This window comes from Thermobia domestica, chromosome 8 (genome assembly GCF_964235325.1).
Source record: "Thermobia domestica chromosome 8, izTheDome1.hap1.1, whole genome shotgun sequence".
NCBI lineage: Eukaryota > Metazoa > Arthropoda > Insecta > Zygentoma > Lepismatidae > Thermobia > Thermobia domestica.
In genome coordinates this window covers 39,008,526-39,128,612 of record NC_137461.1, presented here as the reverse complement: position 1 = coordinate 39,128,612, position 120,087 = coordinate 39,008,526, and the positions used below count along the sequence as shown (strand labels likewise).

Sequence of the window (120,087 nt, the reverse complement as noted above, 5' to 3'; positions counted from 1 at the left end):
ATTAATACGGAGGACAAAAGTTCAATACCTACTAAGGTAGGTGCAGGTAAATACGCCATGTTAAGGATTTTGGATTTTTTATGGTCTTAATTTTCATGAAACACAAAGAACAGCAGGTGTGGGTTACAGAGTAGCCTTTTCCGCGTGTAGAAAAAAGTGTGGCAATGATGCTGCTTATTTCTATGTTGTACCTAAGGTAAAAGAAAAAAATGTGTTATAAAATGGCGTATTTACCGATACGTGCAGGTAATTGCGCTAAGTCTAGGATACCACTGGAAACGTGTAATAAATCTTGCAACTGTTTACATCGTCTATATTATACGAACTCAAGTACTACTACACAACATGGCTGCAGAAATATATATATAGTTACCAAAGTGCAAGATGAAAATAAATAGAAAATGTAGAAACGATAATCTCCAAAGTTGAAATAAAGTTCCAAACTGAAAAGTTTTAGTCCATAAGAAGATAAACAAACGGTATCACTGTACTGTGACTAATAAAAAGAAAAAAATGCACATGTGGGACATCTTTGTCTTCTGTAGTCAATACTACACAAGCTCTGGCGTATTTCGCTGCACCATACTTAGTATTGATTTAGTAGTAATGGAATCACAAATACTAAAATTAGACTTACAAAACAAAATGTTCCTAGATTGGCACGAAATAAGGCATACATTTTTGTAAACAAGAGGCAATGTTTTGAGTTAGTACAATATTAAATAACGGATTCTTACTTCTATTGAAACAATAACGTCCTTCCACGGAACCTTCCCGAAGCAAACAACACTGCACGGCGTGGCGGTCTCTCCCGGAATATTCGTCAAATCGAACTTGTTCAACCCCGTGGAACATGTTGGTTGCGCATTGTATGGAATTTCCTCGGAAACGACCCAGTACTGAACACGTGGCATATTTAGCTACACTGGCGTATATAGGGCACGAGCGAGTTCGAATGAGTTTTCTCTGAAACTCGACTCGACTTGAAATAGACATCTTTAAGCTCAACTCTAGAATACGGCTCGAAACATTTCCTCCAACTCGACTCGAATTCAGTTTCGAGTTTCGAGTCGAGGCGAGTCAAATCCTGTGTGTAGTTTCAAGTGCTCTCTCTTCAAGTATTCTATATAGACAATACAATTATTACTTACTTTCTTCTTCTTCTTCTTCTTCTTCTTCTTCTTCTTCTTATTATTATTATTATTATTATTATTATTATTGAGTTCAGTTGATTTTAAGTTTAATGTCATGTTCAGCAGCGAGGCTACATGAGACGTGGAACTACTGATTAAGGGTCTTCACTATAGCGAAATTAAACTACCGCTAATTTTAGTGTTTTTCTGTAATATCTTCAAAAAAAAAAAAATAAAATAAAAAAATAAAAATATTCGAAAAGCAGAAACATAGTGAACTAGACTATATGATTTTGCATGTGATACCATTATCACAACTCATCTTTCTGCTTTCGATTTGCAACTGTAGATAGATTTAGCATTTTTTGCGGATTCTGTAAATAGCAGAATAGCAAAAGCACATAGGTGAATTGTGGTAAAGGTATCACATGCAAAATCGTATTGTCTAGTTCACTACGTGTCTGCTTTTCGAATATTTCTATTTGTTTTGATGGTATTGCAGACACACTCTAAAATTAGCGGTAGTTTAATTTCGCTGTAGTGAAGACCCTTATCGTGGAGTTGAGTTGGGTGTAGCGTCCCGTTCAGCAGCGAGGCTATATGAGACCTGGACCTACTGATTAACGTGGAATCCGAACCACATGAGCTCCCGCCGGGAATCGAACCCGGATCTCCGACGCCAAAGGCGCGTACGCTAACCGCTTAGCCACGGAGAAGATCTCTGATTAACGTGGAATCCGAACCACATGAGATCTCGCCGCGAGTCGAACCCCGGTCTCTCGCGCCTGAGGTTATTATTATTATTATTATTATTATTATTATTATTATTATTATTATTATTATTATTATTATTATTATTATTATTATTATTATTATTATAACAGTGTGTATAAACATGAAAGATAGGCGGTTTGTATCAGAATACTGAGAGCTAGTTGACTTCTGACCTCGGGAGTCGTGAAGTCTAAGAGACGAGGACATCGTTCACGAGATTTCGGGTTTATATTCCGGAGGAGCATCAGAACAATTGCCAGACGGGGTCAGGGGGTGAACCATCTCTCGAGGTTAATTGATCCCCCTGGAACTGTGAGTTGTGGTAACATGTGTTTGGGAATTTAATTAAAACATGAATTTGCAATAAAAAACTAATTTTGCTTTCATGATTACCTTATGTCATATAGCTCAAACGAATTAAATTCTATATGTAGTTTTAAGTACTCTTGGCTAAGGAGAATGAAAGGGACGAGCATATGAAGAATTAAGGATCACACGCAAATTAAATGTCCAATCTCCACAGCGCTGACGTCATCATCAAGGACGAGGGGACAGGTACAAAACGGAATTGAATTAAATTCAACTACAGCAAATTAGCATTTGCCTTATGCCGTTGGAAAGAGATAGGAGAAGACATCTGCCAGACCAGGGCTATTTTAATATAAGTACCATCCCGACATCGCCTCGACAGCTACCGTCTTTTTTCCTATGTCAAATGAATGGTATTAGTAGGAAAAGTACAGCAACGCTCACAGAAAGATGCCGAACCAAACTGAATCTTATAAGTGTAGTATAAGTCAGTCTGCATAGGCAATATAATTATTCTATTATCAATTTAATGATACTACTACAACTTATTATTATTATTATTATTATTATTATTATTATTATTATTATTATTATTATTATTATTATTAAAACATCGTGTATAAATATGAAAGATAGGCGGTTTATATCTGAATACTAAAAGCTAGTTGACTGCAGACTTCAGTAGTCGTGAAGTCTACGAGGCAAGGACATCCTTCACGAGGTCTGGGTTTGATTTCTTGAGGAGCAAGTATTCGGGCTCGAACCAAAAATTGTTAAAAGTTATAGAGTGCAGACCAAATATGTTCAAAACTGCTTGGCCCGGGTTTAGGGTTGTCAACGGCTCGGCTCACAGCTCATTCACTATCGAGGCGAACCGAGAAGTGAGCCGACGCAACAGCTCACCCAACCGAGCCGGCTCAAGCCATTTGCTCAATTGAGCCGAGCCTATGGTTCATCCAACCCGAGCCGACTCGAGCTGTTCGCTCAGTTGAACCAAGCCGAGCCGGTTGACGTCACTATCCGGTTGGGCTTCTGCTTGGGCTGAAAAATTCGATTGTGCAGTACTCAGCCTTATTGGTAAGAACTACATACAGTATCTACTTTTATTGGTGCTCACGAAATTTGAGTCTGTCTAGTTATAAAAATCTACTATCTTGTTATCGAGACTAGACGAGATGCGAACAGTGTTCCCTCTCGTGAGTAACACTAAAAGTGTTCCACATTACTGCTTACATTTCTCATATTGTTGCTTTCCAGTCTAATCAGGCTATAATTTCAAAACGAGTTAAAACGAGCTGAACGAGAGAGGCATTTATCAAACTCGACCTCAAAACCATGACTCGGCTCGAAACTCGACTCGAGGCAATTACCTTTGACTCGACTCGTGCCCATCCCTAGACATATATACCTGCAGTTACCTTACTCCTTTATGTGGAAGAGCTGAATTTAGTATTGTAATATAAATATTACACTTTGAAATAAGTAATAACTAGGGGTAGCCAATTCCAAATTCCGGAATCTTTACATCGGAAAATAATCAGGAAAGTAAAATCGGAAAAATTCCGGATTTCGGAGAAAATCAGGAATTTTTCTAATTCCAGAATTTTTCCGAATTCAGGAATTTTTCTGATTCTTGAAAATAAATTCAGATTACGGAAAATTTTGGTTATCCCTATTAATAACCGGTTTAAACCAAATAAATAATTGTTTTTTGGTTTTGTTATAAACAAACTGTTTTTTACACAACCCTGATTTCAACTAATAAAGACTGTTGAAAATTGCATTAAGCCGTTATACCTCGTTTTATTACTTTACTAATGATTTTCCGATCCTCTTCTTTCATTCAGGAAGCGAGGTTGCCAAATCTCAACATTCCACGGTGCTCCTCTTCCTCGATAACTAAATTTCGTTCATCGTAATCGCTTACGAATTTTTATTCCACATACCTTATTATTTTTCATATTAGCCATTTCCGTTGAATTAGAAATAAAATGCTTTTGTAAACATTTGTTTGAGAATTGTACACAAACCAACTCCAAGTATATGTTACTAAAATACAAGTCACAATATCAGGTGCTTGATTGAACCATTACCATTTTAACAATTTAAGGCGGATTTTCATGCAAGCGTTCATTGCGTTCTTTGTTTGCGATGTGGCTGAACAGCCAATTAAGAAGGTTGTTTAAGTACAGTTCTACATGTAACACAACTTTCTGTTGGCTACACATAGAAATCATAGGTAACGAACGCACGGATGCTTGTATGAAAATCTGCCCTTACTCCAAACTTTGATGGAATTAAAGCATCACCAAGCAAATGTTAAAATTTCACACAACGCGGGTAACACAGAGGAAACATGGATGGATCATGTGTACTTACACGATACTATTCTTGTATTCTTGGTTTTTTGTAATTGAAATTTCACTTAAAACTGGTTATAGCAATTTATTTTTTTTTTATTTATACATTTTTCTTTCGAGATCTCATTCCTAACATTTTTTCGTTTCAGATCATAATAGAGAAGCCCCCCCCCCCCTATAAAGTAACTTAAAATACAGTTTCCTGATATTTATTGCTCAATATAGATCCCAGTGTTAGATTCTATGAAGTTGAGAAACGAGGTGATTCTTGTGAAGCCCGTTGGATAACCTCTTTCGCATCCAGCGTCACTGTTGAAAATACTTATACCCAGCAGAGTACACCGTCCATATTCTCGATAAAAGTTGAGTGGGCCTCCAAAATCACCCTGTATAGATAAATAAAAATAATTTAATAGACTTTTATTATTATATTGTCTTAGGTATAACCAATGGCGTATTTACGATTTTGTTTAGGGGGGAGCTTTGCTAACTAGAAATTCTGCAAGATATTTCATTTAATTTAACATAGTACCTTGTAAATAAAATTTCGGGTTGGATTAAGCCCGGAAGCCTCCCTTAAATACGCCACTGGGTATAACTCAACCATGAAGTCTTGATTACCGGTAAAAGTTAAAACTATAGTTAAAACTAGAGTAACAAAGAGTACCAATTTTACCATTCTAAAAGCTTAGTATGTAATAAATTGTTTTACTGCAATAGTTAATTTCAAACCGTAACTCTTGATTCCCGTTAAAGTACAATATTTAAATGCAATAAAGATTAATTAATTAATTTACTTAACAATCACCAGATACAGCTCAGAGGCCATTTTAAACTGGATATCGAACAACAACAACAATAACAATGGAAAGGATTTAGAAAGGTATCGGCCAGAGCCTGTTTAGTAGGTACTATCACGGCATTTGCCTGGTAGGACTAAGGAAAACCATGGAAAATCCAAGCAGGATAGTCGGCAGCGGGAATCGAAACTACGGCCTCTCTAGATAGTATAAGTACTTATTCTCCTGCGATTAACTTTCTGCCGTTATTCAAAGCCAGTTCTTTTCGGGTTAAAGCCACAACAGTCGTATTTCGGGGAAATGCCACGAAATTTATGAAAAGAAAAAAAAGCTACAGTTCTACTTGTTCAAGTACGTTTATGTCTGAACATAGAAAAATCATACACATGTCATTTCTAGCGAAAATATAACATTACGATTATTAAGTCTCAATTCTTCCTACTGTCTCAGTTTACTTAAACATAACTTACATGAATTCATGTAATATGTACTTCTTTCACCAAGAAATGGACTCTTAATACCCTATGAATTATTTATTGTGGCAGGGATTGCAATCCTGAGTGCAGACTTCTTTTAGGAGGGCTCAAAAGTTCTGTGTATATATACGCTATATACATCCTGTCATACGCTATAAAAAGTACAGTGTATAAATATAAATCGACATGTGCTAAGTGGACACTAGAAACAACGAGCGCAGGACAGGACGAAGTTGGTGGGCTCATGCGGTAGAGCGAGATACACAGAGAAAAATCTGTTCTCTGGACAGCTGTATATTATACAAATATACGGTATCCTCTTGCTTACTATAGAAATCAGTACGGAGCATGCGTTATCCGTATGCTACATAGGCACTGGCCTTAGATGTTACATCATGCCGTTGCAGGATGTCTGACATCTAAGAATTTTCCGTATATCACATACATATACTTATGTTACCATCGTCAGTTATATACGTCCATTTGTATGTGAGATCCTGACCGTCTACATTGTTTCATACCGAAAGTACGTATAGATGGAACTCTTACACAGAAAGTATTATAAAACCTGCGTTTTCAGTTATACGTCTGCTGTACAATAAGTCCAAAAACTACAGGAATTACGCATGTAACCTATCTTTTTAAGTACGCCACCTACATTTTTTTTTCTCAGTGTACATCCAAAGGGAGCAGGCACGTTAGCGGTAGTAGGTATGCAAGTAACTGAGGATCATGGAAAGACGCTGTGTTTCTCATATTAGTACATGTCTTATCTATGGAACTGCTTTCTCGTTATGGATCATGATTTAACACACTGTACTGATAGAAATTCAGCCCACTATGGCTTCCTTATGGAGCAGCACTTCCTTAGAAGCGTACATTTCGGATTACGTTTTTCATCATTATTAGGGATGCCAGAGGTAAGATCCCCGTGTACTTTGATTACTTTGATTGTTATCCTCTTTTGAAATAACATTACAAATGTCTTCTGTAAATTTTACATATTTATGTTTCCATAAACTGAGATAGCACTATATACTTGAGGAGCTGACTTCACATATAAAGAAGAAATACAAAGAGTTCAGCATTACCTGACATCCTCCAACCCCTGCAGTGCCTTTAGTACATAGCTCCGAACCAATGATATCTGGGTAGACTTTGTTACATTCAGACACTGACATAATTTCTGCATTTACCTTCCGAAGCTTTGACGGTTGCAATTGATCATCTAGAAATAGTAAATATTAATAATACAACAATACATAGACAAAAGGATTAGTCTTAAGAATGAATGCAATCAGTAGCGTAGCCAGAAGTGTGTTTGAGGGGGGGGGGCAAGTGCTGTTACAGGTACATATAGAAAAATTACAAACAAAAAAATATACAAACATAAAAATATATAAAAAATTACAAACATCAAAGTAACAAAGTACATTGTCGGACCGCTTTTGGGGGGAGGCCCCTCTGCCCCCCTTCCCTACGCCACTGAATGCAATGTTGAATTAAAGGTGGATTGGAAAGTTCGTGGCCTTACTAGGAAGGGAGCAATTATTTTATGTTTGTATACATTACCTGCGTAGCTATATCCGTTGGTAGTCACTGTGCAAAATTTTATTTCTCTATTGTTTCAAGTGAGGAGTTTATACGTCGGCGGAAGTGACGGAAATTTGTAACATGCGGAAAATCGAGCATCGAGCTGTCATCAAGTACCTGTATAAAAGGGGCTTAACACCACAGAAAATTCATGTACATGGTAGAGACACAAGGAGATTCCGCACCCTCGTATTCTATGGTGAAAAAGTAGGTAGCTGAATTTAAGCGTGACAGAAACAGCATTGAAGATGACCTCCACAGTGGCAGGCCTTCAACGTCGACCACTACAGAAAATGTCAATAAAATTTGTAACCTGATTTTGAATGACTGCAGAATCAAAATCCGAGAGATAGCTGAGACTGTGTGTATTTCCTATGAGCGAGTACAAAACATTATCGTAGACAAATTAGGATTTTCTAAGGTGTGAGCGAGATGCGTACCCAAGTTGCTTCCAGTTGAACACAAACGCAATCGACTGATCCTTCCCAGTGATTGTTTAGAAATGTTTGAAAGTGATCCGGAAGAATTTATTGGCAGATTTGTGACTATGGATGAGACACGGATACACCATCATACACCGGAATCAAAACAACAATCAAAGTAATGGAAATTAACTGGATCTCCTGTTGCTGCACCCGCCATGTTTCACTGATCTGGCTCCTTCGGACCTTCACTTATTTAGAAACTTGAAAAAGTTTTTTGGAGGGTCAGCGATTTTCTTCGGATGCAGAGGTGAAAAGTACAGTAATGGGATATTTTGCAGGGTAGAGAAATCATTTTTTTAAAAGTGCTATAGAAGTGCTACTGAAGAAGTTGCGTAAATATATCTCGGTTGAGGGGAATTACGTGGAAAAATAAAACAGAAGTTATCCAAATATTTTCTAATTTTGTAGGTCAGGCCAGGGATTTATTTGTAGCCAGGGAAGCCTGGGAATTTCCCCCCTTCTAAGTTTGAATTCCTTATCTCTTAGTTCAGTCTTCCCAGAGGAAATACCCCTTTCATAGGCTATATAATCTGTTATAAAGTACAATAATTCAACTTCACGTTTTAGTAGCAATCCTTTATAAAAATTCCCCCCTTCTACAAAATCCACAAATAAATCACTGGGTCAGGCCACGAACTTCCTAATCCACCCTCGTAGTATTTTCCAGATAGGCCGTTAAGACTAAAGGAAAGGGATAATTAGGCCTAATCCAAGTGAGCATTGATTCGGAAATTGGTAGTATAAACAAGTGAGCATCATTTCACAGTATCAAACTACGATAGATTTCAAAAGTATATGAATTCAAATACTCAAACTTGAAGTAATGCAACTATAACTACTGGCTGCGATAGATTTAATAAAATCGAAGATAGAATCTGTTTCTCGGACACTGAATTCATATGAAATAAACATTACTTTCCATCCCTTACTATTTTTGTTATATGACGATAAATGTTGAAATCAGAAATCGTTAATTGGAACTACTTCCGGTGAAGGGCGCCGATTTCTCTGTAAATTTGGGAGGGGGGCATTGAGATGTAGAAGGTATATATATATATATATATATATATATATATATATATATATATATATATATATATATATATATATATATATATATATATATAAAGATTTTAAGACAAATTGCACTCAAATTATGCCAAATATTGTATATTCATAAATACATTAGGGGGCCCACATGAGCTTTGGGGGGGCAAGCCCCCTGGCTCCCCCAGGATCGGCGCCCTTGCTTCCGGTTTGAATAAAGGGTTAAGGAGTGACGCCATTCCTCGTACGTTACAGGCTTTAGGCCGTAGATGCCAGTAACACACAGGAATATGTGTAAATAACAGTGGCGGATCCAGTGGGGGGTGATCGGGGCGATTTTCCCCCAAGAAGAGGAAACTTTCTTATTTTATATATATAAATAAAACGCATCACAGAGCTTGAAGCTCTTAAAAGTAGCTCTAAGTAGCAGTATGACAACCCACCGCCCCCCAGAAGTCGGTCCTGGATTCGCCCCTGGTAAATAAATAAATAGTATATACTATTCCATACTTATTAAAACTCTTTTGCTTATTTCTGTAGTTTTTATACATTGTAGATTGAAGGAGCAAAATGTGAAATGATATTAACTTTCACATGGAATGACGAAGAAATAATAAATAAATAAATAAATAAATAAATAAATAAATAAAATACCTACTGCTGCTTGTATATCCCCAGCCTGTTATTGTAGCTGTTTTCCCAGTAAAGTCCGCATAGCTATCTGAATACGAAGGTAGACAAATTGGTCTGATTGTATCTGCAATGGAAATAAATAATATGATAGACATGATAAGGCGTTTCACAAGAAAATGAAATTTCATAGAAGGCAAAAAAAAAAAAAAAATAAAAAAAAATAAATAAATAAATAAATAAATAAATAAATAAATAAAGTGTCGGATTTAAGTTTAAACAAACAAAGAAAGCTCACTAAGGCCATATAACTCAGAGGAGCCTCAAAAGAAATACAAAAATAAATGAACATTTACACCAATTCTTTTTTTTCTGAAGCTTTTTGTACACATCAAAAAAAAAAAAAAAAAAAAAAAAGATTGAACAAAACTATTTTAAAAATTTCAAATTTACACATTCAAAGGAATGTTGTTCACCATACTTGAACAAGAGTCTCGAATGCATTTAACATCATTTTTACATGATCATAGAAGTATTATATTGTATTTTTAAACACTTGTTGATAGGTGGCAGTCTAAACTAGTGATCTAAAATAAATACAAAAAGATGAAACTACACATTAATTCAGTTCAGATCTGTGAGCAAATAACTACAATCCTAGAGTTTCTTCTCATTTGGAATTTATTATATTACATTAAACCTTTCAGAGTATATTTTAGTTGATTTTGTAAGTACACCAGTAAAAGTATACTACACGAACGCTTGTTAATAAGTTTAGCAACACTAGCCTTCACGAAAACAAGAAGTACTGCGATATTAATTGGTTCATGAAGCACCTCATAGTAAAATTCTTGCAAGTTAAAAAAAAAAAAAAAAAAAAAAAAAAAAAAAGTCTAAACGGGCAAAATATCATCAACCATGCTTTGTTTCCAGGATTCTTTTGTGTAACTTGCTACGATATGTTTCATATGCGTCTTACATAACTCACATATCTCACACGCTAGTAGCGTACAGGTCTATAGAAACATTGTGCAAACGACAAAAAAGAAAAGTAGATGAACATTTCCATTTCGTACTATGTACTGATAATGACATTTCCGTTTGTAATCTAATATAAATAAAATAGAGTTTATCTCTGTGTGTGTTTGTCTGTGTGCGGCCTGGGGACCAGACGAGTGGACCGAGAGTTACCAAATTTGGGTCACGGGTACCTTGCCCCAGACCCCACACCAAGACGAAAGTTCTTTTTTTTTCTTTCTTTCAAATTTCGAATCATGGGGGGCGTTTACCGGGACATGTAAAAGTAGTAGAACATTACTGATATTAGTGTCGAATTCATATTTTTTGCGGTTGCTGAGATCAATGGTGAAACTCCGATCGCATTAACTTCCAAATTCAGTCCATTTGGCTGCGGGCCTGGGTCACCGAGGAGGGGATACCGACATATGTAAAAATAATCCAAAATGACCGATATTAGTGTCAAATCGATAGTTTTCGCGGTCGCTGAGATCAATGGTGACACTTCCATTAGCAATGACTTTCAAATTCAGCTACTATTGTATGCGGGCAGGGGTTTACCTGTAGGGGAGGGTTTACCGAGACATTTAAAAATAATCCAAAATGACATGACCGATATTAGTGTCAAATCCATAGTTTTCGCGGTCGCTGAGATGAATGGTGATACTTCCACAGGCATTGACTTCCAAATACAGCTCCCACGCGAAGAATAGGTATTTCAGCTAGTACAATTTAAAGTTGACTTTAGCGCCTTTATGTGTCATTTAATAGTATATTCACTAAAGCAGTTCGTGAAGAAATCAAATGTTTACATTGTATGTGTACCTGTAATCGATGGGAATAAAATAACTTTTTACACATATATGAAAATAATACATATGAAAATTAATACAATAAATTAAAACATTTTTTTCTGATCAGAGGTATACACACGTCCAATCATTCACATCAAGATTTCTTAATTACGATATTTGGACGCGAACCAAGGTGCTTCCATGTACAAATCACTATAAAATCTCAAGCATACTAACGTGTTATCAAAACACAAATTTCACAATATTCCCCAATGTAAACACACATGTATCTGTGAATCTTTCTCAAACTATGCAACTAGTCAGCGTCGGTAAATAAACAAATAGTTGCACACTGAAAAATCTGGGTAACCACCATCATTGTCAATCGGCCGTGAATTGAGAATTTCAAATAAACTGCAACTTTTGAACGAACAGTTTCCAAATTAGTTACTTAAAAGGAAATATAACTCAAAAGTAAATCACCAAAAAAGAATTATGTAAAAACGAAACATTAGTGACTATGCAGAAGATAAACAGGATGGAGCATAAGATAATATACAGACAGCACTTGGTGTGTTTACAAAATTCGGAAACTGAATCATGGTGGGAAATTTAATTGGATTTGTAATTGGTTGAAACAAAACAAGAGCCGAGCTGATGACTCCATTTTGGTCAAATTACACAATGAATTCTCTAAGCAAGAAGAGAGAAAATCCTAAACTTACTCATTAAAAATGGCAAAACTGTTGTAGTACTTCCATCAAATGAAAATGCATTATGACATGTTTAAAAGCAGAAATTTCACTTTATTAAATCCAAAAAAAAAAAAAAAAAAAAAAAGAAATGTTTGACCTTAAATCTGAAATCTATTACTTACCATCTGCAGGATAACACCCTTAAGACACCCTACTGTTCCAAACGAGTTGAGTTTCAGATTTGGAAAACGGAATTTTTAGAATTTTACAAATACTTTCTCAGTTGCTTGAAGATAACTGTAGACAACAAACATAAATCACGTTTAGATGAGTTAAGGTGAGAATTTTCGAAAAACATCTTTCTTGAAGTTTTCATGGCGAATTTTATCGGGTTTGGCTCACAAAAAAACTATGGTCCATTGGGCTTTTGAAACAGGCCTCAAAAATTAAAAAAAAAAATCACAGCCTCTTTAAAATGGATTACGAGTAGTTTTTTTTTTCAAATATCTGGACAATTAAGTCTGTCATAAACACTGACATCACATTTATATCAATTTATCATAGGCTCTCGGTCAATATTGCGGTGCAACATCCATTGATGAACAAAATACAAATATGACAAAATTTCGTAATTTTTAAGTATTTCGTTATATATTATATCTTCAAATGCTGATAAATATGCCAACGGACACTCTTTTGATGCCAAAATACGTTAATTATGTTATTTAAGTATACAAAATGGGAGGGCCAGAATCATAGGCTCCAACATATTTGAGTCACATGACAAACTGTTTGTACAAGATAAAGAAAGATTAGCGCTTCCCTTTTGGCAAGTGGAAAAGTTAAGAGTATTACATAATTTTAGTATGTTGTTACTAAGATAAATAGTAAATTTTGAGATGAGCCAATCACAGAACAGATAATAAAGTGAGTTGTCCTGTGGATAATGAGAGTTAAAAACCACTAATTGAACCTGGACGGATGAAAATGGCGGAGGAAAAGTGACAATCACATACTATCTAACTAAGGAAATAAATAATTTTGACCATACGTATTAACAAAACCAAATTTTTTATCTCGTTTTCCGATTTAAAGAAAAATATAATTAGAATAAGGACTCAATATATTCTATATTGCAGGAAAAATATAGAATATATTGAGTATGAAGAGTCTCTAAAAAGGCATTGCAACATTTGACGCCTTTCCCTACCACTTACTTATGTGAGCAGACCTTTTCTGCACTTTACAGTATTAAAACCTTAAAACGTAATCGTCTTAATGTGGAATCGGATCTAAGATTGATGGTGACAAAACTTATTCCAGATTTCAATGTAACTATTGAAAAATACAAAGAATTTCATTCCTCACATTAGTGACCCCACATTTGAGGAAATTGTTTATCAAGTGGATTTCTTTTTTTTTTATTTTTTTTTAATTTTTAGTTTTGAATGTTACTGTATTTTCAATTGAAATTTCGTTTACTAGGAAACAATCGTGTATCTTCAGTAGAAATTACTTATTGCATTATTTTGCTTGATCTTTTTCTTGTTAGTGGTAATTCTAATTAGTATATATTTTTTAATACCATGTGAAATTTCAGTTAGCATTGCAAAGGGGGTTCGCAGATCGTATTCCGAATGAACAGGGGTTCGCGTTATTGGAAAGTTTGAGAACCATTGGAGTAATATTTCGAAGTGATCCCTTATCATCTTCTTCTTCTGGACTCAGAATTCACCAAAAATGTCCCAGTCTTTTTCAGAATAACCCATGTCGAAATTAATTTACATTTCTTTACTCTTTTATTGAATTTTAAATTTAGGACATCTAATACCTCGTATTATCTGCTTGAATTTAATACTTTTGGTCTGTTATGTATTATATGAATTGTGAAGTAATACAATCTAATTTATAGCATTATTTCAGACAAAATTTAATATTTTAGCATAAGTCTAATAGGTTTCTATCACCGCATTCTTAGCAGTGTTGCCGCAACATTGATACAAAAAGTCACTAAAAATTATTCATGAAACCCTTTGTCTACAATCACTAATATAATCTTTAACATTTAGTTTATATGTATTTTATCATGTTTCTAACAAGGGCAAGGACTACTGTTATTACTACTATCACTACTACACAAAACAATATGCTCTAGCATTTTCAGGAAGCATCGTCATTTTAGGGTTTTATTTGGATGGGTTACGAGACTTTATTTACATGAGTATAATTTCAAATTCTTTGTTGCATATTATTATGTTAACACTTTAACTCGTACTTCTACTGTTATTCGGCTGGCTAATTGAAGTTAAGTATTACTCCTGCTTTTTAATGTAAGTTCTGCAAACTGAAGGATAAAGAAGGTTTGAAGTATTCATTAAAGACCAATGATTTTTTTTTTTTGAGTTTTACGTCCCACGCTTATGCCGGCTAGGCTAAAGGAGACAGTGATGATGAGAAATGAATAAAATGGTGGAATGAAGAAAGTGGGAGAAAATTGGAGAACCTCGAGAAAAACCTATGCACACGGCGTTTGTCCATCACAAAGTTCACATGGCGCGAGCTGGGATCGAACCAAGGACCACTTGCATCAGAGTTGAACTCTCATTCACTGAGCCACCGCGGCCCCAAAAGACCGAGGAGTAGAAGAAAACAAAGTGGAGGGGTAATAAGTTATATATTTGTCCAAATCCTGGCCTCATCCACCGATTAAAACGAACAAAAAGAGGTTAAATAAACATATTGAACTACTTAGAACCAGGGTGGAAAAAAATCATGATTTTTTTAAAAATCATTTTTTATGATTTTTTTATTTAAATCGATTTTTTTGATTTAAATCAAATCTTTCTCCTCGCATAATACAACTCGCGAACTGAAGAAAAAGCATTACGAATTAGTATTAAATGCCAATTATGCCATTTAAGTGAAAGTATTGGGGTTGAATTTTGAATTAATCCCCAATCGTTAACCTATATCAATCCCAAACAATGTTTCTTAACAATTTTTTTTTTTTTTTTTTTTTTTTTTTTGCAAATTATAGACTTTCAGTCAAGCATCATCCCTATTTATCCTAGGATCACTGTTCATACCTCCTTCTCTTCAGAATAGAACAGCTTTTAAAACGGTAACATTCACATTTTCCCTATCATGTCCCTGAAGCGGAAAATTTTGAGAGAAGTCGGGATTTTTTCTGATTTTTTAAAAAATTTTGATCCCTTCTGGACTTCCCTATGTTAACGCATAGATCTCAAAATCAACTGGGAAATACTAAGGGTGTACTAAATGTATGCACAAAATTTCAAGCTTCTATCTTGAATAGTAAGGGCGGGAAAAATATTTAACAATGAGTTACGAACATCACCACAGCATCCAGATGACCCGGATGTAATATAAAAATTTCCTCAGACATTCCTATTTATCCTAGAATTATGATTTGTACATTATTATTTTCAGAATAAAACAGAGTTTCAAACGGCCATTCAAATGTCACCATCCTGTAGGCTATGTGGGACTGGAAAAATCACGAGAAAAGGGATTTTCTGTTAAGAAATATCCCCTTTTTTACTTTTTACCCCTCTGTACCGCCTCTGTTTAAAGGCAAGGATCTGAAACAAATCTGCAAAAATACTAAGGGGTGCAGTGAATGAGTGTCCAAAATTTCAAACTTCTAGATGCAAAAGTAAACCCGCGAAAAATAATATCCCCAAATATCCTAGATTTCCATATAAAACAGGATCTCAGGTAACAGTTTTCTGAGACATCCCTATTTATCCTAAGATCATGGTTCTCTTCAGAATAGAACAGCCTTTCAGATGGTACCATTCATTTGTCTCCATCTTAGGCGGCAAAATCGCGAAGAAAGCTATTTTTTGTTAAAAATATCTTTACGTTTTTGCCCTTCTGGACCCCCCCTGTTTCCGCGTAGAGATCTGAAATCATCTGAAAAATACTAAGGGTGCACTGAACGAGTGTGCAGAATTTCAGTCTTCTGAATGCAAAATGTAGGCCCGCCAAAAAATAATAAAAATATTGACAAAAAAAAAAAAATTAAATTTATGACATCACATCCTCTGTCTCGACGCAGAGAGGTGGGAAAGCATATGTAACGTGCTCTACAATGCCTTCAGTCCTGAAAAAACGAAGTAAAAAAGCTTTATTGGTACTTTTTTAATCGAATAATGGAGATTTTATACTATCACCTAAAAATAGGTGATATAATTTAAAAGGTTAAGCGTTAAGGAAAAAGTACAGCAACGCTTATCAAAGTAACACTTTTTTCCACAAAAGTTGCTGATATTTGGCGGGAGCATATTTTTAAGGAAATTGTAACTAGCTTGCGGCATGAAATACATAAATTTTGCCTAAAGTTATAAAATCTAAAAAAATTCGGAGAGGGGATAGGACACTTCTAAATACACCCTATTATCTGGGAACAAATATATAGACGCGGACATAAAAGAATCTTCATCTTAAATGTTGATGGTGATTTTCCCGTTGGAATAGTTAACAATTTACAATATAAACCCTATGTTACGAAGAGAAGAAACCAGGATTGCCCTGTTACCCGTTCAAAACGGGATTTTCCCTAATCATCCTCTGCATGACACTTGTTTTCATACTATGCTGTACATATTGTACATTTGAGTCTCATTGTATTATTATCATCTTCCATAATCGAAATAACAGAACAGAAATGGGACTTTACTTATTTTCACTTTAAATTACTTTGGAATTTGATTTAAATCAACAATTTTTATTTAAAAAATCAAGCGATTTGAATCTTGATTTAAATCGTGATTTAAATCAGACTGATTTAAATCAATCCACCTTGCTTAGAACTAAAAGTGCTTGATCACAGCAGGATAAACTCGCAGCATAAAAGTAGCTAAGTTTGTAAGTAAGTCGGTAAATCGTATTTAAAATAATTACCAAAAATGTCACCATTCGGAAAGTTGATTTTTTTGTCGACATTCTGCACACTGAATCCCCTAGATTTAGCGACTTTGTCTTCAAATTGGCAACACTGGCGGTTAGATTCAAAATTTCTTCACAGTTGTAGCCAAACCGAAAGCTAGTTCCGTTGTTGAAAATTAGAGACGCTACTGTGTTCCCATCGTGATACTTCAAGTTTTTCACCGAGTTTAGTATCTGTATTCTTGCATTTGCTTGTGAAAAGACCTTAAAGGCCAGTTCTTTCAATTTAACGTCTCATGATTACACCCTTTAGCAAGGGCGCCGAACCTGAGAGGGGAGGCGTTGGGGGCCCGGGCCCCTCAAAGCTCATGTGGGCCTCCCACATTTTATCTATGAATATACAATATTTGGCATAATTTGAGTGTAATTTGTCTTATAATAATCATATATGCCTTCTGTATCTGAATGGGTCCCCCAAACTTACAAAGAAATCGGCGCCCTTGCCCTTTAGTCTAACAAAGACGATGATTGAGGCAAGTGAATGATGATGGAAGAATTTGTGGAAAGAGAAAGTGGGAGGAAACGGGAGTATCCCAAGAAAACCAACGGACACAATGCTGTCCACTGCAAACTTTCTTCGCCGGGGATCGAACCAAAGATCCCACACACCAGAGGTAAGCGCTCTATCACTTAGCTATCATGTCCCCAGAATTTATCATAATCGACCTAGAACAATTAAAGATTTGAAGACTAATATATATAGCCATCGAAATCAACCACTCTCGAAGGTATTGTAAGGAAAAACCAGAAATATTGAGCAATGGACAGAGATGTCTTTATAAGGAGGAAATCATTCTCAGTATTTAGGCTACTTCTGACGTGTGAGAAGTGGAGAATTTAGGGGGGGCTTCCAGGCTTAAGGCTCCCTGAAATCTTACTTGCTATAGTAAAGTATATGAAATATCCTGCAGAATTTTCACATTTTCAGCAAAGCCCCCCAGGCCCGTATCCACGGGAGACTAGGGGGCCGGCCCCCCTAAATTTTCACTGGCCCCCTAAAATTTTCACGGTAGGCTTGCAAATGAACAATAATGTGGTGATGAATTATAATATGGTTGGGTCGCCCCCCTAACTTCTACCGGCCCCCCTACATCTTTGGGCTGGCTACGGGCCCTCCCCCCAAAACTTAGCAAAGTCCCCCCGAAACAAAATCGTAAATACGCCACTGCGCATGAGTGTAAACAATTCTATTAGATACATTGTGCAGTTAGGTTCATTTCATGATCACAATTACTACGTATCAAAATTGCTTCAACTTTCGGAGCAGGGGCGGATCCAGGACGGACTTCTTGGGGGGGGGCGGTGGGTTGTAATACTGCTAGTTAGAGCTACTTTTAAGAGACCCCAACTCTGGGATGGGTTTTATATATATATATATATAGAGGAAAGTATATAAATATGGAATACCATTTAGTTATTAAGTAATTACTCGTCACCAAAACTGAAAATATCAGCAAAATATACTTTGAAAGGTAAAGTAGAATGTTTACTACAGCACTATGGAGTTACAATCATCACATGAATAAGACTAAGATAGATATTAATGATTTACTGAAAACATGCGTTTTTTTCTGTTTACGTAAATGGGTCTAAATATGGAATACTTGTAATAATCTATTTACAAAACTCACAAATATAACAACATCCTCGGTCATATCCCAAACATTGTACGTGGTACCATAATTCACACGTAAAACACATTACTCGTGAGAATTTTCCACCGCAAGAGACATTTGGCATCAGGACTATTGGGATAACTTCATCGTTTGGCTGAGAAAAGTCTAAAGACGAGTCTTCGAAATTGATTTAACATTCTTTTGATGAATTGAAAGAGCTCTCTCTGTGTCGTTTTAGATGTCTGTTAATTCGTTCACGATATCTTGAGGTAGCTGTGGGCTCATTTGTACTGTTCTCCTTGCCCTATACGTGTATTGTTTATTATCTGGGTTTTCATTTTCTGTTTGTTGTCTGTTGGGTTTCTTTTCTCCTGCTGCTGAAGAGCATTCTTATATGGTGAAGATGTCAAAACTGCAGCTAGTTCTGGTTTTCTTCCGATGCTGCCCATCTGCTTTCTAGGATTTCGAACTGGTATTACTTCCTCAGGACTAGTCAGACATTTATTTTTAGACCTCTTCTGCCATATTCTTAGCGTTGTCTTCGTGAAGAACTAATATTTTTTTCCATTAGCAATAAATATTCCACTAATTTAAATTAGAGAGTTTTCCAACTCTATAGGTAATACAGTTTTTCGTCCAAGTATTGTTTTGGCAACTTCCTAAAGTATAAAGTACGGATTTTAATTTACAAACCTAAATAGAGTAGATCTGGGAACATAATATTTGGCCTGTTTTAGGTGTACCATTTACTTACTTCTGACCTAGAAGATGGCTGCTTGCCCATTGTTTCTGATGACACTCTTTTTTTTGGATGAAGGAATGTATGTATGATACAAAATAAAGAGGAAAAATAAAAGAAAATAGTGAGAGATACAATTATGGAATACTATTCCATATGTATCACCCCATTGGTATTCAATATTTGTATCCTTGCCTCCTTGGAATGTCACATGATGTAGCAACGTACAAAACACTTCAACTCTTTTCTGCTTTGTACGAAAATGATCGTTGACATTTGTCGAAATTCAGAATGCAAAGTGACAACAATTGAACTTCATTAAGAATAAAATTTACTCCACTGAAAACTTACCTACAGAAAACTCAGTAACCAGAAAAAAGTATAAACAGCTGTATCACACTGGTTCTTTCGTCTAACACTTTCTACTCAGCTGTGGCGTAATATCCGTAGCTCTATAACAGTCTGCACCTATCACCTCTACGCGGCAGCGCCATATATCCGCTATAGGTCGGTATTCCATATTAGTAGTACTATTCCATATTTGTATCCTTTACTCTCTCTCTCTCTCTCTCTCTCTCTATATATATATATATATATATATATATAATAAGAAAGTTTCCTCTTCTGGGGGAGGGGGCAATCGCCCCCCCCCCTGGATCCGCCACTGATTCGGAGAAGCATCATACATGTTGTTTTATATTTAATGGTTTCTGATCATAAGAAGTTAACAATAAGTATATCAATACTTTACTGTGTTAATATGATAACAAAAAATTTGACTTAAGTTTAAAAGATCGCCTTATAAGAACTTACCGCTGAAGGAAACTCTGAAAGGTAAAGTAATGATTCCAATATCGTTTTGAAAGTTGTTGATATCAAAATTAGGATGATATAATCCTTCAGTTGTGTTGACACACAATCTTCCTGATTCTGCTCTGTCCTCCAAATCCCAATAGCCAAGGTAAACAAGCCAGTAGTCAGAGCTAAAACATAAAAAAGGTTATCTTCACGACAAAAAGACGATTAGAAAGATGATTATGTATCATTTACATGATAACGACATTTGTTTTAAAATATAATATTAATGTCAGTTTTCAGCATGACAAAATAGCAGGAAAAAACCGACTGGTCAATTATGAAATCTGAAGTTACCATCTCTATCTTCCAAAGAGATAGTCACTTTCTACTGAACGCAACTTTACGCTCAAACAACACAGTATATTAGGATCTTAGGATGGTATTGGTATTTTAATATGGTATCAAACTATCACATGTAAATCTATGGGCGCCCGCAGCGGGCGCCAAAAGGGAGTCAGTTGACTGCTCCTGGATTTTCAACGAGAGTTCAGTTTTTGGAAATATAGGCCGAAATATACAAATTTGCTCTCACATAATACAGGACTGTACATTATTTAGCGCAGTTAATAAAAATACCAGTGTAAATAATTACTATGCGTATTAGCGACTCAGTTTATATGCCGGTCTTTAGCCAAGACTCGAAGAAATCCTGAGGGTATTACTGTGTGGATCCACTATTTTACTGAACGATAAGAGGGTAAGTCAGCGCCCAAAGCAACACTGTAACTGAATGCGGTGAGTTATAGACCAGCAGTCATTCTAAGACGGAAAACATGACAAAAGTCTTAAAAGTAAATATGCAACAAAATTTTAGTAAGACTGTACACAGTACAAGAAGTCGGAGCGTATACTGTACGTGAAGCTTAGGGCCGGCCCTATACAATTCGCCGCCTTGTGCAATAGCATAATTTGTCGCCCTCCTGTCTCCAGAAAGAACAAATCTTTCACGATTTTCAGTATGCTACTCCATCACGAACAACGAAGAGGAGGGAAGGCTCACTCGCATTTAGAAAGGCCTCCAATACTACAAATACAATCTCGTTTCTGGTTTTTCCTTAAATAATATTAATCTATTATGTTAGTAAAAGGTAAAGCAAACATATCTGCAGAGGAAATATTGTAATCCTTTTTATAGAATTCAATATCGAGTTTCAATCTCAATATTTCACTTTTGCAATTCCAGTGGAACTAGCTCTTCTATCTTTATTTCTTAATTTTTCTTATACATCTGTAACCTGTTTTTCGTTTCCACCTTGAATGATAAAGAACTTGTTTGTGACAAAGACAAGACTAGTTTTCATGTCAAAACTAAATGGAACCGCTATTCGCTACTGCTCGAGAATGGAGTTCTTGTATTTGACTATAATCAAGTAATTCATGCAGGAATTTGTTTGACAATTTGCTTTAGCACTGTCCGTGTGACCTTAAATTAATGCGAATTACACATGTGATTTATGTGAATTATGTGATGTGATGTGATTTATGTGATGTGATATACATTAATGTGATTTATGAATGTAGTATTCAAATAGAAGGTCAGCTTAGTAAATTTAACTACCATAATCATGAAATCTGTTTCCAACAAGAAATATTTATTTTAAACAACAGCTATAGTTATGACAAATTTTCCCGTCCTGTGGAAATACAAGTACAGTACTGTGGTGTAATTTTCTATTGGTGTAATATTTAATTCTGTTAGCCATAACGTCATAAGTAAATGTAAACAAATTATCTTCGCAAGAGCATTGGCTAACCAAAATGCCTGTCACTGCTAAATAAGATACACCTTTAGTTAAATTATGGAAACGTGAATATTTAAATGATGTAAAAAAAGGGTTGTTAGTATATTTACAATAATCTATTGAAATATGATAAGACAAATTAATGAAGTTACAAAATTAATAACTAATTAATGGTGAAAGCTAATTAATTGAATATTACGAAAGTGAGAATTAGATGGGAGACATTTCCTATTACACGGTAAGAATCTTGAACATTTCCTATTGGAAAATCACAATTCAACATCTATCTAAATTATGGGATAAGTAGAAGGATTGTCACTTACAATACTATTCGGCCAGAAGAGACCAGAAGATCCAACCTTTGATGGGCAGGAGAGATCCATCTCTATGTTCCGAACGATGGAGACTTCTTCAAAACAACTGCCTTTGCTTCTCTACTGCTCCAACTGGACCCCGAAACAAATTTATGGCAGTATTTTATATCAACCGTGTAATTGTGGTTAAATTCCTATTAACCTATTTCTGTTGTGACCCACTCACCTACAGAAGTCACGTAGCATATAATAATATTTAGAATGTTACTGTTAGGTAGAAACTTCTGGTCTCTTCTAACTCAATGAACAAAGAGAAATAAATCAATCTCTGGTTTTTCAACCTTTATGAAAAATATTTAAAAATATATTACTTTTTTTTTCGACTGTGATTTCTACCACAGTACATATGGTACAGCCGACTCTGCCTATGCCATTCGACATTTGCACTAGACCAGTATCTAGTACAGTTCTAAGTTCAGGTGAACAGTCAGTTCTTTCTTCATACTCTGTGCAATGCATGAAACATATATCAAAAACCAATTATATTATGTCATTAAGTTTACTTACACGGCAGCAAACGCTGTAGTAAGAACGTGTTGATCTGATACAAGAACTCCTCCGTAGAAAATATTGTAACTATCAACCACAATCGCTTGCCAAGGGAATTCATAACGCTGGGCTGTTTTTCCACCGGCTATTCTGGTGTCGACACCTCGAAAGGATCGTCCACAAACATCTGGAAATTGGAAGAAGATATTTACAACCTCTATCCCAAAAGTTCGGTGAATGTGTCTATATTTCGAATGAATTACAGTATTGTCTTATTTGAAACAGTAGTTACTTACTGTCCTTCAAAGTAATCCCCGTTGATTGTAATGCACTTGTGAGAACGACTCAGTTTACAAGTCCTGGAAATTCCTGACGTACTCGTCTTGAGGGATGGTTTTCAGCTGAGTGGTTACATTACTTTGGTTGTCCAAAAAGTTTTGGCCCCTTAGGGCTGATTTCAATTTATGAAACATGAAAAATTCCGGAGGAGACACGTCAGGGGAGTAAGGAGGGTGATTGAGTGACACAATTCTCTTGTTGGTCAGGAAATGCTGCGCCAGAAAGGCAATATGTGACCGGGTATTGTCGTGAAGCAGGGTCCAGTCGCCTTGCTTATCGTACTGGGAGCGTACCCGCTTGATTCCTTGCAGCAGACGTTTCAGCATTTCAACGTATGTAGCGACATTTAACGTGGTGCTCTCAGGGAAGAATTCTTTATGGACGAGACCCTCAGAGTCGAACTACACCACGAGCGTTGTCTTGTGAAATCTCTCACTTCGCACCATTTGCTTTTCGGCGACCTGGACCCAAATTAAAACATAGGGTTTTTATAAGGTTCCTTAGGGCCATTGTTTGAATTTTCTTCCTATACTTAAAAGTAAAGTAACTTATTAAAGGATGAAAATATTTTTTTTAAATATTCGATTTTCTCTAAAATGACTCTAATGATTGTTCATATTTCATAAATCAATCTTCCACTAACAACACTATAATATACTGTTAGTCGTCTTTCTAGGAAAATCCAGGACTAGTAGTTTAGTCTAGGTGATGACTTTTTACTGCTCGATTTTCACAAAAACGACTCAGACAAATTCGTTTATATTTCATAAATATTTGTTTTACTAATAGGCTATGCTTAACTGAAGAGTAAGGGATAAAAAGAAGGAATGTCACAAAACTGCATTTTCGAGAAAACGGAGATGTAATACTGAAAACCGCGTACAAAATGAATAGCGTTAGTTAAAATTTTGCCCCTTTTACATGGGCATTTCTACATTTACGCATGCATGGCATATACAGTAAAATAGTACAAAGAGTCACCAACAGATAGGACAAAGCACCCGTTAAAGCACACACATCGACATTCCTTGTTTTTCCCCCTTACCTTTCAACTTATCTGTTCTTTTAAAAAAGTCACAAAAGGTAATTTATTCTCGGGATGAGTTTTTCTCAGGGCAATTTTCTCAAAATGACAGGTGATTTTGTTTATATTTCGTTTATATCTCTACAATGCTATAGAGTATTTACAAGGGTAGTTTAATTTTTATTTGTTTTCAATATTTCGTCTAATACTACTCACGCGATTTTGATTGATATCTCGCAAACAAATGATTCATAAATAATTCATAATGATTCATGCAAGCTTATTTTTAGGTATGGGCAGATCCAGGACCGACTTGGATATAAGAAAGCTTCCTCTTCTGGGGTGCGATCACCCCGATCGCCCCTTGGATCCACCCCTGTTTTCAGGTATCAGTTATTTTCGAACAAAAATACAAGAAAACATTTTTTTTGTTCGTATTTCATAAATGAACGTTTCAGTAATAACTGTCGCATAACATGATATAGTTTAAAAAATGAAAGCAAGAAAATTTAGTGTGGTGATCCGTACCTTCTATTTAAATTAAAGACAATGATGCACCGTAGCTCAGCGTTAGAGCGCTTACTTCTGGTGCTTGGGGTTCATTGTTTGAACCTAGGCCAAACAGTGGCGGTTCCAGGGGGGCGATCTTCCCAGCAGAAGAGGAAAGTTTTTTTTTTAAATATATATAGCCTAAATAAAACCCATCCTAGAGTTTGGAGCTCTTAAAAGTAGCTGTAAGTAGTAATATTACAACCCACCGCCCCCCCAAAAGTCCGTCCTGGATATGCCCCTGAGACCAAGCAGTGTTGAGTAAGTTACTTGTAAAAATGTAACGCGTTACAAGTTACTTTACTTTCTCTTAAAATGTAACGCGTTAGTAACGCGTTACTTGCCCTCAAAAAGTAACTGTTACTTTACTTCGAAAGTAACGCGGTACTAACGCGTTACTTTTAGGTCGGAAACTTTAAAAATGTAAAAAAATTATGACTTCAATTTTCCGTACCACTATTACTACCTCTATTATTATTATTATTATTATTATTATTATTATTATTATTATTATTATTATTATTATTATTATTAATAATAATAATAATAATAATAACAATAATATTGCACGTTCTGAATCGCTTTATGTAAATGCAAGGAGAAATTTTTACTTGATATATGAACATTTTCATGTAACGTTGATAAAATGCCATACTGCATTACTCGTAGGGATGGACACGAGCAAGTTCGAGCGAGTTTTCTTTGACACTCGATTCGACTAGAAACAGACATCTTTGAGCTCGCCCGAGCACTCGACTCGAAAAATTTCCTCCAACTCGATTCGAGCCAAATCCGATGTGTAGTTTCGAGTACATTTTTCAAGTATATTACATAGACAGTATAATTATTATCAATGACACTACTACTACTACAACTTTCATTATTATTATTATTATTATTATTATTATTATTATTATTATTATTATTATTATTATTATTATTAATTATAACAACACTGTATATAAAAAGAAAGATAGGCAGTTTGTATTTGAATACTAAAAAAACTAGTTGATTGCCAACCTCGGTAGTCGTGAAGTCTAGGAGTCAAGGACATTGTTCACGAGCTTCTGAATTTGGGTTGAGGGTCTAGGTTGAGTATTCGGACTCGAGCCAAACACTGTTAAAAGTTATAGGGTACTGGCCAAATATCTTCAAAACTGCTCGGCCCGGGTTTAGAATTATCAACGACTCGAGCAGCTCGATTCACAGCTCATTCACTATCGATCCGAACCGAGAAGTGAGCCGAGCCAACAGCTCACCCAACCGACTCGGCTAGAGCCCTCGGCTCAGTTGAGCCAAACCGAGCAAATGGCTCATCCCTACCAAGCCAGCTCCAGCCGATGGTTCACCCCAAGTGAGCCGGCTCGAGCCATCTTCTCAGTTGAGCCAAGCCTAGCTGAGCTTGTTATAAAAAATCTCTTGTGGTCTCGTTATCGAGAGAGACGAGATGCAAGCAGTGTCCCCTCTCGTGAGCAACACTAAAAGTATTCCATGGCTTTCGTTTTCCAGTGTAATCAGGCCATGAAAACGAACGTGCAATTTATCAAACTTGACTGGACTTGAAACTCGACGCGAAAAACTGAATCGGCTCGGAACTCGACTCGAGGATATTACCCTTGACTTGACTCGAAACTCGACTTGAATTCGAGTCGAGTCGAGTTTTAGCTTGACTCGTGTTCATCCCTATGCGTTAGAAAAAACGGTTGCTTATTCTTATTCTGCTAAACTAATTATATAATAATAGCAATGTTGTTATGTAAAATTAAAAATAAAGAATATAGAGAAACATTACACTACTCTATAATTAACGGGACTCTAGGATAAGCAAACTGATCTGAAATAACTCCAATGTTACATACCATCAGCAAATTATTTTCTAGTAATAAAGTAGGCCTGCTCATCAAAACACAGTTTATTCATATTAACCCCTTACTGTAAATCGTTAATTATGGCACCCTAGTTGTTGATAAATATTTTCTGCCGGGGCACTTCAGACACTTTACTTTTAAATTCTGTCCACCATCATCCTCAGCTCTTAAGAAAAAAGTATTTTTTCAAATGTTCGAACGGTAAAATATTTTCGTTCTCCATCTTTATAAAAACAAAACCAATCAAAGTAAAATAGACTACCGGTATCATTGCACTCCTAGTTCACTCTCTGTATGTATTGATTTGGAGCTGTCAAAATCTAAGACAAAATCTTCCAGATGCTTGCAATCAGTACACGTGATTTCCGTAAGGCTGTCCTCATCTTCCAAAAACAGCAAGTGGCACTACGAACTTATCTGTTTCTCTGTGTGTTTGTGACTGTCGGTCACTGACATATGTAGTTCATGCTCGATTGTTTCATTCCGAGAAATTCACTTACAGGAAAGAAACATTTTTTTCCGGAAAAAATACATATATTGTAGTCACTCATCCGAAATGTAACGCGAAAAAAGTAACGCAAACTAGGTATGTTACTTAAAAATTTGTAACGCGTTACCGTTACAGTTACTTTGGAAAAAATGTAACGCGTTACTAGGAAACGTTACTTAAAAAGTAACGCGTTACAAGTAACGCGTTACTTGCGTTACGTTACTTCCCAACACTGAGACCAAGTAAATTTGTGGTAGACAATATTGTGTCTGTTGGTTCTCTAAGGATATTCCAGCAATTCTTCTATCACCAACTAGTTGTGTTAACCATCCATCTCCCTTAGAGACGGACGTTAAACTGAAGCTTTTATACTTTTTTTTTTTTTTCAAATTGAAGATACTCAAAATGTCACCGGAAGTATCCATATAGCTTGAATGTTCATAAATATTCTTTTATTATTGTTTCCAAATATTAGTACAGCATAAAATTCCTGGAATAGTTTGAGCAATGCTAGTTCGTTGAGTAAATTAGTGTATTGGTTTGCGAGTCTATGTATTTTCTCTGCTGATTTGCTTCATTGATTAGCCACATGCTCTGTCCTTGACTGCTACCTGGTGGCGAAAGCGGGAAGCTCGTCGATTCGCTAGATCGAGGGTCTCTTTCCGCATCGGTATGCGTCAAGGCAATGTAAATCGAAATTTTAGTAAACCATTTGATTTAAAAAATCACGTAGTATAATACAAACACGCAATTACAAGCATTAATACACCTGTACACTTGCAGAAGTCATTATTATTGAAATTTGACCTACATTACTATTAGACTACTTGCCTTCTTCGCTTTTACAGCAACTAAATTTGAATTTCTTGACTTGATTAACACTTATGCTTACTTTTCTGAGGATATTTCTTTCATGGATACCCTTTCCGATCCTAGTCGAGGTTCATATATGCAACATAAATTATCGTTGTATAATGGCAGCAATTTTTTTCGTGACTCTGGAATAACATTTCAAATTTCCCTATGTCTGTGTGTTCAAGGTAAGTATAGAAAACTATCGGGTTTTAACTTAGTTACCAATCAAAACAAGTTAATTTAGGGTTGACTTATTTTTCTGATATGTAGACTATTCAACGAAATTGAGGGTTAACTAACTTGCAGAACACGTCAAAAGTGCAATAATCCTCTTTCATTATTTTTTGTTTGTTTGTTTGGTTGCTTTTCATTTCGAACATGAAGTTACATTGGTGTAGATTGGAGAATAGCAACAAAATTGCTGTGAAAGTGTGAATAGTTCTTGAGATGGTCTCCAAAATATATACCCCAAAATAGTTTTTTTTCTTTTTAAGTGTTCAATTTATTAACAACTTTAAAACCAATTGCACGGTCATCAATCTAATGGTGGGGGGGGGTGGGGTGGGAAGTACTGATACTATGTTAGGTATGTCATGAGTTTACTATAAAATTTCAAAAATATATAAATAATAGTTCCAATTATTTTTGTCACTCAAAAAATTGGGGGGGGGGCCTAGGCCTCCGGCTTTGGGGTAGATCCGGCACTGCTAATAGAGTTTATTTATCTCATATTATCTACTTCTATTATTATTATTATTATTATTATTATTATTATTATTATTATTATTATTATTATTATTATTATTATTATTATTATTATTATTATTATTATTATTACAGTTTTGTTGTGATAATACACGTCATTCAAATACCACATGCTGAAATCTCATCTACTGTGACAAGGAAACTCCAAATAAAGAATTAAAATGTATTCTTACCTACTTTATGATCACTGGATCCATCATGGTATATGGATTCATTCTCAGTAGAAGATTGAGATTTTCTTTGAACTTAACTAATCTTATTGTTGGTATTGAAATGTATTGTGCTACATTGCGAATAATTAAAAGGTATGGGGAAATAGAATGGTAACTTTGTAACTATTTAATAACATTAGTTTTACTTTTGGCTACTATTGCATTTCCTCATATTTTCCAATTTATTATTCGTACAAAATCATTTTCCGAAATAGTTGTTTCCGAGGAAAGAAATTTCTAGTTGAACATTCCTCGATTGTGTTAATTTCTACTTTAATATTCCTCGATTGTGTTAATTTAACATTCCTTCCTATTTAGGCTAACCTTTTTACGCCCGCCAGAGATTCGAACGAAATCGTAAACTCTCACGTTAGGCGCCCTGGTGACCCTCCCAACATGGGCACCCGAAGGAGAGGGCAGGGTGAGGCCCAAGCCCCCCTTTAGCTCACGGAAATACATACGTAATATAGCAAACCACGTATATTAAATACCAGACATAATATAGCAACCATGGAGATGGCCACACCTCTAGAAAATTTTCTTCGGGCGTCCCTGCCTTCTAATTATCATACAGTCATGATTGGTACATCGTTGGAAAGCGTATGGAACCCAGATTCGAACGAGCCATCAGTGGTGAATTCCTGTCCTATTCGTAGAAGAAGAAGAAGAAGAAGACACAAAAAGTTATTTCTATTTATTAGCTTAGCTTGTAGCCAAGAATGATGACATGAAAATGATGTTACTTTCTCTTTTCTTCCTACAAGAAATTAAAATATTGTGAGTGTGTGTGTCAAAGGAAATGGAATGTTTGTGTTTTACTAAAAAGGAAAGCGTAATGAATTTGTTTTATGTAGGAAATATTCTCAAAAAAATGTTATGGGTAGAAGAAAAAATCATTAAATTTGACATTCGCCTCCCTACCACAATAGTACTACATTATATGCACATCATTTTTGCTGCACACATCATTTACAGCAACTAGAATTATACTTCTAGACCAATTCAGGGAAAAGATATCTTGTCTTATATGGAACCTCCCGGAAATTAATGAAATTTATGTAAAAAAAAAAAAAAAAAAAAAAAAAAAAAAAAAAAAAAAAAAAAAAAACTGAGACTCAAAAAATTGGCCAACTTTCCCCTCCACCTTCCTCCATATAAGTACGTATACAGGGTATTATCATGTAGTGGACTACTTCCTTGCTTCATATCCCAATTTTTTTTTGAGTGTGTCTCTAAGGGATGGGAATGGCCTCCCCCCCAAAAAAAACACGAACCTTACCCTCCCTCTTCCACCGTGATACCCTTGTTATACATAACGCATATTGGCGGGAACATGTATGTTTGAGGAATACATGTACATTGATACAAAAATTAATTTTCTTGCTTAATTAAGGGCTGAGTTATTAAGGTTTAAAGCCTTGACACAGGCATTGCTTCAATGGGCGTTTAAAGGCTAAAGGAGAGATTATTGAGAAAGGTGAAATATTATGATATAATTGATGGAATAGAATGTGGGAAAATCTTGATAACCTCGATAAAATGGACGGACACGATGTTGTTCACCTCATACTCACATGACCTAGGATCGAACCAAGGCCCCCTCGCCCTAAACTCCAACGCTCTTTCAATGATCCTACGTGCTCGCAGTTGTCATACACAGTAGGCCTAACATAATTTTGATGTTATGTTGTTACGTTGAGTGTTTTGAAGTTTAGTTTCCTTTCTCAGTTCTAACTGTAAGACTACTGTCCTCCAGCTTATGTCCTGACACGAACCAAATGATATTCCAACCGAAATTGAACCCGGACCTCTCGAGACAAAGGTATCTATTCTTATCATATAGACACAACAGAGCTCTTTGATGTTAGACAACTAATATCTTTACTGTTGGTTTCGGTTCGGGGGAAGAAAAATGAAATGAAATAAAAATTTTGAGTTTTACGTCCCACGTTATGCCGATTAGGCTAAAGGAGACAGTGATGATCAGAGATGAATGAAATGGTGGAATGGAGAAAGTGGGAGGAAACGGGAGAACCCCGAGAAAACTCACGCACACGGTATTTGTCCACCACAGATTGGAGGGAAGAAATACAAGGTTGGATCTAGTGGTTGTTTCGTCAGTTTCGCTTTACTAGAACTCCCGGTGTTCTACCTAGAATATGGAGCGCCCTCGTTGCTAAGTGGTTAGAGTTTGCGCCTTTGGGGTGGGAGACCCGGGTTCGACTTTCGGACGGAGCTCATGTAGTTCGGATTCCAGGTGAAGCTGCAGATCTACGTCTCACATAGTTTCGCTGCTGAAAGAGATGCTAAACTAAATTCAAATCAAATTTACCTAGAATGTAGGTTGAGGAAATAACAAGTAGGCGTAAGGAGAATTCACTGAATATATGTCTTCAGGTTAAATATGCGCCACCTCACTAGCTATTAGTACTTGTTGTTATTAACAAATTTTATGGTGTTGCGTAAAATTTATGTTCTGTGGTTTAGGTATCTCGAAGGTTTATTAGCGCATAAACAAAACCTCATGATTGGATTGTATCTTTGTCGAGAAAATCTAGTTTGATTCTTTTATTATTCATCTGGCTGAGATGCTGCTTGACAAGAATATAGTCTCCAACTTCAGGTTGAATTACCGAAAGGTCTTTTTCTCCAGCAAACTTACTGGGGAGACTCAGTGCTAGAGCGTTTACCTCTGGTGTGAGGGTTCCTGGTTTGATCCCCAGACAAGTAAATTTTGTAGTGGGCAACATTGGGTCCGGTTACTTTCGTTTCCTTCCAGATTTTCATTCCACCAATTATTCCATCATGATTCACTTGCTTTAATCATCGTCTTTAATCATCATGTCTAAAGGACATGATTGTGGGACATAAAAAAACATTTCCATAAACTTACTGATTCGACATATCCCACATGAAATTTGATGTTTCTGCATGATCTTAAGACTCGTGATTATTATTATTATTATCAGGGTCGGATCCAGGATTGTCTCAGGAGGGGTGCACCAATAATTTCCAAGATAGTCAATTACACTAAAACTCTTCAAAGTGACATGTGACAACATTCTTTACCCCTAACAACGCTGATGCATAGAACAGAGGGCAGTATTTTACAGAGGGTCGCAAGTGTTATGCAGGATAAAATGTTCTCTCTTCCTGGCTTCTGTTTAATTCCATACTTGACAAATGTTGTATTGTTTTGCTTTGTAAATCCTATTCCTTCAACCTTTAGAAAATCGACTTAAACTAATGCTTTTCCAAAGCTCTGCTTTCTTTTAAGCCCCAAATGGAAACATGATGGCAGATAGTATCGGGAAGTGTTGCTATTTTCACTGCTAGCTTCTCATTTTAGATAGCGTATATATACAACGAAGGGGAAGGGGGTGCACGTGCACCGGTGGTGCACCCCCTAAATGCGGCCCTGATTATTAATAATTATTATTAATTTTTAGTAGGGCCTGAACAACTTTAAAAGTTTTGAATTAGTTATGATTGTACCTAGTTGGGGGAAGGGGGGGCTTCACGAAGGAGATTAGACGGAAGAACAGAAATCTTTTCAATTATCTTTACTATTGTAAATTATATCCAATAATCGTAAATTATATCTGTGTAGTATTGTACTGTTTTTCTAAATTTCGCAAAAATTATGAAAAAACGACAGGAAACTTTCGAAATGCCGGTGTGGAGAAGAATGGAAAGAATTAATTGGATCGAGTGGAAAACGAATGAGAGGGTGTTAGAAATCGTGGGAGAGAAAAAACAACTTCAGATATCACTGAGAAGAGGAAGGGAAACTGCTTGGGACTTGGTTGAGAAAGAACAATATCATGAGGGACATGGCAGAGGAGGGTACGGTGGCAAGAAAGAGAGGGAGGGGGCAAAGAAGAGTACAAGTAATAGAGGATATGAAAACAGATAAGTCGTACGTGAAAATGAAGGAGTTAGGTAAAGACTGTGGAGTATGGAAGCTTAGCAGTTACGGCAATGGACTTGCCAATAATGGCAGAATACTTATAATAGTGATGATGATGATGAATCGTCCAAAAGATACAATGTGTCCTCTTTATATTTTTATCGTCTGTAAACTGTTTTTTGTGTGTGTGTGTGTGTAAGTCTGCTTAGGCATACTCTTTAATTATTCCATTATATGTTAAAATTACTGCTTTTAACGAAAAGACGTCCAAGTATGAGAGATTTAGAAATCGGAAGGTCTCATTAACCTAACAAAATAGTACGGGTAAATGTCTTCCAGCCTCATGCGTAATTTCGAGAAAATTGAGATAAGGCGAATTTATTTGTAAAAATAACAGTTAGCAATGTCACGTGTACACTACGGTTTCAATGCCGTGATATTTTCTCACTTAATATTGAAATCGGAAGTAATAGTAGATTTTGGTAGTAGCGTTTCCAGTTTTAGTAGAGCGATTAGAATAGATATAGAATAGCTATATTCTTGGGGCACTTAATTGATTGCAAGAAACCGTCTTTCGCTATCTACTACCGTTTTTTGCTCTATAGTGATCAATACTAAAACCGGAAATGACTGCTTCCTACCACTTCCGGTAGATTGATCATCTCCATCAAAGGAACTCAATTCCTAACTTCTGGTTATGTACATCCTGCTCAAAATTGATGATGATCCATCAAGTAATTCTTGAATTTTTTTGTCTCCCATACTGACAGATTCACACGTAGACAGGGTAACTATATTATAAAAAAGTTTTAGTAAACCAAATTCCTTAAATAAAATTGATGTTCTGTGAGAGTCCCGCCACCCATCGAGATGCCATGGAAGTATACCCTTACACGAAGCTTTTCATTATAACACGAGCAAGATGATAGCACACACTGTTATAGTTAATAAGATACTGTCCGAAATTATGATGATCAATTCTTTAATTTTTGTTTTTCCTTTTAGCAGCTTCTGGGACTAATGAGCTTTTTTTCTTTTCTGGAAATGTTTCTTCCATGTTTCTCGATCTTTAGCTTCCTCTTTTAACTCCCAATATCTTTTATTATTTTTTAAATCATCGATTAGTTCTCTTCTTCTTCTTCTTCTTCCTCCTATTCCTCGCTTTTCTTCTGTCAAGAAGACAATTTCTTTCATGATATGTGTCCAATCCAATTGGACTTCCTCCGAGAGATGCAGACTAAAAGCGTTCACTTGTCTCCGATCCGTTTTAAAAACATATTCTCCATCTTCCTCCAATCCACATTTCGAACCTCTCTAAATATTTCTTCTCTAGAGTCTGTCTATTCCACCTGTGCCCTCGGAAACTATGCGAACTATAATTCGGCCCCACCCCTGCCATCCTCTGGCGGATGAAACCCTCCCTTTGCATAGCGAAAAGAAGTGAATGACGTGAGCTGCGTTGCCAATTTGTCAGTTAGTGGTTTGGTCTTGACGAATGAAGATCGTAGACTACTTAAAGTGGCTAGCAACTTGCCCCTCCTCTCTTCTGGGAGGAGGTACGGGAAATCACATATTGACAGCAGCGCCAGCACGGGCACAGTTCAAATAGAAAGATCTAACTTCCGTAGTGTCCAAGTTTCTGATAGCACTTCACCAACTTCTTCCTCAGTATATTAAACCTGTTAGTTAAGAGTGATCTTCTCTATTAGAATGCTTCTTTTGCTAATGGCAATTCTTGACCTGATCTCTTTGCTGTAGTAAGCGTCTTAATTTTTGTTTAACTATATAATATTGTGCAAAGGAAAGATCACGACTATATCAATCGAACATGCTTCAACGTTAATTCTTATACACAGTTTTCAATAAAACCGAAAAAGAAAAAAATCTTAAGAAATGCTTAGTGGGCCCTATGCAGAGTCGTTTTTTAGAGCAGTATTAAGACCTTGACTAACGCATGATGCATCATTTAGAAACACATTAGCGAAGATAACTATTTATATCGAAAAAGGGACCCACAGCTTTTCCATAATTTTGTCCAAACACAATAGGAGAAATTAAGGTAAGAGACATCTATTTTCTCTTACGTTGATTTCTCATGATATGTTTAGACTACCCTGCGGAGAAGTCGTGGCTGCTTTCTGTCGATGTAAATCGTTATTATCTTCACTAACGCGTTTCTAAATACGAAAGATAGAATGACGCATTAATCAAGGTCTAAATACAGCGCTATAAACGACTTAGCGTGGAGCTCAATATCACGTTCATTTTCATTCCGCTGTAGTTGTTTAGTTATTTTATTCTGTTTGTATATATAATTTATTGTTTATGTGGTATACTGGGCGTTTCAAAACAACACCGAAAACCTTTGGGAGATGATTCCTGACACCAAGATAAGACAAAAAATATAGACCAACCTGGATGCACAAATGCTTCATTTCGGAATTATAGGCGGCCGAAGACATAAAAAATGAACTTTAAAGGACCATAGCTCCAGAACTATGGAAACTACCGTAGTCGGATCTCTTAAGAACTAATATATGCCCTATCCACATACCTATGTTTCAGAATCTTGCGGTACTTCCGCAACAATTTTTATAGAGATAGTTGGTAAGTACTTCAAGTTGTATGCCGTAGCCGAACTCTCTCTGTAAAAGTTGTTGCGTGAGTACCTTAGGATTCTGAAACATGGATTTTTAGATAGGGCACATATTAGTTTCTAAGTGAAATCTTGATGCGACTACTGTAGGTCCAATAGTTTTGGAGCTAAGGACCTTTAAAGTTCATTTTTACGTGTTACCGACAGCCTGTAACTCCGAAAGGAAGCATTTGTGCACCCAGGTTGGTCTATAGCTTTTTCTTATCTTGGTGTCAGGAATTACCTCCTATGGATGTGGTCGATGTTGTTTTGAAACACCCTGTATCTGTCAAATATACAACGGTCAGGTGTACACCTATCTATTAGTGTCTAATTTCTCCTAACGACGGACACAGATAGTACTTGTAAAAGTTTAACCTAATTTACCTGAGAAACTCCTTGAACCTTTCCTGTACTGGAGATCGCCTTTGTTGTGTGATTTTGATAAATTCTTGTGGACTTGATCGTGGAATTTACGTTGCTTCAACAGGTTACGAATGTCATATTTCTCATCTACAGAAATTGCCTAGAAGACAACATATTCAAAAAGAGAGAAAAGAATGAGAAATTCATTCATAATCACCTTGAGTTGTACTGAATCAAATCAAATATACAAACTGAGATATTAGATTGTGGAATAATAATAATAATAATAATAATAATAATAATAATAATAATAATAATAATAATAATAGGCCTAATAATAATAATAATAATAATAATAATAATAATAATAATAATAATAATAATAATAATAATTTTAACAAAATCACCCCCACCATGTTTCAAGGATCGTAGTTGTATAAAAAAATCTTGACGCAAAATGATTGACTTCTCTTATTAGTAAGAACAGAGAATTGTTGTCTAATTTTAGTACAAGAATACTAATTTTGTATATAATTTGGGGAATTGAATAGAAGTATACATTATGTTGAATTTTAAAAGATTCCAGGGGCCCTCATTTCGTATCAGTTATTGCAAAATTTGCGGACCGCCACAGTACGCAAAATAGGTATTATGAACTTTCGGCGGTCAATGTGTGAGAAAATTTGCAGAAGATAGATGATTCCCAAATGCTATAAGCACAACGTTAGTGCTCCCACGTAGGAAAAGTTATTAACAGATTAAAATGGGGATTCTGGTTTAACGTAAAGTCAAATTTCCGATTTCTACAAAGAAGCTTTGGCGCGAAACGACAAGGATGTGAATCGTTAGTGCTTCATTAATGTTATAAGCACAGCGTTAGTGCTCCTACGTACGGAAAGTTTTTAACTTTTTTTTTTTTTTTTTTCGTTTTCCGCAAAACTTATTTGTAGAAGTAGCGATTTTGGCTTGACGTCAAGCCACATTCTCCACTTTAATTTGTTATTATGTTTGCGTACGTAGGAGAATTAACGTTGTGATTGTAGCCCTAACCAGCACTAATGATTGACACGCTTCCGCAAAAGTTATTTGTGTAATTTGAGAATTTGGCTTGACATTAGTCTAGAATCATCAGTTTAATTTGTTAATAACTTTTGATACATAGGAGCACTAACGTTAAACTTATAGCACTAACTAGCACTAACTATTGGCGCCCATTTCGTTTTCCGCTAAATGTTTTTGAAGAGATGGCGATTTTGGCTTGACGTCAAACAAGAATCGCCTCATTAAGTTTTTTGGATTGAACATTATTTTCTTGGCCTGGTACAGCGGGGGACACTTCTAAATGGTACATCTTAGCCGTAAATCTCCATATGGCTGTACCATTTAGAAGTGTCCCCCGCTGTACCAATCTGCAAGTGAGAGCACATTCATTGAAGGCAATAACGGTTATTCAAATAGCGCGCCACTTTTGTGTCGTCTGGCAAATTTTTATTTATCGGTTGCCGACATTGTTTTGCTCCACAAACATTCCAATTGTCGCTTTAGTCGGAGTTTCTCGCATTTCTTCAGTCTGTATCTAGCTATGGAACAGTTTACTATATTGCAACGCAGTGGCGTATTTACGATTTTGTTTCGGGGTGGGGGGGGGCTTTGCCTGAAAATGTGAAAATTCTGCAAGATATTTCATATACTTTACTATAGTAAGTAAGATTTCGGGGGGCTTAAGCCCGGAAGCCCCCCCCTAAATACGCCACTGTTGCAACGTCTTCTAATTGTGAAAACTTTTTATCAGAACGGAACGCCTCATTTCGCGTAATGCTCACCAGCAATTTCCCCTGAGGTCATGCTACTTAACTCCTTGTAATCTTTATCTTTGGGGTATTCTTAAATCGTTGTTGTATGTCAATAAATCCCATTCAATCCGTGAATTAGAGGAGGAAGCTCGACGAGTCATGAGCGAAATCCAAGTGGAAACTTATCAGGCAGTCATTGCGAATTTCACGAACAGAGTTATTGCATACCAGACGTCATTCACCATACTTGAAATCAGAAAGTGTGATGAACATGTCTATGAATTTTGTTAGTGTGTTTTGAAAAAAATAAAGTTCATAAATTGATGTAACATAACCGTCGCGCTTTTTGGGTAACCCTATAGTTACTGTTCTCAACATGAGAGACAATGATCCAGTGCAACACACGTAAATGCAGCGTTCTTCGTTGTTGTATGGGCTCACTTGTTTCCTCAAATACTGACGTGGTTCGGCACTCAGCACCCAATGACGATAAAGCCCTGTTGCTATAGCTGATGACATCTCACCAGCAGAGATGGAGTGGGTCAGTGGGTCGGTGGGTCAGTGGGTCAAGTGGGTCAAGTTTTCTGAGTGGGTGTCCCACTATGACCCACCACCCACCATGACCCACTGCGACCCACCGACTCAGTATGATCTACCGACCCTCTCTGCTCACTGCATTGTAGAGAGTATCTTCTGAAGACTGGTAAATTTGTCTCCGTTTTACTTTCAAGACCTTCATTTCCCTTTTTTTTCCCACTTGTTTCTGTCTACTTACCTGAGGCGAGTATATCTAACCAAGTGAAAAAAGAATTTCGGGCACTTTGGATATTGATATTTTTAATAGTAATAATAGCAATAGGACTTACACTACAATTTGGTTTTCGAGACCTGTGAGTTTTTAGAGTTAACTACTGGAAAAAATACATTTTTGAATCACTGTAATATATAAATTATTTATAAAAAATTGAATGTAACTATGTGTGCCTGATCATCACGGTCAAATTGCAAAGTCAAATGAAATTACTTTTGGTATATAGTTAGGCCTTAATCCAAATTGGTATGTTATATTGCTTTTATTATAATGAATAATATCCTAAGGAGGTAGTGAGGATCAGAATTTTTGCGAAAAAAAAAATTAGTATCTTGCAAGCCGTTAAACTTACGGAGCTGAAATTCAGTGTATTAACTCTTTATTGAAAATAAACAGAATGTGTACTAGCATTTTTTAAAATTCTCCTTTATGTGGGCGTGGGGCACTTTCTATATATGGAAAATTGGTAGTGAGTTGGTTTCTAAAAAATGATCGAAAACGATCGATGTTATTTCAGAAAAAAATCAGAAAAAAAAATACAGTGCTTGGCTTCATATATCCATTGCTTTCTGCTATAATAATTGCTGAAGCTTATGTTTATTATATGGAGCGCTCACAGCACAGGGCAATCAACCCATAAAGTTGTGAGAAAAATAGGCATAAAATTTTTACTGTAACCTTAATTACACGGAAATTTGAAGTTTGGATTGTACGCATAATTGTATGGAAAATTTTACACTTTTTTCCCCTTTACGTTGGTCTACTTACTTTGATTTGGAACTTTAAAATTTCATCCTTTTTTCCACTGTAAAGTGTTGATAATTCAACAAGGAAATAATTATAATATGATAGTTTCATTGAAATTCATCGTAATTTGGCACATGGCAAACAACAGTGTGGTAATTGAAGTTGAAGAAGGAGGGAAATTCCCATTCACCTCTGAATACTTTCCAGAAACCTCGTTCCCTTTCGCTTTCTAGACGGGGAGGGAACTTGGTAATGGTATCAAACCTTCATGTGTAATTACAAAAATTAAATTTATAAACAAATAAGAAATCATCAGTTTATCAGGCTTTAATTGATTATTTATTCACAAGATTCCTTATCAAAGGCCTGGTAGATGAAGTTTCTGTTCTACATGGGTCGACATTGCCATTTGACATGGTCGATATGGAAAAGATGTTGTATGGCGATAGAGAGATGATTCTTCTTGCTGAGTACTTCAAAACTGACCGAGAAAAATCGTTATCAGACTTAAGTCTAACAAGTAGATTGTCGATGAGAAGTTGCAGAAATCGGGTAGAAGTATTATCAATTTCCACGGGGATTACTCCTTATGAATTTACAGATGACTGATATTAGAAATAGATTAAGTGCTCAGACATTGTCCAACTTGTTGCTCATCAATGTTAATGGCCCACCGCTAGACAAGCTCAAAGTAGACGAGCTAGTTATTTATTGGCTTAAGAAATGGACATCATTCCACTGCGGATGATTTACCGCCAAAAAGTTACCAACAGGAAATAAATCCGATTTCAGGTTTGTTTTAAGGTGGAAAATTACGAGTTGCGGAAAATGCATACTTGTATTACTAATGGCTTATTTGTGTTATTCAACTTTGTACCTACTTTTTAGTAACTCTCTTCTTTGCTTTAGGTAAACTACTTTTGAATAAATATTCATAATAATTGCAATTATGCATGTTTGTAACTTAAATTTAACGTGGTGTTTTAGTGATTACACAAATTACAATTATGAGCATACTTTATGGAGATGCTCTCACATAGGGTACCCGAGCAACTTTATGCTCTATGAACAACTGATTTTTCAAGTCTTTTGTGAGAAAAATACTGTGAACTGAGAAACCATAACCTTTTCCATATTGTACAGGGGTATTTTCCTGCGAATAGAAATATCTTTTGGAATGCGTTCAGAAATTAACACTTGCAAGAATACTCTCTTAGTACAAGCATATTTTAGGCACACACTAATTTCCCCCCACCTCGAAGTGTTTAAATTTCCTCACTGACAAACACTTTACCATTTGATATTGTAAAGGTCAGATCCACCGTTATTGTAACAGAGTGGTGCTTGAGCGATTGACTAGAAATTTAAACTCCGATTAGTGACAATTTCACAGTCTTGTTTTATTACAAGTGTAAACTCTTTAGTCAGTTCAGAAGAGGCCGTGGATCGTGTTCAGAGTTGATGATGGATTTTGGTGAGTCAGAGTGGGTCAAAGTGGATGAGAGTGGTTCATGGTGGGTGGTGGGTCACGGTGGGTGGTGGGTCATGGTGGGTCAGTGGGTCATGGGTCACGGTGGGTGGTGGGTCAGTGGGTCGTGGGTCAAGTTTTCATTGACCCACGCCAACTCTGCTCACCAGAATGTCTTGCGAGGATACGTTTTTCTAAAGATTTTTTGCAATTTATTATAACACAATTCCCGCTCTAACCTACAGATAAGCTTAAGCTTGTATTAAACTAGAACTTACCAGAATCAGCACTGCATGTGCTAGTGACAAACAGAGAGCTATTTTCATTATTATAATGAAAGTTTAAGAAAAATACCAGTCACAGTGTACCATACAGTCACTTTAAACTTGTTAGCTTGTGGGATATGCACTGTGTAATAGTCTTAAAACAACTACAGTTACTTTTCACTTGCTCGTATGCTAATATTGTCGTACTTTTAAAGTTTATCAGTGCCATTTTTTCTCTTTTGAAATCATCAGACGCTTTCACTTCCACTCAGGTATGGTAAACAAAAAATGTTTTCTTCTCTACAGGTGAGAAAATTATGATAACAAAACAAAGAGGAAGTCCATTATTCCAGTTCTGTCAGTTCGTTTTTCTGATATATAAGTCGTTACGAGTTTTCCGATTACGAATGCTCATGTATTAATAATCTCTTTAGTTACAAATAGTGTTCATACTGATGAAATAGTAATAAAAATGTAGCTTTTAACCATTTTGCTAAGTGTTACGTAGAGATTTATTTGTTGATTAAAGATTGCGGGTGGAATTGATTTATTTAACTCATTTAAAACGTTTCTCTGCGTAATGTTGACTGGCAACAGTGAAACAGATAAGAGTATAACAGAATAAGTGGAACACATAACTATATCAAATAAATTGATTGACTCTTCTATTTCTCTGTTTGTAAAAGCCTGATAGTATATCATACGTCGGGACTTGCATCAAGTTGGCGACGCTATTTTCAGCCATAATATTAACATATTATTTTGTGCTCAATTTGTGCTAATTTATACTGTAGTTATTCAAATTTGTGCTGCACTAAAAAAATGAAGATTAGACGCCAACTTGAAGTCAAGATAGCGACCACATGTTGGAAAACAACCATTAGCATCATAATATTAACAAATTATTTTGTGGTCAATTTGTGCCGCAATGGTTACAGAAAAAAAAAAAAAAGATTGGTCGCCAACTAGACGTCAAGATAACGATTGCATTTTGAAAAAACGATACCCACCACCCTGTTATTAACAAATAATTTTGTGCACAATTTGTGGTACTTTTTGCTGTAGTTATTAGAATTTGTGCTGCAATAGTCACTGGATAAGATGAAAAATGCACTTGACGTCAAATTAGCGACTACATTTTGGATTTGATTTTAACGTCCCTTTCATCAGCGAGGCTATGTGAGACGTGGAGTCTAGTCTAGAGCTTAACCTGAAATCCGAACCACATGAGCTTCCACCGGGATCGAACCCGGGTCCCCCACGCCAAAGGCGCGTACGCTAACCTCTTAGCCACAACGGAGCTCCGACCACATTATGAAGAGAAGCACCAGCATCCTGGTATTAACAAATTATTTTTGTGCCCAATTTGTACTAATTTTTGATGCAGTTATTAGAATTTGTACTATGTAATAATTACACAAAAAATATAACATGAAACGGAGGGGAAGAATGAAATTTCAGCGACCTCACTTTTTTCACTGAAAATAACAAAAACAATCGTTGCGATGAATTTGCCTTCAGATACTTGTATTTGTACATCGAAATCCAGAATTTACCAGCATTAAATAATTAGTTATAAGGCAGTAATTAAAAGGAGAGGCACGAATAATGAAATTTTAGCGCCCTCTTTCTTGACTGAAAATTACAATACCAACACTTGTGTTTGTGTAGGAAAACCAAGACTTGTGTCGGCACCGGTAATTAGTTATAGAACATTAATTACAGGAGGAGAAATGAGAGGAAAATAACAAAATTTCAGCCATTCACACTTTCTGGACTGAGACGTGGTCTTACAGCTTTAAGTAGATTTCGAACTACAATGTGTAGTAGTATATAGAAGAGTTTCTATCCTCGAGGCACCATCTGTTCTAATGCATACTTTATGTTCCATTCATTCAGTTTGCCCAGTTTGCACCCCTCATATATATATACTCCTTTTCACTAAAATAATGTTACTTACTAAAATTACCGAAAGTATTTCAAGTGAACCATAATTTTCCTCATGCATAATGCTTAATTTATTTTCTCTTTAATTTATGATACAAAAATATTGAGTATTACGATTTAATCCATAAGAATCGATACAGTACACTTATCATTCAAAGTACTTATCCTTTTTCCTGTTGTATCTTAAAAAATATACATCTGCGTAATAAATAAACATATTTGTATAACCAACCTTGTATAGTTTTCGTTTTCCGCAGTTGCATGATTTTAGTGGCGGTTATTGATGAACGTCATAGCCGTTAAAATTAAATTTGTGTCGCTGCAAGCTACGATAGGAAAGGGATTATCTTTATAAAAAAATAATCAAAAGATTAGGTAAGTTTTTTTCTCTTATCTTGTAGGGACAAAATTTTAATAAATTCGCGAATTAGAACAAGAGAGCTAGGAACGCAGACTTTTAAGTCCAAATATCTTTTATGTTACATCATAACATAATGTTTCACAACTTGTGTACCATATTGACACAATAACCACTATTAAATATTAAAGTTTCGTACTTACCAAAGTTCTTAAGATTAGAATACATCAATTAATGTTTATTCGGCGCCACGGCTCAAACATCTCGCGTTCAGTGTACAAGAAAATCAAGTGAATCTTGGTCATTTTGTACAAATTTCATTTTTAAGATTTCAATCTGACGCTTCTTTTAGCATGTAAAAATTTAATGTCTAGATATTGTAAATAACTATTATAGTGTAAAATAAAAGTGTTAATTTTTCCATGTACTTCAACGTACCATGCAAAAGCTTTGTTTCTCTTTTAATTATAAATTTCATATAATTGGACTTCGGTCCTCTCTGTTCTGAACGCCCCATATTTTAGCCATGACAAAAAGATTATAGTTTTTTGAAAGTCAATAACAGATTTAAAACCAAGAAAGATACATTTTGCCTTCAAAGCTGTCAACATTTCTTTTCGGATATAATTATAGTCCTATTCCACTTGGTGTTCTGTTCTTTACTCTTAAAAAAATATAATTAATAAAATATGTTATGAATGTTCTTAACAAAACACACATAACATTATTAATTCATCATCACCGGTATCCTGCCATTAATGTTATTGGCAGGTGACTTGCAGTAACTGAGAAGCTATCATGCTGCAGGGTCTTCTGGTAACCTCTTCGTCTTCACGTATGATTTTTCTGTTTTGATGTCGTTCATTAATTGTAGTCTTCTTCATCTTCTCTCTCTCCCTCTCTTTCCTGCCACCATACCCTCGAACACGTCCCTCATGATACAGTTCCTTCTTAGCCAATGTCCCAATCAGTTTCTCTTCCTCTTCTTAATAATATCTAAAACTGTTTTCTTTCACCATTTCTAAGACCTTCTTATTCATTTTCCGCTCGACTCAGCTATTTCTCTCCATTCTCCTGGTTTCTTGTTAATAACTTTGTATTTCTACTTCTGTCCCCCATTAGAAAGAAAAAGTATTTCAGATTGCGTAAAATGTTTGCATATATGTGTTCGAACATAAGTTCTTACTTGTATGCTATTTAACAGATTGGAACAGAATGTTAAGAGTAGAGTTAGGATTGGTAGGTAAGCACTTTTTCTTTAGAGCAAAAACAAGTTCTCCGAAGTACCCGATGTGTCAAATATTGCCTTCAATTAGAAATAAAAATGTAATTTAATAACATTTTCCTCCTTTTTTGGGGTCACATAACCTTTTATTTCCTTTTATTTCCAGTCTCTGTTTCTCTCTTTTCCTCTTCTTTTGGTTTTACATTTTTAAATTTTATATTTAAATTTAAACATGGTTGCGCAAAAATGATGAAAGACGACTGAAAACTTTGGAAGTGTGGGTGTGGAGAGGAATGGAGAGAATTAGCTAGGTCGAGCGGCAAAGAATGAGTAGCTCTTAGAAATGGTTGGGAAGAAAAGAACAATTTTGGATATTATTAACAAGAGGAACAGAAACTGGTTGAGACATTGGCTAAAGAGGAATTGTATCATGAGAGACGTGCTAAAGGGTATGGAGGCGAGGAATAGAGGGAGAGAGCGAAGAAGACTACAATTAATGGACGATATCAAAACAGTGAAGACGAAGAGGTTAACGGAAGACTGTGGAACATGGAGGCTTCTCAGTTGCGGCAAGTGACCTGCCACTACCATCATACCTATGATGATCATGATAATGACTATCATAGAATGCACTGCTTCTTGTGTAAGCATTTTGACAAGATCAACACGTTTGTGCTTTTACTGGATCTAAATGACGCAGGTGCAATTTCCAAGGCGAATATTCTACAGCCAGAGAAGATGCATAATTTGTAAACATAACTGTTTCATTTGCAGTTACAAGCGTACGATGGCTGCAACTTTGTGAAACGTGAACAATAACAACGTTTAGAAAGATAACAGAGAGGCAGGCCCGTAGCCAGAACAAAAATGTAGGTGGAACCCGGTAGAAGTTAGAGGAAGCCCGACCCAACCATATTATAGTTCATTTGCAAGCCTACCGTGAAAATTTTAGGGAGGCCAGTGAAAATTTAGGGGGGGCGGCGGCTCACCGTAGCCCCCCGTGAATACGGGCCTGCAGTGAGGTATTTACTTCCGTGAGGCAATAGTTAAATGATTTTTCTAAAGAAATCTTTGTGGTTAGTCTTCAGAAAAATTCGAATGTCGAATTTGCATTCGTAATGAATACAAAGTATATCTCACTGCTCTCTGTGGATGTGGAAAAAAGTTTATAGGATCTACAAAGACATTTTATCTTCAAATCAATACACTTACATTTAACGATTCAGAGACGTTTAATGTTCATAAGTAAATACTATAAGAATATATACGTTTTTTATACATATTGAATATATACATAAAGGCAGTTATCAAAATAGGTGAAGCATAATGCCTTTTTATCACTTTATTTTAACATATTTTGTCTTCTTGTTTTCTATGAAAATTATTGCTAATAATCCTAATTCTGGTTATGGGCTACAAATGTTGTAATGGTTATAATAATAATAATAATAATAATAATAATAATAATAATAATAATAATAATAATAATAATAATAATAATAATAATAATAATAAACACTGCTTTGGATATTCTAGCTAAACTACATTTCACAGTTGGCCTTAATAATTTCCTAAGGTGTTAATATTTTTTAACGCTATCACTGTTATAGCTAACAAGTCTGTATCAAGTGTATTCGCAAAATTTTATTAACTTCATAATTATCATAGACGCTGAAAATTACTCCTGCCCACATCACAGTCTTCAAATGTGCAGAACCATTCGTTATAAATTGTGATATGCACCAGCTATTGGCGTCATTTAACTGGCAAATCCGAACAGAATCGAAAATATATAAACAGCTCGATTTCCCAAATTCATCACACATAAACGCACTAATAACACAAAATCCTCGTAACCTCGACAATACTGGAAAATAATGTCTTACTATTTTGTGAATCACCGGTATCGTTTCGAACATGTTACCCCCAATGTTTATTTCACTGTTTCTTCAGATAAATTTGTATTAAATGTTATTTTATACGGCGTACCATTATCCAGGGTTATCTCCTTTCTATCTCGGACGCGTTACTTGGTAAATTGAAAGTCCTTCCCTCCGTAATAAGAAATCCTGTAAAATGAAAGAAAAAAAATAAACCTTAGTTACATCACATTGAATGTTGCATAACTTAGCATGTGCTTTCTTTCATCCAGGGGCGGATCCAGGATACTACTGCTTAGAGCTACTTTTAAGAGCTCCAAACTCTGGTATGGGTTTTATTTATATATAAAATAAAAAAGTTTCCTCTTCGGGGGGGGGGGGCGATTGCCCCCCTGGATCCGCCACTGCTTTCACCTTGAGAAAATGATTTAAACAAAATATTATCCATTTTTGCTACTGATTTATCTGATATACTGTCAAAACACGATTTACAGATTTTTTTTTTATATAAATAAGGTCTCAAAACACGATATGGTATAAAATAATTTCACTTCATTAAAAAAGTTCCAGTAAGATACCTAATAATGACATTTTATTATTTTAACTTTTTTTTTTTTAATCTGAACGAATTGCTTTGCACTTTTAAGGATTGCTCATTTAAAAACACTGCAAAATTAACATAATAATGGAAAACATCTTATTATTGAATCTTACCATTGAATCTAACCTACTATTTTAAAAATTATTTTTAAAACGCTATCAGATATTTTCACCTTTCTAAGACTGAAAAAAATACCTTGCTGAAATTCAGAGCAGAAAATGAACAAACATACCAAAGAGTTAAAACTAACAAAAAAACTGACAAAAAAGAATTACTAACATAACATTTTTGAACTTAAAATAATAAAAAAATCGAACCTAGTGCTATTCGATAGTTATGGACTTACTAACACTAGTTTGTGTCCAATTTATTGAAATAAATACTATATAGAAGCGTACATATCAATTCTAGTAAATGTATGGTGTTTTACGAGCGATTGTAAGTGGTCAATTTTGATGCTCCCTTACTGGTTCTTATGTTACAATGATTAGGAATTAGATTTCGGGGCTCTCGGTATCAGTGGCCATGATAGCCCGTCACGTATGAGGGACGACGTCCCTCGGCGATCACACTATCCCTGAATACGGAAGGAAGGAAACGACTTGGTACCTGTATGTTAGGTACGTCCCAGCATTCGCTTGCTGGGAATAAGGAAAACCCAAGAAAACCTCACAGAGAATGGCTGGCCGGATAAAAACTTTTCCGACCGAGTGTCCTATATTACAAATATTATTAATTATTTTCATATGAATGTGTATATAAATATGTATAAATTGGATTTAATCATTTTCTTGAGGCCTGGATCTAAATGTATATACATATATATGTGATATCTAAATCGGTTGTTATTCAATACCAATGAACCAAATGGTCAAGTAGTTGCCTCCTGGCGGTGGCGTCTTTGGAGCTCCAGGGGGACAATTGTTCTGCTCTGCTTCTATTCGAGATTTATACATATATATCTATTAATCAATAGAATAATATTACACCAATGAAAAACATGATAATCTACGTTCATCTGTAGTTCTTGCCTCCCCCTCTCCAAGCAAAATTTGAACTGACACTGCTGCCTGCTGGTTTTAGGTCTCTTGGATCATCCATATATAGAACATATTTGGTCTAGGAATTAATTCGTGCGGTTGGTACGCACACATTGAAGCTGTAGTACAAACACAAAATACATAAATACCTTAAGAAAAATATTGTCCATCGCTAGCCACCACTTTCGCCCATCTGTCAGGCAATGTACGGATTCCGTGGCGAAAGAAGTCCTCATCCTTGGAAGCGATCCAGTCAGAGACCCATGTTTCGATATCTTCTGAAGAAGTAAATCGCTGTCCAATCAAATCGTTGTTCATGCAATCGAACAAGTAGTAGTCCGAAGGAGCAACGTCTGGTGAATACGGCGGGTGGGGTAAAACTTCCCATCCGACATTTTCTAAATAGGTTTTGACCGGTTTTGCGACATGTGGGCGAGCGTTATCATGTTGAACAATAAGTTTATCATGTCTGTTCTCCCATTCTGGTCGTGTTCTGGCCAGAGCTTGCTTCAAACGCATTAATTGTCGTCGATAACGTTCTCCATTCATAGTTTCACCCGGTTGCAGCAGCTCATAGTACACCACACCTTTCATATCCCACCATATGCACAGCATAACCTTTGCACAGTGAATATCTCGTTTTGGTTGTGATGGACCTGGTTCACCTGGTTTCACCCAGGCCTTTTTTCGTTTAGGATTCTCGTAATGGATCCACTTCTCATCACCCGTAATAATTCGATGCAGAAACCCCTTTCTGCTCTGTCGTTGAAGCAGCAATTCGCAAATGGTTTTTCGTCTTTCAACGTCTCTGTCTTTCAATTCATGTGGAACCCAATGTGACATCTTTTGAATCATTCCCATGGCTTTCAAGCGTTTGGAGACTGTTGTTTGATCAACGCCTAATGCTGCTGCAAGTTGTTCCTGCGTTTGACACGAATCCTGCTCGAGCAATGCTGTCAATTCTTCGTCTTGAAATTTTTTTGGCTGTCCAGCTCGCTCTTGGTCTGCCAAGCCGAAATCACCACTTCTAAACCGTGCAAACCACTTCTGACACGTTCGCTCAGCTAGAGCATGGTCACCATACACTTCCACCAAAATACGATGACTTTCAGTCGCACTTTTCTGCATGTTAAAGTAATGCAACAGGACACCCCGCAAAAACACTTTATCAGGCACAAATTGCGCCATGTTCACTTAACTACAAACTGGTGTTGTTGACGCTTTAATCCACTGCCCTATACTACGAACGATACGCGATGACAGGGGTTTGCAACACACATGTGTGGATACACGGAACTGTGGGACGCTCCGTTCGTTGCGCCATCTCTTGTCCACCCGCACGAATTAATTCCTAGACCAAATATATATATATATATATATATATATATATATATATATATATATATATATATATATATATATATATATATTAAATATTCTAAAGTCTATGCTGGCGATTTGGAACAATACTGGGTACGGCTTTCTGGGTTGCTAGACCTTTGGTGAAGACCAAAATGAAGTAGTAGAATCCCCTGTTTAGGAAACTCAAGACAATTTCTCGCCTGTGATATTCTCAGCAATTCATGTAGGATGCCTGTGAAATTAGTCTGGTATATTCTTTTATTCCCTGGATAAGAAATTAGGCTTTTATCCTTTTGATGTAATAATTTAGCAAGATTTTATGTTTTTAAAAGACATTTTGCAATCCTACTCCGTGAATGAATACTGGATTTTAAGTGTATTGTAAAGGACTTACATTGCTGTTAAGTAAATGCTTAATCTGTGTACGCATTAACGAAATTCTAATATGTATACGGATTAGTGGTGAGGTTTCTATTTGTGTGTCGATGTTTTGAAATGCGAGTTCGAATTTCTGAGTGTCGAGTATCGGAAGAGGCTCGATTTTTCAGTGTTAAGTTTGGTCTGCCTCCTAAAAGCCGGATTGATCATGCCAATTCATATTTGTTTCTGTTTTTATTTTCAAACCTTTGATTTATCTGCTATGCAGTAAATATTTGTTTCTCTAAAATGATACTGTCCTTCCTCTGGTTACCCTGATATGGAGTCAATTACCTAGAATCCTTTTAATTACAAGTTTTCTGCTTTCAGAGCTCACGTGCAGGTCAGACCAATCGCCGATTAAATGATTGAAAGCGGTTTTGGAAATTAAAATTGAGTTGAATTGCTAGTACACAAACGCATGAAGAATATCCAGGGTGCAGCCCTTACTTTTTATAGAATAACTGAAGTTTTTATATTCTTCTTAAGTAGGAGTCCGATTAACTCACGAAAGGGGTTAGTGCATTAGCTTTGTGCCAGTGAGACGAATGAGAGGATTGAAAAACGTTTACATATATACAGGGTGTTTTGAAACAACACCGAAAACCTTTGGGAGGTGATTCCTGATACGAAAACAATACAAAAAGTATAGACCATCCTGGGTGCACAAATGCTTCCTTTCGGAATTATAGGCTGCCGAAAACGTGAAAAAATGAACTTTAAAGGTCCATAGCTCCAAATCTATGGGACCTACCGTAGTCGGGTCAAGACTTCATTTAGGAAGTAGTATGAGGCCTATCCAAATATACAAATTTCAGAATCCTACGATACTTCCGCAACAATTTTTATAGAGGTAGTTGATGAGAACTTCAGATTATAAGCTGGTAGCAAAAACTCCCTCTATAAAAATTGTTACCTGAGTATCTTGGGATTCTGTAATATGGATTTTTGGATAGGGCACATATTAGTTCCTAAGTGAAGTCTTGACCAGACTACGGTACGTCCCACAGTTTTGGAGCTATGGACCTTTAAAGTTGATTTTTTCATGTTTTCGATAGCCTATAACTCCGAAAGGAAGCATTTGTGCACCCAGGTTGGTCTATACATTTTGTCTTATCTTGGTGTCAGGAATCATCTCCCAAACGTTGTCGGTGTTGTTTTGAAACATCCTAATATATCTATATCTATCTATCTATCTATCTATCTATCTATCTATCTATCTATCTATCTATCTATCTATCTATCTATCTATCTATCTATCTATCTATCTATCTATCTATCTATCTATCTATCTATCTATCTATCTATCTATCTATCTATGCTTAAAGTCAAGATAAGAAAAATCCAAAGGACAATTACATTTGTTACATTTAATTCCACTTATCAATAAGAGTTCTGAACTAATTAAAAGAGATGAGTGACCTGGATATATTATTTGAATATAAAATACAGTGAAAAGTTGAGGTACTTACCGCACGATATCCGGGATAATGTAATCCACCTGCAAGTAGAGAACAACATTGTTTATTTTACCATGTAATACATTCAAGGGTACAGCGGGGGACACTTCTAAATGGTACACCTTAGCCGTAAATCTCCATATGGCTGTACCATTTAGAAGTGTCCCCCGCTGTACAAGGCGATTTCCGTGAATCTGAGAATCCAACGGAAGTGAAATTTAATTTAATTTCCAATAGTAGTTAATTATGGTGAGTTAGCAAGCTGAGTGAAATTATAGGTAGATGTGTTTCTGCCCACGACTTTTAAGCTACACTTTATTTCAGAAATTATAAATAAATAAAATAAACAAGATTACATTCTTGTTTCCAAATGTAGTCCTCCCTTTTACCTATATGCTGCACATTTATTGTTTAAAGAAATTAAATCTATAAAATACGTACAACATCGTTGGATACATTGACGTAACTAAGGGGTACGCCCACTTCCGGACCACCCTGTATATATCATCACCTTCCCCCAAGTTGCGGGGCTGAATTTAGATTTAAACGGTATCAGAAGTATAACTCTTCATCTTAGAGACCCCGAAAACTATGGATTCAACACTAATATCGGTCATTTTTGATCATTTCTAATGTCTCTCCCCTCCCCCACCATTAAGTCACACCGTCAAAGTAATATAACATAAACCATCTCAGGTTTAAACTTCATCTATGTTAAAAATTTGATCGAGATCAGTCGGGTGGTTCAAGAGTGATGAAGTTGCAAATACGGTCTCTTTCATTTTTATGTTTTACATATATATATATCTCGGTCCCGCTCCCCCTCCCGTACATTGCACCGTACAAGTTAAATGTCAAATTATCCCAGACCCAAACATCAACTATGTTGAAAATTTAATCAAGATGGTTAAATTTAATCAAGACCCAAACGTCAACTATGTTGAAAATTTAATCAAGATGGTTGAGTAGTTCAAGAGTTAAGTTTTATTTACTTTTATAATTGTATCTCCCCCTTCCCCAAGTTCTACCTTCAAAGTGAATGTGAATATATATATATATTTGGTCTAGGAATTAATTCGTGCGGGTGGACAAGAGATGGCGCAACGAACGGAGCGTCCCACAGTTCCGTGTATCCACACATGTGTTGCAAACCCCTGTCATCGCGTATCGTTCGTAGTATAGGGCAGTGGATTAAAGCGTCAACAACACCAGTTTGTAGTTAAGTGAACATGGCGCAATTTGTGCCTGATAAAGTGTTTTTGCGGGGTGTCCTGTTGCATTACTTTAACATGCAGAAAAGTGCGACTGAAAGTCATCGTATTTTGGTGGAAGTGTATGGTGACCATGCTCTAGCTGAGCGAACGTGTCAGAAGTGGTTTGCACGGTTTAGAAGTGGTGATTTCGGCTTGGCAGACCAAGAGCGAGCTGGACAGCCAAAAAAATTTCAAGACGAAGAATTGACAGCATTGCTCGAGCAGGATTCGTGTCAAACGCAGGAACAACTTGCAGCAGCATTAGGCGTTGATCAAACAACAGTCTCCAAACGCTTGAAAGCCATGGGAATGATTCAAAAGATGTCACATTGGGTTCCACATGAATTGAAAGACAGAGACGTTGAAAGACGAAAAACCATTTGCGAATTGCTGCTTCAACGACAGAGCAGAAAGGGGTTTCTGCATCGAATTATTACGGGTGATGAAAAGTGGATCTATTACGAGAACCCTAAACGAAAAAAGGCCTGGGTGAAACCAGGTGAACCAGGTCCATCACAACCAAAACGAGATAATCACTGTGCAAAGGTTATGCTGTGCATATGGTGGGATATGAAAGGTGTGGTGTACTATGAGCTGCTGCAACCGGGTGAAACTATGAATGGAGAACGTTATCGACGACAATTAATGCGTTTGAAGCAAGCTCTGGCCAGAACACGACCAGAATGGGAGAACAGACATGATAAACTTATTGTTCAACATGATAACGCTCGCCCACATGTCGCAAAACCGGTCAAAACCTATTTAGAAAATGTCGGATGGGAAGTTTTACCCCACCCGCCGTATTCACCAGACGTTGCTCCTTCGGACTACTACTTGTTCGATTGCATGAACAACGATTTGATTGGACAGCGGTTTACTTCTTCAGAAGATATCGAAACATGGGTCTCTGATTGGATCGCTTCCAAGGATGAGGACTTCTTTCGCCACGGAATCCGTACATTGCCTGACAGATGGGCGAAAGTGGTGGCTAGCGATGGACAATATTTTTCTTAAGGTATTTATGTAATTTGTGTTTGTACTACAGCTTCAATGTGTGCGTACCAACCGCACGAATTAATTCCTAGACCAAATATATATATATATATATATATATATATATATATATATATATATATATATATATATATATATATATACACTTGTGCTCATAAATTAAGGATAATGCGGATACATGGTGAAACAATGCTCTGGTGGGCGGTTTTCAGTTGAAAATCACCTCGGGGTATGACTATGTGGTGTATTTGACCATTCAGTGCGGTGCATGCGGCGCGGTCGTCACACGGTGGCGCTGGCAGCAGTCCAAATACGCAGAGGTGTATTGGTGCATGTCAGAGTACGGTGCAGCGTGTAAGTGTGTAGATGTCAGACGTGCTAATGGTGACTGTGTGTTGAAAATGGCTGAAAGAACACATATTGATGATGTTATGAGGGGTAGAATAATAGGGCGACTGGAGGCTGGTCATACACAGCAGGTCGTAGCACGGGCCCTCCATGTACCACAAAGTGTGATCTCAAGATTATGGCAACGATTCCAGCAGACAGGGAACGTGCCTAGGTGCTACAGTGCGGGGCGTCCACAGTGTACAACACCACAAGAAGACCGATATCTCACCATCAGTGCCCGCAGACGGCCACGGAGTAAGCAGGTATCCTTGCTCGGGACCTTGCCACAGCCACTGGAACAGTTGTCTCAAGACACATAGTCTACAGATGACTGAACAGACATGCTTTATTCGCCCGGAGACCTGCAAGGTACATTCCACTGACCCCTGTTCACAGGTGAGCCCGTAAAGCCTGGTGTCAAGAACACAGTACATGGTCAATGGAACAGTGATTCCAGGTTATGTTCACGGACGAGTCCAGGTATAGTCTGAACAGTGATTCTCGCCGAGTTATCATCTGGCGTGAACCAGGAACCAGATACGAACCCTATAATGTCTTTGAGAGGGACCTGTATGGAGGTAGTGGTTTGATGGTGTGGGGTAGGATTATGAATGGTTCACGTACGATGGTATGTCTTTGACAGAGGAACTGTAACAGGTCAGGTGTATCGGGATGTCATTTTGCATCAGCATATTCGCCTTTTCAGGGGTGCAGTGTGTCCCACCTTTCTCCTGATGGATGATAACGCACGGCCCCACCAAGCTGCCATGTGGAGGAGTGCCGTGAAAGAGAAGATATCAGGCGAATGGAGTGGCCTGCTTGTTCTCCAAACCTAAACCCCATCGAGCATGTCTGGGATGCTCTCGGTCGACGTATCGTTGTATGTTTTCAAATCCCTAGGACACTTCAGGAACTCCGACAGGTGCTGTTGCAAGAATGGGAGGCTATACCCCAGCAGCTGCTCGACCACCTGATCCAGAGTATGCCAACCCGTTGTGCGGCCTATGTACGTGTACATGGTGATCATATCCCATATTGATGTCGGGGTACATGCACAGGAAACAGTGGCGTTGTGTGGCACATGTGTTTCTCAACTTATCACGAACACCGTGGATACCGTGGATATCACCACTACCGTGGTACCGATATGTTTCGTTTGTTCGTATATTGTGTTCACTGTGTGCCTATGCTATTAGCGCCAGTTTTGTGTAGTGCCATGTTGTGTAGTACAACAATCTGCAATTATCCTTAATTTTTGAGCATTTGGGAGGTGACTCCTGCCACTGAGACAAGAAAAAAAGTTCTCTTCAACTTTCTGCTATCGGACATAGTTTCAGATCTACAAGGTGCCGAAAGCGTGGGAAAATGACCTTCGGACGCCAATAGTTCGGAAACTATCCAACATAAAGAAGGCGGGTAAAAAATTCACTTAAGAAGTCATACCTGCTCTATTGAATTTTGCATGTTTCACAATCCTACTGTGCACGCGCAAGGGATTCCCCAAAGGAACGTAGGGAGTCCCGGATAATCTGCCAAATGAAACTTGGTCTAAATGGATATGAATTGATAGGCTTTCTACCAGGTAACAATAATTCGTTTGTCTTAAGTCGATATCTGGAACAAATACAAAATGGCGGACACCTTTATGCCCGTTGTGTGTGGTTGCATAATCGCTAGATACGGATGCTGCCCAACAGTGAAGTTCTGAGTATTAATTGTAGCGAATTTGTACTCAAATGCTCTAGAAAGACATCTGGAGTGTCGGTAGAGCATAACAGATTGAGCAGGGTGATTCACATGTGTGGAAACACTTAACGAAAAATGCCCAGAAATGCACTCATACTCAGTAAACGTAAGTTCAAAGCGTCGGAAGTGTAAGGATTAGCGTCAAGAACATGAAAGCCATTGCCAATTCACCAATAATATTCCCTAAAAGCGATGCAAGATGATGTGCACGGTTGCATAACAATAAGGATGCAACAACCGAGTCTAAGTTCAAATTGTGCAATGGACTCAGTAAGAAACTGGGTAAACTAAATGAATGTCACTAGTGGGATCGCATGATCGATATTGAAATGTGGCCAATGCGTGTGTTGATATCAACATGTAGCTAATAAACAAATGTCAACATGTCCCACTACTGCCGGGACATCGTCCCACGTGCGAAAAAGAGCAAAATAACTACTCGGGTCCTTATTCTGAGGCCGTGGGCTCCCAGTAGGATTGGAAACTGCGACCACGCGAGCAAAAGCGAGCGCTTTAGCCCTGAGGTTCGAAGGAGCCTCAGTTTCTCTGTATTCATTTCTTTGAGGAGTACCCACTTGTTTGGCAAGCCCTCTTGTACAGCCTTCCGCCATACTTGTGTGTTTCATTTTGTTACTCCTACTGCACAGTTGTAAACAATCAGAGCTTTAAGAAATTTCTTCCTATTTCTCATGTCGTTTTATTTTCCATATGTATGGTGTTCCAGCTATAGTGTTAAATGTGCCAAATAGGTTCATTTTTGTCTTTGTCTTGGCATCTGCACTGTGTGTAAGATACGAATTTCTGGAGGTATTTTCCTATATTTCGAGTACGTCATATGTCTCATGACGTGGGACATGATACAAGTTTGTTATTTTCACGCTCTATCAGAATTTGAACCATGCATTAAGAGATTTCTTTTCATATGTGTCGACTGTGGGACAATGTCCCAAACAAAGAGGGACATTGATACAATCGTGTTCTAGTTACGTTCTACCAAAAGGTGCATCAGATGTAATAGCAGAATGTACAACGTTATTTTCCTAGTTTTCGCACGTGAGATGGTGTCCCAGCAGTAGTGCGACATGTTGACATTTGTTTATTAACTACATGTTGATATCAACACACACATTGGCAACATTTCAATATCGATCATGCGATCCCACTAGTGACATTCCTTTAGTTTACCCAGCTTCTTTGTGAGTCCATTACACAATTTGAACTTGGCCTCAGTTGTTGCATCCTTGTTGGTATGCAACCGTGCACATCATATTGCATCGGTTTGAGGGAATATTATTGGTGAATTGGCAATGCCTTTCATGTTCTTGACGCTAATCCTTACACTTCCGATGCTTTGAACTTACGTTTACTGAGTATGAGTGCATTTCTGGGCATTTTTCGTTAAGTGTTTCCACACATGTGAATCACCCTGCTCAATCTGTTATGCTCTACCGACACTCCAGATGTCTTTCTAGAGCATTTGAGTACAAATTCGCTACAATTAATACTCAGAACTTCACTGTTGGGCAGCATCCGTATCTAGCGATTATGCAACCACACACAACGGGCATAAAGGTGTCCGCCATTTTGTATTTGTTCCAGATATCGACGTAAGACAAACGAATTATTGTTACCTGGTAGAAAGCCTATCAATTCATATCCATTTAGACCAAGTTTCATTTGGCAGATTATCCGGGACTCCCTACGTTCCTTTGGGGAATCCCTTGCGCGTGCACGGTAGGATTGTGAAACATGCAAAATTCAATAGAGCAGGTATGACTTCTTAAGTGAATTTTTTACCCGCCTTCTTTATGTTGGATAGTTTCCGAACTATTGGCGTCCGAAGGTCATTTTCCCACGCTTTCGGCACCTTGTAGATCTGAAACTATGTCCGATAGCAGAAAGTTGAAGAGAACTTTTTTTCTTGTCTCAGTGGCAGGAGTCACCTCCCAAGAGTTGTAACACTTATTTTGCAACACCCGATATATATATATATATATATATATATATATATATATATATATATATATATATATATATATATATATATATATATATATATATAAGTCCAAACTTCATCTATATTGAAAATTTGATCGAGATCGTTCGGGTGGTTCAAGAGTTATTAAGTTTAATTTATTTTTTAAATAATTCCTCCTGCTTCCCCTCCTCTAAGTTCTACCATCAAATTCAATAACTAAAAACACTCCTAGGCTAGAGCCTCATGTACGTCAAAAATTTGATTGAGATCGGTCAGATGGTTCAAGAGATTAGGAGTTACAAACATAGTCACTTTCAATTTTACAATATACTGGGGAGCGTTTTGGTTTGGTTGGTCAGGGCGAGGGGGGGATAAATACGGCGAGCTTGCCAAGGCAACAACTAGCCTATTTGCTTCGCTGGTTGGAGATTCTATTATACATTGTAGTAGTAATGATGATTCTATAATATTGAAATGAAACTAAATGTAAATGGGCACCCGCATTGGCTCACAATTAGCCAGTCGCACTTCAGGTTCACATCACTGCTGGTTAGAACTTTATTGCAATCGTATCACCTTGTAAAGAAAGATATTATTTTACCTTTTCAGAATTACTCAGTGGAACAAAAACAATAATATTCGAAGGTAATTATATATAATAGAGGACTTGGTTGATGAGCAAAAGACAGGAAAAAATGAAAACAAATCCAGTAAAACTTCACTGATTTAATAATGTCAATTTAGCAACTCATGTTCTGGGACTGAACTGCTCACAAACAGAAGTAAATGCTCTACCATTAAGTGATCATGGTCTCTTAAAATGTAAAAGTGAGTTGAAAGAATAGTAATGTTTTTAGAGAAAGTAACAAATGATAAGTAATGCTTCTTAGAGAAAACCACATTCCAATTTAGACTCTAACAGATCTAATATAGACCTATATGATACATTTCGAGTTATCATTGGGATTAGTCCTTAGCTTTTTTCGTTAACACCACACATATCATAATAACTAACAAATGACAGTGCGGGAACAATATAATTAAAATATTATGAACAGATATAATTAACTGGAAAAGAAAAGAAATAATGAATAAAAAGAGGGCAATCCCATAACGAAAGTAAAATGATTGAACATTTTTTAAAAGCTATTTAATTTTGGAATCAAACTCCATTATATATAGGCCTATATATTGCCCTGTCTGCATGTATCTCCATGACATCTCAAGAGCTACTTAAAGGACTCCACCTGTTTTTCTTTTTTTAAATTTTCTCAGAAAGCCTCTGGTGTGTGCGGTCCCTAGTTCGAACCCGAAAGGAAGGAAAAAGAAAGAAAATCAAAAGAGGAAGGGGGCACGGTGGCTCAGCGGTAGAAGAGAGAGACGGAAGTGTGTCTTTGTGTCTTTCTTTTCTTTCTTCTTTTTATTTTCTTTTTTCAATAAATTTCATGCAGGGGAGGGATATTTTTTAGATTTTCAGTCAAGCAGCTACTGCATCGTCACTAGTTATCCTAGATCATGGTTCATACCTCATTCTCTTCAGAATGAAGCTGGCTTTCAAATGGTACCCTTGCATGCCCATATCATATACCAGAAGAGGGAAAATTGATGTCAAAGGGAAAATTTCGGAGTTTTTTTTTTACAATTTGGGCCCCTCTGGAGCGGTCCTGTGTGAACGTAGAGATCTCAAAAAAACTGATAAATAGTACTTGGTAGACTGAATGTGTGTGCCAAATTTCAAGTTTCTATCTTGAATAGTAAGGGCGGGAGAAATTTTATCAAGAATCCCCACAATGCCCTAAATTACCGCAAAACACCATGATCTCAGGAAAAAAATTTCCTGAGACATCTCTACCCTAGGACTATAATCCGCCAATCATTCTCTTCAGAATAGAACTGCCTTTCAGGCGGTACCATCCACATGTCTCCATCATGTATCTAAGGCGGGAAAATCCCGAAAAAGGGATTTTTTGGTCTAAATATCCCTTTTTTCAACTTTTAGCCCCTCTGGACCACCCTGTTTAACGCAGAAATCTGAAAAAAAAATCTGGTAAATACTACTCGGTAGACTGAATGTTTCTGCACAATTTCAATCTTGTAGGTACAAAAATAAGCCCGCCCAAAAAAAACGAAAATGTCCCATATTCCCGTATGCAGAAGGATATTTTGTAAAAATCCCCCGAGACATCTCTAATTACTCTAGGATCATGTTTCGCCCATCATTCTCTTCAGAATAGAACTGCCTTTCAGGCGGTACCATTCACATGTCTCCATCATGTACAGATGGTGATGGTGTAGTTGGCAACATGTCAGATGTATGGGTTGGCAGTGCTGTCGTGGCGCCTGCAGCGCCGGACCTCTGGTGGTGGTGTGTTAGGTCGGTCTCCATACTACGTCAGGCGCAGTGGAACAGCAGTGTACAGTGGCTGCAGCAGACGGAGATAGTGTAAAATGGGAGACCTCTCAGATTTTCAGATAGGGCAAATTGTTGGTGCGCGGTTATGTGGAGTGAGTGTGACGGCAGTGGCTACTGTGTTAGGTGTGTCGCGTGGGACAGTGTCGAAGGTGGTGACGGCCTACACAACACACGGGAAAACCACATCGGCGAAGCGGAACAGTGGGCGGAAGAAAATCATGAGTGACATGTCATGCCGGGTATTAAAGCGCATTGTCAGTCACGCAGAACCGTCGTGCCACTGCGGAGCAAGTGACGGAGGAACTCAATCAACACCTCCCTCACCCCGTTTCGACAATCACAGTCCGCCGCGAATTACATGACATGAACTTACGGGGTCGTGTTGCACGATGAAAACCGCTCATCAGGGACCATAACGCTTTCGCACGCCGCAAATGGTGCCGCGACCATGCAACTTGGACCGTTGAGGACTGGAAACGTGTGATATGGTCGGATGAGTCATCCAACCACGGGCCGTGTTTATGTGTAGAGAACGCCCAAAGAAGCTTATGATCTGCAGTGTCTCCGCCCAACAGTGAAACATGGCGGCGGCTTTGTGATGCTGTGGGCCGTCATATCATGGTTTTCATTGGGTCCTGTGGTCACACTTAGCGGACGAATCACTGCCAACGATTATGTCGCAATTTTAGGAGACCACTTGCATCCTATGGTCTGGATGTTTTTCCCGGACAATGACGCCATCTTCCAGGATGATAATGCACCCATTCACACAGCTGGTGTTGTTGCAACGTGGTTTGAGGAACATCGGGATGAAGTTTAACACCTCCCCTGGCCCGCCCAATCCCTAGATATCAACATAATTGAACATCTGTGGTTCGTCTTGGAAACACGACTCCGGCGACGATTACCACTTCCATCCTTTCTCACAGAGCTGGCCGATGCCCTGCACGAGGAATGGTGTAAAATTCCACTTGCTACCATTCACGAGCTCTATGCCTCCATCGCACGTCGCATCCAGGCTGTTCTGAACCGACAGGCCCGACACCATATTAATCTGGTAAGTTGCAATTTCATTCAAGTGTTTCCATTTTTCTGATCACCATCTGTATCTAAGGTGGGAAAATCCCGAAAAAAGGCTGAATGCTTGTGCAAAATTTCAATCTTCTACGTGCAAAAATAAGCCCGCCAAAAATAATGAACATAGGCTTCATAAGAGTATACATATATATATATATATATATATATATATATATATATATATATATATATATATATATATATATTAAAATTGTGACGTCACCACCTCCTATGTCTGGACGCAGGAAGGTGTGAAACCATATACAATGCATCTGGACTTGAGAGAGAGAGAGAAAAAATGTGGTGGTCGTGCATCAATGACGGAAAATTCGGGAGATGAATCTACAGGTAAAAACAAGCAAAAAATATCATATGAACGTTGGGTGAATGTGGCTTCGTTTGGACGCTAGAGGCGTCTGAAATGTCACCTTCCGAGGCGGCAATTTGCAATATCGCAAGAACGGAGAGAAATACGAATGTCGGGTCAAAAGATATCAAAGGAAACCCCATCCGAAGAATCCAATTATGCATAAGTAATGGCGAAACAGTGGCGGCGCTAGAGGGGGGCACAAAGAAAGTGAATGAAACATAGAGAAAAGTGAACAATTTACACTGAAAAATTGTACGAAGGGATGTTACTTGGAACATACAGCAACAAATGTTAATGAACAAAGGCAACAATGGCTATGCTGTAGGGACACTGTGGGAGGCGGAATGAAGGAATAAAGTATCTTTGCAACGGAATGAAATAGGAATGTCGGGTCAAAAGATTTCAAAGGAACGCTCATCCGAAGAATCCAATTATGCCTAAGTGATGGCGAAATAGTGTCGGTGCTAGAGGGGGGCACAAAGAAAGTAAATGAAACATAGAGAAAAGTGAACAATTTACACTGAAAAATTGTACGAAGGGATGTTACTTGGAACATACAGCTACAAATGTTAGTGAACAAAGGCAACAATTGCTACGCTATAGGGGCACTGTGGGAGGCGGAATGAAGGAATAAAGTATCTTTGCAACGGAATGAAATAGGAATGTCGGGTCAAAAGATATCAAAGGAAATCCCATCCGAAGAATCCAATTATGCGCACGTACTGCGGAACAGTGCCGCGCATGGGAGCTACAAAGAAACTGTTAAACACTCTTAGTGATGATACGTGCAAATCGTACAAAAACGTACGGAAGATGAGGCCCAATGTACTGTAAAAACAAGAGGTATGGTACTTACCGTGATCAACATAATGCTGTTTTAAAGGTGTTCAATATGTCCTCCTTGTTCTTCGAGACAGACAGTTACACGATGGCGTAAGGATTCTCTGACTTTTCGCAATAACGCTGAAGTTCGCCGTAGTGTGGCAAATGCAGCTCATACACGCTAGTGAAGATCTTCAAAGCTATGCACAGTCCGTGTATACACGAGACTCTTTACGTAACCCCACAGGGAAAAGTCTAGGGTATTCAGATCGGGTGAACGTGGGTCCATACTCGTTTGCTTCCACGATCTATCTACCTGCGTGGATTTTTTTCGTTCAGATATGCACGAATAGTGGGACATGAATGGGAAGGGACGCCATCATGCATAAACCACATACACTGTCATTTCCTCAGTGGTACGTCTTTAAGTACAATAGGTAGGCCCTAGATCAGAGATTGGAGATACGATATTGCTTGCGATCAATCGCTGTGGTAAGAAGTGTTGCGTCACAACGTCATCAATAATACCAGCCAACACATGGAATTGGAAACGCTGATGATGCTTCGTCTCTACAATTGCATGCGGGTTGTTGAGTGTCTATCGATGGTCATTGCGGACATTTGTGATGCCATCCCGTATGAATGACTCATCTGAGAACATCTGTGCTAGAACTTTTCTCCGCGTTTCATTCACTTTGTTTGTGCCCCCCTCTAGCGCCGTCACTATTTTGCCATCACTTAGGCATAATTGGATTCTTCGGATGGGTGTTCCTTTGAAATCTTTTGACCCGACATTCCTATTTCTTTCCGTTACAAAGATACTGTATACCTACATTCCGCCTCCCATAGTGTCCCTACAGCGTAGCCATTGTTGCTTTGTTCATTAACATTGTTGCTGCATGTTCCAAGTAACACCCCTCCTACAATTTTTCAGTGTAAATTGTTCACTTTTCTCTATGTTTCATTCACTTTCTTTGTGCCCCCCTCTAGCGCCGCCACTGTTTCGCCATTACTTATGCATAATTGGATTCTTCGGATGGGGTTTCCTTTGATATCTTTTGACCCGACATTCGTATTTCCCTCCGTTCTTGCGATATTGCAAATTGCCGCCTCGGAAGGTGACATTTCAGACGCATTTCGGTGAATGTTCATATGACATTTTTTGCTTTCTTTTATCTGTAGATTCATCTCCCGAATTTTCCGTCATTGATGCACGACCACCCTATATATATATATATAGTGTGTGTGTGTTCGTAAAGTCTGGGTACATAGGGAATTCTAATAATTTGTTTCTGTTTTTCCAGATTGAATAATGGTTCTGTCTAAAGAAGAACGAGTCGAGTTGGTACTCTTAAGTGGACGAGAAGGATGGTAGTATCGCAAAATTGGGGAAGGATTTAACCTTCGATACCCTCATCGTCAACCTATTTGTTTTACTGCCGTCGGGAAATAATCACCAAGTTTAAAGAAAAAGGCAGTGTATTGGGCAAACTCCGTTCTGGACGAAGAAAGACTTTAGACGAAACGAAAGAGGTTGTCTTGGCTAAGGTTTATGCTAGCTCAAAGAAATCGCTTCCTCGGACATCCACGGAGTTGGGTGTTCCAAGGTCAACTATTCAGAAAATCCTGGCAGAGGAGGAGTTTCATCCGTACAAGTTACAGCTATTGCATCACTTAAATGAAGATCACCCCAATAGACGTACGCAGATGTGTGAATGGTTTGCAGATAAATTGGATTAAAATATCAATTTTTCTGAAGACTGTGCGTGTTGTTCAGTGATGAAACTGTTTTATGTCAATGGTGAAGTGAATGGACAAAATGTTCGATACTGATCTCAAGACAATCCACATCCAAACAGCAGGGTTGCCAAAAAGTGATGGTGTGGTGCGATTTGTAGAAAGCTCATGTGCTAGGACCTTTCTTCTTTGATGAACGTGTAACCTGTGAGACTTATCTGAACATGCTGAGAGACAAAATGCTGCCTCAAATTAGCGTTTGGGTGAGGGACTTCCAGACTGGTTTCACCAGGATGGGACCTTGCCCATTTTGCTACAGCTGTTAGAGATTGGTTGATTGACAATTTTTCTCACTGGATTGGGAGAGGAGGTCATGTGAAGTAATCCCCTCTTTCGCCAGACCTTTTTCCTACTCTTGATTTCTTTTTCTGAGGTATGCTGAAATAGAAAGTTTACTCGATGAGGATTAGAAATTTAAACCACCTGACAGAACGCATTACCAGTCAATATGCTGAAATCAATGGCAATTCTGATCTATTGCATCGAGTTCACCTTAATCTTGCAAAGAGCATCAAATTATGCATTGAACAGCATGGAAATTATGTTGAAAATGTTATTCATTAACATTAAATTGACTAAAATGTGCTTCTTCCCAATGTACCCATATTTGATGGATATTATATATATATATATATATATATATATATATATATATATATATATATATATATATATATATATATATATATATAGGGTGGGTATTTCAAGACAACACCGACAAAGTTTGGGTTGTGATTCCTGACACCAAGATAAGGCGAAAAAAGTATAGATTAGCCTGGGTGCACAAGTACTTCCTATCGGTGGTATAGGCTGCCGATAACATGAGAAACTGAACTTCAGTGGTCCATAGCTCCAATACTATGGGACATAGCGTACTCGAGTCAGGATTTCATTTATTAACTATTATGTGCGCTATCCAAAAATACATGTTTCAGAATTCTACGGCACTCACGCAACAATTTTTAAAGAGGCAGTTTGGCTACAAGCATATAATTTGAAGTACTCGCCAAGTACCTCTATAAGACTTGTTGCGGAAGTACCGCAGAATTCTGAAACATGGATATTTGGGTAGGGCATATAATAGTTATTAAGAGAACTCTTGACCTGACTACGGTAGGTCCCGTAGTATTGGAGCTATGGACCTTTAAAGTTCATTTTTTTATGTTTTTGGCAGCCTATAACTCCGAAAGGAGGCATTTACGCATCCAGTTTGATCTATACTTTTCGTCTTATTTTGATGTTAGGAATCACCACCCAAACGTTGTCGGTATTGTTTTGAAACACTCTGTATATATCGAATATTTCTTTCTTTTCTTCTTCCCAGCAATTTTACCCAGGATGTGGAAGGCCGAATAACTGTTTAACTCAGTCAACGTAGAGAAAGCGACATAGCACCGAATTATACAGGAACGACCAGAATTTTATTCTAGTTTGCGGAAAAATGAACGGATTAGAACGAAGAGTACTAATATTTAGAGAAGAGCCTTTAGATGAAGAGATACATATTTTGAACTACTTTCCAGCACGTACCATCGTGTTACACCTCAAGGGTGAAGTAATATTCGCTCTCGAAATGTGCCTCCTTTATATCTCCAGGCGCCTGGAATATTTTTCCAAGCCACCCTGAACAACAATCCTATAAGGCAAATAATATTTGCAAATCGTGGTACCAAAAGCTTAACCATAATCTTGTAGGAACATCTCATTCAACTATTTGGATATTTATTCTTGCGATTCAATAGAATGAAGCAACACCTTCAACTGTGCTGCATAAAGATGCTAAGAGTGTTTCAAAGGTTGGAGAAACGGCTCCATATAACACAGAACCTAAAGCTTTACAAAATTTTCTACTAGGTGTTTCTTAGAATATCATGCATCTTAGGAAATGAAGATGTAAAACACTTATTGCAATGTAAGTTTATATTTTGTTTATTTGCTGTTTAGAAATTCTGATCTCACCACAACCAAATCTTTGTAAATAGAAACATACAAATCTATTGGGTATACATACCATTTTGACCGTGCTTTTACCATTTGCTAAAATTGGGATTATATTTTTCTACTGGTTCTTGTTCTTTCGTCGAGTATCCGAAACTTCGATTCTGGAGACTCCAACAACTAAATTGTTTTTCAGTCTTGATTAACATAGTGTAAGTTGTTTCAGTGGTTTAGTTTATATCTTGTCAATTCAACCACAAATATGTTAAAAATTTCCACGATAATGTATAAGTGACAAAGTTACCGACGTAGTCTTCAGTGACTCAATGGTACACTGTCCACCTATGGTGCGTGAGAAACTTGGTTTGATACCAGCACGCACCAAGTGGGTTTTGTGAAGGACAAACACTGTGTGCGTGGGCTTTTTCGGGGTTCTCCTGTTTCCTCCCACTTTCTTCATTCCCCTATTTCAACTATTTCTTATCATCGGCGTTTTCTTTTGCCTAAATAGCATAACCGTGGATATTTTGTTTCATTTCATTACAAAACTTCCCTGACAAGAAAAAAAAAAAAATATGCTGACAGAATTTCCGGTGGCAAAGTTACTTAAGTTCTATTTTGAATTTCGATTATGATATTTGAGAAGTTTTGTATCTCCACATTGCACGATTAATTTTAAAAGCTCCTGAGCTTATGAAGTTTTTGTAGCATGAGTTGAGAGCAACATTCTGTAGCTCAAAATCTATTTATGTAGCTGATGTGTATCAATATTATTATTTCATGCTTCTCTTAGCCTTCTGAAATTCCTATTCTTATTGAAATATTCATTTTCAAGGTTAATGGCACAAATCCTCGCCTCCTAGGTTTCATCGTATGCTATAACACATATCATGTAACTTCTTGCAGTTCGTGAAAACAGATTTTTTTGAGTAAGACTACAACCTAGACTTACATATATTTAACACTTTATTTGGCACTGTTGCTCTCAAGCAACATCGCATTCTATCGCGTTATTCGCACGAATTATAACTTCAGTTACCATTTAATTGGCATTATTGCAAGGGTGCCGATTTCCCTGTAACTTGGGGGAGGGGGGCATATGAGGATTTTAAGACAAATTGAATTCAAATTATGCCAAATATTGTATATTCATAAATACAATGCGGAGACTCACACGAGCTTGGGGGAAGGGACGGACCCCCTCGGCCCCCAGGATCGGCGCCCTTGCATTATTGCTTTCATACAATATTCATATAGCCTACACGATTTGCGGGTCGCTTCTTTAGATATTTCTAATTCTCGTCAACAAGGAACAGTCAAATTTAGTATTGTAGAAGCTTTATCTCCTGCGTTTCGCGAAAGTTCTCTCTTTAATTTTTTAAATTTGTAATTTCTTAATCTGTAGGAAAACATTTCTACGGAACTGCTGCTAATTACTTAGAGTATTCTTATTCTATGATATTTGACCATATTAGGGCAATGCTGCTCAGTATTACACATAAGACATATTTTATGGCAATGTTGAATTGAAACAAACTCCCTGTATTTTGTAACCAAAGTACAAAAATACTTTAAAAATTACGAAGACGTGGTTCAACCATAAAAGCGAACTAAATATTTTAATGGTAATCTATCAATGCTTGCCAATTAAAGGGTTAAATATATGTAGCACTAGCTACAACTTTTCTACGCCAAATTATCATATAGCACACTATACCTATATATTTCAGAGACAAATGTTTATGATGGAACCAGTGGCGAATCCAGGGGGGGGGCGATTGGGGCAATCGTCCACCCCCAGAAGAGGAAACTTTTTTTAATTTTATATATAAATAATACCCATCCTAGAGTTTGGAGCTCTTAAAAGTACCTCTAAGTATAAGCATTATAACCCACCGCTCTCCCCCAGAAGTCCGTCCTGGATCCGCCCCTGGATGGAACATTCAAGTTCAAATGCATATCAAGACAAAAGATTTGTACTTACCCCAGTATGAATCCACTGACCCGAATGGATTACTTCTATTCAGGTTCTCTTCCATACTTCTTCCCACGTCGTTTTCTAATACAATGATGGTCTGGAATTTCCCAACGTTGACTTGATTAAGGCACAAAAATACCACAAGAACCAACGTAGAAAACTCCTGTATAAGTGAAAGAAATATATATTATTATATATTATTGTCGCCTTTCATAATGCAATGAAAAAGAAAGACACTTTTTATTTTGTATAACTTTTTCTGGAACGAAAGAAATCTTTATTAGTGCATTAATGTATAAGTTCTGTGTTACAGACAAATTGTGTAAGTTGAAATTTTCGAAGAAGTCGGTCCCGGGTTCGATACCAACCCCCGCCGAGTGAACGTTGTGGTGGACAAACACCGTGTGCGTAATTTTCCTCGGGGTTCTCCCGTTTCCTCCCACTTTCTTCATTCCACCATTTCATTCATTACTCATCATCACCGTCTCCTTTGGCTTAACCGGCATAATTGTGGGACGTAAACCTCAAAGATTTCATTTCATTTCATTTCGAAAAAGTCGTAGATATCCAAGTTAAAGCTACGTTACTGTATTTGACCGTATACATTATATAGCGGTCAATCTTTCATAGCATATTTCAAATGAAATGGATTGAAGTTTTGACAATAACGTTGTCGTTTATACCTATTAACAGTAGCGTAACGCAAAAATGTCGCCCCTCGGCCCTTCTTCCCATAATGATTTTTGGCTCTTCTTCCTATGTCCATTAACTTCCCACTATATTATGTCCCTGTATAAGACAATGGTTAATAAATCCATGGAATATAATAAAATTACAATTAAAATTAATAGTCACCGAAAAAAACAAAAATTCTTTTCCCTTAACCTTCGAGTGTGAAGATGATTTTTAAAACTGATGTTGCTAGAATGGATGAATTTTCACCCAGAGCATAATTTTCTTTTCTAAAGTAAATAATGTTCAGGGAAATGGATATTCCGTATTCAGTTCACTTTTTGTAGCCAATAGTTCTTGACATTTGCTTCGCGGTGGGCCCCCAAACCCTTCGGACCTCCCCGCATTGCAGGCCCTGCGACAAGGGCGCCGATTTCTCTGTAAATTTGGGAAGGGGGGGCACTCAGATGCAGAAGGTATATAACTGAGGATGTTAAGACAAATTGTATTCAAATTATGCCAAATATTGTATATTCATAATTACACTAGAGGGCTCACATGAGCTTTGAGGGGGGCCCGCCCACCAGGATCGGCGCCCTTTCCCAGCGGGCCCTTCAGTTACGTCACTGCCTATTAGATTGAAAGAGATGAATGTTTAATGAGATTAGCTCCCAGATGCGTACATTCCCAGATCCGCAACTTGTCAGAATCCTTCCCAGATCCGTAAAAGTGCCATGGGCGATAACATGATATATTTTGACGTTGATAAAAGATGTCCCCCTTCCATATAGGTTTAATAACTGAAACTGTTTCTGTGCATTCTTAATAAAGTATGAGCAGAGGAGGATATGGATTTGCATGCTCAAGGAAATACGAAAAGATAATAATAATAATAATAATAATAATAATAATAATAATAATAATAATAATAATAATAATAATAATAATAATAATAATACAGGGTGTCCCACTCGTAGGAGGCCCCGGAGAAAGTGTTATAAAAATCTTAATAAAAGAGGATATGAAACCAAATTTGTACATGACATACCTTTATGGTTGAGAAATGAAGGTACATTACAAGAGTTGCTGGAAATGTCATCCCTCACCTGTATACACAGTTCAACGCGGCACAGCATGTTCGTGAATGTTGCTGCCAGAGTATTGGGTGTGACTGGATTTCACGTTAAGACGTTCTCACGTAACTTGTCTACGTGGCAGCATTGTAAATCTGTGAAACGTGGCAACAATGAGATTCCGCTAGCTGTGTATGGGTCTCTGGTATTTCGTGCGCCTTGCTTCTCCCGGTGCTGTTTGATTTCGACGATGTATTGATATTCTGTGGAAGAGCGCGTGTTTTTTTATGAAACAATGTTGGATAAGTGTTTCCTTTAAGACATGTCAGAGTACCAGAAATCACGAAACATATGTTTATGGAGTAATGACAATCAGCATGCAGTCGTTGAAGTACTCCTTCATTCACAGAAGGTGGGTATCTTCCATGCATTATCACAGCAATGCATCATCGGGCCAATTTTCTTGACACTACTGTCACCAGTGAAGTGTACCAGGTATTGTTTCATGAGCTTGTGAACCAGTTGGATGACAAGAAACTGACACTTAGTTGGTATCAGCAAGATTTGGCAACAACATACCATACGTTTAAGGCGAGTATGCTGCGATGGAATCATTTTTCCCTATCAGAGTGATTTTCAAAGGATTATGGCTCTCAGGTCACCTGATTTGACCCCTGAATTTTTTCTGTGGGTAATGTGTACAAGAACAAACCACGCAAAATCGACGAGTTACGTAAGAACATCCACCATAATTTGGTTTCATATCCTCTTTTATTAATTTTTTTATTACACTTTTCCTTGGGCCTTTTAAAAGTGGGACACCCTGTACATACACACATGTTTTCCATACTGTTGTAAGTGTTTTAAAGGTAGTAACAAGAGCACTGGTACTAACGTAGAACGGTCAACTCCTTGCGTTCAATTCAAATTCGACCAATGTAATCCCGAAATGTGTTTGATGTGAATTCACAAATCACATGAAACTGATACACAAGTCAGCTCTTATTATAGAGCCTTCGTCCAACCAGTATCTGGATCTGTACGGTTGTATTCTGTAAGCAAGCCCAAATTCTATATCTTACGCCAAAGACAATGATTAAAGTGAAAAAATTGCATCCACTTATGGAAACTGAAGGGGAAATTGTACTAAAAGAATTTAATACTGCTTCCTCGAAGACTGTCATAACAACTTCAGGATTCCAATTCGGGACTTCTTTCTTTATTAGTGAGAAAAAAATCTTTCATATATATGATTTCTCTTGTTCGGGAGAAGGCCATAAACGACTGGAATCACATTAATTTCTTTCATTGAACTTCCATTGAACTTGAGTGTTCAATGAACTTTCATTCATTGTACACTCATGCCCAAAATTATTGTCGCATGTCTATAAATATCTTGTTGTAGGAATATACTTTGATAACGAATTCACCCGGTATTTCTTATAATGTTAGTATGTGCATAATCGACAAAAGGCATATGTGTGACAAATTTCATGTCAAAAGAGCAGTAAATAAGAACAATAAAACGAAAATAAAACTTTCTTGTCCATTTAGCAACAATTTGTTTTACTCATTCTAATTTTCATATTTATAATTATGTTCCCATGAAATTTATCACAAATATACATTTCCAGATTATACACATAGTACCAGTATTAAAGGTACCCTGCACAATCATTATCAGATTGTATTCTTACAAGAAGACAATTATAGATATGCGACAATCATTTTGGATACAAGTGTACATGAATTACAAATATTTGGGAGAAAAGTTTGCTTCAGCTCTTAAAAGTGCCATCAATAAAGAAGGTCGTGCAAGTTTGTAGAATCTCTCTCCCTTTTTTGCTAGTAAACGTTATTATCCTCTCCTCTTCTCCATCGTCAAATAGCAAGAAATTGGAACCATCATCCATGTTTAAAAGGTTATCTGATAAAACTATATCTTTGGCGTATGCTGACCAATTAGTTGCTGGTCCTCCTACTCTTTGTCTTTCTCGATATACAGCTCTTTTGACAGACGTGAAGCGAAGGCACTTTAGTTAACAATTGAAAACGCTTCCTGTATAAATCAGCAGTTTCTTCCTTGTATACTTTCGGAACAGGTACATCTTCTAAACTGGAACTATTCTAGGACTCTTATTGGCTGCTACTCGAAACCAAACCCTTAGATTCCATATCACCCTCCGTTCTAAAAACTAACGAAAATTCACACAAACAGTCCCTATTGAACCTGTACGGAAATGGGAATTCTTAACTCGCTTTCAAATCATGACATTTCATTGCATCTGGCACTTTACCATTGCATTTGTACGGAAATGGGAAAGATTTTGACATGTACGGAAGTGGGAATGTACGCAAGTGCGAAGACACCTTTAAAAATGAAGATGATACTTATGAAAGATTTGGTAGAATGAGAATACAGGAGTAAGTACGTGGGCAGAGATGGCGTGGGTCAATTAAAACTTGACCCATAACCCACTAACCCACCACACACCATGACCCACGATCCACTGGACCACGACCAATCGAGACCCACCACCTATCATGATCTACTCACTCCGACTCACTCCGACTCCATCCACCATGAGGGGGCGCGGTGGCTCAGTAATAGAGCGTTCACCTCCGGTGCTTGGGGTCCCTGGTTCGATCCCAGCTCGCGCCGTGTGGACTTTGTGGTGGGCAAACACCGTGCTCGTGGGTTTTCTCGGAGTTCTCCCGTTTCCTCCTACTTTCTTCAATTCCACCATTTCACTCATTACTCATAATCACCGTGTCCTTTAGCCTAACCGGCATAACCGTGCGACGTAAAACTTAAAGATTTCATTTTATTTTTTTCCATCCACCATGACCCACTGTGACTACCAAAACCTATCGTCAACAACTCTGACCCAAGATCCACGCCCTCCTTTTAACTGAATAAAGAGTTTACACTTGTAATAAAACAAGGCTGTGAAATTATCACTAATTGGAGTTTGAATTTCTACGGTCAAACGCTTGAGCCTCACTCTGTTATAATACCGGTGGATCTGACCTTTAAGATATAAAAGGGTAAAGTATTTGTCATCGGCCATATTACGATAAAATTCAATTTAATTATCGTACAGATAATTTTTAATGGAAAATATGAAATTTGAAAGTCTGAAATTAAAGCAGGCCAACGCAAAGGAAAAAAAAAAAAAAAAAAAAAAGAGTGTAAGGTTTGACTGTGCCTCGAAAGCCAAGTAGTAAGTCATATTAGTAAATTGTAGGCAGATTCGCAAGTGTTCAGAAGATGCTGTCTATAATGCACTAAGCAGAGTGGGTCGGTGGGTCACAGTGGGTAGATAGGTGGGTGGTAGTGGCTTGCTGGTTCATGGTGTGTCACGATGGATGGTGGGTCGCAGTGGGTCACGTCCTGTTGACCCACGACCCATTAGTCCATTCCGAAATCTTGACTCACTTGACCCACGATTCACTGGCCTACTTCATCTTTGGAGGTAGGCAGCACAGTTAGTAAGGTCCATTAGTGCGACTCTTAAATTATTAGTGTTACTAACGGACTGATACATTTCACTCTTACAATAATAATAATTCTAAAAAGCATAATGTTATCAGCAAAGAGCATACAAATAAATACTTACCTTTGGCCTCATATTCCTGTGAAGTTCTTGATTGTAACCCTTAGAACTATCAAATACGATTTTCACTCATTTCCAAAGCTGTAATAAGAATAATAAAAATATTTGAGTTGTTTTTAATTTTTTAATATCAATAATTTTTTTTTTCTTATTCAATACCTGAATTAATTATCAAGTATTAGTAAAAAAGTGTGTACTGTTGCGCATCATGGTTATTACAGTACATTATCATGAATAAATCAGTTGAGTAATAGGATGACGTTACTTAACAATTAAATAAACCGTTATCTCTTTGTTTCCTTTTCATGCTTCCTGACTTCAACACTATTATGAACGACAGAGTTGCCAACCTCAGAGAATAAAATGATCGATTTCCGTCTTCAAAATTATCCTACATTTCTTATGTAAGTGATAATTATAGAAGCAAGTATAATACCATTAATAGTAACGATAATATACAACAAACTTACCCACAAGGGCGCCCATGTTGTGGTTTCCAAGGGGGGCAAGTACAAGCGACGTTTCAAATTTTGATGTAACTAATGTAAAAATTCTATTGAGTTTTCGATATTCCCAAGTACAATTTCCTCTTAGGGGAGGGCGAGCGCCCCCTTGCCCCCCTGATGGGCGCCCTTGCTTACCCAGCAATCTTCAGTTTCGAAGTCCAAATCGGCGTCACTGTTGTCACCAAATTAAAAAAAAAAAAAACCTTATTAACACTCTTCTGAACAATTACAATATTTCCATCTCCTCGTAAACATAATTGAATTTAAAGACAGGATGCAGGTTTGCTATTTGTCAATTATTTATTTATTTTAGCGGGAATCAGTGTTAAAAAACCTCAGAATGTGTCTTTTATTTATTATTTAATTCGCATTTATAATTTATTTACTCATTCAAAAACTACAAATAAAGTATGTGTTCTAAAACTATCTATATATATAAAAGAGAACGCACAAATCCTTTGTTACCTCATCACGCTAATACGGCTGAACCAATTTCTTTTATTTTTGGGGGGTTATTAGGATTTGGACCCTAGATGGTTTTTATCATATCACTTTAATTTTTAATTACCAGTGTCTTGAGATAATTGACCATTCAAGTGTCCATAACGTACAAATCCTTTGTTAGCTCATCATAGCTAAATCTAACCGTATTTATATGCAACCCACATGACCGTGTCACTCGGCGGGTTAACATAAATGACAGGCGATATAATGTTAACATTCTTCTATGGTTTTTATCATATCACTTGAAAGCGAAAAAGTAAAAATTATCTAAGTAACAAAGTTTATTGCGTTCCAGGGTGACCGCAGCGAAGCGGGGTGAACGCTGCTAGTCTCATATATAGCATTAAGGCTTAAATTATTGTATGGGTGGCAAGCCTGATTTTTGAACAGAAACGCCAATAAACATTTTCTTGGTGAGTCTCACAAATATCCAGTAATCTATGAAATAAATATAATAATTAAAATATAATACTTATTTGTAACATATAATAATAAATTTAATTCTGCTGCCATTTATTACCGTATATTCCCATATTTTGTTCCTTTCAAAGTGCTTAAGCTTTCTTCTGAGTACGACACCTAAGATGAGCATATTGTTTGTATGAAATACTGGGAACGTTATGAGCAGTATAAATCAAGTTAAATTGGTAATAGGCGATTTCTAATACATATTTAGAACCCTGCCATCTATATTTGACATCAAACATGATTGCTATAAAAAATGATACGTGTCACTTACAAGTAATACTTCCCAAGTGTAACACTCCGATTTTGATAAAATTTGGCAGGTAGATACTACACATAAAATAAACGAATACGTGTTTTTTTTATTTTCTGCGGAAAAACGGTTTTAAGGGCCTAAAGCCCCCACCCAAAATTTTGAAAGCTGACGCTCGAAAGGCAAAAACAAGTGGACCAGAGTGAACGAAATTGTGCACAGATATTGTAGATGTAAAATGAGGGAATACGTATTTCGTGTTTTCCTGGGAAAAACGGTTGGGTGGGGCACGGATCCCCCCAAACCTTTCATCATGAAATATCAAAAGTGCTAATAATAGTATGTCAAATGTGTGTAAAGGACCTGAAGAATTGCAACAAAACTTTGTGTAGGGACAATGATAAAAAATAAACGAATACAGGTTTTTTATTTTCTGCGGTTAAATGGTTTTATGAGCAAAAGCCCCACCCAAAATTTTGAAAGTCGACGCCCGATAGACAAGAAGAAGTTGGACCAAAGTGAATGAAATTGTGCACAGATATTGTAAACATAAAATGATGGAATACGGGTTTCATATTTTCCTTAAAAAAAAAAAAAAAAAAAAAAAAAAAAAAAAAAAAAAAAAAAAAAAAAACCGGTTGGATGGGGCACGGGTAAAACCAAAGCGTTCACCATAAAATAGCAAAAGAGCTAATAATAGTATGTCAGATGTGTGTAAAGGAAATGAAGAATTGCAACGAAACTTTGTGTAGTGAAAATACATGAAAAAACCAAACACTTTTTTTTTATTTTCTGCGGAAAGACGGCTTAAGGGTAAAGCCCAAACCCCAAATTTTGAAAGTTGTTGTCCTAGAGGAAAGAAGAAGTGGACCGAAGTGAATGAAATCGTGCACAAATATTGTACAGGTAAGATGAGGAATACGTGTTTCGGTCCACTTCTTTTTGCCTTTCAGGTGTTAAATTTCAAAATTTTGGGTGGGGGCTTTTGCCACCTAAAACCATTTTCCACCAGAAAATTTGATCGTTTTTTTTCGTGTTGTCACTCCACAAAGTTTCGTTCCAAATCTTCATGTTCTTTAAGCACTTCTGGTATACTGTTATTAGCACTTTTGATATTTCATGATCAAAGGTTTGGAGGGGTCCGTACTCCACCTAACCGTTCCTTTCCATAAAAATACGAAACACGTATTCCCTGATTTTACGTCTACAATATCTGTGCACAATTTCATTCACTTCGGTTCACTTCTTCTTTCTTTTTGGGCGTCGACTTTCAAACTTTTTGGGTGGGGCTCTTTGCCCCTAAAACCGTTTTTCCGTAGGAAATAAGAAACCCGTATTCGCTTATTTTTTGCTCATTGTCTCTACACAAAGTTTTGTTCCAGGTCTTCATGTCGTTTAGGCAATTCTGGCATACTGTTATTAGCACTTCAGATATTTCATGATCAAAAGGTTGGAGGGCTCCGTGCCCCACTCAACAGTTTTTTCCAGGAAAATACGAAACCAGTATTCCATCATTTTATGTCTACAATATCTGTGCACAATGTCATTCACTTCGGTCCACTTCTTCTTGCCTTTCAGGCGTCAGCTATCAAAATTTTTTGGGGGGCTTTTGCCTCCTAAAACCGTTTTCCGCAGAAAAAAAAAACACGTATTCGTTTATTTCATGTGTAGTATCTACCTGTCAAATTTTATCAAAATCGAAATGTTACACTTGGGCACTGTTACTTGTTAGACCTATGCTATTCAACCTGCTGTAAGTATACCTCCAAGAAAAAATGAAATCTTTGAATTTTACGTCCCACGCTTATGCCGCCTAGGTTAAAGGAGACGGTGATGATGAGAAATAAAGGCAATGGTGGAATGAAGAAAGACTGAGGAAATGAGAGAACTCCGAGAAATCCCACTCACACGGTGTTTGTCCACTGCAAAGTCCATTTGGCGCGAGGTGGTATGGAACTTCGGATCCAGCGCGCCAGAACTGAACGCTCTACCGCTGAGCCACCGCGGTCCCTCGTACCTCCGGGAATATACTTGAAATTTCAAATAACATAGATCTATAACTAAGTTCCATTCTGCTAACATACTTCTATATACATTAAATTATTTCATGCTTCTTCTCTTTATAGGAAAAATGGGTTATTTAATTACTAAGTGATAAATTCTATAATTTACTTTTGATATAGCTTTCTGTAATTTAAACTAAAGGTATGCTAAAAATGCTAGGAGCAGTGGAGCAAATCTGTCTTCAACATTGGGGGGGGGGGGGACGAGTATACATACACACACACAAACACACACACACACACACACACACACACACACACACACACACACACATATATATATATATATAAGCGATGTTCAAAATATTTATGAAGTTGAAAAACAATGCTGTGGAACATCAGGGGAGCAGAGTTATCTTCAACATTGGGAAGCGGGCACTTTGAGGCTTATTCGGGGGGGACACCAATTTCATCTCACTTTCCTTTGTGGCAATCGGATACAAATGATCACATTTCTACCCCCAAAAACACATTTCAAATCGGATTATTGGGGGGACAGTCTTCTCCAGTTCCAAGATCGGAGGGGACATATCCCACGGTTATGCCGGTTAGGCTAAAGGAGACGATGATGATGAGAGATGAGTGAAATGGTGGAATGAAAAAAGTGGGAGGAAACGGGAGAACCCCGAGAAAACCCACGAGCACGTTGTTTGTCCAATACGAAGTCCTCGCGCCGCGAGCTGGGATCGAACCAGGGACCCCAAGCACCCTAGGTGAACCCTCTACCACTGAGCCACCACGCCCCCTGCAGTCTGAAAAAGAGTAAACCTAAGGTGAAGGGAAGGGGCAAACATAAAAATGACCGGATACAACCGATATTAGTGTCCAATCCATAGTTTTCGGCGTCCATGAGTTGATTAGTGGCAGTTTTAATGCCTTTTAAATCGAAATTCAGTTCCCCAGTGATGGTAAGACCCCCTGGTTCCCCTAGGAGAAATGGGAGGGAGGACATATATAAAAATGACCTAAAACAACCGATATTAGTGTCAAATCCATAATTTTCAAGGTCGTTAAGATGAACAGTAACACCTCCGATACTCTTTAAATCCAAATTCAGTTCGGATTAGTACTCCTGGGGAGAGATGACACATAAAAATATTTGAAAATGAGTGATATTAGTGTCGAATCCATTGAAATGAATAGTTTTCGGTGCCATTGAAATGAATAGTGACCCTTCCAATGCCATTTGAATCCAAGTTCATCCCCATCCGTAGAGGGCAGGGTGGGGGAGATAATAAATAAATGTTAAAAATGACAGATTTGTGTCGGATTCATATTTTTCAGTGTTTTGGAAACGTCTGAACCGTTTGAGATAATAGTTAGTACCCACTTCAAGTTAAGTGCTTTTAATCATATCAATCTGATTGAAGGCATATTCCTGTAAGAGTAAGGCGCTTTAATATTTAGATATGCCAGATTGATATATTAGGTTCTGTATTTGTATCATTACATTTTGATTGAAACACATTCTAAACGTATTCTCCCCGTGCGTGAAACGGGCAGTTCTGGTAGCATATATAAGATTCATATATATATATATATATATATATGAATCTTTCAAATATATCTTAAACCAGAGTTACCTGGGCTATTTCAATTCAATTTTTTCAATGATTCTGACGTAATTTTATTCTATTAATTGACTGGTGAAGATCTCGATTTCTGGAGGTGACCACATCACAGCCAGTTTCAAGGTCAAAGGTCAAGAAACCCAAACATAGTATTAGGCTTTGATGGACTATTGTGTACACATCCCTGCCTTTAGAAGTATATTTTGAGCAGCGGTGAAGTCAAATCTAAATACAGAAAATTTGATTCGCTTTATTTCTTTTATATCTTTAGCCTCTAGGAATAGGGATGGCCACAAAGTTCCGGTCCCGCCGGAACTCGGAGATCCGGTTTTCAGAACCGGTTCTGGAACCGGTTCAGAACCTGGATCCGAAAACCCGGTTCCAGAACCGAATCCTAGGAACCGGTTACAGACGGATTCGAAAACCCGGTTCCAGAACCGGATCTTAGGAACCGCTTCCAGATCTGGATCTGAAAACCCGGTTCCAGAACCGGGTCTTAGGAACCGGTTCCAGACCTGGATCTGAAAACCCCCAAAGACCCTTAAAGGAGGTACAAATTTCACCTTCAAAAGCACTGCAAAGAGGACCATGCGCTTGTGCCCTCCCCGACCATACTCGCTTGTGCCCCCAGAAAAAAAATGGTCCACCAGTTATTTTTATTTTTATTTTGGTCCACCAGTGGGTGTTTAGCCAAATGAGTTGGCCAGTTTGCCTGTTTAACCATTGAGTTTGCCAGTTCCCAGTTTATTTAGCCAAATAAGACAAGCGGCCTGGTCGCCTGCCTGGCGCTTCCAACATTTCATCTAGCACACTGTTCACAGCCTTCCAGCAGCTCGGGTTTAGCATAGGGATCGTCACAAAGTTTCGGTTCCAGCGGAACCGGTTCCCCGAGGAACCGGTTCTTGGAGATCTGGTTTTCAGAAGAACCGGTTCCAGACCTGGATCGGATAAACCGGTTCCAGACCTAGATCCGAAAAACTAGTTCCGGAACCGGATCTTCTAGAATCGTATCCGTTCAGACCCGAAAACCGGTTCCAACAGGAACCGGTTCTGGCCATCCCTATCTAGGAATTACGCTGCACTACAAATTCCCTTGCCGGGGAGCACGCTGCTGGTGACTGGAGCGCCATGCTACGATATTCTTCTATTTCTATAATAGTAGAATCCATTTCTTGTATATAATAGATATATCAACTTCCTTACAAGCGAATGGATTAAAACAAAATTTGGTTACTTTTCATATTACAAATATCGAATCTGATCCGTCATACTGTTTCAAAATAGAAGATGTTTGAAAGTTTTAAAATTTCCTCCCTTAATTTTGGGTCATACGATAACAAAGTAAAGTGATTTCTAACTTTGGTTAAAAAAAACTTAGACAGTTGTTGAAAAAAAGTTATTGACTACTTTTAATGGCTTGATAATGTGCGTCACGAAGATTGAACCGGACATTACCGCACTATTGAAATCATACCATGCTCAGGTATCTCATTAGATTTCACCCAACGTGGCCCACCACCCAACGTGGCCCACTGGATCCACGATTCACCGTGACTCACTGCGACCCACAACCCCCACCCACCATGACTCAAAACTCATCCTCTGACCTACCATCCTCCAAAACTCATCGTCATCAATTCTGATCCATGATCCACACCCTGCACTCAATTAACTAAATAGTTTACACTTGTAATAAAACGAGGCTGTGAAATATACTGAATTTGAGCTCCTTAAGTTGAACGAAACGTGACGTACTCAATTTTTGCAAAACTTCGAACTCCCACTACCATCTTAGGATACGTATTACAATAAAAGCGATATGATAACATCCCAGTTGGGGTTGATACCTAACTATACAGCAAAAGTCATTTCATTAGGCTTTGCCATTCGGCCCTGATGATCACGAACATAGGGTTGCATTCAATTTTTATATAATTCATGTATTAGAGGTGATTCAAAAATAGATTTTTTACAGTAGTCAGCTCCTCTATAAAACGTACGTTCTGTGTATTGAAAGCCAACTAGTAAGTCCTATCGCTATTATTACAATTACAAACATATTAATATCCAAAAGTGCCTGAGGTTCTTTTTTAGCTAAGATAGACTCATCTGAGGTAAGTAAACAGAAACGAATGAAAAGAGAAGAAAAATGGAGGCCTTGAAAGTAAAACGTAGACAAATTCACCAGTGCTCAGAAGATGCTGTCTACAACAATACACTGAGCAGAGTGGGTCATGGTAGATCGGTGGGTCAGGGTGAGTCATGGTAAGTGGTAGCTCATAGTGTGTCATGTTCTCTTCACCCACGACACACTGACCCACTCAGAAATCTTGACCCACGATCCACTGGCCCATTCAATTCTGACTTTGATCGCTATTGCCCTGTCTGGGAACGACGGAGCAATGTGGAGATCTCGCAAATGGCTATTCAGAATAATAACAAATATAATTATATGACTAAACAATAAACTTAATGTTCAATATGTTGAAATGAAAATCAAAGTTTTTGCAAGCTCTTTAATATCTTACTTTTTGCTTAACATTTTATACAGAATTCATTGTGCAACTACTTGTTATAAAATTATACAAAAAATTACTATCAGAACTATTATCGTCATTTGAGTATCCAATTACGCTTATTTTCCTCCGATCGCAGTCTTATGTTCCAAAGCCATTTCCTGTAATATTTAGTGGATTAACCCCAGAACCATGGAAATCCTACAAGAAAATAAACAACATTAACAATGAATGCACCTGTAAGTTTCCAAAACAATAAAAAAACATATAAGCATTTTTTGATTCTAAGCAACATAATATTGATTAAATTTAGAGATGCAAGGGCTCGGAAAAAAACCGGCTTTTTTGGAAAAAAAACTCGGTTTTTTCTGCTTTGCTTTTTTGCTTCGGAAATTTTGGGCTTTTTTCAAAATATTGCTTTAAATTGATAAAACAGACTTTGTATCGCTTCTCTATAACACAAAAAATCATTTAATTAGTGGTTGATGCTGATAATAATATAAAACATCGAAAATAAACTATGAATTTCAAAAAAATATTTCAAACATTTTTTCTTCAACATATTTACATTATGAATTCCACAGGATTAACCAATGTATATAATAAGAATTTTTTAACCTCCTATATACAAAAGTAAGCAGAATTGGCAAGAACCGTGGTTGTTTTTGAAAATGCCAAAAACCCGTTTTTTGGGGGATGTTTAAACCAGGCTTTTTTGACTTAGATTTTTTGCTTTATGTATTTATATTACATATTCACAGAAATAGCCTAAGTTTGTTTCGCCTTGATGTTATTATGCAACAGCGGGGTTATGCCGGAAGAACTCCCATAAGCTTAAAGAAGTGCGGTCAGTAAATTTCTTAAGTTGAGAATCTCCCGCCCTAGCTATTGGGAAAATCCCGTCATTACTTGAAATGTAAGACAATAACGGGAAAATCCTGTTATTGCTTTGCATGTAAAATTTAAAGGTCAACGTACCATAATCAGTACGCTAAAACTGAGGTATTAAATTACAAATTTAGTACCGGTACGTAGATATCATTGAAAGTCCAATCCAAGCTAATGTTGGAAGCTACGTAGGCAATCGATAAATTTTGCCAATTTCTATCAATATATTTAAGCAATATTGGCTTCTTTTGAAAACAACACGCATTTAGGCATGTAGAAATATACAATTTGGTTTGTTTCGTATATTTAGGCTTAACATCCTTACGAAATACCGAGGTTATCAAGGAGAAGACTTTCGCTTAAACTGACATCCGAACCGCTACTTGGGTTACGCATGAAAGAAGGATTGTGGTTCGACCGAGAATTTAATATGGGACACCTTGATTAAAAGGTGAAAGGGAAATAAAACTATTGCAGGTGGTTTGATATCTGGAAACGTTACCATGAAGTTCACACGATTCGCATTTTTCATTCTTTTTATTTTTGTGGTTTAAACCAGTTATTTAAAAAAAAAAGTTGGTGTAAATCAGCCAACCCTAAAAGTAAACACTTCTTTTTAAAGAATACACAAATAACTAGCAAAATAGTATGTAGTATTTTTACTTCAAAATATTCCATACCCTCTTTTTGAAACAAAATAAAATTAAAATAAAACATAAGAGAAATACTTAGATTTATATGATACACTTAAAGACTTCACATCTAGAGCTTTTGGTTCTGTATATTCTTGAAATTCTACAGTTAAGTTTTATAGAACCACCATCACAGTTTACCCAATCCTCAAGTTTTCTGAATTTTTAACAAGAGGGATTCAACATATCATTACGGAACTCCCCCCCCCCCCAAAAAAAGACTACGGAATATATTTAAGTTAAGCTAAATACAACTGCACAACAAACATGACTGAGTGATTAGCTTTTGCGCTTCTATCGGGAAGTCCGGGATTCAACCAGCATTCGACCATTCTGACAAAGCTTTTCTTCATTCCATCTGTGAATGTAGAAATAGTGCGTGTACTGTGAGTTGGGCGACTTCCTTTTTTATTGTTTTTAAATCGTTATTATTAGTAATTACCAGCAGTGACGGTTTTGCGAAAGTTAGGGGGGCGGTCTTTCGGACTGAAGCCCGTTCCCCAAAGTTACGGAATGTCTGCAACAAACGAAATATCTATTATTTATGCCTTTACTCATAAACTTTAAGCTCCCGTCAAATAAAAATTACGAATGTTTAAAAAAACTAAACATTAGTAAGAAACCCTTCCCAAAATACTTTTCTAAATCCGCCACTGATTCTCAGTATAAAATGATTTTTAAAGTTGTATCCGGAAGATTATTGCTAAACATATAAACGAAACGAAATATTAGTTATGCCTGTACTCATAAACTTCAAGCACTTCTCAAATAAAATTAGGACTTTTTAGGAAACGAAACAATCAGAAAAAACCCTCGTAAAGTACTTTTCTAAATCCGCTACTGATTATTTGTATAAATTGGTATTCAAGGTTGCGTCCGGATAATTATTGCTAAATCACTTCACTGCTACAGTATAACAGAAATGTGGAAGTACGGTTTGACGGATATATTGAAAAACGTATGCTTTGACGGATAAATAGAAAAACGGGCAAGTTTAACTTTTGCGCTAGAAGCTAGAGTACTAAAAGCTCTTAGAAATGAAACACGGATGACAAACTAGAGAAGAAAAAAGATGTCGATAACTCAAAAGTTAAAATAAACTTAAATAGCCTCTAAAATTACCCTCAAATACTACATTCTTCATGTTAGCTTTAATTCGTAAAACATGTGCTCCATCCATCTTGATGATGAATTTCAGAGCGAAATATCACATTCAGGTCATGGAATTCTTATCTAACTATAGAATATACTATAAGAAAGCTATTTAGATAGAAAAATCATGAAGTTGAAAAAAGCCAAAATTTCCAAAATTCTCGTTTTTTTCCCAAAAAAGCCGGCTTTTTATGTGAAAAAAACCATCGATTCAAAAGAGCCGGCTTTTTTGCATCTCTAATTAAATTTCTACATTTAAGTATATGATTATTAATTTTAATCCACGAATAATTGTTCTTTAAAAAAATAATAATCAAAGTATTTGGCAATTATTGTTATTTCGTAAATATGAAAATAAATAAAATTTGTTAATATCATTTTCATAGAAAGTTACATATCTATATGGGTGTGAATCTGTAAGAGAAAATATCGTACGTATATATTTAGAGAAACATAAAAAAGGAGTTAACTTAGTGTGCGAAACACTATTAAATCTCACGTTCTATATAGTAATTGAATATCTAAGCAGCTCATTATGAAACATAGAAAGTAATTAAGTCGTATATAGTAGCTATTAAATGCTTATTCTTTGTTGAGTTGGCAACAGTGCTAACCTTGTGGTATTACGGAGTATATCAAACAATGTCCCCTGCAGATATATGCATGGTATAAAATTTCAGTGTTCTTTTGTCTATTAGTTTAGAAGGTACAAGGGCATACTAAGATAAATGGTTCACCCTGTATATATTACGATGGTTTTTATTTTTCAAATTAAGAGTTTTTCGAGTCTTACCCCCCTAAAATGGTTCTATATTATACCAAAGTAATCCATGAAAAATATTAGATCAAATGAATAATATTAAATGGTATCCCAAATGAACTCAAGATTTCAATGCATTTAGAGTATACAATATAAACAAATGTACCGTGTGAATAATAAATGGCTAGAGGGATTGATATCTTATTTTGTGATAAGGTAATGGAGATAGAACCGCATCTAGCAATTTATACCACAATCATAGCGGCTATCGGGAAGTCCGCCATTTTGGCTACAGATCCAAACTTTGTACTAGGAAGGGGCCATTTGAAGTTTCATTTTGGGTTAGCTGTGACTTTTAAACACACGTCTGAGGTTCCTTCCAACAGAATTCCTATTCAACAGAATTCTTAGATATACTCCGAATTATAGGTGGTACAAAAGTAAACAAAAGGTAAGACTTCACAACAGTGTACACGTAAAACTCCAGCAAAAATCGGAATTGTTAGGGACCGCAGGCTCCACGGTAGAGACCTGCACAGGCCGGGCTCAGCCCGAGGCCCGAATCCCGGACCGACACTGATTTCTCTTCCGGTCGGGCCGGGCTGGGGCCGATTAATTGCAATTCTTTGATAATTATTGACTTTCGTTAAACAATAATTAGAATATAGGCAAACGTTGACGACGTCTGTCCGTGAAAAATGTTATAAAATGAAACTTAAAATTTATCGGGCCCGGGCCGGGCTTGGGCCAAGAATTAAAAAAAAACTTATCGGGCCGGGCCGGGCTCGGGCCGAAAGTCTCCAAAACTTTTCGGGCCCGGGCTGGGCTGGGCCTAGGTACATTCGGGCTGGATTCGGCTCGGGCCGAAAAATTCGGTCCGTGCAGGTCTCTACTCCACGGTCCCTTGAGTTCGGATAACGCGTGCTGCAGTGTTTTTATTCACGCTTATACTTGAAAAGATTGTGAAATATCCCGTGACAAAATACCTCGCAGCAACTGTTATTCCGAACACGAGAAACCATGAAGTTTGAATTATCTAACACCTCCGATTTCCCGCCGACACATTTCGTGTTCACTGTGGTTAAGTGATACTTTTTAACTACTTTGGAACCACCTTGAAATCAAATCATATTTGACAATTCTGTTGACAGCCTATCTAAGAATTATACCTTGTAGATAATTCCTTGCACACTCATTGCACATTCACGAAATATACATTTTTGATTTGTATATGTATGGCTTCCTTTACACTTATAAGGAATATCACTCCATGGTTTATCAAATTCGAAATAGCGTGTGTACAAATCTCGGCTTTTTACTATTTTGGACAGTCCTAGTTCTGAAAATATGCACTTTCCCAAACGGATAAAATGAAATTTTTCTCTTATTTTCATATGACGAATCACCTCTTACAATTTGTCGGTATAGATCGATATATATATATATATATATATATATATATATATATATATATATATATATATATATATATATATATATATATATATATATATATATAATTATATATATATATATATTTCACAAATTGTTGAAATAAAAGCAATGTATTCGATTTAACCATGGACGAGTTCTATATCATTTCGCACAAGTGTACATGTAGTATGGTCTACAGAATGGATTGTAAATTATATAAAATCAAATTAAGAAAAAGAAATAATTGTCAATTCTGTATAATTATCATGAAAACACTTAAAATACAAGCAATTACGACTGGGCAATTAGAGTAAGTACTTACCCCACATCATGTTAGCTGTCTGCATATTTTCTCCTCTCTGTTGTTGCAGAGGAATTCTCTGAGGATATGGTATAGGTATGGGCCTGGGAATAGCCAAAGCAACACAAACGACAAGGGCAAGGAAAATGAAGACCTAAAAAGTAATAACAATTCTTATTACTTGATGTGGTTATTCTATGTTGTTAACATTACTAAATGCTTGTATGTTAAGAGTATTTAGTAACTAATATCAGAGCGTTGAATAGCAAAGAAAAAATGCTTACAGATGATGTATTATTAAGCTATTGACATCGCTAAAAGAATTTTTTGGTAGTTTCCCATTTGTTTTCAATTAAGCGTTCTTCTAGGCATTATTTTGTTCATTTAATGCAATAATCTATGGTTATAATGATTAAGAATTTTTCTACTTTCAGCTAGTCATCAGTTGATGCAACCTTCAATTTACTTATTTAATACTATAACGATAACATTTATAAATATGAATATGTTGATATGAACAACGGTCCGTAACTTTATCATTTTCTTCTCTGGAGAGATCTGAACATTTAACTTGTTAAGTTTTGTGGTCAGACGTGTATAAACATGTTTTGAGATACGCTTCAGATCAGAGTTGCCAGAGCTACTGATTTTGCAGGAGATCTCCTGCTTTTTCTACGTTCTACTGATCTACTGTAAAAGAAAATGAAACGTGAACAATCTCCTGCTTTTTTCTTACTTGGAAAAATGAAAATGAAACGTCCTTGAGTTTTACGTCCCACGATTATGCCGATTAGGCTAAAGGAGACGGTGATAATGAGAGATGAGTGAAATGGTGGAATGAAGAAAGTGGGAGGAAACGGGAGAACCCCGAGAAAATCCACGAGCACGGTGTTTGTCCACCACAAAGTTCACTTGGCGGGGGCTGGGATCGAACCCGGGACCCCAAGCACCAGAGGAGAACGCTCTACCACTGAGCCACCGCGCCCCCCGTTCTTACTTGGAGTAAGAAATATATTATTATTAATATTGAATTTTCATTTTTTCTTACATGAAAACAGGAAATTTCTCTGTATCCATACACAAAGCTCTGTGAAGCAAATAGTTCAAGTTTTGATGTATATAATATGCAGTGGCGTATTTAGGGGGGGGGCCTTCCGGGCTTAAGACCTCCCCGAAATCTTACTTACTATAGTAAAGTATATGAAATATCTTGCAGAATTTTCACATTTTCAAGCAAAGCCCCCCCCCGAAAATTAGCAAAGCCCCTCCCGAAACAAAATCGTAAATACGCCACTGATAATATGAATACAGGGATACAACTGTACGTCATCTATATACTGTACATGATGGTTGGCGATCTTTATGACTTACTGTAAGATTTACGAGTAAGTGTTGTATAGATTGGGACTTGGGTTGGAAGCAGGGTAAAAGTGACGGGTATGCTGGAGGGACGTCGTTACCCCACTTTCAAAAATATCTATGGCGTCCCCCACTTCCTAAAATATTACAGTAAATAAACATAGGCAAGGAGGACGGCCTATCATGCGTCTACCTACTATTTCAGAACCATTTTTACCCATGGTTAGAACAGTAGCTTAGGTCACTTCTCCACGATCGTCAGTTCTTGTTTTGAAGTAATTAAAATTCAAATTTATGTTTTGTTTATATTGTTTTATTTTCAAATTAAAGTAATAATGAATTCTGGACCTCTTGTTTTGTCCACTGTCCCCTTAATAATGGCAATTTTTTTGGTTCCCCTGGATTTGCACTTAAATGCCGCGACTTTATGTGTCTACTGCTTTCTCCTGTTTTTTATGTTCGAATCTTCTGCTTTTCCAACTGATCGGTCTGGCAACGCTGCTTCAGATATAATACGTAAAGAAGCCATTAATAGTGGACGTATCTTCAATTAGAGAGAAGGAATTTTGTAAATATAGAAAGAAAAATGCAGGAAATCTTCCAAAAATATACCAGTTTAAATATATTTTATCTTGAGTGTTGTCACTGAACATTTAGTGAGTAAACTACCTTTTAATTAGTTTCAGAAATTCTGAAATAACAAACGTAGTATAGATGTTATACCACAGAATATTTGTGAGTGTTATGTCTGAAACAACTTAAAGAAAACTTAAAACGTGTTTAATTCCTGTTTGGAATCCAGTCGGGAAACGAAAGGGACTACATAATGTTCTATATTGATTTGTTATAGTAAATTCTAGAAATATTACTCAGTATGTCGATCAGAGTATACAGGTGATGTCGACACGTAACAGAAAGTAAACTGATGTCTTTGTGATTTTTTTTTATATATCTACCATTAATACTTTTTTTTAAATATTATATACAGTATTTACATTATTATAAACAAAATAAGTGTCCTGTCAGCATTGGTAAGGTATCTCTTGCAAATAAGGAAGATTTGATTCATTATGGTTGTCAGCTAATATTTTCATCTCTAAGTTTTTTCTTTTTCTATCTGACTTTTACATACTGTTTTCTCCTTGTTTTTTATTTCGTTTCTCATAATGAAATTTCTTAATTTGATATTCAAATAAAAGTCACTTCTACTTTCTAATTGATTTTCTCTTACTCTTAGTGAATGTTTCTCGACAACGGCATTATTTTCGAATATATTAAGCTATCCAAAATTCCCATTCTAAGTTATTTGCTTTAGTAAAATACGTTAGAAATTCCTACATGAAATTACTGGATCTTCAAACTAATATATTAATTAATAAGGCATAAAATATTGATCGTTTCAATTTTAATTTTCTCAAAAGTTAATATTGATTCTAAGTGTCAATCGTATACATTTATGTTACTTTGTTACAAATTAGTTTAAGTATTAACGTAACAAATTTTCATAAATTGACTGCTTTACTAAATGTTATATTTACGTATTGCAATATTATTAACTATTGATATATTTCCTTACATGCACCTGAATTAATTTGAATTCAGGATTTATCAAATACATATAGTTTTACCTACCTTAGCGAACATTTTTGTTTGCAGAATTGTTTTCTTCTTGCAGAAGGTACAACTTGTGTCTTCATTTCTAGAGCGGCAGCATTTATACAATAATATATCCTTGAAATTTTCACACTTCATATATTGTTTATGATTCAGATATTATATTAAATGTTAACTTTGACCAAGCGAACACTTATTAGTTACATTTGAATAAATACACATCAAGGTTGATTCTTTATACACTGACAGCAATTAAGTTTCATCATTTTCTCTTTCTAAATCAGTTAATATATAACCGGGAATAAAAGTAACTATATCAAACCGCGGGAGAGACCTAGGTTCAATACTTAGTGGTGGCATGTAGTCAGTGCTGGATTTAAGTATAAGCCAAACAAGCTATAGCTTAGGGCTCCACTTTTTGGGGGACCGCAAAAAATTTGCAGAAAAAGTGAATGTACATTTCTAAACTATAGGATAAAGAAAATAAGTTACAAAACTTACATACATCAATAGTATTTTGTGTTGTGTAGGCTACAATGATGAAGTGATGGAGCCCTTTCAGCTAGCCTGCTCGAAAAAATATCATTAATTTGCTCATTTCTGCACATAGGATGTCTGAGTAATTCTTAGACTGCCTGCATGGCAGCATGTTGCATGCAGCTACACACTGCAGTGCAGATAATTTGTCATTGACAAAGGATAGCTAGATATATAAAGAGCCTCATTACCGTAACGCTTAGGGCCTCATCAAATCAAATACTGCTCTGCATGTGATTCATATCTCAACGTCTGTTTTTAAAAAGTTAGAAATTGTATATTCGCGTCCCACAAGGGCGCCCATTAGGGGGGTAAGGTGGGGCGCTCGTCCCCCCTTGACGAAATTGTACTTCGGAATATCGAAAACTCAATTGAAATTTTAGAATAGTTACAGCAAAATTTGAAACTATATTTGAAATGTCGGTTATACTTGCCTCCCTTGGAAACACAACATGGGCGCCCTTGGCGTCCCATATTGTCTCACTCCTGAGAGTAACGCTAAACTCTAATCTAATCTATGAAGGATACAGTGCACTCTAAAAACAAAGAAAAGCTTTCTTTGTAATACAAAATTTTCGTCGCCTTATCTACCACCAATTTCTGTCGTATGTAACACAAATAATTCTGAGACTCGAAAATCAAATTTCATAAACGGAAATTGTCCTGGATCATATTTTAAATCGGATAGGATGAAGAGTAAATTCATTTCAACTCAAATTGACTGATTTGAACTTCAAGCATCGAGAATTGTGGAAAAGCCTCAGTTATCATATACACCATATTGTTTGAAAAAGGAATAATTTTTCAAATTATTGAGTAATGTTTTAAAATCACAGACGGGTAGTAGAGTTAGTGTGACTCTTTCAATCTAATTTTAAAACGAAGCAGTAAGAACAATTAGGAAGCCTGAAAAATATATGCGCCATATTGCATCCAAATTAATTCTCTCTTTTTGTGATTATAGTAGATCATATATATATTTTTAAAACATTGAAGTTGAGGTAAATTAATCCTCGTTGCGATCAAATTCGTTCCTCATTCTCAGCTTATTTTACCTTAAACAGTAGAAATAGTGCGAAAGACTCAAAAAATATACACAGTGTGTCCATATAAATAATCATACTTTAAAGTGATATTACGTCACGTTGGATAATTGTATTTAAATGAAATTGGACACATTTGAAAGAAAAACTCAAATATTTTTGTGAATGTCAACAATGGACAACAATGGACAACGTCAATAATGGATTTGATCAAACATAGAAAAAGTAAATTTACTTATGTTTACTTTGTGCACACTAATTGGTGACCACACTTGTGTTTACATACTCACTAATTGGTTATTTCCACAATTGGAAGAAGAAGAAGAAGGGAATGACTATTTTCGAACAAGATAAAGCACTTCCTCACTGCAGTGGCGGCCGGTGGATTGTGGTTTAGGGTATTGCAGCACGAACGATCGGAGAAAGAAGATGTACACTGGACTCATTGACTGACTAATCAGCATATCTTTAGATGCAACTGCTATGTGAGATGTGAAATTAAATAAAATTCTGTTTTTTTTTAAAATAAAGAAAAATAATGCAGAACATTTTATCAGATTAGTCACCTTATTTAATTGATAAGTCCATTCTCGTCTCTTTGATTAGAGCAAATCTGTCGTATACATGTTGGTTGAACTCTGGTATTCTTATTATCAGGTCTTTTTCAATGGAAAGCATAGCCAATGGTGAAACCTTTCATAGAACATTCAATTCCGTGAAAGTGTCTTTTCGATGTGGAGAACGCCTTTCTCCTCTTGCTGATGCTACAGTTACAGTTACAGGTGCAAACAGAATCATAGATCATAGTACGTCTCACGTGAATAATAAAATACACTGTCCGGCCAAAGCATTAGTGTGCAACATGGCACAATTCAAGGGAAGTAATAATGGTAATGTTTTCCATAGCGGAAATAGTTCAGAGAATAGTGAGAGACCTGCTTTTAAGACTCACACGATAACTACGCCTATTGTTAGGGATAGGATTCTGCCTTGCATCAAAATTACTATTGGAAATAAAGAGTATAAAGCATTGTTGGACTCTGGGAGTCAAATTTCAATTTGCACTAGGGAGCTCCTTCCTCCGAACACTAGACTTGTTAAAAGACGTACTATTATCCGTGGCATCTCGGGTAAAGGACTTGAAACTAACACGTTAGCTGTACTGAAGTTCAAAATTGACGGTTATTCATTTACGCATACCTTTAGAGTTGTAGATAAATTTGCATCTTCTGTTTTGTTGGGGAACGATTGGTTACTCCCTCAACATGTCACTATTAACCAGGATATTCACGTAGTTCATATAGTTAGGTTTGGGAAACCTACTGATCACGCGCTACCTGAAAGTCATGCTATAGGCACAATTTCTGAACAAACAGCGAACCTTATGCAAGCGTATTTCATAACGGCGAAATCTGTTACTTTGCCACCAAAGTCCAGTGTTTCAGTACCTGTTCGTAAAATTAATGATTTAGTGGGAGTTAAAAATGTTTTGCAACCCAATGAGAAAATCTGTTCTAAAGCCGAAATTTTTGTTAATGAGTCTAGAGTGGATCCTTGTTAATCCTGTCATTAGAGTAGTCAACCCAACCAACAAAAAGTTGTGTTTAGAGAAAAATCTTCATTTAGGTGAAGCCATTGACATTAGGCCGGGTGCACATTATCCAAATGATACAGATAGTGTTCAAAATCATGGTTTAGCCAGTAAACAAGACAACAATAACTTTCCTGCTGGTTTTGATGTCAAGCGTGTGGACATTAACCCTCAACTTTCGGACGATCAGAAGCAAATGTTTTATTCTGTTATAGAGGAGTATAAGGAATGTTTTTCTTGGTCAGAGGATGATTTTGGAGTGGCCAAGGGCTACGCACATGAAATTAAAATGCTAGATAACGTCCCAGTTCACACCAATCAGTTTCCTATCCCCTTCCACTTAAGAGAAGAAGTTAAAAAACAGATTGATACTTTGCTTAAACAAGAGGTTATTAAAAGGTGCATCTCGAGTTATAACTCGCCTATTCTTCTCGTGAAAAAGAAGTCTGGATCTTATAGATTTTGTTTGGATTGTAGAGCTATTAACCTACACATTGCACCAGACAGTTTTCCTGTACCGTCGATAGAAGACATTCTTTCGCGTCTTAGTAAGTGTCGCTACCTGTGCTGCTCGGACTTGCTCAGTGGTTTTTTTCAAATGAAAATCGCGGAAGAATACCAACACGTCACTGCCTTTTCAATCCCAGGAGCGGGTTCTTTTTGTTTTACAGCACTCCCTCAAGGCCTTATTACTAGTTCCGCTGGTTTAAACAGATTAGTGAAAATGACATTGGAAGGATTAGAATCTGAAGAAATTTTCGGGTACCTTGATGATTTTTTTGGGGTGGGAACACTTTTGAGGATGTTATCAATCTCACCAAGAAGTTATTTCAACGAATTAGAGAACGCGGTCTTAAACTTGCACCAGAAAAAACGAAATTGGCTTATTTTTCATTAACAGTTTTGGGACACGATATTTCGTACGATGGCTTGCGAATTTCCAAGAAAATAACTGACTCCATTAGTAATTATGAACGTCCGAAGACGAAAAAACATGTGAAAAGTTTTCTAGGATTAGCTAGCTTTGTAAGACGATTCTTCCCTAATTTTTCTGAAATTGCGGAACCTTTGAACTCACTTCTCAGAAAGGTTGTACCGTTTAAGTGGACACAAAAACAACAAGATGCTTTTGAGAAAATTAAAGACCTTATCATAAAATCGCCATATTTGATGCATTATAATCCGAAACACCCTGTATACTTGTTCTGTGATGCATCAACTCGCGGTCTGGCTGCCGTGCTCAAACAACCTATATCCTCTCCAGATGACCCAGAGTTAGCACCCATTGCTTATTGTAGCCGTAGCTTAAATAAAAGCGAGAAGTCTAGACACCCTTATGAACTTGAACTTTTGAGTATTATATATGCCTTTAGATCCTTTCGTTATTTTTTACTAGGACGTCACTTTTTTTTGAAAACCGATTGTAAGAGTCTTTTGTTCTTAAAGCAGACAAAAAATGTAGGCAAATTTGCTAGGTGGCTTAGTTTTATTGAACAGTATAACCTTACTGTGACACACATATCTGGGGTATCTAACATAGAAGCCGATGCACTTTCACGTTTTTCTCGTGCCCCCAGGGACATTTCTGATGAGCAACAAAATGAGGAAGACCCTCGAGTATTTTCTTCCACTGTTACTGAGTGTAACAATATGCTAAGTGACGTGCCTTCTCTCAGAGATGAACAAATGAAGGACCCGTTTTATAAGGATATTTTTGATTGGTTAGAAAACAAGGAAAAGAAAAATCCCAAAATTGAAAGACAGGCATTTTATTTCACGGTTAAAGAAGGAATTTTATATAGAAAACAAAAAACATCTAGTGGTATGAAATTTTTAGTTGCTGTACCTGTTTCATTACGCTATAAAGTTTTTGATGCGGGTCATACTTCTGCCATTGGTACAGTCACGGAGGCTTTTCTAAGACATATGATCTTTTAGTGAAATCTGTGTATTTCCCTAATATGAAACAATATATTTATCAGAAATGCAAAGAATGTTTAATTTGCCAGTCCAGCAAAAATAAACCTGGTTCTGCTTATGGTACATTGCAAACGTATCCTCAAGTGCCGCCCTTCTATCGCATTTTTGTAGACATTGGAGGGGTGTACTCCTCGAGTAATATTTTGAGACACAAGTATTTGATTGTCGTAGTCGATGCAACTACTCGGTATACTATTTGTGGTTCATTAGCAGATATAACAGCGTCTTCTGTAAGTAGTTTTCTTTATGAAAATGTAATTTTGAAATACGGTATTTTCAAAGAATTAGTCACAGACAAAGGTCCATGTTTTACAAGTAATCTATTCAAGGAGTTGTGTGCGATGATTGGAGCTAAGATTCGATTTGTAAATGTTCAAGCTCATTACGCTAACGGGACAGCCGAGTTAGCTATCCGAAACATTGAACAGAGACTGAAATCTGCGTTATGTAATAAAGATCAAGGAAAATGGGTCGAACTGCTGCCATCTGTTGTGTTAGCTCACAATTTAACTGTCAATTTATCCTCTGGATACAGCCCCTTTGAACTTTTGCATGGATTCAGATGTAGGATGCTACATGAAGCAATTTTGGACCCCCCTTGTCAATATCAGGACAATGCTGAACGTTTACAGCAACTTGGAGAAATACGAGACAAAGCCCATGATAAATGGTTCCAGAGACATAAGACGGCAACGAAATTTTATGACAAACGTCATTCGAAACCTCATTTTAAAGTCGGAGACAAGGTATGGATTTTGGACAGTACCATGAAGAAAGGATCCATCAGAGCTTTCAGTGGACGTTATTTTGGTCCAGGAATCATTCAGGATATTGACCACCCAAATTCCTATTTTGTTAAGTTCAAGACTGCGCGAGGAAGATTCAAGGTTGATTCGATTGCAGTACAAAGATTGAAGAAGTACTACGAGAGACAGGAGAAGGAAAACGAGGGAGAGGAAGAAGATGATGTTGACTTGGATATACAAGACGTTGTCGAGGATGCTACTGCGAATGCCTGCTGTGCCGAAGAACAGGAAGGAAGAAATAAGAGAGAGAAAGAAAAAGAAGAACACTATGAGATCATTTTTAATCCTGCGGTGAACATGATTGAAAAAGAAGAAAATATTCCATCTGTGAATCTTCGTGAGGTTGTGATTGCCAACCAATTACCCACTTGGGCTGAAACACGGAAGAATTGTTCCGGTTTGAAACCGAAGTTTGGTGCCAATTCTGCAATCAACAAGAAAATCAGTGTTTTTCGTGGAGACATCGCTATGCTTAAAGCTGACGCCGTTGTCAATCTCACGAATGAATTACTTATTCCATTAGGAGGAGCAGACAGAAGTATCCAAGAAGCTGCAGGAGAAGAATTTCGTAAAGATTGCGAGAAAATACGTTCTTTAAAACCAGGACAAGTGAAGATTCCTCCAGGCTATAATCTCCCCGCTGATCATGTATTATTGACGTGTGGTCCTAGAGATGCGAACAAGAAGACTTTGGAAAATTGTTATAACAATTGTTTTGATTTTGTGTTGAAAAATCAGTTTGCAACTGTGGCTTTTCCTTGCATCGCTGCTGGTGCATTTCATTTCCCTAAGGAACCTGCTGCGAGAATTGCATTGTTGAGTACACGAAAATTTTTAGAGAATCATGTGGACAACTCAGACCGTATTGTATTGTGTATTTTCGACAAGGAGAATTGGGATCTCTATCAGCGTCTTTTACCTGTGTATTTTCCCTTGGAAGAAGAAAAAGAAGTGGAAGCTGTTTCTCTGCAATGAAGTTTAAAAAAAAGAAAAAAGAGGAAGAAAAAGACGGTTCTCAAAGGAAGATTTGATGGATTAGGAAACATCTGTGAAGTTGGTGACGAATTTTGTTTTGACACTGGCCATGTCATTATGGAATTTGTTTTTGTTTGTTTGTGTTTCTAAGTCTTGCCGGCAATAACAATTACAACGAAGATAAGGAGAAAAAGGAGTACTCATATAGACATCATTGTTTCTTTAGTTACTTAGAACTGTTGGTTAACTTTGTAGAATACGTTCTTTTTCCTAGTCATCTTATCAACAGCTTATAAACTGTATAAATTAGTATCTAGGCGCCAGATCAACATCTTATTGATACATTTTGTTTTGCAGAAGAAAACTAGGGAGATAGACGCAACTATGAATTGATATGTGTTTGCTATCTATGTTATGATAGTGATGAAGAGGGAATTCTTACGTTTTTTTGCATTTTTCAAGATGCATTTTATGATATAAATGTGGATGTAAAGAAGAATGAATTTTTTCTTTCCCTGGATTTTTGGCTCGATCCTACGACTTGTTATTAGTTATTGGGAATATACTCAGTCAATGTATTCTTTTCAAAGGAATATACACTGTTATAACCTCTTGTGTGATTTTAGTGATCTTTTGGAATGATCAATTTTTCATCGCCTGCAGTGTATATAGTAAACTTGTGTATTTCATCATGAAGATGACTTGAGATTTATGTATGACGAAGATTTGTACTTATTTGATATATACTTTTGTATATTTGAAGATTTGACTTGATTCCACATTTTCCTGTGGGTATACGTACTTTTACTTTCATATAAGAAGAAAGAAGTTTCTTTTCTTTTAGCGCATAATTAGTTAGGGATTTGGGAGTATGTTTGGTGATAGTCTGTCATGTTGATTTCTTTTGAGGTTTTTAATAGCCAGTGCAGAGGGCTATAACTCTGCCAACACGTCGGTCATTGTGGAACTAAATTCTCCACAATTCGTTTTTCTGAAACCTGAAATCAACATTCTTTTGTGTTGTTTTATCTATTATTTCTATGGGTAGCTAGATTAATTTTTCTTCTACCGCGTAATGATTATTTTGATTATAGAGTTACAATTTTATTGGAATTGGAGTTTTTATTTACTATATATAGATATATACGCATGGATTATAGTTTAGTTATTACTTTTGCATTTTCCCCCCTGATTTTTCGTAGTTTTTTTTTCATTCCATTAGATTATCCAATTATTGTCCCTATTTTCGCATATTACGTGTTTTGGGCAGTCATTGACTGTATCCCCTAAATTTTGTGATGTTACTATTATATACCTGTCTACCCTACTCCTATAATCTACTTGTACTGAATGAACTTTCCAGTTATGTGATGTGTAAGGACATTGTACCTGTGATTTCCAGACCTACATTTTATGCTTAGTGATGCTGTGTTTACAACATCGACCTTGCTGTGCTTACGTCATTTGGCATTGACTGTTCTGCTGTCAACTGTGTTAGTGTGTGAACATTTCTGCTGTACTCATCATTTCTTATCATATGATTCTTTCCAGACTATATTTGTTGCTGTGCTTTTATCATGAACATTGAATGAAACTACAAAGATGCTTAAGCTTTTTTTTTAAACAGAAATTCTAAAAAGTGATTTTTTTGTTTGTCTCCGAAATGTTTTCATTCGGGACTTTGATTTCAGGGGGGGGGATGTGAAGATATGTGTATTTGGACATATGGAAAAGTTTCTTATTTTGAACAATGGGACATTTTATTTTAAAAGAACATTACAGTGAAAAGAATAACTATTCATTTTAAGTTAAATCACCTTTCGACTTTTTTTTCTAAGTTCATTTGCCTTTGCTGTCTGTCATTTACTTCTTACGTTTGCAATTTCTTAATTAATAAAATAACAGATTGCTTCCCCGTCAGCATTCCTATCATCACCTTACCTTGGTTAATCTACGAGCATGCACTTTTTTCATCGAGACGCAAATCAGAGTGAATAACCCAGGACATGAACCCGGAAAGAAGGCCATACAAAATCAATTGAGAGACTTTTGGAGGGGACAGTCGAGATGGAGCGAGGGACGAGTTAGAATGTAAACCGCGAGCTTCATTTTGAAATTTACGATTGATAGCCTTGCTCTGTCTTAGAGAGCACCTTTGATTCAACGACGATGTATTACTTTTTAAGAAGAAATTTTAAGTTTATCTAAAATTGCAGTCTTCGCAAAGTTGGTTTCTCAGTTCGGGTTTCGCCGACCCTTAACCTTGGTTATTTGGATGAACGGCCAGCCAAGCAGAGAGATGGATGGACATCAGCCCACTGGAGGAATCGTCGAGAAGGCAACAATCAGACCTGCAAGTAAATGCGAGTAGATTAACCTATCCCGAAAGTAACTCCCTTCTTACCCCTTTTCCATCCCCTTTTACATCACAGTCTGTTTCTTTTGTACGTATTGGATTTCATTTAAATGCAACCCAGGTTGGATCCCGTACCTCACATTTATTTAAGTTTAACGTATACAAAATCCTGGGCGCAACTTGTCGGTTCTAACATCCCCTATTACGTTATTTATGAGTGTTTTATCTGAGCCTTCAGACCGACAAGGGGCGACTGCACAATATTAATTTCAGAAGCTTTGTAGATTCACTAAATATTTTTTCTAGATTATTGCGAACAATTGAGGAACGGATTGTTTTAAAAAATCGATAGGTATGCTATAGGATACGTATGCTTTTTATGCTGAAATCGAACTGTGAAATCAGAATTGCCTAATCTCGATATGCACCGTGTGTCAAGCCCGTATCCCGGAGGGTTTTGGGGGGGCTGGGCCCCCCTAAATTTTTGCTGGCCCCCTAACATTTTCACGGTAAGCTCGCAAATGAACTATAATATTGTTGGATCGGGCACCCTAACTTCAGCCGCCCCCCTACATTTTTGGGCTGGCTACCGGCCTGCCGTGTGTATATCATAGTAAATCATGAACATTTTGTCATAACTCGATACAGGTTATGTACAATAATAACAAAAATGCAATTCGTGAAAAAAAAAGATGTTTTGTGCTCTATCGAGTTTTGAAAAAAACACTCCTCAATTGATTCTAGGAACCCCAGTCTCTGACAGTGATCCAAATCCCTTTGCAGTTTAGACTGAAGACAGTTCGTGGCAGAGATTGATCTAAAAAAAATGTAAATTAAACACACTTTATTCAGAGTTTATCTAGGAAAATTAAAAACAAATTGTGGAAATATACTGTATCTAGTGCAAACAACATTGCTGTCATAAGATGTCTTATGAATTTAAACCGGATTTTTTTTAACACTCTCCTGAATTGCCCTTTGCTTGTTTTGTCTAAGCCTTAGTTGTAAGTTTTTCCTCAATGGAGAGCTGGACAAATTACTTTCTTTGTAAGATATTTACAAGAAGTCATGGTATAGAATTCATTCAGATTTTAGGATTTTAGGACTTATAGTTCTAGGCTTTTAGCATCTATGGGCATTTAGCCCGTCACGTATGAGGAACGATGTCCCTTGGCGAGCACTCTGTCCGAGGAAAGGGAAGGAAGGAACCTACCTGGGACCTATAAGTTAGGTACCACCCCGGCATTTGTTGGTGAGAATGAGGAAAACCTCATTCAGAAAGGCTGGCCTACCTACCTTCCTTCCTACACTTTTTCGACCGAGCTCCCCCACTGGGAATCGAACCCGGGACCTCTCGCACCGAGAGAGGCGCAAGGAGTAAGAACTACGTTACGCGGGGCCAGAGAATTCATTCGTGACTTGTAGGTTATTTACAGAATTAAAGCACACATAATGCAAGTAAATCTAATGGCAAAACCAAAACAGTTAATTAAAAAAAAAGGTTATACGAAAGTCAAAACAGCTGATACAAAAGAAGTATAAGAATCGGGAATGTCACATATACACCAACACACATACGTACATACATGCGTAAAAGAAAAAACTACATTCCAAATCATCCGTCTTAATTGTAAGCAATGCACGATAAACACAATATACTTCCACATGAGGCGAAAGAATGCTTATCAATCTCATAAGTTCTGGAAAGTAAACTTTGAAACCTGCCAGTGTAGGAAGGATTAGCATGTAACAGCAGTCAAAAGTCAAACAACGTCAAAACAAACAGAATTGCCAGTTCTACACCCAGAAATATTTGCCGGGAAGGGTAAAAAGTATTTGAGGGGGCCCAATACGTCTTTGTATTCTCGAACCTATCTTATTCTGCACCCGAAAAGACGATAAGTAATTCTTAATTATTGTCATCTATATTTTTTTTAAGAAAAATGATAGAACGATTGTTCTTATAAGAAATGAAAGAGTACATAATGAGGCATAAAATAAAATATTTAGCCTAGATCAATCATTTCTCTGTTAAACAAATATAGTTCATTAAGAAAGTCTACAAAGGTTAGTCGAGTTTCGAAATTTTTGGGAGGTCTGGAGCTGGTGGACCCCCATCGTGGCTGCGACCCTGTGCATTGCTAAGTAGTCCCAACTTCAATGTGGCGTTTTCCATCATACAGTTTTACGTGGAAAGTTATCAAGAGTATAAAATATATTCACTTTTTAAAAGAAATATACATAAATAGAATAGAATATAAATGGAATATACACTAAAATACTACCCACAGAGGGAGGATAACATTGACTTATTAATATTTGGATCGCAAGTTACTGTACAAGAAGCCTTCATTATCTATATAAGCTGAGAATTAACTTGTAAATGCGTGTTTATTTTCATTTGTTTTCTGCTCTACTGATATTTTATTTGTTATTTTGTAATTCTGCAATCACTTTTTTAAATTGTCATTATATTGGTTCGCTTCATTATAGTTTCGTAATTTAAAAATGAATGCATAAAAATCATTTGTTAATTGGTAGTGAAATAAAATTCAGAAATCTTATTTGTCGCGAATAACCTTCTCGTTCACTGGAAACTTTACCGCGTTGCAGAAGCACTGCAACGACCAGAGCCTTTACCTTTTGAAATAAGAAAAAGGAGACTTAATATTCGCTCTAATTGCTGCGCTGTAGAAATCTGGTCGTTGTATGCTCGCTGCAACGCAGTATAAATTAGAGACTTTGTGACGGATTGTTTTTTGCTTTTTAAAACGGACTAAAGGATTTTACAGTTATAGAAGTAAAAAATATGTTATTTAAAGTATTTAAATATATATGGGCTTATTAAAATACTTTTTCTGTTCTTTACTACTACTGCTAATGATATTGTTTTCTTGAAATACTTTGGTGTTGAGCAACGCTGCAACACTAAAATTAGCTGCCACTGCCTCACTTACATTACATGTTCGCATTTACATGTTTGAGAACATCTGAATAAGCGGCTTCCAGGAAAATGGATTGGACGTGCTGGAAATGATGATAATGTCTTCTACAAGTGGCCGCCGAGGTCACCTGACCTATTTGTCTGTGACTTCTTTCTATGAGGTTAGATAAAGGATTGTGTTTATGTACTCCCATTGCCTCAAAGCATGCGAGAAGTGCAACTTCGTATCGGTGCTGCAATCCAATCCATTTGATCAGATATGTTGGATCGTGTGTGTGCGTGAATGGGAATATCGTCTGGATGTCTGCATCACCACTCGTGGGGCTTACATTAATTGTCTATGAGATATAGTAAAATTAGTAGAGTTTTTCTTTCAAATGTGATCAATTTCATTTAAATACATTTATCCAAAGCGATATAATACCACTTAAAATATGATAGTCTTTTTTATTGACACGTATAATATTCAATAATTTTTACGTAAACTAACGAGGAATTTTTGTTTCAAAAATACGAAGTGAGTAATTTCATAACCGCTTTCTTCTGCTCATGTGGTTCGGATCCAACGTCAAGTTGTAGATTCACGTTTCACATAGCCTCACTCCTAATATGAACACTAACACTGCGTTGGTCGCGCCCTCCACTGTTACGTGAGTAGTCGCGCGTTCTACTATTGTAGAACATCATTATTTTTCTATAGTGTTATGACTTTTAGAATATTCTGTCTTAGGTATGTTAATTATATTATTAAAATACTTTTACTAAAGTTTTACTAAGGTTTTAAAATACTTTTAAATTATTTTATTTGATTAATACAAGAATACTGACAAAAATAAACATTTTATATATCTTATTTAACATATTAACAATTTTGAACAAAAATCTAATAAATGTTTAGGTATAAGTATTGAAATAACAGCATAAACCTTCTTCTATGATAAATCATACAGTTTTTTATGTTTTTTTCTTGTTGACTTATTGCGAGAATGGCCTCGAAGGAAGGCAAGCAGAAGCCTTCCTCTGTGTCGAAGCTCTTTCGCAAAGGATTCCATGGCTAAACGTTGGCTATTCGCTGGTTTTATCAACTCAAAAGTTAGATCCTGCAGAAAATTCTTGTATCTGCATTTTAATCGTTCTAATTTGCTCCAAATATATTAAGAGCATTAAAACCAAGTACGTTCATCACCAATTAGGCATGAAAATAATGCCTTGTGGGCCAAGAATACGAAAAGCTGTATTATATTCAAATTGGGAGTTCGTGAGTTTCCCAATGGTGTAATGAGATCTACATACCAGCGAGGAGGTTTTAACTTTTCCCTATACCGATATAAAGCGCACGTATGTCGACAAAAGGTGGTGTAGCAGGACCTGTGACTTCAACCCTGGCTTGCACTGGAATGTTTTCTTTTTCTTCCGGTATAATGTCTGGTACATTTTCGTATGGCTGCACTCAACTGTTTATTCAACAAAATCTTCCTCGAGCAACTTCATGTCTTCGATCACTTCATGTCTTCAGTCACTTTCTGCCTCCTCTAACCAAAGATGCATCTGTTCTCTGTTATGTTCTGACATTTAAAATATATACAAGCACGTATTCCACAAAAATAACGGGAAAATGTAAAATGAAATAAATCACTAATACGAAACAAACCAGTACGCCAATAGTCGCGCGATCTACAATAGTAGAACACTAAAACAAACGCCAAAAATATAGGCGGGTTGCGCGCGCAACAAAATGTGGGTGGAGAAAGCAACAGCCAACTAGCAACCTACGCATTTGCCACATTTACATTTGTCTTGCTCAGTCACTGTCAAGGTTTCATGTTTCGCGCGCGTGTTGAAAATTGGTTACAGCGGAACGCAGGCTTTGAGCTGTGTCTAGGTAAACGGCTGTCGTCTGCTTACTCCTGCAGCAGGAGGGGAAGTAGGTGACACATGACAAGGGAGAGTTGACAACAGCGAGCTGTAAGGTGCGCGCGCAACCCGCCTATATTTTTGGCGTTTGCTTTTTAATGAAATCATGTAACAAATCGGAGCAGGTGCAAGAATAAGGGCTGAAAATAGACTGGAATGAACACAAGGTTATCGGAGAAAGGCACATAACCGCTCAAGGTCGAGCGTGTTGTCAACTGCTCAGGATTTCAAAAATAAAACACCTGTTCTATAATAGTAGAACGCGCGACCACTGCAGTGCTAAACTCTTATCTTATCCAATCGAACCACCTCATTGTTGATTAATTTTAACTTCAAGTAGAGATGATTGGTAAATCTCAAAGAAAATAGGCCTATGCGTTCTATTTAATCAAAATAGAAAATACTCATTACGTAAGTTATCATGGAACTTGTTTCTTTCTATTGGAAAGGGTAAAATTCATAAATCAGTATTCAAATGATTTCAGGTTTAATGAATATGGATGATTGGAAATATTCAAGGAAATATTCGTTATGTCGCGTCAAATTCAAATAATTTTTGCATGTTACCACCAGGGACGTACGCAGGAATTTATTTCGGGTGGGGTCTAAAGCGTTTCGGGGGGGAATCCAAGTAAATTTGAGGCTAAATTATATGAAAATTTCTAAAATTGCCCCTAAAAGTAGACTACATTTACAAAAAAAGTAGTGATTTCGGGAGGTACGGACCCCCAGAACTCACCCCCTGCGTACGCCCTGGTTACCACGAAAAAAAATCTCTTACCTCAATATTTAAACAATGAACTTTTTATGAAGTTACAACGTTTAACCTGCTAATTTATAATCTAATCTCCACCACAATAAAACCTACGGGTCACCGCACTCAAGTTCTTCGTTCCAGTAAATAAATAATGTTATCTGCAGTTATTGCTGATATATTTATTTGTGAAATACAAATAAAATTAGAAATATTTTTTTTTGTTGGAAAACTTCGTTCGAAGAATACACTGAGAAAAGAATTGTAGGTGGCGTACTTAAAAAGGTGGGTTACATGCGTAATTCGTGTAGGTTTTGAACTTAACGTACAGCAGACGTATAACTGAAAACACATGTTTTATAATATTTTTGTATGAGTGTTCCATCAATTCGTATTTTCCGTATGAAACAATATAGGTGGTCAGGATATCACATACAAATGGACGTATATAACATATAGCTGACGAAGGTAACATAGGTATATGTATGTGATATACGGAAAACTGTTAGATGTCAGACATCCTGCAATGGCATGATGTAACACCTAAGGGCAGTGCCTATGTAGCATACGGATAACGTATGCTCCGTAGTAAGCAAGAGGATTCCGTCTATTTGTACAATATACCGCTGTCCGGAGAACGGACTTTTCTCAGTGTACACGTCTTCGAAAATAATTTACTTTTAGGGATTTATTTCATAAGAAGTCTAAGATCATATTTTAGTGCTATTAACGAAATATTTGTTTATGCAATATGAAAAAAAAATGCATGAGTTGTTTTTGAGGAAACTGTAATATAGAAATTATCATTTTTTCGTAAGAAATAACTTATCTCGGATTCTGAAGTTGTTATTAATGGAACATTTATTTATGAAATATGGACAGAATTGCGAAAGTCAATTTGGCTTTAAAAACTCCCAAGAAGAAACTCTCTCCCAAAAGTGTCCGTAAGAAACGTTTCAAGGCAAATGAGTTTTTTTTTTTTTTTTAATGAAACAACAAATTATGAAAAATACCTTTATTCGTTTTCTTTTAAACAATCGTTTGAAAAGAAACTTACTCGCAACAGTAAACTACCCCTTGTGGACATTTTCATGGAAAATCAGTCATGGCATATTTTTAAGGAACAAAATCGTCTGACTTGTCTTTGATAGAATGTTCAATAAGAAACAAACATGTGAGAGCAAACTTCGCCTTGCGTATTTTTTCACTACACATGACTTATGCCATATCATGTCCCGTTATTAATGGCACATTTATTTATAAAATATGAACCGGAACAACTGAGCCGTTTTTGAAATTATCATCCCTAAAGAACTCAATTCTAATAATAATTCACTCTAGCAGTATTTTTCCGAGAGCAGTTAAATATTTATATATTCAGGATTTTCTGACGGGAGAGGCACGAATAACTACCAGTACATTTGAATTAATTGGAATTTTTAAATGCCTTTAGGCATCTGTGGCTTGAATGAGGAAATGCCCTGGAAATAGCTACCGGTACTACGTGTCTGTTCTCTGTGAATCCTCTTCTTTCAACTTTTAGAAAAGTGACTTAAATTATCAATTTTGCAAAACTTCCCTTTGTTTTAAGCCCAAACGGAAACGTGGCAGCAGAAATTTTCGGAAATTGTTGCTATTTTCACTGCTAACTTTTCTCTTTATGTAGTGTATATTTACTATGAAGGAGGATACACGTGTGCCTAAATCCGGCCCTATATATATATATATATATATATATATATATATATATATATATATATATATATATATATATATATATAAAACTACTTAAGTCTAAAATTTAATTCTGAAATATATAAAGAATGGTTTCTAGTCGGGTACACTCAACTAGTTAGGATTTGCTTCACGACGCCAATATTTTCTTCTCTCTTATCGTCACTGAAAAGTAGAAAATGAGGCAATTGTTAAGTTGAAAAAGTACACACTGTATTGTATCTATATGGAAATATTTTACAAATTTAATGCGGGAAAATTATTTTCTTATCATATTAAGTACAAGACATGTAACATGGAGTGAATGTTGTTTCCTTTTACCTCCTTGATTGACTTCAAACAACAAAGGAATATTCGAAAATGGGAGGAAAATATATATCCAGTTTCAGTGAAATGAAATAAATTTTACCAGATCTACCATGGTATAGTAACAGGCTCGTATCCATGGGGGGTTAGGGGTGGCTGGACCCCTTACAATTTCACGGTAGACTTGCAAATGAACTATAATATGGTTGGGTCGGCCTTCTCTAACTTCTACCGACCCTTCCCCCCCCCCTACACTTTTGGGCTGGCTACGGTCCTGTTTAGTAAGGCAAAGACTGTCAATGAGACATATTACAAATGCTGGTTGAGTCCAATGTTAAAAGGTTGATACGCTCACTTCAATTAAATATTAACATAGTAGCAGAATTTATAAACAAAATTCATTTTTTGTTAGTTACTAGATGGTAGTGCAAAGTAAAGCTGATAAGGTGAACCACATACATTAATTTTTAAAGTCTTGATGGTTTTGTGTACATGCATTTGTTAAGTCCAATAACAGCTAATTACGAAGTGAAGACTGTAACCTTGAGTTCTAATTATTAGTGAGTCATGCTCTTTATTAGTCATTATTATTGCTAAAATACAGGAGCTGTTATGTTGTATATAAAACAATTATTTACTTCACAGTATTAACTAATTTAATTTTTATTCATTCGGTGTTAGATGTAGTGGAAAAGACTAGAATTTAATGGAGTTGCCATTGTTTGGGTTCACTAATTCGATCTAGTGATACTTTCAAATATTCTGAACTATTGTGGTTATAGACGTCTATTTTCTCTTTGCAGACAATTAAGATGTATCTTGTTGTCACTCTAATGATGTCCGAAAATCTGTAGGGTTTATGCGATCATTAAGTGATGTGTATGATGAGACAGAAAAATGTTCCAAATCTCTGCTTGAAGCTGTTGAGGCGGCTACTACGTTATTTATCTATTAATTATATTATTTAATAAAATATGGCACTAAAATCTTGGAGAATATCAGCTGTTGAAGTATTGAAACTGTGTTCTTTAACGATGCATAAATGATTTCAAAAGTACTTGGAAATAAACGAAAAGTTAAAAATAAAAATTATATCTCCTTAAATGAACTATTTTAGTTTAACGTCCCACGATTATATCCTTTAGGCTAAAGGAAACGGATAATTAAACTAAATAATTGTGAAATTACATTTTCTTTATTCTCCCACCGGGAATCGAACCCGGGACCACGTGCAACCAAAGACACGTGTGTTGACGACTAGACGAGCAAGGAGTGCTAATAGTGGTTTGTATGTGGTAAAATCATCAAATGCTCATATTCCATCTGGTTTGCTATTGTATTAAGGTTTGCACTCACCAATTTCAATAAGATTATTTTCCGTCCCGTCTTAATTCTAATACGCGGTAAAGAGTCACGAGTAACTGAAGCATTCTCATTTGATTTGTCTACCGACATTTGTATTCCTCGACAAAATAGTTTATTGCTTTTAATTATTACTTTTGCTATGAAACTGACATACAAATCTATGAGTAGTGGCGGATCTATCCTGGGGATGAGGGCCTAGGCCCTCCCAGTTTTTTAGTGACGAAAATAATTGAAGCTATTATACATATAATATATATATATATAGGGTGATTCAAATCAACACCGACAACGTTTGGAAGGTGATTCCTGACACCGTAAGTACTCATAACGCGTTCGTTTCGCCGATAACGGAGGATGGTAAAACATGGATATTTAGATACTTTGCATACAAGTTCCTGTGTAATTCCTTACACCGCATGTTATAGGTCCTATAGTTTCTAAGGCCATATAGTTATAGGTTTATTATAGGTCATATAGTTATAGGTTTTCTAGTTTCGAAACATGATTTTTCGAATTTTTGGCGGTTCATACTTCTGAAATGAGACGTTTTTCGACCTATGTTTATAAGAACTTTTTTCTTTGATTTCATATAAGGAATCACCTCCCAAAGTTTGTCGGTGGAGTTACCTACCACCCTATATATACGTAATATTGTAGAGATTGCCCCAGTTCTCCCGTTCACAAAATGAATTTTCGAAAACGTTTAAACATGTGTTAATTAAGAGATTATGTATCGAATTTCATTCCTCCAACTTAAGTGATCTCTCACGCTTGTCACATTTGTCCTTCAATGTAAGAAATTAGAACCTCAATATTATAATAATGTTCACTTTTAGGAACAGGTTTATCGAAAACGATAAAACACATGTTCTTGTATATGTTAAATTTTACTCCTTCTGAATTTTTGCACACGGCATTTTCCGAATACATAAGAAAAACATGAATGTCATAGAAATGACTGCCCTTTCTCCTCTCAAAAGTGGAATCTTGTAAAATGCTGAAACATAAATTTCCTTATTTTAAATTAAGAATTTATATATCGAATTTGACACCTTTTGCTTAAGAGAATTATCACATTTACTACCTTTTGCATAAAATAATGAAAGGAGAATTTGAATATTATAGAAATGTCTCCTTCTTTGACACTTATTTTAGGGGTTATCGAAAAGGCTGAAAAATGTTCCTGTTACTTTTTTGAAGACTTTTTCTCTCTAACTTCATGGATTAGTGAGATACTAAAATCTTGTCAGAAACTGTGGACCCCTTTTTACCCTTTAGAGTAGGTATTTCAAAAATATTGTCTTATTTGTTGCTTCCAAGAATTCTGTCTAAATCTTCCGTTCCTGTCTATAGTAATAAAGCCTAAAGGACTATGAGTAAGTCACTTGTACTCTTTTATGTGATAAAATAGACAGATAAAGTACTTACTTTTACATAAACTTCTTAACAAGTGTAGATAGTCTTCAGCAAAAGGAGACCCTTTAGCCCTTTTAAAACATGTTTTGTCTTCTCTTAATATCCTTTTAGTAGAATATCATGCTTGTACAGTTCACAGATTACGAGAAGAACCCTCGCAGAAGTAGTGTGACGTAGGTATGGGCTCGCCCACTTTTCGCACGGGGGTTTCAAATGACACCACGGAATTGCACACAGATAACCACCCGGAGTAGCAGATGACATCTAAGTATAGAACACACCTCAAAAACCGAAAATTGATTTGACCGTGTTGTTAACCATTCCTCGCTCCCCTGTTTTAGGGTTCTTCTCGTCATTTGTGAGCTGTACGTTTTATAGTGTAGTATTCTTTTTCTTTTCCTCCAATTCCACTTTATTCATTCAATGGATTTTTCCATTCTCATTTACTTTAATTTACCACCCATCTCACTTACCCTCTCACGACAATATCTGATGGCGTTACGCTTAAGATTTATTTTATTTTATTTTTGAAAACCTAATATACTTTTGATATATTCGAACATTTTACTTATAGACTACGTAAGGGAAAACTTATTTCAACACAGACAAAGACAGGCATAGGTCTAAACAAGACATTTAATATTCATAATTTTCAAAGTGAAAAACAAACTTCTTGCAAACTGTATTTTATTTTCTGCTTAGGACATTGTTAAACTATGTGCATTAGAATTGTACAAAATACAATATCAGATTTACTTCTTGTCTATCCAATTTGTTCTGGTATTCAGATCGTATTTAGTTTCCTCCGGTTGACATCCAATGTTCCAAAGTCATTTAATATAATATTTAGTCAGTTAACCCCAGAACCATGGGAATCCTGCAATAAAATTGATACCATTAGTTAGGAATGCATCTATAATAATAAATGAATGTAAAATTAATGTTTTGTGATTCCAAGTGGCTAAACAGGAATTATATTTTTTAAGTAGATACGAGATGTCCGTGTTAGTAAGAGAAAATGCAACAAAAGATTATTACTTGAAAATGCACTTTGAACAAGCAAAATAATCCATATATATTTTTTTTAAAAAAAACTATATTTTCTAAGGGAAAGAAGAACGACCTCTACAACGTGTACACACAGACAGAAGGATTAAGTGCCAGGAAACACTTTGGTATTACTTTATAAACTCCTCAAGTGTAATTTACTGGCATTAAGATTTCACATAAATTTATTGAGATCGTGTTTTCTATCCAGAACTTCTCATATGATGATTAATTTCGATCCCGGAAAAATTATTAATCTGACTGGTGAGTATCTTTCTATTATGGTCAAAGTAATAATGAACGTAATTTCTTACATATGGTTTTGCACAGAGAATATTTAATATAAGAACACCTATCTCTAAGTTCATTAGTAATTTATAAACAGCAATCTTCAAATCAAGTGAAGTACAAGTAAATACGATTGTATAACTGTAGTAGTTACTCACCCCACATCATGTTAGCTGTCTGCATATTTTCTCCTCTCTGTTGTTGCAAAGGAATTCTCTGAGGATATGGTATAGGTATGGGCCTGGGAATAGCCAAAGCAACACAAACGACAAGGACAAGGAAAACGAAGACCTAAAAAGTAATAAAAATTCTTATTACTTGATGTTGCTATTTTATATTGTCAGGATTAGTAACCTATTTGTACGGTAGAACATCAAAACGTTGAATGGCATTTAAAAAAAAAGAAAAAGAAAAAAGAAAAGAAAAAAGAAAAGAAATGTTCGCAGACTATCTATAATTAAGGTATTGATATTGCTCGTAGATTTTATTCCTATTAATTTCTAGTTTATTCACAATTAAGCGTTCTTCTTCTACGCATTCTGTTGTTGATTCAATTCTCATGGTTACAACCCTTGAGAATTTTTCTCCTTTCAGATAGTCATTGGTTGATAAAACTTTCAATCTACTTGTTTAACACATAATATTTGTGAATGTTTTTTTTTTTTTTAACATTGTTTCAATGCAGTGATATGTTCGAGACAATTTAAAGAGAACTTAAAACATGCTTAGATCCTTTCCAAAACCCATGTGGAACGAAATGAGCTATGTAATGTTCTGTGATGATTTGTTACAGTAATTTCAGAAACGTTACTCAATATGAAGATTAGAGCATACAGAATATATTTACACGTAATAGAAATTAAATTGATATCGTCTTGATTGTTTTATGATATACCTAATATCTATACATTTTTAAATATTATATGCAATATTTACATTGTTATCATCAGAATAAGTATCGTGTCATCGTTGGTAAGGCGTCTTTGCAAATAAGGAAGATTTAATTCATTATGGTTCTCAGTTAAAATTTCGTCTTCAATATTTTTCTTTTTCTGACTGACTTTTTATTACTGTTTTGTACATTGTTCCTCCTTGTTTTCTATTTCGCTTCTCATAATGGAATTGGAGAATTTACCACTGGATTCTTGAAAGCATATATACAATTTGTCAGCTAGATGTCCCTTCAACTAGATTGCAACGTCGAGATAGTATCTTTCTCACCCTTTTTTGACAATGACAGTTTGACAACATTTCGTAATTGAACTGGCTTTGATCACGGTTCCACACAAATTCCATTGAGATGTTTTTTGCCCTGATATGTTCATTTACTTTGCTTCCGCTCTAATGCTTCCTCAATGTTTGTAAATTCTCCTGACTCGTTATGTTCTTTCCGTGATTATAACAGTGATTTGACGGGATATTATTCCATACTGCCGCTTCAAATTTGTAATAAATCCTACTGATGCTGTGAAACTCGATAGTCTAATATTTCTGGCTATTTCTATCGCCCAAAGTTGTACGTGCCAATAATAGACGCTAGCTCCCACATCTTGCGTTTGATCAAACTTTGCCATGGTACCCTGCTTGATTGTCTTTAATTGTAGTGCGCGATTTCCCTTGAACGCAGCCGTGTTTTACTACAAATTGTAACAGACATTTAATATTGCTTTTGGTCTTCAGCTTCAGGAGTTTTTTATATGTTGAATCCGCGCGCAACATAATCCTCGAATATGTTCTACAGTCTGGCACCAGCAAACTGTATGATCACATTGTAGACATTACGCTGTTTTGCGACGGTTTGTATTCACTCGGGCTACTTTCATTGTCTCGTTCAGGATTTACAGTGTCATTACTCGTTCTCACTTCTTTCTCTTCAGTCTCTTCACAATCTTTACCACTGCGTTCTAACGTTCGGAGACTTCTGATTTCTAACTGATTTCCATATTTTTGCATAATTAATTCTTCTAGAAAACATGCATCTGTCTCATGTTCCAGACCAATTCCTTCTTCATGACATACCTTGCGTTGCACTTTTACTCCAACCAATCGCACTACATTCATTGGATTGATCATCACTCTCCGCACCATTTGACGGAAGTCTCACTACATATTCAACCATTCCTCATGTGAAGAACAAGCGTTTGCAGCTTCACAGTTGGGAGTGTGTAGCAGTAAACATGAGGTGGACTCTCCCTACCACTATGTAGCCCCATCTATTGGTGCAAGTTTGCATCATCTTGCAGACAAACGGATATCACCTATCGTTCTGGAGGTACTAATGCTATTTATACTCTTATTTGTATGCATATTTGTTCGGTGGAGTTCATTTACTTTCCTGGAAGGGCAAATACGCATCGACATCAAAGCATGTGTAATGTTAGCACTCCTGAAGCAAACAGTAATGTCCGTAAGAGCACGTGTCATACTGACAGGACGTTTATAAAATCTGACCCCGGTTCATTTTTGCGGAAACGGTTGGGCGAATGGAAATATCGGTGCACATATTTTTCTATATCCCATTATTTTTCGGGGTACAAATGTTAAATAAAAACATATTGCCCCAGGGTCCCAGACAAAGTTCACCTCACACTCTTCAAATGATAAGGGGGCCAAATAGTATGTCGTTTGAAAGGTATTTTGAGAAGAAAGAAGCTGCAATAAGTCCCGAGTCTGTATGCGTACCCTATGGTAGTCATAGACTTTCATGACAACTGTTGACATTTTGAGTGCCTATTTAGTACAGGGTGAGCGTAAAAACTCGGGACTTGCTCCATCTTTTTCTTTTGACAATACCATTCAAACTTTGAAAACTCTGAGTTGGGCGATGCAGAATTTCTCCGGGAGATCCTGGGACACAACTTTCCATTCAAAATGTGTGTCCGTAAAAATAATGGGATACCGATTTTTCCATCCACCCACCCTTTTCCGCAAAAATGGCATGGGGTCAGACTTTATAGACGCCCTGAAGTTATGACACTTGCTCTACTTTGTCCTGCTCTTACCAACTTTTACAGCATCTTGCAGAAGAACGGACATCACTGTTTATTTCCGGGGTGCTAACATTACACATGCTTTTCTTTTTGTGCGTATTCACCCGTTCGAGCTCAAGTACTTTCCTTGTTAGTAAGAAATTTCATAAATTGACTACTTTACTAAATTTTAAGTTATTAACTATTGATATATTTTCTTACGTGTACCTGAATAAATTTGATTTCAAGATATTAATCAAATACATATAATTGTACCTACCTTAGCGAACATTTTTGTTTGGAGAATTGTTTTCTTCTTGGAGAAAATACAACTTATGCCTTAATTTGTAGAGCAGCCGTATTTATACAATAATATACCCTTGAAATTTTAACACTTCATATGCTGTTTATGATTCAGATATTAATATATCTGTTACACTTAAAGTTGACCAAGCGAACGCTTATTAGTTACATTTGAATAAACACACATCAAGGTTGATTCTTTATACACTGACAACAATTAAATAAGCAGTTTTGAAAAAGTCATGAGTCAGAAAATAGTGATTTTACGTTGAGGACATTTTTTGTTTCTGTGCAGGAAGATACACCATATAGGTTGAAAATGGCACGAGTGTCTTTTTCACAATTGGAGATATACGCAGATATTGCCAGAGCTGTGTTCGTTGAGTCTGTTACTGATGCCCTTTTCAAAGTCGCAGCCTGTGTTGGCAGTTGTCGAAATAACGTCCACTATTGAAGATGAATTCGCTCTATCTCCCAAGAAACGTAAATAAGGTGTGAGAAATAGGGAAACATACAAGCAAGTGAAGATACAAACTGCTAAGGTTAAAGGTACAGAACATGTAAATTAAACTGGTAAAACAGTTACTTCAAGAACACAAGAAAAAGACTTCAATTAAGTTTCCTGCATACCTGTAGCGTAGTATTATGATATTTGCCTATATTGATACTTGTAACACTTTTTTAGTGATTTTGTTTTTTGAAAATTTGAAAACAAGAAACAAGTATAGTAATTAATTATTTACACATCATTACGTGATGAAAGAAAGTATGGTACAACATATCTATATAATCTTAAAACATTGTTTTCAATACCAGAAAGTACCCAAATGAGAAGGGCGTACCATAAGGTATATAGTAGTCTCTGGAGCTCCTTTGTGGACAAGCGATTAGCGTACTCGCCTTTGACGTGGAAGCTCCGGGGTTCGATTCTCGGCGAGAGTTCATGTGATTCGGATTCCACGTTAATCAGTAGGTCCCGTCTCATATAACCTCGCTCCTTAAAAGGACGTTAAATTCAGCATCAAATCAAACAATAGTCTCTGCTGTGTACTCTCTTAGTCTGCAACGTTAGTGTCAGAGTGGTGTCAGTTTGTTGTCGCTGTTGTATAACATGCTTCCGTAAGGCGCGCACTGAATTATTTCTTATGCTTCTAGATATCCATGGCGGTTCAAGTCATGCAAAGATAATTACTTCACTGTACTTGCACGAAAGGCTACTGTATATTGAGCCTAATACTTACAACTTAAAAGTTTGTTGGTTTCACAAGGAGTTATACATGATATATTAAGATTGACTTTATTTATGTACAATACTAGAGAAAACTACTGGAACAGAAAAATAAAAAAATGGAGATATTCAATACTTCTCCCCTATACTTCCAAATAACTGGAAACCAGAACACACTGACTAGCGAGACCCATGTCTTTCGGTTGAATTACTGGTTACTATTCATGAAGTGGAAAATCGGACCCATTATAACTTTCAGTCAACCAAGTGTTCCTTATCGACATCTCAAGAGGTGTTTTCCTAGTTAAAGCTTGTTATGGAGTTACTATTTGCAATCAGGGTACTAAACAGGTCATGTGCGAGAGAGGTCTACATTGTCAACTGGACTACAACGGAACAACTTGAATAAGAAAGTAATTGTGGATAACACTTATGTATTTCTTCCTTGTAACATGTATTGCATTGCATTTATTGTATTAATAAGCGTGTTGTTCAGTTATTTCACATTTGTTTTGAAAAGGGTTTTAGTCCAAATTTTTATTTATTTATTTTGGAACACAAATTGCTCACAAGTTGTTCGTTTCGTACAATGGCAAAAAAAAAGAAACTTTTTTCTTTCGAATAAAGGTCATATCTATTAGGTTTTTCAAAAATTAAACAGTTTTTTAAAAATTTTGTTATAACTTAACTTTTTTGACTCATTACCTATTCAAAACTACTGATTCAATTAAATTTTAACATTTTCACCTTTTAAAGCAGCTGTAGACTATAATCTAGGTTGAAAGTAACTATACCAAGGCGCGGGAGACCTAGTTTAAATTCTTGGAGGGAACATGTGGTTTAGATCTCAACGCCTGTTTTATTTTTTTAAAAAAGGTAGAAATTGTATGTCTGCGTCCAGTTTGGTCTCACTATTAAGAGTAACACTAAACTTTAATCTAATTTTAACTATTTAAAGAATGTTATGCATTCTAAAACTGAGCGGAATTTTTTTTTGTAACACAATATTTTCATCGGTTTGCCCATCATCAATTTCAATCGCAATTAACACGTATAATTCTGAAGCTTGAAAATCAAATTTCATAAACCAAAATTATTCGGGAACTTATTTTAAAAATTGAATAGGATAAGAAGTAAATTCATCTCAGCTCAATTGACTGATTTTAATTCTCAAGCAGCGAGAATTATGGGAAAGGCCAGTCTAACATACAGACTGCACCATATTGTTAAACGAGAATAACTTTTTCAAATTATTTAGTAATGTTTCTAAAATCAGAGAGGAGAAGGAGAATTAATGCCATTCATCCAATCTAGACTGATTTTAAAACTAAGCAGTGAAAACAATTAAGAAGCCGGAAGAATATATGCACCGTATTGCAGCCAAATTAGATATATCTTTTTACGATTACTAGATCACATTTTTGAAAATCGAAATTGAAGTAACTAATTCTCGTTTTGATTAAATTCCCTACCCATTCATTGCTGATTTTACCTCAAATAGTAGATTAAAAAAAACTCAAAAATATATATAACTTAATATTGGATCAAAATATTTTTTTTTTTCGAAAATTAACGTTGAAAATTAATTTGAAAAATACAAAGTGAGTAAATACATAACTTCTTTCTTCTGCTCATATAGTTCGGATTCAACGTTAAGTTGTAGATTCAGGTCTCATATAGCTTCACTGCTTAAAGGGACATTAAAGTCTTATCGTATCAATTTTAACAACCTCATACGTGATTAATTTTAACTTCAAGTGGAGATGATTGAGGAAACTCAAAGAAAATAGGCGTTATATTTAATCAAAATCGAAAATACTTATTACGTAAATTAGCAAGGAACTTGCTTCTTTTAATTGGAAAGGGTAAATATATACCTTAGTGTCCAAATGATTTCAAGTTTAATGAATAAAAAAAATGATTTTTTTGATTTTTTACGTCCCACAGTTATGCCGACTAGGCTAAAGGAGACGGTGATGATGAGAAATGAATGAAATGATGGAATGAAGAAAGTGGGAGGAGACGGAAGAACCCCGACGAGAACGGTGTTTTTCCACCACAAAGTCCACACGGCGCGAGTGGGGATCGAACCAGTTACCGCAATCTCTGGAATTGAACACTCTACCACTGAGCCACTGCGCCCCAAAGTTCAGTGAGTATGTATGATCGCAATTCGTTATAGAAAATACTCGTCATATCACGTAAATTTAAAAAAAAATCTTGCGTGTTATCACAAAAGAATATATATGGTATTTTTTTTTTACCATAATATTTAAGTAACGAACTTTTACGAAGTTACCGCATTTAACCTGCTAGTTTATAATGTTATCTCCACCACAATAAGACTTACGGGTCACCGCGCTAAAGTTCTTTGTTCTAATAACTAAAGGAAGTTATGTTGTTGTTATTACTGAAATATTTGATTGTGAAATACGAACAAAATTAGAAGGCGTTTTTGAAAATATTCGTTCGAAGAAGACACACTTTCGAAAATAAATTACTTCTTGTATATGTTTCCATAAGAAGTCTTTGGTGATATTAGCGTCTTTAGCGTCATTAACAAAATATTTGTTTATGGAATATTAACAAAATAGCATAAGTCGTTTCTGAGGAAACTGGGACAGAAATTACCATTTTTCATAAGGAATGTTTTATCTCATATTGTAGAGTTATTAATGAAACATTTATTTGTGAAGTATAAACAGAATTGAGGTCAGTTTTGATTAAAAAAAATTAAATCAAGAAGAAATTATCTCCCAAGAATAAAGTAGTCCTTAAGGATTTTGTCAGAATAATGAGTTTTTTATGAATCAATAAAGTAAGAAAAAAATAGTCTGATATGTTCAAAAGAAAATACTTTGAAAATAAAATATAAGCTAGACTTTGCGGATATTTTCAAGGAAAATGAGTCATGCTATATTGTTATGTTATTAACGAACAAAATCATCTGAGTCTTCTTTGATAGAATCTCCAAATAGAAATAAACGTGCTAGAGTAAACAACACTTGTTATATTTCTTCACTACACATGACTTATGACGTATTGTCAGGTTAGTAAAGCACATTTGTCTATAAAATAAGAAACAAAACGACTAAGCCGATTTTGAAATTATCATCCAGCGAGAACTTACTTTTAACAATAATCCTAATAATCCACTCTATCTGGACTTTCACAGAGAATTTACATAGTACATACATATTACCCAAATCTGTCTTCAACATTGGGGGAGAGGGAGGGTAATATCGTTCCCATAATCTTTTTTTTTTTTTTTTTTTTTTTTAAGCAATGTTCAAAATATTTATGAACTTCAAAAACAATGTTGAGGAGGATCGGGGGAGAAAAACAAGGGACATCGATTTCATCTTACTTTCGTTTGTGGCAGTCGGACACAAATCATCACATTTTCCCCAAAAAATTATTTATTTATTTATTTATTTCGGGAAAACAACAGGCAAATGCCAGTTTTCCCTTATTATATGGTAATACACTTTAAAATACACATATAATTACATAATAATATCTATGACCTCAATTCTATCGTAATAAACTCATAAATATATATATCATAAAAGAATATGAAAGCAGAGTATACGTTAAAATACAGATAGCACGATATACAGGATACAACAAATTTATGTAGAATGAAAATTTTGTTTGTAACTAAAAATATCTATATCTGGGTGTTCTTGTGACATCTTATTATACAATATACACATTTTTCTGACAGGCGATACATCTAATGCATTATCCTTTGCGCTGAGAGATGGAATATGTCATTATGGGGTCTCGTTGCAAAATACGTTTCAAATGGGATTATGGGGGTCCTTCCCAGTCCTTCCCCGGATAGTCCTTCCCAGTTCTGAGATTGGGGAGACATGTCCCTCTAATAACCCCTGGGATTTGCACCAGTGCATATTACCACCGTAAAGGATTGTTAATGGATTCTTTTTCAGCAAAATCATAACCTTTTTCGCTCTTAAGTTAACTATTCATATTTTTAATGTTAGGAACAAAATTCGAAAACACCCGAGAAGAATCTTTTATCTCTCTCTCTGTCTCTCTGTCTCTCTGTCTCTCTCTCTCTCTCTCTCTCTCTCTCTCTCTATATATATATATATATATATATATATATATATATATATATATATATATATATATATATATATATATATATATGAATAGGCTATTTTTTTGTAAAACAACATGTCAGAAAAACCGAGTTTTGCGAAAAATGAGAAAAACTGTACTACACACTATAGTTTCTCAAAAAACGTCTATTTATTTATAATATACCAAGTGTAGGTAACAGCTTGACAGGTGTAGATATCTCATAAAATATGTATCTATGCGTAGACAACACAATATTGGTATTAATTTCCTGTCTGATAAATATATCTTCCAAGTTTAAAGTTTGATGCTGAAATGGCTTCTAGTCGGGTGTGCGCTCATGTAATTGAATCTAATTCACAATTACAATACTTGCTTATCTCCTTTTGTCGCTCGAAAGTAGAAAATTGAGGCAATCGTTAAGTTGAAAAAGTACACACTCTACATGTATCTACGTCGAGAAATATTTACAAAGGTAATACTGGAAAATTATTTTATCATATTAAGTATATATATGATGTTATGGTACTTGGGTTCAGTTCTTGGTAACACTACGATACATTATATTATTGAAAGTAATTTAACTTACTTTTATTTGCATAATCACTTGTGTTTATTAAATCATGTTACTTGACAAAGAAAGAAGGAAATAGTGTTATGAAAATTATTTACATTGTTCATGAATTATAGTCTTAATTACGAAAACCAAATACTACAAGTTAGTAATATTACGTTAAAAAGAATTTACATAATGAGACCATTACATAACTACTATTAAATCAGCATTTTAATTCCAGAATTGTAACAGCAAATGTTTGTAAGGTTGTAAGAACCTTTGTATTCAACTTTTCCAGAAACTTCTTAGATTGGCAAAATTTAAATCATTCGGAAGATTGTGTCTTGAGATTTTAAGGAATT

General features: G+C 36.4%; 1 protein-coding gene and 3 long non-coding RNA genes across 4 annotated transcripts; all 4 read right to left on the bottom strand.

The window, feature by feature from the left end:
• Window positions 1-4,764: 4,764 nt before the first annotated feature.
• On the bottom strand, window positions 4,765-38,227 carry LOC145692093 (brachyurin-like). Its single transcript, XM_081767387.1, has 7 exons — window positions 38,150-38,227; window positions 35,937-36,075; window positions 22,921-23,089; window positions 20,253-20,422; window positions 9,636-9,734; window positions 6,944-7,080; window positions 4,765-4,962 (listed from the first exon to the last, which is right to left on the bottom strand). Exons 1-7 carry the CDS (start codon window positions 38,225-38,227, stop codon window positions 4,786-4,788), a joined length of 969 nt encoding a protein of 322 aa, XP_081623513.1. The 3' UTR covers window positions 4,765-4,785.
• Window positions 38,228-45,876: 7,649 nt separating this feature from the next.
• Window positions 45,877-73,491, bottom strand: LOC145691682 (uncharacterized). The gene is made up of 4 exons (XR_014132495.1): window positions 73,432-73,491; window positions 68,073-68,229; window positions 51,303-51,331; window positions 45,877-46,599 (listed from the first exon to the last, which is right to left on the bottom strand). It is a non-coding gene; the product is annotated as an uncharacterized LOC145691682 (long non-coding RNA).
• Window positions 73,492-81,302: 7,811 nt separating this feature from the next.
• Window positions 81,303-89,564, bottom strand: LOC145691681 (uncharacterized). The gene is made up of 3 exons (XR_014132494.1): window positions 89,525-89,564; window positions 86,555-86,687; window positions 81,303-81,507 (listed from the first exon to the last, which is right to left on the bottom strand). It is a non-coding gene; the product is annotated as an uncharacterized LOC145691681 (long non-coding RNA).
• A 20,333-nt stretch (window positions 89,565-109,897) lies between these two features.
• Window positions 109,898-113,853, bottom strand: LOC145691680 (uncharacterized). Its single transcript, XR_014132493.1, has 3 exons — window positions 113,812-113,853; window positions 110,721-110,853; window positions 109,898-110,104 (listed from the first exon to the last, which is right to left on the bottom strand). It is a non-coding gene; the product is annotated as an uncharacterized LOC145691680 (long non-coding RNA).
• Between the last annotated feature and the right edge of the window lie 6,234 nt (window positions 113,854-120,087).

Coding starts and splice junctions, on each gene's coding strand:
- LOC145692093 (XM_081767387.1), bottom strand. CDS start 38,227: ATGTCATCAGCTATAGCAACAGGGCTTTATCGTCATTGGGTGCTGAGT. Junction 20,423..22,920: donor ACTACAGCGTTTGCTGCCGT/GTAAGTAAACTT, acceptor TTTATGTTTTAG/CTCTGACTACTGGCTTGTTT. Junction 9,735..20,252: donor TTTCAGAGTTTCCTTCAGCG/GTAAGTTCTTAT, acceptor TTTCCATTGCAG/ATACAATCAGACCAATTTGT.